This window comes from Orbicella franksi, chromosome 8 (genome assembly GCF_964199315.1).
Source record: "Orbicella franksi chromosome 8, jaOrbFran1.1, whole genome shotgun sequence".
NCBI lineage: Eukaryota > Metazoa > Cnidaria > Anthozoa > Scleractinia > Merulinidae > Orbicella > Orbicella franksi.
The window spans coordinates 7746104-7890282 of NC_138152.1; the positions used below are offsets into that span (position 1 = coordinate 7746104).

The window sequence follows — 144179 nt, forward strand, 5'->3', positions numbered from 1 at the left end:
AGATTAACGCGCGTGGATTCGCATTGAAAAAGCCACTGGGCATCCCAGGGGAGAAAGTAAGAAAAAAAAAATTCGCGTAGAACTGACGTGAAACTTGGGTGGGAACGCGAAGAAAGCCAACAAAGGGTAAAAGCAACGTGAAGAAGTCTCAGAAGTCGGAGTAGGACCACTCAAGACACACAAGTAAACGCGCCAGTTACTGCGTGGAGAAAGCCCTAGGGCATATGCACCCTCGCGGACTAAACAAAAGCAGAAGTTCATGGAAGTTAGTGGACTGCTTAAGAAACTTGCCTGTGCTTGGGAACGCAAACGGCCATGAAAAAGTAAAAGAGATTTATAATGCCACAAAGACTTAGTTTCCTTAGGGAAAGAAAAAAAAAAAAAAAAAAAAAAAACCGGTAGGAGACGTGGAACCGCTTCGAACAAGCCATAGGGCTCCTTACAATAGGAATGAAAAAGCTAATGTTGTTCGAACTAGAGAGGGATTTAAAAGTGCGTTAAAATTGCGTGAAAATGAGAAAATCCAAAAGAGTTTTAGAAAAGAACCTTAAAAACCTCCAGGAGAAAAAATACTGAAGTCACACGAGTTATGTGCACGTGGTAAACGACACGGGTCATCCACGAGGATTGAAAAACAAAATGCTGGTCCAAATTAGAGCGCAACGTTTACGAAAGTCATGTGGGAACACGAAACGCCAAAACGAAGAAAAATGCTAGAGACGTCTCAAATCATTTCCGGAATTTCCTGATTGTATCATATTCCTCTTTCATGTAACCTTTATGTTCGTTTTTTTATGTTTATGGCACTAGTCTTTACTGTCTCTTGACTTCTTTATACTTTTCAATAGTAAGCAACGATATTTACTCGACCTCGTTTATTTTGTTTTCAATCAAAGTGCTCTATGAGCTAAGTTGTGAATTTAACTGTGAATGATGATCGATATGAGCAAACCTCAATAATTCGTAATATGGAATTACACCTTTCATAAAAAGAACACTATAATGTTTTAAAGACTTTAAAATTTACACTAAGTAATAACCAAAGGCTCTTTAACTGGAATTAATAACAGTAAACTTTCACAAGATTCTTTCCTCCGGACTTTATACTCACAACAGAAAGGTTAATTAAAACCTGTTTTTCAACGCAGTAAGACGATGTTGACAGATATAAGTCAAGCTTTTCGTGACCCACCTTTGTATCAAGTAGTTCATTCATTTCACTCATTGTAAACAAAAGCACCCCCCCCCCCCCCTTCTCGGGTTTTCCTTTGCCACTATTTTGTAGTTTTTGGGCTGAGAAGAAAATCGCACTTTGGAGAGACAATCAGATTTCAAGGATAGCTAAAGATTTCGAAATGGATGTAATCAGTAAAAGGCGTAACTGGAAGCCACACTTGTACGCATTGCGTACCTATTTCCGTAATGTCAGAAACCCACCAAAAGTTGGGTGATAGGACCTTAGCTAAAATGATCTAGAATGTATAAATGTACTGAACGAAAAATTCGTTAAAAATGGGAAAACACAAAACTTGGATAAAAAATCATACATCAAGTCAAATAAATGTTGCTTTCATGGCTGAAATGGGATTAACGCTATACGTAAAGATGTCATGACAACGCTGAGTAAAATATAACAATGGCACGACAACACAAACTGTTCTCAAATTGTTAAAAACAAAACCTAAACTCTGTATATGTGTTTAGCTCTTTTATCTCTCTTTGACTTCGCCGTCTTTTAGTTCGTGGTAACATAATTCATTTCATGGAATATCCGAACTTGGCATCATTTAATCTCAAAATTATATGCTAATTATAACCTGAATAATTGTAGGTCCAGGCTGAAAAATAAAACACATTAAAATTTGTATTTGTCTTGATGCGTGTTCCACCTTGAAAAACATTTCACTGGAAAAAAAAATTCTTGACTGGTATTAAAATGCATGTTTGGACATGTTTTCAAAGATCTCAAAGCTTACTCGGATACGAATTCAATATCTATAAAGCCTTATATTTATAAAACGTGCCAACTTCAGCATTAACCATTAGGAAAAAAAAAAGCAACATAGACATTAATTTCAAAGACGTGATTATGTTTCCAATCTTGTGTGGAAAACTGTCTAACAGGAAGTCAAAGTGACCGCAATTTCCAAAAAGAGAAGCTAAAACCGATATGTATATCGTAGTAAATAGAATGTTTTATTCCTAATGATGCACAAATTTGGAAAACTAAACGTACTCCTTAGGGTAACTTAGGCTATTTAGCGGGTATGAAAATATTTTTAACGTCTGTTTGACTACGTCAGTAGATCATTCAATATAAACACATTTAAAAATGGAAACCGCATTTAATATTTAATATGTAAAATAACGATGAGTAAATTTTCAGTGAAGCTACAAAAACCAAGATATTCTCTTTGCAAAATATTGCATTTTTAGGAATTTTAGAACAGGTGTGTTTTCATGCTGCAAAAATAAAAAGTTGATCGCCATCTGGGGAGGAACTCAAATTAAAACATCTTTATATCCACTACGTCATAATATTTAATTATCTTCCTTAGCTTTCTAGGGAGCTCTCCAAAATACACAACATATTAAGAAACACGTCAAAACAATACCCCAGAGCACGCACTTAATTCAGAGCTGTGTGACGTTCGAGTCGTAAATTCGAAATACAAGTGTATTTTTGTGTTTGAAGAAAGATAAAAATGTTATCTTAGTTAACATTTGGCATTTCAAATTTACCCAACCTAGCAGAACCCTTTCAAGAGCGGCTCAGTTCGATTGACAAAGTTAAAACTGAAGCATGTCGGATAAATTTGAAGAAACTAGTTGCTATGGAGTTGTTTGCCTACTTTTTAACTTCCTGACAACCTGCCAAAATAATCAAAATTTCCCTTAGCATAAAATGCTAGTAAAAAAACCGACGTATCATTGAATATTCAAACAACACACGACTAAAATGTTTATATCTTGGTATTATTTCTAATATATCTCTAAGTTAGTCGTCGTTGGTTGTAAACAAATTGCATTTCGAAGGTTTTATTCCATTGGTCAACGGAATGGCATTTTGCACGCGGGATGTTCCGTCCTTGTTCCTTATCTTCTTCATTGGCTCATTTTCTACGGCAGGTAAAGTGATTTGCGTCGAAGTTATAATTGGTCAGTTTTTCTAGGTATTGTACGTCCTAAGAACATACAACAATATTCTTCCTGCGGAAGATGCTGCAAGTCTGAACATGAGCGGACGTGTTGGGCCAAAAACAATAGTCTTAAATGATGCAGAGTGATTATAAATTATAAATATTATTGACTTTTGAATGCATTATCGTTAAAAGCTTTTGTCGTCTCATTCTACAACGATAAAAAAGTATGAAATTAGCATTAGAGATCTTCGTAAAGCCTTCGTAAAGCATGCTTTGCGAAGCGTGGTGAAATAAAAATTTCATAACTCTCTTTCAAATTTGGCCAACGCGCAAACGTTTTTTTAACATATTTTTACTTAACCTTGCTATTCGCCTAAGTAGTTTCCATACATTTTCGCATTTAGCAGTTGGGAGAAAGTGCGTGCATATCAGCAGTTGTATTTTCACTTACAGTAGTCATCTTCTTAAAACCGCTTAACCAGAATGCTTACTTAATAAGTATTTCAAACATGTGGAGAAAAATAGTGCTGATCGTTATTGAAGATTTAACGCTAACGCTCGAAAAAAAAAATAAATAAATAAAATGAATGAATAAATAAATAAATAAAATACAAATCGCAGCTCCTCGTGTAGAGAACAAAGTTGATCAATATCCAATGATCAAGGACGAGCCGATATTTTAGTCTATCCAAAGGTTTAATCTTTTCATTTCACAAGTTCCTCAACTTTCAGGAAGGAGAAAACTTCTCTACTGGAGCAGGTGCTATATTTTCCGTGTAGGTGTTAACATATTGTTTTTGAGTAAAACGTTTTCCTTTCTTTCCTTTTTTTTTTTTTTTTTTTTTTTTTTTTTTCATAATTACGGAATTATAGCTAGCGACATGCAGTCGATTCCATTTCCCTGGAAAGCTTCTTCCTTGAATTGAACGCTTCAACTTTCGGACCGAGAAAACTTTTCTTCTAGAACAGCTACGTCGTATAGATGGGCATGTAAACGTTAATTCTTGAGTAAACGTTTCTTCGATAATTGCGGGATTAGCTTAGGTCACTGAACGAACGAATTTGTGTAGTGCTGTACATATGTCGAGCGATTTTTATATCTTTTTTTCAAATTAAACTTCAACGAGCTTTTGTTTAGCATACTTGTCTCGTATTGTTCACAAAGTGGAAAAAGAACGTCTTCTCTGGAAGAATAGTTAGTTAGCTTGAGTAACATGCACGGTGGTGGGCGGACAAAAGACATCTGTTGGGTAATTAATCCTTCTAAGAACTGCTCTTTGGTAAATTTGTTTGCGCATACAATAATGTTTCTTAAACAGCCCTTTTGGCGAGTCTTCCTTAAATAGAAATATAACCTCTTTTAGGAATGACGATGTCAAAATGTGAGAACAAACACTGGTCGCATAATGATCACAATTTCTTCAATTTTAATAACATGTTAAGGCAAAATAATTGTTGGGGTTTTTTTTTTTTTATCACCTTTATCTTTCTCGTTCTTTGCTTGTTGAAGACTCTAAACGATTTTTGGGAACAAAGAATCAGTCATTAGCATGGGACAAGGGATAATTTGGGATTATTTTAAGGGAACAAGTGCTGTCTGGGAACTATCAGCATAAACTTGATATTTTGAAACAAAATTCCAAAAATGCAAAGTTTTCAGACATCCGGAGAAAGTGTAAGCTTTGACCAGGAAGTCTTTTGTCATGGGCTTGATAGATGTCTTAGCACCTACTTTTCAATAACATTTAACTTGCTGTGGTATTCAACATCTAGGACTTCTCATTGCAGCGAAGGATAGTTTCAGGGAAAATGTAGAAGGGAAAACATGTGGGAAGAAAAAACGGAAAAAAAATCATTAACGAGGGTTACATAGAGGATATTACACGGTGGCGAGAAGATATGAATTTTATGTTCAAGTGGCAAGAGCAATATCTCACGAATGAGCGCAGCGAACGGGTGAGATATTGTTCTTGCCATGAGAACATAAAATTCATATCTTCGAGCTAACGTGTAATGTTCTTTTTTATTATATAGACATACTAATGACGGCGTTTTTAAAGATTTTCTGAAGATTTTCGATCACTTTCCGAAGATTTCCGAAGATTCTCCAAAACTTCTCCGAAGGTCACACGAACGTTGCCGAGCATTCTCCGAAAATTCTCGAAGATTGCCAAAGATTGCCGAAGACTTTCGAGGAAGATCCGGAGATGTTTCGACCGTACACCAACGAATTTAAGTACAATTTAAGAGACAAACTTGATATCAGTGAAATCACCGATATCTTCACTAGTGAGGATATGGAAAATACGCCACTCGAGTCCCGGATGTAGTTTCGTATGAGTTTTACGAGTGGTGTATTTTCCAGTAAAACACTCGTGTCCATATAATAAAATCTTGATAGACCATCCTGTTCACAATAACAACGTTCAAACAAGTGAAAGTATACCAATAAAGAATCTTGACGCGAGACTAAATAGCGGGAAACAGAAAATCAATCATCGTTGCACTTAGTTTAAGAAAGAATCATATTTCTTACATGGAGAACCGGAATTTTAGAAATTTTTTTTCTTCTATCTAAGGTTAAACTGCAAAAAAGATACCTTTTGTAATCGCTTGAGGACAGTGAATTAGCTTAACTTTGTGGGTTATTTCGAACTAAAACTAGAATGGCTCTCCTTCAAATATATTCAACCAACCTACATGTAGGCAAAATAAAATATACATTAATAATTAATTGAATAACCGAATTCTATTTCTTCATCAAAAATGCACAATTAGAATGGGAAGTTTACATGTACTAAATAATCTGTCAAGCGAAGACGTAACATGATTGGTTTTTTCTGAGCTTTGTTTTAACTGTGAGCCAAATAATGCCATCTTTCATTAGTCGCTGTTAGCTTTTGTTGGAGCTTAATTCGACCAGACATCACTGGTGCTTAGACAGCACTGGTGCTTATTCAATACTGCATTGACTTGTATCTGGATCTTATTAAGTGGAGACGTCCGCCGCAGGTTAAGAATGAGTTTTTCTGTGCTTTTCGTTCTCGTGTCATGGATTTCAGTAATCCCTTGTCCAACTCGGGCACAGGGTGAGTTTGAAAATTTCCTTTTTACCTGCTTTGTATTTTATAGATGCTATCCTTATTCAGGTTTCTTCAGTTGGGCTAAAGATGGCTGTTAAATTAGGATTATTGATAATTATTGAGAATCACATCCTTTCCATTCTGACTTACGCAGAGTCGGCGCCATATCTCTCCATGCTGTATTAATATTGTCAAGTGGTGGACACGTCAAGAGAATAAAGAAAATCAAACATATAATCCATTGATATTGTCACAATATTCTGTCCAATTTTGAAAATTAAGAGATATCTAAGCTGGCCTATCTACTTCTGGTCGTGATCAAGGGTTAGTTTGAAGTCTTCCGTTTGAATCGGGGGCCAACACATTTGCTGATGATCTCCAATTAGCCGTAGATTTAGAAGCGATGTGATTAAATGCTACAAGCATTTTTGTTCATAACCATTTCATTCTGGGAAATTACCTACTGTCAGCATATAAAGCTGTTGACATTATGATGGCCCGAGTAAAGAGAATTCATATTTTGATAATAGAAATGAACGAATGATCTTTCGTCGTTTTCTCGTATTTTTTTTCCCCAACGAAAAGGAAAATAAAACATTGTAGCATACATTAACTTTGATTCAAGATCGTAAAGCAGGTGATAGTCAGCTACTTAAGAAGCAAACGTCTCCAGCGTTTCTACCAAGTTACAGAAACACTCGTGAAAGTAACAAGAAAATAAGTATGGAATAACATCCATAGGAACACAGGATTTTCTTTTTTTCATTTGTAATAACTAAAACGGCCGTGATCCTGATGATTACCCACCACTAATTTAAAATAACAATACACTTACCAGTGGTTGTTTAAGCGAAAATTCCAACGAGAAGTTTGCAGGGGTTTGACGCAATAGTAAAACTATTATCGAATTAAATGCGAATTGTTTTGTAAAAAGATTTAAACCCGGATGAATTTCCCTCTACCAAAACCGTTTTGACTAAACTGTAGCTAAAAACAGTTCATGATTCAAATCCAATATAGACGTCGTGTCTCGTATTAATTAGCCATTTCCATGTCACCCTAATTTCAGTCTTGTAGCACGGAAATTTTCCATAAGACATGATCAGACCTCTCAGTCCACAAAAGCTAATACTTCGAGAGGAGGATTTATTCTTCTGCCACAGAGCGAAATTTCGGGTCCCACAACTATTATTTATTTTATTTTTTTTTCTTAAGGTTACCGTATACCTTCAGGGGTGTCTCGCGTCCAAGCGATGTAGCGCGTCCGGTTTAAGCTGTAGATACCTAAAGCCCTATATCAAATTAAAGCTTATAGAGCTGGCTATCAAGCCATGCCAAAAATTTTGAAATAAAATGAACTGCCGATTTTTTCACGGCCACTAAATGCGAGCGTCCTAATCATCTTTTGGAAGATACAAGTCAAAGCGAATTTTGTTTTTCGCCAATTTATTTTTTTTTCTCGGTTTCAGGGCAAAAAGCGCTAAAAAAGCGTGTCTGCGTTTTGCCACATTCAATTGCAATAAAAAGTTACAGAACATTTTCGAAACAGGATTTAAAAAATGTGAAGCGATCGTACAAAAAATGCTCTCGGAGAAAAAAATATTTCGAAATAAACAATTCGCAGACACGTTTTTGTTTTTTATATGTTAATCTAGCTACTGTCCAAATTTGAGGGCAATCAAACAAATCCCCTTTGAGTTGTAACTCTTTAAAGTGTCTGCTTCAAGCGAAAAAATTTATTCGAGAAAACAGCGTTAATAAAAATCTCTTGCTTCGCAAACAAACTCCACCCACAAACGCCTTCAATTGGGTTCTCAGATCACTGAGCCAATCAGCGAAAGGAAAATTTACTACCATTAACTCGCGGTGAAATCTCCAAAAAACCCCTTGTGTTTCGCAATGCGCTCAAGGCGGAGAGATAATTTTTCTGTAGCTCGGTTTTTCCTGAAGCTAGTCTGGCAAAATGAGGAAGACGAAAAAGGATACGAACGCTAGAGTGGCTGGGCGACGAGAACAAACTGAACAAAAGAAAGCGCGGTGGAGCAAATGTGCATGGATAATATTCCCATGGATCTCAATGAGTTGGACGATTCATCGGTATCGGGCTCAACAAAAGAGTCACTGTAAACGTCGCTGTTATCGCTGTCGAATTCCCAAATTTTTACAGAACCTTTCTCTTCTCTTGACTCGATCTTTTTGTCCGCTTGATACGATAGCTATAGCTTCATCCGCGAGGCCAACTTTCTCCTCTTCACTCATTGATGTGCTTTCATTCGTTCTTCGCTTTTTCGAACTGGTAAACAGAGTTTTCCGTGGTCCATGTTTACTTATAACTTAATAGAATTACACGTAATACGAAAAATGTTTGGATTAAGAATGCTGATTAACTGAGTAGCCAACCAATTCATGGTATCCATATCGGTAATATTCCCGCGAATATAGTCTCGGTTGATTGCGTACACGTTATAGGGCTGTCAATCAAGAGGGAACTTTTACTTCCGGCCATAACGTAAAACCTCCATTTCTCCGCCAATATAAAATCTTTTTCAATTTTGTTTTCAGAAATTAGAGATTACTCTTCGACCATTACGTTGAACCAAAAATCCAAATTTGAAGAAAATTGCCGATCTGAAGGTATACTGTAACCTTAACTAAACTTAAAAAGCTTGATCAGCACTCTCTATTGTCAGAATATTATTATGGTGTCTTAATAGACAGGTGGCAAAACCACCGTGGATATTCATATACACCAAATTCATATTCATACCACCAAATTCTCACAACGACAGTAACTGAGAAATGTGCGATGCTTAAATAGGAGAATTTACATTTCATATCGACAAGGGGAAGATTAAAAAGCAAACCGTCACTCGCACTTTAAAAAATCGATTTTAAGTTTCAGACCTTTTTTACGTTCTTTGCTAAATATTTCTAAATTATGACTTCGAGGTGTCCAGTTTTCAAAATATTGGTAGTTTGCTATTCCATTTAAACAACAAGTAAGCGATTAATGAAACAGCGTCGAATGTTTAAGAAAGAATTCACCTGAGGTACGAGTAACATGTAAACAAACACTTTGTACTGAGATTATTTACATCGTGTTGCAAACTTCTGTTTGACTGTTTTAAAATTCTTCCGAAAAATTAATTATTTCTAACAAACTACATAGAGAAAAAACACTTGAAAGTACTGGTGAAGTGAAACTAATGATATAATTTTACCCGCGTTTGCATTATTTTTTTGAACTGTGAAATTTATTTTATCTAGTTCCCATAAATAAGATGTTATCAGTGTTATTCAAGGCACCTAGTTTATATATCTTAAGCTTTAGGAAAATGTAACAGGGACTGAAAAGTACCTAAAATTAATCTGGTCCACTAAAAACTGAAATTTCTCGATTTACTATCGGATTTCCTCGTAAATTCTTCATAAAAAAGCGATGACACTGAAAGGTGAACTCTGAAATAAATCATGTAGTTATCATGGATCCTTACAAGACTTAGCAAGCGGGAAAGAAAATTGCGACTACACTCTTAGCTCCCCGTTAAAGAAGTTATTCCATATATATTTGGTATCACAACAATAACGAACCGGTTAGAAATTATAGTTTCACCGATTTGTTTGTACAAAGGTCTGGCAAAAAAATCAATCTTGTGCGTGGAGAGTAAAGCGAAATAAAGATATACTGCATGTTGATGGGAGATACTAGGCGGGAACATAAGCCAGCATCACGCACTCCTAAATTACTCTGTTCTTTTTAAATGTTTGACTATGTATTTTTGTTTCAGACTTTAATTATAAAAGCCTGTTTCAAATTTTCTTTTATTTATTATAAGCTCTAGGTAAACATGTTTATATTTTTTCAGATGGAGGACGTGAGCTGTACTTTCCAGCCTACTATTTCTATGCTGAGAAACGTTTAGTGAACCACTCGATAAAAACCATGACTATCAAGGACTTGGACGAGTGTGAATACCGTTGCTACCTAGATGCAAACTGTGTCAGTCTTAATATTAGGAACAAAGATCCTGACGGAACACATAAATGTGAGTTGAATAACTCCACTCACTTGGAGCATGACAGCGATCTGAAGGACGACAAGCTTTACTACTATCGTGGCGCCGAAGTAAGCAACTACGAAATTTTTAACTCTGCGCCCTCAATTACTTTTTTAGACTGTATATTACCACCGGAAGCTCTCACTCGCAAACGTTTCGGGCTCAGCCAGGCAATGAGAGCAAGCAGGCCTAAAGCCAGAAACAACAAGCGGGGCCTCAGAAGAGAACGCAAGTCATCTTTGCCGGGAGGAAGGGCTTCGAGGAGGAGGGACGGGGGGGGGGGGTGGAGGGAGGCGAAAGTCTGTTGTTTAAACGAAGAAAATGAACGAGAGAGTACAATTGCAGGATAAAACTGACCTATACATATCCAACTGGTATATACATATATAACGAATAATCCCATGGCTCTTGACACAGTTTGGCCAACTGATTTTTAACCTTTTTCTTACTGATTATTGCAGTCTGTTGATGAACAGAAATTTAAAAGGCGACTTCTTTTGTTTCAAACACGAGTAGGATCGTCCTAGTCATGCAGGAAATATAATAACCGGAAGCTTTCTGAACAAAGTCTCTCGAACTAACTGCCAATCAATTTTAGAATATTGCAATCGATATAAGATACTGTACTGCAACAAAATACTCTTTAGGCTAAAGAGTCGTTGTCGTTATAGGTTTTATGTAAATTTGGTTGCATTGGAATAAGGCGATACGTCCAAAATATCCCGGTATTTTATCAGAAATTTAATGGCTTGGATCACACTCGGGTTTTGTTTAATAATACCTCCATTTTCTTCCGCCTTTTGTCGAGTAACAAAATTTCAGTTTTAAAAGTACAGAAGAGCTGTATTGTGTCATTCGAAGATACCTCATTCGTACTTAACCTTGCGCGTTCTTAATTTCGCGACTTCAGGATTTGATGTTGAGAAAAATACATTAAGTTTCGCAAAAGTACGTCGACAAAGGTCAAATAACACTTGATGAGGCAATTGCTCGACTTCGTAAATTTATTACCGTAGTTAATTTCGCGAGTGTTTTTTGCGAGTCGTAAAATTCGGGAAAAATCACAAAAATTAATAGTCGCGAAAAAACTGAGAGCGCGAAAAAATATGGGAACTTTAATACCAGATAATGTAAGAAATAATCCTTGGCTAGTTTTAAATGATGTTTAGTCGCGGGTTCATTGGTAATCGGTTGATTATTTTTCCTTGAAAATATTCAGTCTTTATGTGGTCTTTCTTTCAACTAATTAGCATTCTTCCTCCGATTCACCGTCATCTTTAGCTTCTAAATTCACAAAAACCTGTTTAGTACAGTCATAAAATTTCCATTTGTAGGCTACTTCTGGGGAAACGGGATCCTCGGATAAGGAACTGGGAGATTAAAACAATGGGAAAGCTGTGAAGTTAAATGTACTTGTGAAATTTGTTTCCTGCAATCGCGAAATGCAGCGTCCAGATTCTCGCGAAAATTAGTAAGAATAAGCTAGCTAATTTTTGTTACTTTGATTTAGAATCATTGTGGAAAGCCCCAGGAGAAGTGCCAAAACAACGCAACTTGTCTGTCCGGTTTTACAAGTAAGAAATATCGATGTGTGTGCAGTCCTGGTTTTGAGGGCGAAAACTGCGAAGACGGTAGGTATAAAAGATATCTTCAGTCGTAACAAGAGAAACAAAAAAACATCTTATCTTGTAGGAACTTTTAAGCAAGCCAAGAGATATTATTATGCTAAAAATGACTTTCCATGTCTTACTACAACGAAACCCAGAGGGTGCTTCTGTCCACCTACTCCTCCCTTGCACTACGGTCGGGGTGCGAGTGAGGAAAAATAGCAGAGCATGACTCACAATGCTTAACACACAGAGTCAGTTTCAAAAACCGTTGGGTTAGAAAACCGACGAAAAAAATGACATATTTGACCGTTGGCTTAAATATAACAATTATATCACATTCTATCTCCCAGATATCGATGAGTGTGCTGCACAGAACGACCTATGTGATGCCGTTGCTAACTCTGTGTGCAATAATACGCAAGGATCGTACTATTGCCAGTGCAAAGATGGATTCGTAAAGAACGCTGCAACCTGTGAAGGTGCAATATAATTTGGTTCATTACATGAGTATCCTTACGTTGCTTAAAATTAGTTACAACCTGTCCGTAAGGAGTTGCTATCCGCTCCATCCCCCATTAGGTGTAAGACACACCTCATTTTCGTATTCTCGGTGTTGGACTGGAACTACAATCGTTGAGAAAAGTCCATGGGATACTTATGTAATATAACGAATTATCTGTGTTTTAGAACTGACGTTTGAACAAAAAAAAAAAACAAAAAAAAAACGCTGCTATATCCTTTAAAAACGCGTTGCTGTTCCCCCTTCCCACCCAACACAATGTTGAAAATCAGGTGAAATTGCAGGTACTAGTTTTCAACATTGTATGGGGGATGGGGGGCGAGGTTAGGCAGGTGAGGTTGTATTCGCCTCTGGCGTGTGAGCAAAAGCGCCAAAAGTGCAAATTTGTCCCAAGACTTTTGTCCATGATTGTAGCTTGTGACTGCGGCTAATGCGGGGAGTATTTTCAAATGCAAATGACTTTCATCTCCTTTTGATGATATTCCCCCACACGAGCCTCCATTCCAAGCTACAGTCATGGTCACAAGCGTTTTCGCATTTTGCCCCTCCCTACCCCTGTGTAATGTTGACATAACACTTAAGTCCAACACAAGTTTGCATTATACCATTTTCCAGCATTGAAAGGGGAATGAGGCTGACACTCATTCTGTAGATATAACGGTTATAAGTTCATGTTTTGGCAAATTTTCCAACACAATTTGTCCATGATTGCAGTTGCAGTCCAATACCGAGAATACGAAGATGTTCTAATAGTGCACCTCTTCTTATTTCACGTGATTTACACAATCGAAATTTAGTTCTTTTATGTATTTCACACGCCAAACGAAAAGTCGGAGAGCATTAAAGACGCTAGAGTTTCTCTCGACTGCACATCTAGCAACTCTATGATGCACTCCTAAGCATGAATCAATTCTTAATTACGTATTCCATTGATTTCCTTTTTTCGTACTTGTTCAAATGTCTTCTGCGTTTATCACATATTTATTTACACATTTCTGTATTTCCTTTAGTTGATGTATGTCACTGGCAAAATTACAAAAATCTGACAGATGCAGAAAGAAAACATGACTACGTAAATCAAGAAGGAAAATGTGACGACAAACTCAATGGCTGGTACCGCTTCCAAGGAGCTGCAGGCACAAAAATGGTGACCACATGTCCACCGATAGACCGTAGTGATATAGTCTTTCCTATCTGGTTGAATGGTAGTCATCCTACAGTGGCTGAGGGTAAAGTCACAAGAAACGTCTGCATTAATAAGTTTGCCTGCTGTGCCGTGTCATTCTTCATTAAAGTAAAGAATTGCGGCTCCTACTATATTTACGAGTTATTTCATCCAGGGCATTGTCCCGCCCGTTACTGCAGCACTGACTAATCCAGTTACAAATGCCCTTACTGTAAAACCTAGACACTGAGTGACAGTTGTATACGTTTACTTTCATTGTATTTTTTTTCTTTGCGATTACTAACAGGCCCGGGTACCCGAAAAACAAGCAAATGGAACTAGAGAAGGAATTTGGTTAACATTAGACCTTTTCCGACTGGGCGGTTTTTTGCCCCATTTCAGACCGTGTGATGAAAGTCTTGAGAATTCTTCCTTTCAAATTTTCAAATTGTCCCGTGTATGTGAATAAATAACTTTTAGATGGATAAAAGAACAATTCTCTAGAGAATATCACTTGGTCTGTTATGGGAAAACAAACCACCCAAGCGAAAAAGGTTTATTATAGACAATATTATATTGTGGGGTGATGCCTCAATGCTGGACCTTTGCAGGCTCAGTTCGACCGTCGCTTACGGCGTACAAGTATTTCTACACAGACTGTTTCATGTTGTAGAAATCATGGGAGATGAGGGGCACGGAAGGGGAGAGTGCAAGCTGCGCAGGATTTTTTTTTAATGGATTTTCTTTTTATTACCAATTGTATTCTTACTATAAAACTGGAGTACTATAGTACACGTGACTCTACACTCACTCGAGTGATGTCGCGCGGAATGAAGTATATCATGTACAACACTTTACTAATAATACTAATTTAGAGGCATTCCAAAGATCGTTCAATGTCAAAATTGATAATATTCAGCCTTAGTCGACCATACCAGACTCAAGTTGTTAATCAACCATGTAACCAACGTACGACCAATAAGAACATGCTTCGAGCAAGAAGGCTTGTTGTTGCATCAAACCGGACGAAATTCCAGGTCCATTACAATGTCTCTTGAGAGTTTTTCACCTCTTTGCTTATCATTTGTAGCTGTTCTTTAATATTAAAACTGCGGTAAAAAACAGTATGCACCCATTTCTAGATTTTTCTGAACAATGGCCACTAACTAACCCAACTAAATCATTTTCCTCAAATCAAGGGTCCAGTTAGAACATTTGAGGTATAAAGAACATCGTTCAGACTGCTCTGGCATTTTCTATTTCACTATTAATTCCCTCGATGCTAACTGGACGGCATTAGAACGTGAATTACGTTTTCGTACACCATAAAGGTAAGGGCACAAGCTGGAGTCACCCTGAAAAACAAAAACAAAAAATTATTAATAATAAGGACAGGCAGTTGCTAGTTGCTTCTTTGATTGTTTATTGACTTCAGAATTTAGTTTCGAGTTCGCTTGTTTGTTGGTAATATCTTTTTTTTTCGTGTTTCCTAGTTTTCGTGTTTGTTTGTTTGTTTGTTTATGTTTGTTACTTTGCTTGTTTGTTCCTTTGCTTGTTTTGATGTCAGTTTCCTAGTTTGCATGCTTGTTATCTGCTTTAATGTTTGCTTCTTTCCTTTGTTTTTTTGTTTTTATTTCCTTTTCCATCTTGCTGCTTTGTTGTCTGTGTTTGCTTGTAACATTTAATTATTTTTGCTCTTTCTTTCACTGGTGTTTTTGTTTCAAACATTGTTAACCACGTCAAGTGAAAGAGTCGTTGAATTATTGCGCCTTTAAAAAACACGCGAACTCTGAAGCTCAGTCAAACCTCAACTAAGTTTTCAATTTTTTTTTTCCGCTGCTGTCAATAATAATGACAAGGAGATAAGGAGATAAGATAAAGAGACCGCTTAATAGCGACAACGAACATTTTTCTGTATCTCAAGTGACAAGTTCATATACAAAGTTGACCGCGTTTTACAAACACTGGTTATCTGAGCATTGCAGATTTTCATAATTATGCACCAATTCTAATCTGTTAGAAAATGAAAGCTTTTAATTTCACTAAACTTACTATAATAAATGAGTATTGACGCTCTTGCACTTGACTTTAAATTGAGTGCGAGACATTTGTAAATAGATATTTTGGAAGTAGATTTTAATTTAGTAAATTTTTATGTATATAATTTTAGATAAGATAGGTTCATACTCTACTTTTTGCCATTTTTTCTGTTACAATAAATTGTAATTTAGAGCGTCCTCAACTAGCTCTGTTAAGCTAAATACATCGGCACTGAGACATAAAGTTATGATTTATTTACACATCGACAAAACATGTGTTCGCTAAGTCTGTTATGAGAACCCGCTTAATACGGACACCCGAGTAATGTAAATACATTATCTATTCCACTGTGTTCTACAAAAGCCTACCATGCATGCTGTACTGCGATACCGTCACGCCAGCAAGAATGACCCAAACTGCAATCCTGGTCCCTAATACTGGGATTTGACAACAACGCGGGGAGACGCAAACAAGAATGCATGTTCTCAGACTTTGTGGTAATTGTGGTAATTTGGGATTATTGTATCTGTCAAAAATTCATCTTACCTCAGAACATTAGGAACCAGTCCCTTGTAAAATCCTTTCACCCCCTCGTATCTATAATTTTGAAATGGAACACGAAGGAAGATGCCACGTTAAGACGACAATGATATAACTACAGTGACACGCCTGGCATTACCCAGTCAAGCTTAAGACACCCGCTGGGTTTGAAAAGGTGTCCCTCTGCTGATTCTAACAAGTAACACTAATCATTTTCTACTTCTAAAAGTGTCGCCCCCCGAAGGAGGGAAGGGGGGGGGGGGATACTCCCAGCAAAATTGAGTAGGGGTCTGCGGCCCGCTTCCCAAAACCCTTACCCTATTTATGACCAAATTCTGCAACATTCACTACCCTATTTATGACCTGACACTTAACTTAAAACCCTGTTTCAGACCTGCGTGTTAATTAGTTTCCTAGTTCAGACCAATGTTCAATTACTGTAAACATAATTTGTGAAGGGCTTTTGTTAATTTTCTTTTCGATAATGATGAAAAAGTGGCTTCTTCTCAAAAACATACGCATATTAAGCCTAGAGCGCAAAAACCATACCCTATTTATGACCAAAATGGCACGCCGAGCTCGCGCGCTTCCATTTTCGATCATTTCGGAAATGTAGCCTGTAATCCAGGTCTCAGCGGTCTACCGCGCAGCAGCAAGTCGAATTATAAGATGGCGGAATTTGTTGTGGCAGTTCATCGTGTGGTTGACGAGGTTGTTTGTGCGTCTAGTGGCTCAAAGAAGAAATTAACTCAGGAGATTGGTGGAGAACTGATAGAACTGACTAGAGCGGTTGTAAAAAAGCATACGTTTGCCCCGGAGAAAGGGTACAAGTTTCACCTTGCTCAACCATCCCGTATGTTATCGAGAGTTATCGAGGTCAGTCGTCCAATGGAATAAAAGCATTGTGCGCAAGTTGAGGGAAAAAACAAATGGCTCAGCTCCTTGGACCGTCAGGTTAAAGCGACATATGCCATTGGAAGTGTTTCTCTGTTTCAAAACCGCTTCACTTACAGAGGAAACTGGTGGCGTGTTGACAAAAAATACTAAGAACATAGAAGAAATTCAATTCCACAATGAAGAATCTTTGATACGATTTCTTTTGGGGTTAGCCAACAAGTACGCGAAAGGCATTAAAGAAGATGACATGATGTTTAAAATGGAAAAAGATAACTCTTACAGTAGGGTCATTATTAATCAAGCTCACCCTGCCACCTTTTACTACTCTAAAACACTGGAAATGCTGCAGGTCAAGACCAGATATGGACATTACAACCGACTGGGGGTGCCTCAGTTTACTTTGAATTGAATGAACAGTGAAGGTTGTTGAGTTAATTGATATCATTATGTTCACAATGTACTTGTGACAAAACATTGACTCAGCTTTTATTGACCTGTAGGTCTATGTAACATTGTTGTAATACCTGTTCTGTTTATGGTTAGTGTAAGAAGAAATCCTGGGGGACTACCATATTTTCCATCTGTTTTATATGGGTCCCCCACTCCCTGGGAAGACAAATGCCCTTTTCAAAAGGTAAGAACGCAATGAATTACCAAGGCACAACATGCTTACTTCCAACAAAGTGGGGGGGGGGGGGGGTAGCATAAACAAACGATGGCTGCAAAGGAGGCTGCAAAATACTGGCTTAAAACAAAAACAAAGAAACAAACAAAAAACATCCATGCAGTGCTTTGCATTTTTACTTAACCTTGAGCCCCAGCATCAGGCATCATCTGAATTCTCCATGCCATTCCAGATGAGATATCTATATAATTATTTTTTCAAGTCCATATGATGAAAAATGATTAGAGAGAATATGCCAGTTCATAACTGTACTGTTATGTTAGGTAAGAATGAGTTGGATTAATAGAGATGTTTGGTTGCACAAATGAAAACGAGACTGCACCACACTTGTCATTAACTTTTATTACCAATGAGGAAATTGACAAGTTACAAACAGTGTTAAATAACACATTTTTAATAACAGTCAACTTAAGAGTGATATTAATGATTTGAGCTAATTGAAAAAAGGCACAGAACAGTAAGTTTGCAATCAAATAGTAAATGGGACACCCACTGTCCTAATCTCTGAATGACTATACAGTACACTGAAAATGTGGGTAGTAAATTATTGCAAAACTATACTGAGTGATTTGGTCACTTAAGAATGGCTGACTGTTAGGATCGAGAAACGCCGGTCAACGTCCCATTTGACAAATCGCTCATATTTTGCCCAAAGATACCCTTAGGTGACCTAATTCTAAATATCATATTTAAAGGTTCCAGCGAATTTTTATTTTTCAGAAATTCGCGAAAATTTGAAAGCGCGGTCAAAGTGCGGTTTTTCGTGTAATAAAATGACCGAAATAAGGTGCGAGGACGAAGCGCTGCTTAAGTCTTAAAATAAACTCAATTGACTTCAAACTTCACACAAATTTGGAACAACCACTCTAATTTATTCCTCGCTTTAAACTAATCTCAGATATGTTGATATAGTGGTTTTCCGAACCATTTTAAAAACAGCTATGAAGCGTGTGAAAAATAACGACAAAATATAGGTCATGTTTAACAGCATAAAAATGCATCTGGTACCTCACTTTCCGATTATTTTACTTTACAGCCTTAAAATATCATTATTAAAGATATACCATGCCAAGTTTCATGCTCGAACTCGCAGTATTTCCCTTTGTGAAAAACGAAAATCTATGTCAATGTGTTGGGCGTAAATAACACAATAATTATGCACGAACCAGAGACAAATCAATTTCAATGGCGAAAGTAAAAGGCTATCATTAATTAGAATCCCGTCAATTCACTGCTATCAGTAGAAACATAATGTCCACTGCATAAAAACTGTTTTTAGACGTTTTCGAACCATTGCGCGTTAACTTTGTTTAATTTCGTGTCCGCCGTCATGTTTAGTTTGTCATCGCGTGTGTTTCCTTAATGTCAACAACACGTGAATGGTTGTCATAACAAACGCAAGAGATTTCCTGGAACCTTAATGTTTTCGATTCACCAAAACGCTTTAAGTTCGTTAAGACACAATAATGTGTCAACTTGGTATGCTTTTTAGCATCAAGGACGTTAAAGGACTGTAAATTAATCGAGTTGAAATATCTTGAAGCAAATCCGGCAAAATCGCGCCCTTATTCTAATTTGGTAAACAGCCGATCTCCGCTCAAGTTCAAGAAGTCGAGAGGTTAATCCGGCAATGTATTACCGGTACAACAACAAAATCAAACCGAGGTCATAAAAAGTGTAAGTTTAAAAGTGTAGTGGCAAGTTCCAAATAAATTTCGCCTATATAAATTGGAAACAAGATGTGAAACGGTCTGACCCGAAACAAATAAACAAAATATTAATAGGACTAATTTAACCCGAAAATGTTACAGAAAACATACCTAAAAGCCGTCGATTCCCCTCGATACCACTCCGCATTGCCTTAAAGAGCCCAAGCTTTCTGCTGTAAGAATCAGGGGCCACATGAATCTGTATTTATTATATCGGCAAGCATGCTGCGTGGCTGATATTCGAGACTCAGTAAAAGTTGTCACACAACCGTACGAGCAGCCCAGTCACGCTTTCACTGCGCTTGCACAAATGTTCAACATTTCGCAATTTACATAAACCGACTACAAGTTTAAAGTAGTGACAGTAGATTGAAATGCGTCTTTTAAAGCTGTCCTATCGAGGAACAATTATTTCTTGTTTTTGAATGGTTCTTAGTTGTAGCTACAGTCGGGGAGGGGGGGGGGGGGGAGAGGGTATTCCCAGAAATTTCGGATATCTGTATGCCGTGGAAGATTAAGTAGTCTCCAGCTCTTAACGCCAACACTGAAACACTAGATACTTCTCGAAGTATCACAGGGGTCACTAAGCTAAATAATTTTGAGTGTAGCACCGCTGAGTCAATTAACCGTTGGCGCGCATATTGCATTAACCGTAGACAGGTGGAAAAACAGTTAAACCGGAAAAGCCTGTTGCACGTTGTAATTTAGCGTTGTCCAACACGCAGTCCGTCTGGTTGTAATGTTAATCGTATTTGAGAGAATCTCAAGTTTTCTTTCGAGACATACTGGGGTGACATACTACTAGATGGGCGTGGCCGGGAGCCACGAGTCAAGTCAGTCAACTCGCCGTGCTTAACCGAGAGGAGTGACTGCGACCTTAACATCAGTGCCATTATCAACGGGTGTGACCGAGGAAGCGTCTGCTGAGGTTTCCATAGATAGTAACCATGCACGGTAGGGGTGTACTGATGTCTTCAAGGCCGCTGCATTCGTGTCTTTTATAGGCTGTCTACTTTAGAGAGGCGCTTGTCGCTGGAGAAATGTACTCAGTCCCTGGAAAGCTATTCCCTTATGGACTTAGCCAAAATGTGCTACAAACCTTGCTTGGAGCAGGCGTTGGCGCTTAACTCAAAGCCACAATAGGTCACCAGGAAGCCCTCGTTGTTTTAAAAAAGGTTTGGGCTCTCAGGGCAGTCAGTGACAAGCCGCAATCGTATCTTATGGCAAAATTGCGCGTTGGTCAAACGACAGGCCGAAAGGTTGACGCCGAACTGGTGGCGCGGGAATGCGCAGTGCCAGGGATCCTTATAATTTTCGTCTTTTTCAGGTGCTATTTTTTCTCTCATCTAAGTGCCGCAATGCGCCAAAGTGATCCTGATGAGATGCATGTTCAGGCATCTGAAGAGGAGAGAAATTTTAGTCAGGCAAAGGAAGTTGTAGAAATACTCCAGCTCCAGCATCCTTTGGTACACGACCAGCAAGACTCCTATGCCTTGGCGATGGAGGGTGACCTAAAGAACCTAAAACTGTGTATGCTACCGTGCGGGTGCGAAGACATGGGACTAGATATACCTCTCCCACTTGTGCGCGGAAAAGCTCCAAACTCGGCGCTTCTGAAGTATTTTACTAACAACTGCACTTGGCGGAAGTATTCTTAGGAACTGGCAGTGTTTGGCAAAACACCGGCACCTCTAGCGGGAGGGGGGGGGGGGGGGAGGATCGCTAAATTTTTGTAGAGAAGGGGAGGGAGTAGAGGAGGAAGACACTTAAGAGGAAAAACTAACGGCCGAATCGTCTCAACCTCGTTCCCAGGGTCTCTCATCTCACCACCCCCCTGGAGCGAGCTCAGCATCAGTTCATTAGAATAACACAGAGGCCTATTAGGGTAAAGCGTAGGGACAATCTGCAGTCCTTCCACAAGTGGCTCACTATCACTCTTCTCGGTTAAGCATGACAAATTGACTGACTTGACTCGTGGCTCCCGGCCACGCCCATCTAGTAGTATGTCACCCCAGTATGCGTCGAAAGAAAACTTGAGATTCTCTCAAATACGATTAACATTACAACCAGACCGACTGCGTGTTGGACAACGCTAAATTACAACGTGCAACAGGCTTTTCCGGTTTAACTGTTTTTCCACCTGTCTACGGTTAATGCAATATGCGCGCCAACGGTTAATTGACTCAGCGGTGCTACACTCAAAATTATTTAGCTTAGTGACCCCTGTGATACTTCGAGAAGTATCTAGTGTTTCAGTGTTGGCGTTAAGAGCTGGAGACTACTTAATCTTCCACGGCATACAGATATCCGAAATTTCTGGGAATACCCTCTCCCCCCCCCCCCCTCCCCGACTGTAGCTACAACTAAGAACCATTCAAAAACAAGAAATAATTGTTCCTCGATAGGACAGCTTTAAAAGACGCATTTCAATCTACTGTCACTACTTTAAACTTGTAGTCGGTTTATGTAAATTGCGAAATGTTGAACATTTGTGCAAGCGCAGTGAAAGCGTGACTGGGCTGCTCGTACGGTTGTGTGACAACTTTTACTGAGTCTCGAATATCAGCCACGCAGCATGCTTGCCGATATAATAAATACAGATTCATGTGGCCCCTGATTCTTACAGCAGAAAGCTTGGGCTCTTTAAGGCAATGCGGAGTGGTATCGAGGGGAATCGACGGCTTTTAGGTATGTTTTCTGTAACATTTTCGGGTTAAATTAGTCCTATTAATATTTTGTTTATTTGTTTCGGGTCAGACCGTTTCACATCTTGTTTCCAATTTATATAGGCGAAATTTATTTGGAACTTGCCACTACACTTTTAAACTTACACTTTTTATGACCTCGGTTTGATTTTGTTGTTGTACCGGTAATACATTGCCGGATTAACCTCTCGACTTCTTGAACTTGAGCGGAGATCGGCTGTTTACCAAATTAGAATAAGGGCGCGATTTTGCCGGATTTGCTTCAAGATATTTCAACTCGATTAATTTACAGTCCTTTAACGTCCTTGATGCTAAAAAGCATACCAAGTTGACACATTATTGTGTCTTAACGAACTTAAAGCGTTTTGGTGAATCGAAAACATTAAGGTTCCAGGAAATCTCTTGCGTTTGTTATGACAACCATTCACGTGTTGTTGACATTAAGGAAATACACGCGATGACAAACTAGACATGACGGCGGACACGAAATTAAACAAAGTTAACGCGCAATGGTTCGAAAACGTCTAAAAACAGTTTTTATGCAGTGGACATTATGTTTCTACTGATAGCAGTGAATTGACGGGATTCTAATTAATGATAGCCTTTTACTTTCGCCATTGAAATTGATTTGTCTCTGGTTCGTGCATAATTATTGTTATTTACGCCCAACACATTGACATAGATTTTCGTTTTTCACAAAGGGAAATACTGCGAGTTCGAGCATGAAACTTGGCATGGTATATCTTTAATAATGATATTTTAAGGCTGTAAAGTAAAATAATCGGAAAGTGAGGTACCAGATGCATTTTTATGCTGTTAAACATGACCTATATTTTGCCGTTATTTTTCACACGCTTCATAGCTGTTTTTAAAATGGTTCGGAAAACCACTATATCAACATATCTGAGATTAGTTTAAAGCGAGGAATAAATTAGAGTGGTTGTTCCAAATTTGTGTGAAGTTTGAAGTCAATTGAGTTTATTTTAAGACTTTAGCAGCGCTTCGTCCTCGTACCTTATTTCGGTCATTTTATTACACGAAAAACCGCACTTTGACCGCGCTTTCAAATTTTCGCGAATTTCTGAAAAATAAAAATTCGCTGGAACCTTTAAATATGATATTTAGAATTAGGTCACCTAAGGGTATCTTTGGGCAAAATATGAGCGATTTGTCAAATGGGACGTTGACCAGCGTTTCTCGATCCTAACAGTCAGCCATTCTTAACATCTTACAACCACTGTCACAGAAACATGAAATCTATTCTGCACAGATGCTTAAGAGCTCAATAATAGAACAAATTTGAGTTTGCAATTAAATAGTAAATGGAACACCCACTGTCCTGATCTCTGAATGACCATACAGTGCACTGAAAATGTGGGTAGTAAATTACGATCAATTATTGCAAAACTAGACTAAGTGATTTGGTCACTTAACATCTTACAACCACTGTCACAGAAACATGAAATCTATTCTGCACAGACACTTAAGAGCATTTTCAAACCTTCAGACAGCTCTCCCAAACCTGCTGTAATAGTGACCTCTCTGTAGATATCAGAGGAACACATCTTGCACTTATCTTTATCAGTTTCCTTTGGACACCCACAAAAGCAAAAATTGTCATTGTTGACACATGCTGGGATGTATTGGTCAGTACATTTGGTGTAGCCAAAGTGATATGGGTCAGCCCTTCTGAGCCAAACATTGGAACAAAATCATGCTTTAGAACAACCTCCCATCTTGTTGCAAGACTAGCATGCTTGGCATATTGTTGTAATCTTACATGCTTAGCTTCTCGGCCTTGCATGCTATTAATGCCTAAACCAACTTTATACTTCTTATACAAGAACTCAGTGTGGCATGGTACAACATATCCTATTGTCTAAACAGTTGGATTAACACTTTGAAGTAGTGTGGAAACAACATTAAAGAACCTTTGACAATGACCTTTCAATGCCATTTAGTCTTCCCCATCTGTTTACCCTTGAAAAAAGTGAAACTGCCCCCCTCAGCTCTAAAGCACAATTTGCAATTGCACAAAGTCTCATTTTGGTTTCAGGTGGATCATCATCACTCTCCAAAGCTGAAGCTAGGTACATAAACTTATGGCTAAGTTTCTTACTTTCTTTGCCTGTAATTCTGTAGTCAAAGCTATTTTTTCGACCACTGTTGAACCATTTTGTCCCTTTTTTCACTAGCCTTCCAGCCTTAACTTCTGTTTTGAGTACTGGAATGTACTTGGCAAAAGACGAATTCTCTGGAACATCATTAACATCTTTGCATGAAGAGGGGATTTTGGATTTTTCAAGACTCAAACTCAGTATGGTAATGTGGATAAATTGCCATGCATTGTTAGCATTATGAAGGGGCTCGGCACGTCCAAGATCAACATATGGACCAATTAAAGGTTCGAATTCCTGCCTTGATTCTTTCCCTCTTATAAAATCAAGAACTTTTGTTCTCCTTGTTGATTCTGCATAAGATGATTGATCAAGCTTTTCCTTGAGCTGTTTCACACCCTCAACCACTTCTAATCTCTTTGCATAAACCCAAGGGTGCCATGTATTTCCTGGCTCAGGTCCAAGTGACCCATTTGTAATGTGTTTGTTAGTTTCACTTACATTACCAAAAGAAGAAAAGAAGAAAGCTGCATTACTGAGTTCTCCACAATACGATGCCAAAAAATTCATGTCTGATGGAAACAATTCAAGTGAAAACTTAACACTGAAATTTCTTACGTGGAAAGTTTTTTCAGTGATGGATTGAAATTCATGAACCAGTTTTTTTGCACAACTCACAATGTGAGTTACAAAGTTACTGTACATGTAATAAACAGTACAACTTGAGGTTAGCCCATCTTGATCGAAAGTCCTGAATACCTCAGTGAAACACTATTTCCAATAAATACTAAAATACTACATATCCAAAACTCCAACAAATCAAGTTTAAACAATGGAAACCATTATTACCAATTTTGGCATTTATATCCCCACTTCTGAAGGGCAACTAGGGAGAGAATAGCTATAAACAGAGCCACACACTCTACCTATGTTTTGTTTTTCACTAAAATCAATTTAAATACTGTTTGCCCTGAGAGCTCATCAAGAGGTCTCACATCTAAACTTGACATACAATAAATAAATATTAAAAAAAAGTGTTGCCAAGCTGTTCAGAATAAAACAAATGTATATATCCTTACTTATTGTTTCTGGTGCTAGCTGTCATTTGGTAGAAGATAGTGCAGCTTCTTTCTCTTGAATCCTCTTCAGCTGTGTACAGAGGGCAAGAACATGAGTAGAATTCTATACACAATGATCAGTTATCAACCAAGGCATGTTACTTAGACATACATATCTTGGCAAATGTTTTCAGCACCAAACACTATAAAATAAAAGTCGGTCATTGGACATTGGCCGTCCATATATTCTCATTTCAATATTTTACCTTCCTGGATGCCAAGTTCAACTTTGTCCTTTCCTTTGAATGTGCATCACTGACCTCTCGTTTCTAGGTCAGTAAAAAGTATATCAATAAGAAACTCAGATAAAATAATCAAATGACCATTGCAGTCCTGCAATATATATGCACATCGAGTGCCAAATTGCCTGGGCTGTGTGAAAATCATGATAAAGATCGAGATGTTGGGGGAATTTAGCAATAGTAAATGTGTCCTTTGTAGTGTTATGGCTAGAGGATTAAGGCCTGCTAAAGCTGTCTACATCATTTGAAAAATGATTCATTAAAAATCTCCTTGGGAATTTTCCATCATGGGTCCATCATGCTTTGCCAAGTTCTAGGAATGGGGGCATTTGAATCCCTATTATGAGCATAAAGTGCTGCATTTGAACATCAGCAGCAGCCAGCAGGAACAACTCAAAAAATTAGAATGCCTCAGGTGGGGAAGGGGGAAGGGGGGCATGTGGAAGTTCTGAATTGCTCAGTACTTTAATATGGTTGCAATCAAGCTTCTCGAGAAAAAAAAGTTACAGCATCTTCTTCAGTGTCCCAGGAAAAATAAGACATTAACTTTACATATATCTGGCACTGTAGACACATAAATTCATGAGACTGACCTCATCCAAAACAGAATCCAACTTTTCGTTCTCTTATCGTAATGACTTGCACTCCAACAAGTAATTTGCTTTCAAGTTTCTCATACCATATTTGTATTCCCCAATTGGAAATCTCCTTTTGTTTACAGTTCTTGTTGACACACGACGATGTCTTCCTTTCCTTGCCATTTCCAGTTCTCTTTAATCACGTCCCACGTACTTGTTGGCTAATCCCAAAAGACATCTCTTGAAAGATTCTTGATTGTGGAATTGTAAAATCAGAGACACCTGTCTACCTGCATAAGCAAATAAAAGCACAGATACGGTAAATGAGCTTTTGCAGTACATCAAGTCCAAAGTCTTGTTAAGTTCACATTAATACCTGTCTTAAACTACATAAATTACGCACGCCGTACAAGATTTTGTCACCCCAGCAGAGCGACCAGACCGAAAACTTTTTTGAAAGAAACAACATTCCTGTCTGCAGGAACGTATGATTTCAGATTTTCAATTGCTGCTCCTAAATTCAAGATTTTTGAAAAACTCTTGCCATATCGACCACCGCTGAGATAACAAATTTGCAGGACAAAAACAGACATAATTCATCCAAACTGAACGGGAAAATGCTCAAAAACAGATCAAAATGAAGCTTACCTGACCAGCATTTCAGCAATCTTTGTCAAACTCAGCCACGAGGTTTAGACTTCCCATAATTCTCTTCGAAAGATGAAATTATTTAGCATAAATTTGAATAATCCACCCTTGAGCCGCCATCTTGGATTTTTCCGCTGCTAAATGAGATGACTGGAATCGCGGACTCGCGAGCTCGGCGTGGGCCAAAATCAGCTTAAATCGATACCCTATTTATTACCAAAACGATTCAAAAACCATACCCTTAGGGGCCGCACATACCTATATAGCTCATGTAACGGAGAACCCCCCCCCCCCACCCCCCCGCGGAGTGTCGGTTGTATAAATGTATTTTTGATGGAGGGTGCTTTCCACTACATCCACAATTTGGTTTGAATTTCCAGACCGGCAATTCCCGAGTGGAACAACATAGCGCCGTAAATTTCAATTGCCGCTTTTCATGTGACGTCATCATTTTCCAAAATAAGAAATTACCAATCCTTCTGAAGTTTCAGTTTCATCAGATTAAGACCCTTTAATAACTTGATGTTTTGCAGCGTTTAAGCTCTACAGGGTTCCTCATTTTCAAGTAGGGCACGTTTGAATTTCCAAGTTTATGCGTTGTGTGACATTAAAATGGCGGCCCGATAAGGCTCTCGGATAGTTAAAAAGATGAGTTATTGCTCAAGTTTTTGCTAACTAAACAGTTGTTGCTATAGAAAAAGTATTAATTTCGATGTGTCGGAGCTCTAGAGTAATAACGTTTCGTTTCAATGGCAAAACTCAATGACAGATGTTTCTGTTACTTTACGGCCGCCATGTTTGTGTCCCTCCGAGGGGCACAAACATGGCGACTCCATACAAAGCTCTATGGCGAGGTTGTTTATGTATCAATACTCTTTCATATCCCAGCTTCTTGACTTAATTTATTGAATGGTTATGATTTTTATATTTGATGGCGTGACACTGCAAACCAGCCATAACTAAGTGGCAAACATAGACAGGAAAATACAACTTAAAGACAGTCAAGAGACATCCACTGTCAGCTAAAGTTGAACACAATAACCATTTACTATTTAATTTCATTGTTTCTTACTGAGTAAGAAATCTCGACTCGACTCTCACCTGAACGTTTTTCGCACTATGTCTACTGCTCCTTTGCACTCGGCCATGGTGTACTGATTCTTAAAATTAGAAATTTGACAATTGCGATAGTTCGGTTCAGGTATCGTGACTTAATATAGTGCCCTTCTCTCCGCAAACACCGCCATCTTTTGAATCTGTTCTTAAAATGAGGTCTGTTCTTCCCATGACGCGTGGCTCGAGCTTTATTTGACCCCCCAAAAATACCATTTAAAAAGGAAATGACAACATTTTCCTTGTTACTTTTCTGTTTTTATTTCCTCTCGAGAGAGCACCCTAAAAGATACTCTGACGGCAAAAAGTAGTGTGAACATCCTAAGTGAGACCAAAATCCGTGATTTACACCCCTAAGCGAGACGACGAGCAACACTGACCTTTTGAAATCAAATGGGAGTCCCCGCCCACCTCCAACCCCTCCTTACTTTACCAGCATTTACTTTAAAAGCCTGAACATTAAACTGCAATAACCGACGGACGAAGAGCTAAAAACTGCAATGATTTTACTGTACATGTAGCTCAAATAGCCTCGTTTAACAGTTGAACACCACACAGTGCTAGGTTACCGTGTCTCGCTTGTTAACCTCTTCTGCAATCCCTGACAAAAGTAGTTGGGGCAGTTGCACTAGATCACGTATCCCCCATCTCCCCTAATCAATGCTGGAAAATGTCGCGTTTTTCTCATCAAAAAAGGGACAAAATTCCCTGATTATCAACACTGTAAGTGAATGAGGGGCGGGGGAGGGAGGGGGAGGGGAGAACTTGCTTTGTGTCCCAACGTTTTTGTCTGGAATTGTCTGAAAGAAGAATTTAAGGTGGCTAAACACAGTTTTTGATACCTGTGTTTCATTCACCTTTTTCTCTAAAACCCTTGATCCCTCGGTCGTCAAAAATGGCAGCAAGCTAGTTAACAACACAAACTTTGGTTTTTTGATGGTTAAGCTGACGTATGTGCCGTTACCATGGCAACATGAATAAATATAAACCGACCTTTAAAATCGGTTTTGTTTATTTGCAGAAAATCTAGTCATTAGATTTTCTTTATAATTTGCATGCAACAAGCTTGTAACGATTCTTACAAGTTAACACCATTCCGCTAATAATTTAACACAGAGATCTTTAATTATCCCTTGTTGGAGGTTCACTGGAATATCTAGAATTTCCGTCGTTAAAGTTCAATTATTCTCAATACTCCAGTTACTTATTTCCAAAAGTATTGTCGTGCCAAATTTCGTGAAATTCTAATGAGTGCTTCTCGAGAAATAGGCCTATTTCCGAGAGTGCAATTTTCATTCAATCGCAATTTTTTGACTTACTACGCATGCACTGCATTTAACTGGGTTCTTTCGGAAAGAACGAAAAAGCTGAAAATTGCTGGGTTCTTTACATCGTTATCTTTTCTAACATATCTTTGTAATAAAAGACTAAAGTCATCAATACGCAGCGTTCAGTTATAGAGAAAAATAGCACAGATACTGCTGTTGTTGAGTAAATAAAATGATCGCTCTATTGACGGCATGTTTGTTTTTTGCAATCCTTGTGCGCGCTGAATTGCATCAGCAAAAGCGCGTCCGAAAACTGTGTTCGGCCACCTTAAAGAATGTCAAACCCCTCGCTGTAAAACAAATTGGAGAAAAGGGGGAGTTGTACCATCTCGCGGGTACAGCTAACGAGCGCTACTAAAAAGAAACAGCATGCAACGACAAGTTTTACCTGGGTAGGCGCCAAAGAATGTAAAGTCATCCTTTTAAATGACCTTCTACGGTAGGCGATCGATAAGTCCGTGACATAAACCTCTATTGCTTCTCAAGGGGCAAATGACTCACTTGTTCGCCCCTAAAATCCAACTATGCGCAAGATGTTGTGTTGAAATGGATTTTTCTATTTCCTGCACTGAAAAAATGATCTTGTCTACTTCTTTAGAGGGGTGGTTGATTCGAGCGAAACAGAAATGATGCAAATTCGGTTGAAACAGTGGGCACCGAGCAAGTGAATATTTTCGCCTTGTCCCTGCTCTCTCGCGGAGTTTATCAGTGGACAGCAATACCTAAACGCGATTAAATTAGGCCTGTCTCTCTTCGTTTTACTCTCCAACATCGGAACGCGTATAGAGCGAGGTTTGTTCTCCGCTTTGGAAGTGTCACCGGATGAAACACTTTGCTTCTAAACTGCTTCGTGTCATTCGAATTATACCTTTTTCCGCTTCATAGGAATTACTAAAAACTATTTAACATTGTTTGGGATCAAGAACTAGCACAACAGAGCTTTGCGAGAAGGTTTATATGGTTAGCCGTTCACTTAAGATAGAAAGGGTAGATATGTAGTTAACTTATTGTCTCCGGCAAATGGTTAATTAACAAATGGTAAACGCCATAGCGTGTACTATTGAGTTATGGATGCACGCGGGAGGTTGCTAAGCACGAAAGAGGCATAAGAGTCGCACGAGGCGATAGCCGAGTGCGACTCTAGCATCTTGAGTGCTTAGCAAACCTCCCAAGTGCATCCATAACTCAATAGTACACGCTATGGCGTTTACCATTTGTTTTATAACATAACATTGAGACATTGGAACAACAGAAGTCCTTTTATTGAGCTACATCACAAAAAATGTTCGTGTAGTCTTACATGACAAGAGAAAACAAGCGCGCGAAAATTCATTCATGACAACCGACTGCACACCAGTAACTCGATAAAGTTTCATCTTCACACAACTGTGAAGCCAGTTTCGCATTTCTGGCAAAAGAACGTCGGCCATTACTTTGGAAACAATGTCTGTCAAAAGATTTGATTTGTAAACATTAGCACACACGTCAGCAGGGTACACCCATGGGCAAATAGTAGACGCTAAATTAACCAATCAGAGCGCGCGCTTTGCTTTAGTTATGTTATAATCATATTTCAAGTGTCAAACTCTACTATTTTGCCACCAAATAGCTTCCATCCTGCATTTCAAATGATGTGAAGTGAGAAATTTGTGTTAGGTTAGGTTGCAAAACGCTGACTTTCAAATGGTTAACCGTTGTTGGTTATTCGTGCGCGTTAGTTAAATGCATGGAACCCGGAAGTTGTTGTGTCGTGTGTATTCGTGATATATCTGAACACTGTACACGGGTAAGCTTCGATCGACTTATTTAACACTATTCCGTGAAACAACACAAAGATCTGCTACTTCGCGAATTAATAATCCTGGAAAATGTCCTAAATAATAGACAAGAGCTCTAAATCCCATTTTGCTTGAAGCAGATCGCAAATTTCGTTCTGTTACAAGCGGTTACGAGTTATATTCCACGAATATCTGCACCGAGCCTTAATCCAGATTGACGTAGAAAAGTTCTGTCCAATTTACAGAGACAAAGTGTACGTCATTGACCCGAAATCAAATTCTAAAATATTGTGACGCCATGACAATCGTTGGCGTTACCTTCACTAGAAAATTCTTCGCACATCTCTTTCAGACAATCCTGGACTAACGTAGTTGGGACAGCTAAGCTGGTTCACACATTTCCCACCCCCACCCCCCCCCCCCGAATCAAAGTTGGCAAATGTCGCGTTTTTCTCAACAAAAAGGGATAAAATCACCTGATTATCAACATTGGGATTGTAGACTGGTTACCAGTCATACACAGTCATGCAATGTATTCCATGACCCGCTGCTCTTGCAACGCCCTCTGGTCTGAAAAGCTTTACAGGGGAAGTGCTGCACCATGTTGAACGACATCAAACAATCCCTGCACAGTCCTTACCTGAAGCCTTGGCCTGACCACTTGATAGGGATATGTTGCAGTGGCAGCAAACATTTTTGATAATGAAGCCATTATAAGATATTCTGTAGAGTTCTAGGGAAAAAAAATGATAGTTGAGTCAGATTTTCCAGGTTTTAAATACATTATTTCAGCCTCTAAATGAACAGATTTACATGTAAATACTATTCTCTTAAAAAATATCAAATTCACACTTTCTAGTATCACTAACCTACATATATATGCTAAGTTAACTTTTGAGTTGACAGTTAAGGGTTGTTTTTGAAATCCATTACAGGCCATTTATTAGCAATTATTCGAACCTAAAAGTCTGGATGTCTTTCGTTTTCGTTTTCTTTTCTTTTTTTTTTTTGTCAAGGTAATTCAGTTTTACACACATTACATGTAACTAGACGCTCTAAGAGCGTTCACTCGGTGACGAGTTTTTTGTTTTTTTTTTCACCGTACTGAACAAATTAAAACGACAACACCGTATCAATCGGATGGGCCGTAATCCTTTTTCTCAGGGTTAGCAAATTTAAGATTTGGAAAGAAATGTAAGCTTATCTTCATCACTCGTATTTTGTGTTGTGTGGCGGCCGTAATAAAATTTAAATACGCGGTCAACTGGTGCGAGGTCTGGAACCAAGAATTTAGGAAAATAAGGGAAATGCTGATACCTCCCCGAGCCACTCCCTGTCAATAACTGATGTAGTTATAATTTTACATTAACAAGACTATACAATGTAGTTTTTAACTTCGACTCCATTGCCAAGATTCTCTTCTTGTTGTCTACGCTGACACAGGTTTTTATATTGCGAGAAAGGCTCGCAGGTTTTTTTCTTTTGGTGTTTTTTGTCTGTTTGTTTGTTCTTGTAGGGGAGGGGGATAGTTCTTTTCGCCCTTTGAATAGTGTGCTCGTTTTGCAACCAGGGTAATATATCTTTTAAAAATCCATAAATTATCAGACTGAAAATCCTAATGCTGAAATAAATTCAGGGAACACACGCCGGATGAAAAAGGGAAATCATTAACGATACCAACTTGATAAGCCATCCAGTTCACAGAAATAACATTCAAACTATTCTCACTGCATTATTAATTAGCTCATTGCAAGACATGCTCTTATTCCATAACATTCCCCCGTTTTCGCCCGTGCTAGTGGCGTCGGTACTGTTTTGCGCCATTTGGAGTTTCTATTTGGTCTCTCCGCTTGAAGCGTGGTCTTGTCGTCCTGTACACCACAAAGACAGTCGTCTTTTGCAACCCGTCCACGTCCCCTGGTGGCGGTTGACCAAGCTCCTATCTGCTCATATCCTCGTTGCATGCCTACTGCCTCATCAGTCGCGGACTCTTCCCATAACTTAATTTTATTCGATGAGGTAATGAGTATGCAATGAGGATATGGTACTAATGAGAGTATACCAATCAAGAAGCTTGATGCGATGAGAAGAAATAGCGAGAATCTGAAGCTGCGTCATCTTGCGCGTACTAATTTGCGATAAGTAAAACCGGAATTTTTGAAGTTTGTTTTCTTCTATGATCTAAGGTTTAACTGCAGAAAACCCCTTTTAATATCGATTGCAGACAGTGAATTAGCTTGCCTATGTCTTTTATTTCCAATAAAGAAACAAGTTTACATTTGCGCAAGAATAGCTATCCTTTAGACATATTCAGCCAACCTTGGTAAATAAATTGATGAAATAACCGTATCCTCTTTCCTCATTAAAAATGCGCAATTACAACAGAAAAATTATACGCGCTGAGGTCTGCTGAGTCATCCGTCACGCGAAATATTGACATGATTGGCTTACGTCTGTCATCAAAGCATTGTTTTAACTGTGAGCCGTATCATGTCATATTTTATTTGTCGCTGTTAGCTTTTGTTGGAGCTTAACTCGACCAGCCATCACTGGTGCTTATTCAATACCATATTGACTTGTATCTGAGAGTTATTAAGTGGAGACATTCGCCGCAGGTTAAGAATGAGTGTTTCTCTGCTTTTCGTTTTCGTGTCATGGATTTCAGTAATCCTTTATCCAACACGTAGGGGCCAAACCACCCCCCTAATGTTTCATGAAGGCTATATTTGCTTGGTTTATATATTTCTGAACCAAGTTTGGCAGATGAGCTTTCTTTGTTCTCCAGTTTATTTTAATTTGGAAGTTGTGACAAAATGTCAGATTATGACGTCATATTTGATGACGTCACCAAAACGTGCTTTAATTTTTTGTGAAATCTAATGTAAAGATTATGTCATTGGAAAGGCTCTGACTTGAGGAGTAAAATGTCGGAAACCGTTTTTTGCTATGATGATTATTTTTTGAGATATGGTAAGTTAAATATTTTTTGTTGTCCCCCCCCGGAATTTGCTTAACCATACTGTCCTTCTTAAGTCAGTCTCTCTGTTTTTTTTTTTTTCAGTTTTATTCTAGGAAGGCTAATAATCTAGAAAAATAGAAAGCTTGATATAGTCAAAAATCGTATGGTTTTAGAAATTTGATTTTCGGCTTTGTTACGATGGTATTAACAGTAAAAAAACGGATGACGTCACAGGTTATGACGTAACAAAACTAGTTTTAACGCAATAACACTAGAGGGATAATTTTTTATTCCGATTTTCTTCTTTATTTTTGCTTTAGTTATCTGGCACATCACATGTGCAACATAGCTTCATTTGCTGGAACAAAAATACAGCTCCAATTTGGGGATTTTTCTCAAGGGGGGGACCCCATATTTTGCAGAGTTATTTTTCATATTTAAAATTGCCATATTTCATTTAATTTTTGTGATATGGACAAAATTTTTTGAGGTTTCAACTCCCTTTGATGTGCTCTTTCGAACACATTTTAAGAAGTATGCATATTAAAAACTTCAAAAGTGGGAAAAAACATGACATCATCACTGTGACGTCACAACTTTGACATTTACCGACATTTTTCACGTAAATATAATTCGCAATAGGTTTCCTGCTCATCTGCCAAGTTTGGTGTAGAAAGAGTCAATACTTTTTAAGTAATGCGAAATTATGTGAATACCCAAGAACTGAAGAAACATTTGGGGGGTGGTTTGGCCCCTACGTGAACTCGAGCGCAGGGTGAGTGGAAATTTTCCTCTTTACCTGCATTGTATGCTCTAGATAGTATCTTAACTGAAGTTTTCTTCAGTTTGGCTAAAGATGGCTGTTAAAGGATTCTTGATAATTTGGGAAATGGATCTATAATTGAAGGTTTGTCACTAATGATAACTAATTCGTTCGAAGAAGCATCACATTCTTTCAATTTTGTCTTATGGAGAGCCAACGCCATAGCATAAGCTGATAATGTTACGATAATATGTCCAGTTTTGACGATTTAGTGAAATCTTATAAGCAAACGTATTTACTTCTGTTCGTGATCAAGGGTTAGTTTGAAATCTTTGTTTGAATTGTGAGCCAATACGGTTGCGGTGATGATCTCCGATTACCGTAGTAGATTTGGAAGCCATGTGATAGAATGCTACACGCATTTGTACTCGAAACGGAATTCATTTTAAAAAAAAAAGGATGTATTATTTGTCAGCATCTAAAACGAGGAAGTGCAGCGAATCTTAAACCAGCAGGTCTGCCTCTAAAAAATAAAAATTAAAATGACAGCAGTTTAAAAAAAGGCTGTGTTTACTTGATTAAAGGTTGATGCTGAATATTTTCCTCTTTATTGGAAAATGGGTCCAACAGCTAACTGGAGGTGCCTACTGTAAATCCTTGGTCAATAACTCGATACTTTTAAATCCTATAAACAACGACGAATTTGGATTAATTCAATTATCAAATTATCAAATTGCTTCAATTTTCATATCTCGTGATGTGAACATAATTTTACTTTGTATTATTAAAAAAGTTGTTTTCTTAGCACAAGAAGTATAATCTTCCCTGCATATTTTTATCCTGTAAAACAAGTTGCATGTTAGAGGAAGGTGCTACCGTTTGTTTAAAACCACCCGCAATGGAGACCAATTTGCGCAGGCAGCCGAAATCTGTTCTATTATTTATTTGTTCGGTTTTGTGCACTTACCTGTAGAAGGCTTACCTGCATAATCCGATAGAAACACAAAACTCCAACAAAAGCTGCTGACATAATACTGGAGAGATATTTTTCGTAATCGAAATATACGAATGGTTTTTCGCCCCTTTTTGGCGATTTTTTCCCTTCGAAAAGGAATATAAAACATTGTAGTATAAATCATCTTAAATTCAAGATCGTGCAGCGGGTTATAGTCACCTGCTTTTTTATATTGTAGAAGAAGAAGAAAAACTTTTCTGTATTCCTACCAAGTTAACAGAAATACTCGTGAAAGTATCAGTAAATTAAAAATTATAAAAAAAAAAAAAAAAAAACTAAGTAGGAACACCAAATGTTATTATATACCGCTAATTTTTAAATAATCACTTTTTCTCAGCGGAGGTTGTTTAAATTAAGCGTAAATTCTGAAGAGAGGTTTACAGGGGTCTTATCAAATTAAACGCTAATTATTTTGTAAAAACCTGCCAAAGATTGAGACTCACTTCAGTTCTTCTGAATTTGCTACAACCAGTAACTTTTGGAATATGAATGTAACTAAAAATGCGTTTATGATGGAGATTTAGCGTAGTTGTCGTGTCCCGTATAATTAACAATATCAATTCCATGGCAATCTATTTTCGGTCTTGTTGTGCGAAACTTCTCTGATCATGATGTTTACCCACCGCTAATGTCGACCAAGCAGAAGCTAATAATTCGAGGGAACGGTTCCTTCTTTTTTTTATGAGAGAAAAAACTCGAGCTCTTGAATTAACTGTTATTTTTTAGACTAAACTTGAAAAGCTAATAGGCACCTCTTTCCTTATGAGAATATTAATATGCTGTCTGCATAGACAGGTGGCAGGGACAACATGGATATTATATTGACGTAACACCAGATGCTTACAAGGACAATTACTTAGAAATGTATGATGATTACTAATGACAATTTACGCTTGATCTCGGAGACGGATAGATTAAAAAAACATGCCAACCCTCGCACTTTCAATTTACGTTCTTCGCTAATTACTACTAATTAAAATTACGACTTGGAGGTGCCCAGTGTCCGAACATCAGTGTCCAACGTGTTAATGCATTAGAAGTTTGAGTAACAAATGGTAAAGAAAAATGTACCGAGGTTATTTACATGGTATTGCAAACTTTTGTGCGACTGTTTTTATAACTTCTCAAAATTAAATTGTAATCAGTATGAAAAGTCGCAACTTTTAACAAAGTTTTAATTATTAACCCCTAAAGCTGTGATTAAGGGTGTTTTTAGCAGGTCATAATTCAAGGCCAGTAAGCTATTTTCTCCGACATTTTCCTAGCAAAAAAAAAAAAAAAAAAAAAAAAAACGTCAAATGATCTTGTAGTTTTCGTAGGCGGCGTTTCTTTAGTACGTCCACCTTGTTTGCCACCGTAATATCATCTGTTCTAAACCAATGAATGCCGAGTGAACGAACGAATGAACGAATATATTGAGACGAGTACGAGCCGAGGACAAGCTTGCGTGCACTGCATGAGACGCTCGTATCTCTGAGTAGAGTCCAGCTTTTCCAACAGGTCAAAATGTCCATTTATATCACAGGCAACTGGCTTTGCTACCAATAAATTAGCTGAATTTTACAATTAATATGAACGTCTCCTAACGACTGATGAGCTAAGCCACAAGTTTGCTTGCAAGCAACCAAATGTTTATGCATGCTTAAATTACATCCTAAAATTTGCAAGCTGCGTTGCCTTTAAAGTGCCTATGAAGTAAAAAATAATTGCTGTAAAGAAGAATGGCATTTTCCTCGCCTTTCCTGTTAAAAAAAAACATCATATAGAAAAAAACATGAACGTCATTCACATTACATAACTAGATGGAGCTCGAGGCCTGTAATGAACTTTTCTGCAAGATGTGGCATGCTCGTCAAAACAAAAGCTTTATTATCGCTAAAAGCTTTTTTTCCTTTTATTCGGCGCAAGTAGAAAAGCATAAAACTAGCACTAGGGTGTTGAAAACCCACCGACGTCAAGCCAGCTTTGTGAAGCGTGGTGAAGCTGAAACTTCATAACTCTCTTTCAAATTTGCCCAACGTGCATTTTTTGTAACATATTTTCACTCAACCATGCTATTCTTCTTAGTACTTTACTGAGATACATTTTCACATATAGCAGTTGGGAGAAAGTGCTTGCATATCAAGCAGATATATGTCACTTTTACCGTAATCATCTTCTTTAGTTAAAACATCTTAACGAGAATGCTCATGATTTAATAAGTATTTCAATTATGTAGAGAAATTTGTGCTGATCGTTATTGAAACTTGAAGCACAAACGCTCGATAAAAAGATACATACAAGTCACAGCTCTTCGTGTAGACAACAAAGCTGATCGACAATCTAAGAATAAAGGATGGACCGAACTCTCAGTTTTCCACTCGTCTAATCTCACTTTACAAATTCTTCAGCTTTCAAGAAAGAAGAAAGAAAGAACGTTCTGTACTGGAACAGCTTCTTTATTTTCCTTATAAATGTTAAACATAAATTGTTGATTAAACACTTTTCATAATTTCGGGATTAGCAAGCTACATGTCATCGATTCACTGGAGATCTTCTTCCTTGCATCTAATTGACCGCTTGCAAATTCACGAAAGAGGAACCTTGTCTACTGGAAGTGCTGCTTTACTTCCCTTGTATATGTAAAGATTAAATTCCAAGTAACCCTTATTTCGAGGATCTCGGGATTAGTTTAAGTCATAATTCTAACGAATTTGTCATAGGGTTATAAATATATTCGGTGATATTTCAATTACATTGCAGATTTAAACTGAACCAACTTTTATTTAGCAGACAAGGTTCGCACTTTTCATAATGCGAAAATAAAACGTCTCTTAGCTTTGGTAGAACAGTCAGCTTGATTACTGCACATAGTGGTGGGCAAACTAAACATATCTCTTGGGTAATTATATCAATTTGCCTTAATTTAGGTCACGTTAACTTCAAATGCCTTGTTTAAAACGATTGTTTATTTCCTCTAGAAAGTCGCCCTTCTAAGAACTGCATTTTATAGTAAGTTTGGTTGCGCGTTTTATTATGTATTTCTAACAGCCTTTTGGCGAATCGTCCTTCAACAGAAATGTAAACTCTTCGAAAGATGACGGTGTAAAACTGTACAAACAAACAACTGGTCGAGCGATGAACACTTTTCCGTTAACACACGTAAAGCTTAATGGCTTCCACTTCAAAATCTTTATCTTTCTCGTTCTTTGCTTTTTGGAGACTCCAAATATTTTTGGGAACAAGAAATCATAATCTTTTGCATGAGACAAGGAATAATTTTCAATTATTTTAATGGAACAAGTGATGTCTTGAAACTATCAACAGAAACTTGATATCACGGGGCAAAATTGCATAAATTTAAAGTTTTAAGGCATTGGTAGGAAGTGTAAGCTCTGATTAGGAAATCTTTCGTCGTGTACCTTATTGATTCTTGAGCAACTTTCTCTCCCAATAGTCTTTAATTTCACATGTCTTTTTATTCAACATCTACAGTTTCTCATTGTAGAATGTACAAATTTAAAGGTAAACACGCGGGATGAAAAAGGGATATCATTAACGAAGGAGACCGTCTTAATAAACTATATATGATGTTCAAAAAAATAACATTCAAACAAATGAAAGTATAACAATAAAATGTCTTGATGCAAAACTAAATAGCGGGAATCTGAAACTGAATCATCGCTGCGTTTAGTGTAAGAAAGAATGCTATTTCTTAGAAGGAAAATCGAAATTTGAGAATTTATTTTCGTCATTGATCTAAGGCTTAACTGCAGAAAATCTATATTATGAACGCTTGAGAACAGTGGATTAGCTTAACGACCTTAACCATGCCTTTTATTTTGAAAAAAAACAAAAAACAAAAAAGAAAGAAAAAAAAAGAAAAACTAAAATTCAAACTTTTACTAGAGTGGTTCTCCTTCAAATGCGTTTAACCAACCTAAATGTAGGTAAATAAATTAATTAAAGAACCGTATTCTATTTACTCATTAAAAATGCACAATTAGACCAGAAAGTTTATATGTACTTTGTGGAGCGCAGTCAGGCGAATAAGTAACATGATTGGTTTACGACTGTTATCTGAGCACTGTTTTAACTTTAAGCCATATCGTGCCATCTTTCATTAGTCGTTGTTAGTTTTTGTTGGAGCTTAATTCGACAAGACATCACTGGGGATTATTCAATACTGTATTGACTTGTATCTGAGAGTTATTAAGTGGAGACATCCGCCGCAGGTTAAGAATGAGTTTCTCTCTGCTTTTCGTTCTCGTGTCATGGATTTCAGTAATCCCTTGTCCAACTCGAGCGCAGGGTGAGTTTAAAAAAAATTTCCTCTTTACCTGCTTTGCATTTCATAGATACTATCTTAATTTCTAAGTCAGCATTCCCCAGTTGGGTTAAAGATGGCTGTTAAAGGATTCTTGATAATTTGGGCAACGAATCTTTAGTCGGAAATTATGCCTAATTTGTTCGAAGAAGTATCACATTCTTTCCATACCCTAAGTCTTTGTACTGTCTTAATCTTGTCAAGCGCAGACATGTGACGAGAAGAAAGAAAATCAAGAGTAGCATCAACTGATATTGTCACAATAGTCTGTACAATTTTTGAAAATTAAATGATATGTAAGCAAGCCTATCTACTTCTTTTCGTGATCGAGGGTTAGTCTGTAGTTTTCTGGTTGAATCGGGAACCAAGACATTCGCTGATGATCTCTGATTAGCCGCAGATTTGGAAGCAATGTGATAGAAATCTACACGCGTTTGTCTTCATAACCAGTTTATTCCGAGAAGTGCCGCACTGTCAGCATGTAAAACGAGGAAGTGAGACGAGTCTTAAAGTATCTTTACCCCCAATACATAAAAAGGCAAATGAAAACGGTTTGAAGAAACCATGTTTACTTGATTAAAGGTTGATGCTGAGTATTTTCCCCGTCAGTGGAAAAAGTGTCTAACATTTCACTGGAGGTGCTTACTGTAAATCCTTGGACAGTCACTCGATCTTTTTAAGTCCACAAAAAAATATCCTGTATGAGATACGGGCATCAACCATGTTTACCAAATTCAAATTACTTCAATTTTCTTGTCTTGTGTTTTAAACTTGACTTTACTTTGTGGTACACGTATATATGGCTCGTGCTTTTCATTAAAACGGTCTGTTTTCTAGAGCGAGTAGAATCATCAACTCTGCATTATTTTGGCCTGTAAGTCGAAACTCACAATGATCTAAGCGGAAGTTGCTATTGTTTGTCAAAAACCGCCCCCAACCCAGGCAAATTTGAGCAGACAACAGAACTCTGATCTACTATTTATTTGTTCGGTTTGGTGTTGGTTCTTGTAAAAGCCTTTCTTGTATAATCCCATGCAATCACAGAACTCGAGAAAACGCTGTTGACAGAATTCATATTTTGATAGTCGAAACAGACGAATGATTTTTCTTCCTTCTCTTGCAGTTTTTCCCAATGAAAAGGAATTTAAAACTTAGTATAAATCAACTTCAATTCAAGATTGCGCAGTAGGTAATACTCAGCTGCTTTAACATATGCTATAACAAGAGGAAATTTAAGGAGTGTTAAAGCGCGCAATTTAAGGAGTGTTAAAGTGCACGATTTAAGGAGTTTCAAAGTGGGCAATTTTAGGAGTTTTAAAGTGCGTAATTTCAGGAGTGTTTAATTGTAAAATTTTAGGAGTGTTCAATTGCACAATTTGAAGAGTCTTAAAGTGCGTAAATTAAGGAGTCTTAAAGTGCACAATTTAAATTGCGCGCTTTAAGACTCATTAAATGGTGCACTTTAAAGTGCGCTATTTAAGCAGTCTTAAAGTGCGTAATATAAGGAGTCTTAAACTGCGTAATTTAATGATTCCTAAAGTGCGTAATTTAAGGAGTTTTAAAGTGCGCAATTGAAAAAGAGCCTTAAAGTGCACAATTTTAGGAGTCTTAAAGTGTTTTATTAAGAGGGTCTTAAAGTTCTCAACTTAAGGAGTCTTAATAAAGTGCACAATTTAAGGAGTGATAAACTGAGCGATTTAAGGAGTCTTAAAATACGCGATTTAAGGCGTCTTAAAGTGCGCAATTTCAGGAGTCTGAAAATGCGTAATTTAAGGAGTGCCTAAGTGCGAAATTGTAAGAATCTTAACTTGTGTAATTTCTAAAACCTTACATTGCGCAGTTTAAGGAGTCTTAAAGTGCGCTATGTAAGAATTGTTAAAGTGTGCAATTTCAGGAGTCTTAAAGTGCGCTATTTAAGGAGTCTTAAAGTGCGCAATTTAAGGAGTCGTAAAGTGCGCTACTCAAGAATTGTTAAAGTGTGCAATTTCAGGAATCTTAAAGTGCGCTATTTAAGGAGTTTTAAAGTGCGCAATTTAAGGGATCTTAAAGTGCGTGAGTTAAGGAGTGTTGAAATGCCCTACTGAAAGAGTCCTAAAGTGCTTAATTTAAGGAGTGTTGAGCGCGCAAGGAACTTGAAAATAGACAAATTACATAAGGCATTTTTTGGCGGTGATCCTCATCATTACCCACCGCTAATTTAGAATAACAATACTCTTAGCGGAGGTTGTTTAAGCGAAAATCCTAAAGAGAAGTTTGCAGGGGTTTGACGTTATAGTAAAAATATTATCGAATTGAATGTAAATTGTTTTGTAAAAACTTGCCAAAGATTAAAACCCTGTATAAATTTCCCTCAACCAGAAACGTTTTGACTAAAACAGAGACTAAAAATAAGTTCATGATGTAAATCCAACATAGTTGTCGTGTCTCGTATTAATTAGTCATTTCCGTGGCAATCTAATTTCGGTCTTGTAGCACGGAAATTTTCCATCAGACCTAATCACACCTATCAGTCCAGAAAAGCTGATCTTTGGAGAGCAGGATTCATTCTTCTGCCATAGAGCGAAATTTCGGGTTCCACACTATTATTTTTTTCTTAACTAAACTTGAAAAGCTTGATCAGCACTCTCTATTGTCAGAATATTAATATGCTGTCTGAATGGACAGGTGGCAAAAACAACGTGGATATTATATTGATATACCACCAAATTCTCACAAAGACAGTAACTGAGAAATGTGTGATGCTTAGCTAGGAGAATTTACGATTGATCTCGGCGAGGGAAAGATTAAAAAACAAGCCGCTACTACAACTTTAAAAAGTCGATTTAAGTTTCATACCTTTTTACGTTCTCCGCTAATTATCACTAAATTACGACTTCGAGATGTCCAGTCTGCAAAACATTTGTAGTTTGCAATTTCAGTCAAACACTAAGTAAACGATTTAACCATCAGTGTCGAATGTTTAAGAAGGAATTCACTTAAGGTTCTAGTAACATGTGGACAAACACTTTGTACTGAGATTATTCACATCGTGTTTCAAACTTCGGTTTGACTGTTTTAAAATTCTTCTGAAAAATAAATCATGTCTAACATCAGCATATGTCGAAAAAACACTTGAAAGTACTGGTGAAATGAAACTTATGTTAAAATTTTATCTGCGTTTGCATTATTTCTTTGAACTTTTAAATTTATCTTCTCCAGTTCCCATAACTAAAATGTTCTCAATGTTACTCAAGGCAACTATTTAATTCTATCTTTAGTTTTAAGAAAATGTAAGAGGGACTGAAAAGTACCTAAAATTATTCTGGTCCACTAAAAACTGAAATTTCTCAATTTACTATCAGATTTTGTCGTACATTCTTCATAAAAAGCGATGACACTGAAAGGTGAACTCTGAAGTACATCATGCAGTTATCTCGGATCATGACTAAGGAAGCCGACAAGAAAATTGGGACTACACTCTTGGCTCCTTTTAAGGAAGTTATTCCTTATTTGGTATGAGAACGATAACGAAGTGGTTAGGAATTATAGTTTGGCAAAAAAAAAAAAAATCTTGTACGTTGGGAGTAAATCGAAATAAAGATATACTGCATGTTTGTACTTGTTCTATGTACTTGTTTCAGAATTTCTTTTATTTATTATAAGCTCTTTAAATAAACACGCTTACATTTCTTCAGATGGAGGACGGGAACTGTACTTTCCAGCCTACTATTTCTATGCTGAGAAACGTTTAGTGAACCACTGGATAAAAACCATGATTGTCAAGGATTTGGACGAGTGTGAATACCGTTGCTACCTGGATGCAAACTGTGTCAGTCTTAATATCAAGAACAAAGATCATGACAGTGGAACACACGAATGTGACCTGAATAACTCTACTCACCTGGAGCATGACGGGGATCTGGAGGACAACCCGCTTTACTACTATCGTGGCGCCGAAGTAAGTGACTATCATTTTTGATTTTTGTTTAACTTTTCGCCTTCAGTTGTTTAATAAGCCAATTTATACCAAGGATAATGGGCATAAAAGCTCTCCACGAAAACTAAGATCTTAATATTTGTGCATAAATTACTTTTCTTACTTCCGGGTTAAATCGGCTAAAGTCGGCTGACAAGAATTTCAATTCCAATTGTGAAATAAACCTATATGTTGAACAGTCCTTCATATATTTATTCTAACAACGAGATAGCATTAGATTAATTATAAGCAAATATATTTCTTTTCTGTGTTTCAGAACAAGTGCGGAAAGATCGGACGGAAGTGCGAGAACAACTCAACTTGTCAGTCTGGTTTTACACAGAAAGGATATCGATGTTCGTATACTACTAGGTTCGAGGGCGAACACTGTGAGAATGGTAACTATGCTACTCCTAACATACCCTTGTGTTGTAACTATCATTTAGCGTAAATTTCGTTGAACATCAAACATTCTGTGGTAGAAGCTAAAAGTTTGAACATCCCGTTCTTTATATGTTAACATTAAAATTCGCATATTTTCAGAAAATTAGTTCACCATAATTTTTGACTCTGTTAAACGAATTTTCCGGTGCTTTTCCCAGACAAATTCTCCATCACTTACAGACAGCTTCTCGTTGAAATTCACAGTTACATTGGCTCTTAAAACCAAGTTTAACATATATTCCAAATTTTATACTTTTTAGAGGTAATCTGACGAATTAAAGGAACTTAGTTGCTACTCCGATTCAGTGGATCCTATGAAACATGTTTTACCTTAACTTTAGATACTGATGAATGCGAGAGAGGCTCTCACAACTGCCACGTGAACGCCAGCTGCAACAACACCAAGGGAGGGTACAACTGCTCTTGTAAAGACGGATACACTGGAGATGGACAAAATTGCGCAGGTTTGTTTCATGTCTGTGTATAGCATACTTTAAGCCAATGATACATGGTTCAACATTTGTTGAGCAATTAACGAATGTTGCAGCTGCTGTTCAACAAATGTTGAATAGTGTGTAATGTGATGTTGAACGTTGAAATCAGGGCTGTCATTAGTTGCCGGCGATTATCGCCGCCTACTCTGACGAAAATCGCCGGCTACTTCACTCACGAAATGACACCGAAAGTTTAGATACCGAACAAGTCACTCAGGGCTGGAAATAACAGTCGGTCATCGGACATTGTCCGACCACATTTTAAATATGTCAGGCCAATTCCACATTATGATCGTACATGATGTCCGAACATTAATTTTCAGCAACACCAATTTATTGTCCACCCACAAAATTTAATTAGATACATTGTTAAAAGGCTTGAAATTGCGACTGGTACGGTCGCTAATGAGGCTAAAATTTCATCCTTGGCGACCAAAAATTCTGGTTTAGTCGACAGTCGAAAATACGTCTGCGTTCACAGTCTACCATAATGGCGACAAGTTATAGGTTATTTGGTTGCAAAGACTTTCCTGGATCACCAGGTTACTTACTATGAACTGTACTTATTTTATTTAGAGGGCATCGTGTGACAAACTGCGCTGAAAGAAGTACTTATATTTAACAAAAGGCCTTCAACTTTTGGCCTTTGGATTTTATTTAGAATTATTTCAGTGTCAATTCATTCATCCTTTTTTCAAAATTTTGGTTTGTTCTCCTTTCTTTTTCACGCCATTTGACATTACCAGAGAAATTCAGGTCAAGCTAAATAGAGAGGTTTTGGTCAAATGGGCCATTTCCAAGTTGGACAAAAACGAGGTCTGGTACACAACCGTTCAGATGAAAACGCAAAAGGTAATTCTGAAATGGCCTGTTGGGTCGTGTTTAACAAAATTCCCTTTTTCTTGTTTTCTTCGACAACATTGCAGAATTAGTATCATTTTAATATCATTATTATTTTGGACTAATTTTCACACAACTTACGATTTTTTACCGACCTTCTGAGAAAGTACTCCTCTTCTTTGGCCATCTTAGCTCAATAAGAAATAACATACAAACTGCGGTGACAAACTTGACAATAAAACGCCAAATTGATGGTGTGGCAAAGGGCTTTCCTTTAGGTCCTGTTTTGGCCAATATCTTTATGTGCCATTTTGAAGAGAAAAGGTTTCTTAACAACAACGCTTGCCCTTCCATTCGGTTTCGATACGTTGACGATACCTTCACCTTGTTCGACAGTAAAACATAGCAACTCAGTTTCTACACTATAACTGTCGTCACACAAATATCCAATTCACCGTTGAATTTGAAGAGAACAGGACAATCCCTTTCCTGGATATCCTCATCAAACGCCACAGTCTTACTTTGTCAACATCTACTCACCGAAAGAAGACCTTTACCGGCCTGTACACAAAATGGGACTCCTTCTCACCTAGGGAATACAAAGTAAACCTCATCCGCACGCTCACTTTTCGTTGTTTCCGCATCTGTCAATCACGTCACGTCAACTGGTCACAACTTAAAATGGGACCACTTTGAGATATTAGGAAAAGATCTGTCAGATACACATTCCACGATAACGGAGACTCTTCTAATTAGGGAGCTGAAACCTTCCCTAAATGATAATGTTGGCAGCGAAACACTTTGTCGTTATTAGTTTGCACTTTTAATATGCAAAGTTTTCCCAGCTTCTGTCATTGTTATTGTCAATTACTTATCTAAAATTCAGTTGTTACTCCTATTCTAAACGTTCACTTCTGAAGATGTATGTCGAAACATAGGAAACGCCAAGTTGAATGAATTTTGTTTTCCAACATGCGTTTTATTGTCATGTTTGTCCCCGCAGTTTTTGTGTTATTTCTGAGAAAATAATTTTGAAATCCAAGTTAGTGGATCCAACATGGCCGGCTAAATGACGTCATATGATGTCATAACAACAGAAAAAAAACCAACAACTTATCTTGTACGAATTTTTAAGCAAACCAAGAGATCTCATTATACGTAAAATGAACTTTCCATGTCTTACTACAACGAAAACCCAGAAGGTGCTTCTGTACACCCACTCCTCCCTTGCACTACGGTCAGGCCGGTACGAGAGAGGAAAATAAAGCACAGCATGACTCACAATGCTTAACAGACAGAGTCGGTTTCATAAACCCTTGGGGTGGAAACACAAGAAGATATCATAAAAATATAACTATTAAATCACATTCTATCTCCCAGATATCGATGAGTGTGATGCACAGAGCAACCCATGTGACGCCGTTGCTAACTCTACGTGCAGTAATACGCATGGATCGTACTATTGCCAGTGTAAAGATGGATTCGTAAAGAACGGTGCAACCTGTGAAGGTACAATATAATTTGGTTCATAACATGAGTATCTTTACGTTGCTTAAACTTAGTTACAACCTGTCCGTAAGGAGTTGCTATCCGCTCCATCCCCCATTATGTGTAAGACACACCTCATTTTCGTATTCTCGCTGTTGGACTGGAACTACAATCGTGGACAAAAGTCCTTGGGACACTTATGTAATATAACGAATTATCTGTGTTTTAGAACTGACGTTTGACAAAAAAAACAAAAAAACAAAACAAAAACAAAAACAAAACGCTGCTATATCCTTTAAAAGCGCGTTGCTGTCCCCCCTCCCCACTCAACACAATGTTGAAAATCGGATGAAATTGGAGGTACTAGTTTTCAACATTGTATGGGAGGTGGGGGGCGAGGTTAGGCAGGTGAAGTTGTATTCGCCTCTGGCGTGTGAGCAAAAGCGCCAAAAGAGCAAATTTGTCCCAAGACTTTTGTCCATGATTGTAGCTTGTGACTGCGGCTAATGCGTGGAGTATTTTCAAATGCAAATGACTTTAATCTCCTTTTGATGATATTTCCCCATACGAGCCTCCATTCTAAGCTACAGCCATGGTCACAAGCGTTAGAAATCGTCATTCTTTTCGCATTTTGCCCCTCCCTACCCCTGTGTAATGTTGACATAACACTTTAATCCAATACAAGTTTGCATTATACCATTTTCCAACATTGAAAGGGGGAATGGGGGTGCCGACACTCATTCTGTAGATATTACGGTTACGATTATTTTCCAGCACAATTTTTTAATGGTTGCAGTTCCAGTCCAATACCGAGAATACGATGATGTTCTATTAGTACACCTCTTCCTATTTCACGTGATTTACAGCAATGGAAATTTAGTTCTTTTATGTACTTTTATGCGCCAAACGAAAAATCGGAGAGCATTAAAGACGCTAGAGGTTCTCTCGACTGCGCATCGAGCAACTCTATGATGCACGAATCAATTCTCAATTACGTATTTCATTGATTTACTTTTTTCGTACTTGTTCAAATGTCTTTCTGCGTTTATCGCATATTTATTTACACACTTTTGTATTTTCTTTAGTTGATGGATGTCACTGGCAAAATTACCAAAATCTGACCGATGCAAAAAGACGATATGACTACGAAACACTAGGTGACGGCAAATGTGACAACACCCTCAATGGCTGGTATCGTTTCCAAGGAGCTGCAGGCACAAAAATGGTGACCACATGTCCACAGACGTTCCGTTGTGATACAGCCTATCCTATCTGGTTGAGTGGTGGTCATCCTACAGTAGCTGAGGGTAAAGTCACAAGAAACATCTGTATTAATAAGTCTGCCTGTTGTGACGAATCATTCCCCATCCAAGTAAAGAACTGCAGCTCCTACTACATCTACAAGTTGGGTTACCTATCGAGTTGTCCCGTCCGTTACTGCAGCACTGACTAATCCAGTTTTAAATGACGTTACTGTAAAACCTAGACATTGAGTGACAGCTGTTACGTTTACTTTCTTTTCGATTACTAACAGGCCTGGGTAAAAGAAAAACAAGCAAATGGATCTAGCGAAGGAATTTGCCTAGCATTAGACCTTTTTCGACTAGGCGGTTTGTTGCCCCATTTCAGACCATGTGATGATAGTCTTCAGAATTCTTTCTTTCAAATTTTTAAATTGTTCCGTGTATGTGAATAAGTAATTTTTTACATGGATGAAAGAATAATTCTCTAGAGAATATTACGTGGTCTGTTATGGGAAAACAAACCGCCCAAGCGGAAAAGGTTTATTAAAGGCAATGTTATATTGTGGGATGATGCCTCAATGCTGGACCTTTGAAGACTCAGTTCGACCGTCGCTCACGGCGTACAAGTATTTCTACACAGATTGTTTCATGTTGTGGAAATCATAGGAGATGAGGGGCATAGGGTTAACAATTTTCGGTCAAAATATCTTCTTTACAGCTGGATTTTTTGTTTGTTCTCCATCATTCTTCCGTTTTAGAAGGGGAGAGTGCAAGCTGCGCAGGAATTTTTTTTTTTAATGGATTTTCCTTTTTATTTCCAATTCTATCCTCGCTATACAACTGTAGTACTATAGTACATGTGACTCTACACTCACTCGAGTGATGTCGCGCGGAATGAAATATATCATGTACAACACTTTACTAATAATACTAATTTAGAGACATTCCAAAGATCGTTTCATGTCAAAATTGATAATATTCAGCCTGAGTCGACCATACCAGACTCAAGTTGTTAATCAACCATGTAACCAACGAACGACCAATAAGAACATGCATCAAGCAGTAAGGCTTGTTGTTACATCAAACCGGACGAAATTCCACCTCCATTACAATGTCTCTTGAGAGTTTTTCACCTCTTTTCTTATCATTTGTAGCTGTTCTTTAATATTAAAACTGCGGTAAAAAAAAAGTATGCACCCATTTCTAGATTTTTCCTGAACAATGGCCACTAACTAACCCAACCAAATCCTTTTCCTCAAACCAAGGGTCCAGTTAGAACATTTGAAGTATAAAGAAAATCGTTCAGACTGCTCTGGCATTTTCTATTTCACTATTAATTCCCTCGATGCTAACTGGACGGCATTAGAGCGTGAATTACGTTTTCGTACACCATAAAGGTAAGGGCACAAGCTGGAGTCACCCTGAAAAACAAAAACAAAAAATTATTAATAATAAGGACAGACAGTTGCTAGTTGCTGCTTTGACTGTTTATTGACTTCAGAATTTAGTTTCGAGTTGGCTTGGTTGTTGGTAATATCTTTTTTTCGTTTTTCCTAGTTTTCGTGTTTGTTTGTTTGTTTGTTTATGTTTGTTACTTTGCTTGTTTGTTCCTTTGCTTGTTTTGATGTCTGTTTCCTAATTTGCATGCTTGTTATCTTGTTTTAATGTTTGCTTCTTTCCTTTGTTTGTTTTGTTTTTATTTCCTTTTCCATCTTGCTGCTTTGTTGTCTGTGTTTGCTTGTGACATTTACTTATTTTTGCTTTTTCTTTCACTGGTGTCTTTGTTTCAAGCATTGTTAACCACGTCAAGTGAAAGAGTCGTTGAATTATTGCGCCTTTAAAAAACACGCGAACTCTGAAGCTCAGTCAAAAGTCAACTAAGTTTTTAATTTCTTTTCTTTTTCCGCTGCTCTCAATAATAATGACAAGGAGATAAGGAGATAAGATAAAGAGACCGCTTAATAGCGACAACGGACATTTTTCTGTATCTCAAGTGACAAGTTCATATACAAAGTTGACCGCGTTTTACAAACACTGGTTATCTGAGTACTGCAGATATTATATATTATGCACCAATTCTAATCTGTTAGAAAATGAAAGCTTTTAATTTCACTAAACTTACTATAATAAATGAGTATTGACGCTCTTGCACTTGACTTTAAATTGAGTGCGAGACATTTGTATATTTGTTCTTCAGTTACATAGAGTAAATAGATATTTTGGAAGTAGATTTTAATTGAGTAAATTTTTATGTATATAATTTTAGATAAGATAGGCTTATACTCAATACTTTTTGCCATTTTTTCTGTTACAATAAATTGTAATTTAGAGCGTCCTCAACTAGCTCTGTTAAGCTAAATACATCGGCACTGAGAAATAAAGTTATGATTTATTTACACATCGACAAAACATGTGTTCGCTAAGTCTGTTATGAGAACCCGCTCAATACGGACACCCGAGTAAAGTAGATACATTATCTATTCCACTGTGTTCTACAAAAGCCTACCATGCATGCTGTACTGTGATACCGTCACGCCAGCAAGAATGACCCAAACTGCAATCCTGGTCCCTATTACTGGGATTTGACAACAACGCGGGGAGACGCAAACAAGAATGCATGTTCTCAGACTTTGTGGTAATTGTGGTAATTTGGGATTATTGTATCTGTCAAAAATTCATCTTACCTCAGAACATTAGGAACCAGTCCCTTGTAAAATCCTTTCACCCCTTCGTATCTATAATTTTGAAATGGAACACGAAGGAAGATGCCACGTGAAGACGACAATGATATAACTACAGTGACACGCCTCGCATTACCCAGTCAAGCTTAAGACACCTGCTGGGTTTGAAAAGGTGTCCCTCTGCTGATTCTAACAAGTAACACTAATCATTCTCTACTTCTAAAAGTGTCGCCCCCCGAAGGGGAGGGGGGGGGGGCTACTCCCAACAAAATTGGGTAGGGGTATTCGGCCCGCTTCCCAAAACCCTTACCCTATTTATGACCAAATTCTGCAATATTCACTACCCTATTTATGACCTGACCCTTAACTTAAAACCCTGTTTCAGACCTGCGTGTTGATTAGTTTCCTAGTTCAGACCAATGTTAAATTACTGTAAACATAATTTGTGAAGGGCTTTTGTTAATTTTCTTTTCGATAATGATGAAAAAGTGGCTTCTTCTCAAAAACATACGCATATTAAGGCTAAAGTGCAAAAACCATACCCTATTTATGACCAAAATGGCACGCCGAGCTCGCGCGCTTCCATTTTCGATCATTTCGGAAATGTAGCCTGCAATCCAGGTCTCAGCGGTCTACCGCGCAGCAGCAAGTCGAATTATAAGATGGCGGAATTTGTTGTGGCGGTTCATCGTGTGGTTGACCAGGTTGTTAGTGCGTCTAGTGGCTCAAAGAAGAAATTAACTCAGGAGATTGGTGGAGAACTGATAGAACTGACTAGAGCGGTTGTAAAAAGCATACGTTTGCCCCGGAGAAAGGGTACAAGTTTCACCTTGCTCAACCATCCCGTATGTTATCGAGGGTTATCGAGGTCAGTCGTCCAATGGAACAAAAGCATTGTGCGCAAGTTGAGGCGAAAAACAAATGGCTCAGCTCCTTGGACCGTCAGGTTAAAGCGACATATGTCATTGGGAGTGTTCCTCTGTTTCAAAACCGCTTCACTTACAGAGGAAACTGGTGGCGTGTTGACGAAAAAGAAGAACATCGCGTAGAATGCCTATTGTTCTCGGGACATTTACTTGCAGTCGAATAAAAATTATAGGTCTGTAATATTAGCAGCGAAGCGTAAACAGGGACGCTCTGATTGGTCAAAGATCACGTACGCTTTCCTCCGAAGGGAATACTGCCTTAGCTCATTAACTTGTAAAGGCGGGGCTAAGAAACAAAGGCCTCGAAAGTTATTCTTTATTCTATTGTTTCCGATATCGCGTATTTCAAGCTGGCTATTTCAAGCGTTGGACTTGTAATGGATATTTGCATCCGATTTTTACCATAGGCCATTACAGGTATCCGGGTTTTTCGTACCAACGTCTTTTCGTACCACCCATTTTCGTACCACCTACATACACGTTCGTACATGTTCGTACCACATAAACATACTTTCCAAATAGCACAGATTTAGACTATCTGATAGTCTAAATGAGATTTTAGATGTATAGCATGGTTTTGGTGTGATTTCTTTGCGAAAAGGATATCACAGAAGAAGTTCCGGAGAATAATTATCCACGGAATAACACTCTTATCTTCACGCGAGCGAATTATTCTGTGACAAAAACTTCGAAGATTGTTGTCACACAATAACTCGTTCGCCTCTTCGAAATTTTTCAGTAATTGGCGATGTTTCCCTTACTTTATTCGCCTTGAAATCCCCTAAAACTTTGCTAGGAATAAAAATAATTGTTTCTTTGCTAAAGATCTGGTCTTGAAAGCCGAGCTTCTCAAAAATATCTGACTGATGACACCAGTCTTCACGCTGTTGTTGTCACATAATAACTCGCTGGCCTCTTTGAAGTTTTTCAGTAATTGGCGATGTTTACCTTACTTTATTCGCCTTGAAATCCCCTAAAACTTTGCAAGGAATAAAAAAAATTGTTTCTTTGCTAAAGATCTGGGCTTGAAAGCCGAGTTTCTCAAAAAAATCTGACCGATTGACACGAGTCTTCACGCTGTTGTTGACAATAACTTGCTCGCCTCTTTGAAGTTTTTCAGTAATTGGCGATGTTTACCTTACTTTATTCGCCTTGAAATCCCCTAAAACTTTGCTAGGAATAAAAATAATTGTTTCTTTGCTAAAGATCTGGGCTTGAAAGCCGAGTTTCTCAAAAAAATCTGACCGATTGACACGAGTCTTCACGCTGTTGTTGTCACACAATAACTCGCTGGCCTCTTTGAAGTTTTTCAGTAATTGGCGATGTTTACCTTACTTTATTCGCCTTGAAATCCCCTAAAACTTTGCTAGGAATAAAAATAATTGTTTCTTTGCTAAAGATCTGGTCTTGAAAGCCGAGTTTCTCAAAAAAAATCTGACCGATTGACACGAGTCTTCACGCTGTTGTTGACAATAACTTGCTCGCCTCTTTGAAGTTTTTCAGTAATTGGCGATGTTTACATCACTTTATTCGCCTTGAAATCCCCTAAAACTTTCCCACTTCTGTGTAGTCATTTCCAGAGTGGGCTAGTCTTTGCCGCATCTTATTGTAGAGATCGGCCGCCTTTTCCTCCACAGTCTCGCGAAGGTTGCTATTCTCTTCTATGAGGTGAGCCAAGACGTCTTTTGGTGATTCCGCGATCTCCTCCGGTTTCACTCCCAGCTTAATCCACGTCTCCGCTCGCATCTCTTTCCGTTTCGTCGTGCTTTTGACGTGTTGCGTCTTTCTCCAAAACCGCCTGATGCTTTCGGCCAACGCTTTTCCTACGCGCTCTCCAGCAGATTCTGTCAATCGATAGCCAAGAGGCAGAATACTTAATTGCAGAAGCGCAAACACTGTGTTCGGCTGTCCACAAACTTCTCTCCATCTCCAAAGAGCTTCGCCATTCAGTTGAAATTGAAATATGCCATTGCTTTCATTGACGAACGGAGGTACTATGTTGATCAGCAGGGGATGGATCGGGGTTTCGAAGAGCTCTGAAAAGAGCTCCCGATCACTTACGATTTCGCTTTCCATGTTGATTGAGCAACAGGTTTTCGAATGAATCAGCTGCGCCGACAGCATACTTTTGAAATTCGCGGTAATGAATATTTCAGTTACAGTCAAGTGGTTTTCTTGAATGGGTATTGTTTAGTTTTGACAGCCATTGTTATACAGACGTGTGCTTAAGACAATAGCTCTTCCATCGAAGACGCGCCATTTTCAAATGCAACTCCAACAAGAAGTTTTCAAACTCAAAAAGCTACAGGTTCCTGTGGACCGATTTTCAAATTTGAAACGGATTTTGTTTCAGTAAAAAGCCATCTTTCATTTGCCGTGCGTGAAAATTAGGAAGGCCGGTTTAGATGGTCTGAAAATTGCTTCTGACAACGGTCCCCATACAAAAAATGGCCAATTTTTGCCCATTTTCAAGAGCAAAAAGCTACTCCTTATACCTCATATATCAACTTACTTAACGGCTTAAATTGAAGATTCAACCTTCTTCTTCAAAAAGCCGCGCGTGAAAGTTGAAGTTTTAGCTCCTGGAAACAAGAACAGTAAGTTTTATCAACGCTATTGGGCCAATTTGGACCCTTTCTTCTCTTAATCAGGGCATTTCACGACACGCAAACATTCAAATTTGCCGCTTCGCCGGTCATGAATAATTAATAATGTCCAGGCATTCTACCCGATGACATAGAAGAAATTCAATTCCACAATGAAGAATCCTTCAAAAGATTTCTTTTGGGGTTAGCCAACAAGTACGCGAAATGCATTAAAGAAGATGACATGATGTTTAAAATGGAAAAAGATAACTCTTACAGTAGGGTCATTATTAATCAAGCTCACCCTGCCACCTTTTACTACTCTAAAACACTAGAAATGCTGCAGGTCAAGACCAGATATGGACATTACAAGCGACTGGGGGTGCCTCAGTTTACTTTGAATTGAATGAACAGTGAAGGTTGTTGAGTTAATTGATATCATTATGTTCACAATGTACTTGTGACAAAACATTGACTTGGCTTTTATTGACCTGTAGGTCTATGTAAGATTGTTGTAATACCTGTTCTGTTTATGGTTAGTGTAAGAAGAATCCTGGGGGACTACCATATTTTCCATCTGTTTTATATGGGTCCCCCACCCCCTGGGAAGACAAATGCCCTTTTCAAAAGGTAAGAACGCAATGAATTACCAAGGCACAACATGCTCACTTCCAACAAAGTGGAGGGGGGGGGGGGGGTAGGATAAACAAACGATGACTGCAAAGGAGGCTACAAAATACCGGCTTAAAACAAAAACAGACAAAAAAAAAATCCATGCAGTGCTTTGCATTTTTACTTAACCTTGAGCCCCAGCATCAGGCATCATCTGAATTCTCCATGCCATTCCAGATGAAAAATCTATATAATTATTTTTTCAAGTCCATATGATGAAAAATGATTAGAGAGAATATGCCACTTAATAACTGTACTGTTATGTTAAGTAAGAATGAGTTGGATTCATAAAGATGTTTGGTTGCACAAATGAAAACGACTGGACCACACTTGTCATTAACTTTTATTACCAATGAGGAAATTGACAAGTTACAAACAGTGTTAAATAACACATTTTCAATAACAGTCGACCTTAAGAGTGATATTAATGATTTGTGCTAATTGAAAAAAGGCACAAAACAGTAAGTTTGCAATCAAATAGTAAATGGGACACCCACTGTCCTAATCTCTGAATGATTTGGTCACTTAACATCTTACAACCACTGTCACAGAAACATGAAATCTGTTCTGCACAGATGCTTAAGAGCTCAATAATAGCACAACTTAGAGTTTGCAATTAAGAGGCGCCCTCTGTAATTTTCAACTATGGTCATTTGGACCAGAAAAAAATCAAATTCCTCAAACTTTCTCAGATGAATGGTCTAGATAAGTGATTCACAAAAATATAACTTTCAGTTCAATTCGATTCGTATTTTAGCGCTGGGGCCACCATCTTGGTTTTGCCCCTCTGAGAGGGCTTTCAGCGGCCATTTTAGGGCACATTTTTAACAATTTGCCATACAAAGAAAACGATCTAAATCCGGGTAAAAACCCTTTATTCGAGACAAGCAAATGTTTCTTGTTACATTGAGAGGCTGTTTTGGCAATTTGATCATCACCTGATTTCTCTACAGAATTTTAAATTTCTTCCCTTTCGGACTACTCATGAAGCGCCACAATATAGGCGAAGTTTAAAGGAAAATATCGCCAAAAGTACATCACTTGAGATCCCAAAACTACCCTCCACTTAAAGAGGAATGTCTCACCTGTAAAAACATGCAATAAGATTTTGGGGCAGTTAAAACTGTAAAATGTTAGAAGAAGAAGTTTAAGCTGTGTTTTTGTCAACAAAGACCGCCGTCCTAATTAGCATAATAACATGAAAATAACGATGCACAGAGAAAATAATGATATATTCCACTTACCTCGCGACATGTCGACAACTGGATGTTCCACGATGCCTCGTGTTATATTTCCAGTATGTTTCAGCCACATTTTCGGTGATTAGTGTACGAAATCACTCTCAGACATCGCCACGGTTAAGCAGATCTCAACTCTCCGAAGCCCGCTTCATAACATCTATCAATATTATTTGTCTTTCGCCTCATAAGCCGCTGTTTACAAGAAGTTTAACAATTTGCTCAGATCCTAACTGACCCAGAAGTCTGTTAGCAGCCTTTAAAATCCTCCTCTTAATCGAGGATTCTCATCAAGAACTCGTTTAAGCTCAGTTCTGTTTTGATCTGTTGTGCACCCGCCATCATTCCACAGATTGCGTTACATTTGACAAATGCGCATTCCAACGGGTAGGGGTAGGGTGGGTAGGAAGTGAAAATGTAACCGACATTAAAGCCATTTTACGCATTTCTGTGGCTAAACTAGTTACTGGCTTTCCCAGAATGATTTGAACATGAGCTTCTGCTTGCAGGTATTTTCTAGTTTATTTTTGCAGGGTAGGGGGGGGGGGGGGGAGTCTTGTATTAAAAAAAGAAAAAAGAAAAAAAGAAAACGATAGACAGTACCAGGTCAAAAGGTTATGATCTGTGTATCTTGATCAGCTTTATCAGTTCATCAGTTAGGCCCTATTAGGGGTTTTCAGGATACTGGATATTTGGGTAAAAGATTAACAGGATGCAAGAAATTTAGGAGAAAAATTAATGCGGTAGAGCATGTTTAGATCAGATAAAGCGGGACAGTTGTGTCTTTCGCTGCCGGAAGTGCCATCAAATGTTGCAAAAGACAACAGACTGACGAATAGTGCGCAGGAAGTAATGATAAGCGACGTTTTATTGAAACTTCTTACATTTTCTTAGCCGTGTCACTTTTCCATCAGAAAAGAAAATGCTCAGAAAATTACTGAAGGGCAGTTAAGGACGGTACTTTCTTTTTTAGGCATGGTTTAAACGCCAGGCGCGCGCTTGGGTTGGAACTAGTGACGTAATTAACTACCCTACCAAGCGCGAGACTTAAAAAAAAAATCTATTGTGGCCGAAACAAATTTCGCTCTAAAATTACGAGCCTCTACTAAAACCGGGATTACCAGAAAAGTAACATATCGCTAAGCACTAACTGTGAACGGCTTCCAGCTGAAAAACTACCTTTTATCGTATCCGTAGAAAAAATCATACTAAAATTCGACTGTAGATGGCATAATGCGCGCGCAAAACAACTGCGAGAGACGTCAATGTTTAACTTACTTGGAAAGTAGCAGGAAAAAAAGTAACGGACACCGACAAAGTTTTCGAAAGGCTGAAACAACTCCTTTAATTTTTAACAAAGGGGTGATTACAGCTACATTTTATGGTATGAATTGGAAGTGGCAAGCCTATTCGACAATGCATTAGTTTTTGGCTGTGAGGAAAAGTTATGTAGACTGTATTTTGGCTAAGCCAGAGGAGTGCCGTTGCGACGATTCTGTTATTAAATACATATCAAAAGTGGTTTTTATGTTAAAACTTACCACATAGTTTAAAGATGTTTTTTAATATGTTTAGTTTTCTGCATGTAAAGGCGAACCTTAGGAGAATCTGTGCAGAAGGATCTTTACCTTTTTTTCAGAAAAATGCTACCGTCAGCAGTAGCTAATTATCTCGGAAAAATTGATGACTACCCCCAGTTTTCTTTGTGAATTCTAATAACCCTGGCTAAGATCTACTTTTTCCACGTTTGCTTAATCTGGCGGAAACACGTTTGTATTTTGTAGGCACCATTCGTTATGAGCCTGAGGCACCCCACAACCGCTAATGTCGTTCAGTTCTGTGATGGAGCACAGCTGCATGTCTACACAGGACTAGTTTTCAACCCTATGCAGGGCGCTTTAAAATACCCGCATCTATCAAGCGAAGCACTAATGTTGACCCTTAGCTTTTTAAAGACATAGATGCGTTTAAGGCACACAAGTTGAATGAGTCATTAAAGCAATTGGATGAATTAACCGACACTTGTCAAAAATATCTGTAGCTTGATTCTCAGCGGTTGTTGTGTCTTCTTGGAGGACCTTCGCCTGTCTGTTTCTAAGCTTTGAAGCCATTCTCGAGAGGAAGGATTAAACGTGGCAAGGAGTCAGGAACTCATCACAAGTGAACCGCCTAATTCTGGCCTCACCTTTTGAGCGCCTCATCTTTTGTGCTACAGTAATTGCTTCCACTTTTATGGCCGTTTCCTGACCTGAGAAAAACTTTTCTTGCGCACTGCTTGTCAGTCTGTTGCCTTTCGCAGCATTTGATGGCATTTCGGGCGGCGAAAGACACAATTATAATGCTGAACAAAAAAAAACACAAGGAAGAGGCTTTTTATTGGAGTTCTATCCGTATTCTGTTGGTAATAAATGAAAATTCTCGTCAAAAACTAATGGCTGTCAATGAGATTAGGATAGTTGTTTACAAATATAGTATGGAATGTTGTGCCTCGATCTCTTTGCAGACACAAAGGTTGCCATGTAAGAAATTCGTGTTAAACGGTACAGAATTCGGGACACATTTCATTCTCTGTTTATTTATCCAGCCTCGTCTTTATCTATCTATTCAGTGTAACAAGTGTGGGCTTCGAAATTACTAACAAGGAGCTGCGTTACCTAACCTTAAAACCCCTAAAATCTGGTACAAAACTTTCATATTCCACCGTGATATAAGTACTAAGAGTCCAGAATAAATGCTTATAGCGGTTGACATACATTTATTTCATCCTAAATAGCTGACCATTGTTGAGGCCCCATTGTGGGGGAGTGGGGGGGAGGGTGGGGTGGGGTGTCGGTGTATCCCTTATCCTGTTAATTTTTGTCCTAAATATCTTGTATGCTGTTAAATCCAGCTCAACGATTTCCTCCTCAATTAATGTCCTGTTTTATCTGATCTAAACATGCTCTACCCCATTAATATTTCTCCTAAATTTCTTGCATCCTATTAACTTTTTACCCAAATATCCAGTATCCTGAAAACCCCTAATAGGGCCTCACTGGCCTCAATGATGAACTGATAAAGCTGATCAAGATACACAGATCATAATCTTTTGACCTGGTACTGTCTATCGTTTTCTTTTTTCTTTTTTTTTTTTTTTTTTTAATACACGACTTGCCCCCCGCCCCTCACCTACTCGGCAAAAATAACCTAGAAAATACCTGCAAGCAGAAGCTCATGTTCAAATCATTCTGGGAAAGCCAGTTACTAGTTTAGCCACAGAGATGCGTAAAATGGCTTTAATGTCGGTTACATTTTCACTTCCTACCCACCCTACCCCTACCCGTTGGAGTGCGCATTTGTCAAATGTAACGCAATCTGTGGAATAATGGCGAGTGCATGACAGATCAAAACAGAACTGAGCTTAAACGAGTTCTTGATGAGAATCCTCGATTAAGAGGAGGACTTTAAAGGCTGCTAACAGACTTCTGGGTCAGTTAGGATCTGAGCAAATTGTTAAACTTCTTGTAAACAGCGGCTTATGAGGCGAAAGACAAATAATATTGATAGATGTTATGAAGCGGGCTTCGGAGAGTTGAAATCTGCTTAAAGTGCACCTAACCCCAAAAATTTTTTTTCGCTAGAACGAATCTACTTATTATTTGAAATAGTTCTGCGAAAAAAATTTTGAATTCCGTTAAATCCTCGATTTTCTGTGCCACGACGAAATCTCGAAAATAGCTCCAAAACACCGCCATTTTGTTTCACGACCGAGTTTGAGGAGAATGGGTCCAGCGGCTCTTGTGACGTCTACCCAGGAAGGTTGGATATCTCGTTTCCTCTCATTTCCTTCAGGATGGTGCAATACACATTCGAAAAGTGCGCAGAAACGCGTTCCAGAGGTGCTATCGGCTGTTGCAGCAATATTCCAGATTTAAGGAAAGGTATACTGTACAATTTACTGACGATGATCGGCTAATGGTGCAATAAAGACGTAAACGATGGTTGATTTTGCCGAACCGAAACAAGCGAAATGAATCTGTGAGAACCATTGAAGAACTCTCACTGGAATTTGTTCCGCAGACTTTCGAACGCTATTTTCATAAATTTTCTGCTTAAAGCTAACCAGCAATTTGTAGAAATACTACCTACAACCTATATCTTCCAATCCCGCAGTATTTATAACATAACCGGCAAAGTTGTGTGATCCGGTCATGATCAAGAAGCGTTATACTGATATGTAAATAGATCGCAACTGTGCGCCGCTAACCAACACTTATTTCTCTTTCGATTTAGATGAAAGTCGAAGATTAATCCTCTAGAATTACATGATAAGAAAATTGTTAGACTCACAGAGTTTTTCGAAGGTTTGGAAATCAGCAGTGCGACAAAGATTCTGTGCAATAGCGTGGAAAATATGACCGCGTAACATTATCTGCGGACCGCTTAGGGAACACATCCTTTTCGCTTATCCGACGAATTTCACTGCAAACTTTGAGAATAATTTACATTGGTTATTTGGAGTTACGACTTAAAACGTGTGACAATGTGAAATCGGTAATTGTATGAAATGTTTCCTTCCGGCTTGCTTCCCGCAGCTTCAAAAATACAGGTCCAAACAATACGATTTTCAATCGATCGAAGCCAATGTTTTGGAGGTCATCAAGTCTCGAAAACTGCAACACGTACGTCGCTCTTATAAACATGAAGCATTCAACTGAAAGTAAAACACAAACTGGATTTAACAGAACCTTGATAAAATACATTCTCGGTAAGGACAAATGTAAACGGGCTATAAACACGCGTGGGAATCTTATGTTTAGTTGACGAAATTACCATCCAAAGCAGTCCTTGAGTTTTCTTTCCTGCTTTTCGTTTGCCTGCTCCTCCACTTCGTATCTAGCTTTCCATTCCTAATATACAAGCAGCTCGTCCGCAAAGACGTCTTCCCCGTCGTCGCTTGAAATATTGTAAATTGCTCTCAAAGCTCTAAGCAGTGAGTTCACAGTTGTCGAACGTGCTCGATCGAAGTTTATTTCGGAGCCTTCCGAATCGAAACTTAACTCTGACTCCAGTGACGAAAAAGAAATGATTCTGAGACAAAACTTGGACGTTTTAGTCCCAAAATACATCCGAACGATTAGTTTTGCGTTCTATTTTCTCAAGCAAATACAGAGAGTTGACTGAGGCGCTATTGTGTTTGGTTCCTGGGTAGACGTCATCAGGTACCGCCGCCCCAGACTCCCTAAAACGCGGTCGTGAAACACTTAATCGCGACTTTGAAAGGGCATAGAAAATCGAGGATTCAACCAAATTCAAAAATTTCTTCGCCCAAATGCTTCAAATAAAGTCTAGATTTGTTTTAGCGAAAAAAAAAATTGGGGTTAGGTGCACTTTAACCGTGGCGATGTCTGAGAGTGATTTCGTACACTAATCACCGAAAATGTGGCTGAAACATACTGGAAATATAACACGAGGCATCGTGGAACATCCAGTTGTCGACATGTCGCGAGGTAAGTGGAATATATCATTATTTTCTCTGTGTATCGTTATTTTCATGTTATTATGCTAATTAGGACGGCGGTCTTTGTTGACAAAAACACAGCTTAAACTTCTTCTTCTAACATTTTACAGTTTTAACTGCCCCAAAATCTTATTGCATGTTTTTACAGGTGAGACTCCTCTTTAAGTGGAGGGTAGTTTTGGGATCTCAAGTGATGTACTTTTGGCGATATTTTCCTTTAAACTTCACCTATTTTGTGGCGCTTCATGAGTAGTCCGAAAGGGAAGAAATTTAAAATTCTGTAGAAAAATCAGGTGATGATCAAATTGCCAAAACAGCCTCTCAATGTAACAAGAAACATTTGCTTGTCTCGAATAAAGGGTTTTTACCCGGATTTAGATCGTTTTCTTTGTATGGCAAATTGTTAAAAATGTGCCCTAAAATGGTCGCTGAAAGCTCTCTCAGAGGGGCAAAACCAAGATGGTGGCCCTAGCGCTAAAATACGAATCGAATTGAACTGAAAGTTATATTTTTGTGAATCACTTATCTAGACCATTCATCTGAGAAAGTTTGAGGAATTTGATTTTTTTCTGGTCCAAATGACCATAGTTGAAAATTACAGAGGGCACCTCTTAAATAGTAAATGGGACACCCACTGTCCTAATCTCTGAATGACCGTACAGTGCACTGAAAATGCGGGTAGTAAATTACGATCAATTATTGCAAAACTAGACTAAGTGATTTGGTCACTTAACATCTTACAACCACTGTCACAGAAACATGAAATCTATTCTGCACAGACACTTAAGAGCATTTTCAAACCTTCAGACAGCTCTCCCAAACCTGCTGTAATAGTGACCTCTCTGTAGATATCAGAGGAACACATCTTGCACTTATCTTTATCAGTTTCCTTTGGACACCCACAAAAGCAAAAATTGTCATTGTTGACACATGCTGGGATGTATTGGTCAGTACATTTGGTGTAGCCAGAGTGATGTGGGTCAGCCCTTCTAAGCCAAACATTGGAACAAAATCACGCTTTAGAACAACCTCCCATCTTGTTGGAAGACTAGCATGCTTGGCATATTGTTGTAATCTTACATGCTTAGCTTCTCGGCCTTGCATGCTATTAATGCCTAAACCAACTTTATACTTCTTATACAAGAACTCAGTGTGGCATGGTACAACATATCCTATTGTCTAAACAGTTGGATTAACACTCTGAAGTAGTGTGGAAACAACATTAAAGAACCTTTGACAATGACCTTTCAATGCCATTAAGTCTTCCCCATCTATATTTACCCTTGAAAAAAGTGAAACTGCCCCCCTCAGCTCTAAAGCACAATTTGCAATTGCACAAAGTCTCATTTTGGTTTCAGGTGGATCATCATCACTCTCCAAAGCTGAAACTAGGTACATAAACTTATGGCTAAGTTTCTTACTTTCTTTGCCTGTAAATCTGTAGTCAAAGCTATTTTTTCGACCACTGTTGAGCCATTTTGTCACTTTTTTCATTAGCCTTCCAGCCTTAACTTCTGTTTTGAGTACTGAATGGTACTTGGCAAAAGACGAATTCTCTGGAACATCATTAACATCTTTTCATGAAGAGGGGATGTTGGATTTTTCAAGACTCAAACTCAGTATGGTACTGTGAATAAATTGCCATGCATTGTTGGCATTATGAAGGGGCTCGGCAAGTCCAAGATCAACATATGGACCAATTAAAGGTTCGAATTCCTGCCTTGATTCTTTCCCTCTTATAAAATCAAGAACTTTTGTTCTCCTTGTTGATTCTGCATAAGATGATTGATCAAGCTTTTCCTTGAGCTGTTTCACACCCTCAACCACTTCTAATCTCTTTGCATAAACCCAAGGGTGCCATGTATTTCCTGGCTCAGGTCCAAGTGACCCATTTGTAATGTGTTTGTTAGTTTCATTTACATTACCAAAGAAAAGAAGAAAGCTGCATTACTGAGTTCTCCAGAATACGATGCTAAAAATTTCATGTCTGATGGAAACAATTCAAGTGAAAACTTAACACTGAAATTTCTTATGTGAAAAGTTTTTTCCTTGATGGATTGAAATTCATGAACCAGTTTTTTTGCAAACCTTTTCATGACAATGTGATTTTCTGAGCAGTTGGCTCCTGCCAAAATGAAATTTTCTTTTTCACTGGTAATGTGGGTTCCACTGTTAATAAACGATAGAAGCCACGCTGTGGCTTCATCATCCTTACCAAAAGGTGCTCCGTCGGCATCACATGCCACATGAAAATGATACCTCTCCTCACCAAAATGCATAAGGTGTGAATTTTCACCTAAAGATTCATCAATAAAAATAAAGAGGTCTGCCAGTTCAAGTAAAAGATCAGTAAGCTCTCTATAAGCCCCATTCACATGCTCACTTTCATCTAAGTCATAATACAACTCAGATAGATCATGAACTTTGGCTACATTCCAGTTACTTTTAATATACTGCTTGACTTTATCGCAAGTCAACAGCTTAGGGATCCGTGCACCTTTAAGGAGTTGAATTGCTTTTCTTCGCTTGCTAGTAGTACTACAACACATGAACAAATTGGACCTTATTGCTTTGTACTTTTCCTTACTAAGCAAACCATTACTATAAAGTACTTTTTCACTGCATAGGGAGTTATCATTACAGATTTCAAAGCTTTCAACAGAGGATTTAACAACTGATCCTAGCACTTTATTTACAACTTTGCTGGAATTTGCAACATAATCAATAAGCTGTTTAGGTGAGGCTTTGTTTACTAAAGCAACCCACATGCCATCCAAGGCAGGCTTTTTGTTATCTGAGGTGCCTCCATGAACCTCTCTGCAGCTCTCCAGAGTTTCCTTCTTTCTGCGTCTGCTTGAAATCTCGGTCTTGGGAAATGAAAGTACTTCTGAATTTGTATCACTGATTTGAGTAGGTTCACGCTGCCTTTTAAGTATTTTTCTCTTCCCTGTGGAGAACAAAAGATGTCATTCATTGCATTAATGTTTCCCATAACCGGTAAATTCTAACTTATAGTCACCTCAGGCACACAAGAGAAAAACACCACTTACCTCAATATTATTATTTACCTTGGTCACAGTGTAAGTTGTGAAACTGTGAATGCATAGATTTGATTTTAATTAAAGTTACTGTACATGTAATAAACAGTACAACTTGAGGTTAGCCCATCTTGATCGAAAGTCTTGAATACTAATGAAAAAATAAATACTAAAATACTACATATCCAAAACTTCAACAAATCAAGTTTAAACAATGGAAACCATTATTACCAATTTTGGCAGTTATATCCCCACTTCTGAAGGGCAACTAGGGAGAGAATAGCTATAAACAGAGCCACACACTCTACCTATGTTTTGTTTTTCATTAAAATAGATTTAAATACTGTTTGCCCTGAGAGCTCGTCAAGAGGTCTCACATGTAAACTTGACAGACAATAAATAAATATTAAAAAAAAGTGTTGCCAAGCTGTTCAGAATAAAACAAATGTATATATCCTTACTTATTGTTTCTGGCGCTAGTTGTCGTTTGGTAGAAGATAGTGCAGCTTCTTTCTCTTGAATCCTCTTCAGCTGTGTACAGAGGGCAAGAACATGAGTAGAATTCTATACACAATGATCAGTTATCAACCAAGGCATGTTATTTAGACATACATATCTTGGCAAATGTTTTCAGCACCAAAGACTATAAAATAAAAGTCGGTCATTGGACATTGGCCGTCCATATATTCTCATTTCAATATTTTACCTCCTGGATGCCAAGTTCAGCTTTGTCTTTTCCTTTGAATATGCATCACTGACCCTTCGTTTCTAGGTCAGTAAAAAGTACATCAATAAGAAACTCAGATAAAATAATTAAATGACCATTGCTGTCCTGCAATATATATGCCTATCGAGTGCCAAATTGCCTGGTCTGTGTGAAAATCATGATAAAGATTGAGATGTTGGGGGAATTTAACGAGAGAAAATGTGTCCTTTGTAGTGTTATGGCTAGAGGATTAAGGCCTGCTAAAGCTGTCTACATCATTTGAAACACGATTCATTAAAAATCTCCTTGGGAATTTTCCATCATGGGTCCATCATGCTTTGCCAAGTTCCAGGAATGGGGGCATTTGAATCCCTATTATGAGCATAAAGTGCTGCATTTGAACATCAGCAGCAGCCAGCAGGAACAACTCAAAAAATTAGAATGCCTCAGGTGGGGAAGGGGGAAGGGGGAAGGGGGGCATGTGGAAGTTCTGAATTGCTCAGTACTTTAATATGGTTGCAATCAAGCTTCTCGAGAAAAAAAAAGTTACAGCATCTTCTTCAGTGTCCCAGGAAAAATAAGACATTAACTTTGCATAAGTCTGTCACTGTAGACACATAAATTCATGAGACTGACCTCATCCAAAACGGGACTGGGTCTAATTTTCGGCGAGGTCGGACGTCTTCTGAAGCGCTCCGTCTTCAAAGCAAATGTAATCCTCCTAGGGAGCCCGAGAGCTGAGAAAATGGCAGATGAACAACAAGCAACCAAGGAAAGCTCCACTCGCAAAAGAAGAAAACGAAGTAAAGGCTCGCAAACTGATAATGAGGACTGCGAGATAGAATATTGCCACGGCTGTACAAACATGGCGGAATCACTCGCCGAGATTAACAGCAAACTTGACAAGGCCTTAACCTGCATCGGAGAAATGGAAGTACTCAAACAAAAACAAGAAAACCTGGAGAAAAAGAACAAGGAGCTAGAAGATAGCCTGAGTTTTGCCCATACTTCAATTGAAGAGCTACAAAAGAACCTGGCTACTCAAGAACTTGCCATCAACGAGCTAAACAAAAGTGTGATCTCATTAACAAAACAAGCTAACGAAGAAAAGCAACGAGCCATCAAGCTTGAAAGTCACAGTCGGCGAAATAATCTCAATTTCTTCAATCTACCTGAGCAAAAGAATGAATCGGCAGAAAAACCTGAAAAAATCTTGAGAAAGTTCATGGAGGAAAACCTCAAAATAAGCAAATAAGATGCAAGCGAGATTTATTTGGAGCGCGTTCACCGCGTCGGAAAACCAGCTAATACCTCAGATGAAAAACCTAGACCACTTATTGCAAAATTTTCCTTTTACAAAGACAAGGAGTTTGTCTTATCTCGGGCAAAATATCTTAAAGGAACTGATTTCGCTGTGGCATGCGATTTCCCGAAAGAAATCGTCGACAAGAGAAAAGCACTTGTCCCGATTCTTAAAGACGCAAAGAAGAAAGGTCAAGACGCAAAACTCATCTTCGACAAACTGTACATCAATGGACAAGTATACACTCCAACCGAATCGCTATAGTCCTTCCAACGGAGCTAACGTAAGATATATTTTTTTTCTCTTCTCTTGTTTCTCTGGGTTCCTTGCTCAGCCAAGCCCAGTTTAAAGGTTAGTTTGTAGATCTCGCTAATGTTTGTCTACAGAGGTCTACTTAAATACCGAGCAGCATGTGCTCTCTTCATGTTATGTTCAGTCCCCACGTTCGAGTCACCCCGTTTATATAGTTTAACTTTAATTTCGCATTTTATTTCATTGTTTATAGTGTGTTCGCCGTGTTTGTTGACAGTTCAAAATCGCTATTTAGTATCTTTCTCAATGAATCACATAGAATCTGTGCTTGAAAAAACCCATGACTGTTCCTTTTAGACTCTCCTTTTGTTCTTTGAATGTAAGAGGTTTAAACCAAGCTAGAAAGAGGCGGCGGGTGTTCAGATGGCTTCATAACCAAAAATTCGACGTCGCTTTTTTACAAGAAACCTATTCATCCAAAAGTGTCGAAGAAATATGGAAAGCTGAATGGGGAGGGAAAATTTATTATAGCCACGGTACCACGCATTCAAAAGGTGTGATGGTATTGTTCAAGCCAAATTTAGATTTTGAAATCGAAAGCGCCATCGCTGACAAGAAAGGTCGGTATCTGTTGCTAAAAACCAACATGTTTGAATCGTCCTTCTTGCTAAGCAATATTTACGCGCCAAATGACATTACCGCTCAGACAGCGTTTTTTCGTAACCTTGACAACATTCTTTTACCGTATGCAGATTCACAAATCATCTTGGGAGGCGACTTGGATTGCTCATTAGCACCTATAGATAAAACAGGTGGAGCTCCGGTTCAAAAGAAATAAAAAGTCATTGATGAGATTGAAGGCTTAGTCGGACGATTCAAACTTCAAGACATTTGGAGAGATCAACATCCCAACAAAAAACAATACACATGGCGCGATAATTCCTTGAAAGTGCAATGTCGTTTGGATTACTGGCTTGTTTCGAAAGAATTGCCGTCTGCCATTGATATAAACATCATCAACCCCACAATATCCGATCACAGCGCTATCGCTTTTACTTTACAATCCAAAGAATATGCTAAACGGGGACCCGGGTTTTGGAAAATTAACAACTCGTTGTTAAAAAACGCAAACTTCATTAATGAGCTCAAAAGCAAAATACCCGAATACAAAAATAAACACAGCTATCTCGCTGACAAAGGCCTGTACTGGGACATGCTCAAAATGGAGATAAGAGGATTTTGCGTCCAATATTCAAAAAGGAAAAATAGAATAAAAAGAAATAAGGAACGCGACCTTCAAAAAGAAATTGACGACATGATGACCTTACTGCAATCAAATAGATCAAAAGAAAACATTGCGAAGCTTTACCAATTAAGAGCCCAACTCAACCAGATTGCTGAATATAAAACTGAAGGAGCAATGATTAGAAGCAGAATACGTTGGCATGAACAAGGGGAGAAAAACACCAAATACTTTTTAAATCTCGAAAAAAGGAGGTTCACAAAAACACACATAACTAGACTTAAAACGGACGAAGAAAGGGAAACCACCTGTGAAAATGGGATTTTAGAAATGCAAAGAGCATTTTACGAAAATTTGTATGCAAAGGCCCCCTGCAATAGTGACACAAATTAATAAATGAAGACCAAACTGGCTATGTCAAGGGCCGCTACATAGGACAGAATATTAGACTCATCAATGACATCATGAAGATAACTGAGCTGGAAAACATTTCCGGCATGGCGATTTTTATTGACTTTAAAAAAGCCTTCGACACCGTTGACTGGAACTTCCTTTTTAAGACCTTGGAGGCTTTAAATTTCGGCCCTCAGTTACAACAGTGGATTCGAACCTTTTACGCTGACTGTTCAAGCTGTGTAACAAATAATGGTTACGCCTCCGCTTTCTTTAATCTACAAAGAGGTGTTCGCCAAGGGTGCCCACTTTCTGGCTCCCTGTTTGTGCTCTGCGCCGAAATTCTTGCTAACGCAATAAGGTCTAATGCAGGTATCCAAGGAATCAATATTTACGGAAAAGAATTCAAAATTTCACAATACGCAGACGATACCACTGTTTTTGTTTCCGATAGTATATCTGCCCAAAATTTATTCCAACTGCTCAATGCCTTTCAAAACTGCTCGGGTCTCGAAGTAAACAAAAGTAAAGCAGAGGGCATGTGGCTGGGCGCAAACAAAAACAACTTGGAGGAACCTCTAGACATAACATGGCCAAAAGATCCCATACTTGCGCTCGGTATACACTTCTCCTATGATGAAGAGGCTGCCTTTCAAAAGAACTTTGAACAGAAATTGTCTTCAATGACTTCCCTACTTAACCTGTGGTACCCTAGGAACCTAACTCTACATGGCCGCATTGTCATCCTAAAAGCACTAGCCCTTTCCAAACTTATTTATAACACCGCTGTCCTCCATGTTACATCCAATTTCATTCAAAATGTTAATAAAGTTATATCCCAATTCGTATGGCGCAAGAAAACCCCAAAGATAAAGCAAACTACAATGATTGGACCGAGAGCAAAAGGAGGTCTTGGAATGCCTGATTTTGATGCAATAAACAACGCTCTCAAAGCGACCTGGATCCGAAGACTTGATAACGGTTACCCTTCCGCGAGCTGGACGCATATCCCTGTTACCATGTTAGAAAAATGTGGTGGCAAATTTCTCCTTAAGTGCAATTTTGATCTCAAAAATCTCAATGTAAGAATTCCTCTCATTTTACGAGAAAGCCTTGTTGGCTTGGCAGTCAATCAATTTGTTTACTCCGTCCTAAGAAGAGGAAATACTTGATGAAATTCTTTGGAACAATAGATTCATCAGGATTGGTAACTACTCAGTGTACTACAAAGAATGGCATGAAGCGGGTGTAGAAAAAATTAGAGATATCTTCAACGGTGACACATTTACATCTTACCGAGATTTCTGCTCTCACTTTGCCCTTAAAACTAACTTTCTAACCTATTACGGTTTATGCCAAGCAATTCCATCTAACTGGATTAAAACTTTGAAAGGCAAATTACAGCCGCTTTCGAAGGAACCTACAAACATGGATAGAATTCCCCTTGAGAAGCTCTCTTGCAAACTTGCTACTAACTACCTTGTTGAAAAGAAGTTCGTTTCTGCCACCGCCGAAAAAAGACTGAAAAGAGCTAATTTGAATGACCAGCAAATTCATCAAACGTACATGATGCCTTTCAAGGCCACTAAAGATATTCAACTCTCGATGTTTCAGTTCAAGATTGTACACCATATTTTACCCACCAATGCTGCATTACATAAATTCGGTATTAAAGAGCACGACCGCTGTCATTTATGTGCTGAAAAGCAAACAATTACACATCTCTTCGTAACCTGCCCCAACGTCCAGCTGTTTTGGACAGAGTTTACTGATTGGTGGTACAGAAAAGACAATACTGTAATCACGCTCTCTGAAGCACAAATACTTTACGGCATCACAGACACCGTGCCTCCGTGTCTCGGTTTAAACCTCTGTACAATAATTGCAAAATATTATATTTACACCGCTTCAAAAAATGAGGAAGATTATTTCTTAGACGCTTTCTTGGCTATCCTTAAAAACAAAATAGAAATAGAAACTAGCAGAGCAAAGGTGCAAGTTAAACTGTAAATATAGCTAAATATACTGTAAATTGTCGCTTTCTTGTCATTTTTTTTTTTTTTCAGTTTTCACTAGTTCTAGTAACCGTAGTAAAAGTTTGTAGTAATTGTCCGCGATTAAAAAGTAGTGTAACGTAAAAAAAAAAACAAAAAACAAAAAACAAAAAACAAAAAAAACAAAAAAAACAAAACAGAATCCAACTTTTCCTTCTCTTTTCGTAATGACTTGCACTCCAACAAGTAATTTCCTTTCAAGTTTTTCATACCATATTTGTATTCCCCAATTGGAAATCTCCTTTTGTTTACAGTTCTTGTTGACACACGACGATGTCTTCCTTTCCTTGCCATTTCCAGTTCTCTTTAATCAAGTCCCACGTACTTGTTGGCTAATCCCAAAAGACATCTCTTGAAAGATTCTTGATTGTGGAATTGTAAAATCAGAGACACCTGTCTACCTGCATAAGCAAATAAAAGCACAGATACGGTAAATGAGCTTTTGCAGTACATCAAGTCCAAAGTTTTGTTAAGTTCACATTAATACCTGTCTTAAACTACATAAATTACGCACGCCGTACAAGATTTTGTCATCCCAGCAGAGCGACCAGACCGAAAACTTTTTTGAAAGAAACAACATTCCTGTCTACAGGAACGTATGAATCCAGATTTTCAATTGCTGCTCCTAAATTCAAGAGTTTCGAAAAATTCTTGCCATATCGACCACCGCTGAGATAACAAATTTGCAGGACAAAAACAGACATAATTCATCCAAACTGAACGGGAAAATGCTCAAAAACAGATCAAAATGAAGCTTACCTGACCAGCATCTCAGCCATCTTTGTCAAACTCAGCCACGAGGTTTAGACTTCCCATAATTCTCTTCGAAAGATGAAATTATTTAGCATAAATTTGAATAATCCACCCTTGAGCCGCCATCTTGGATTTTTCCGCTGCTAAATGAGATGACTGGAATCGCGGACTCGCGAGCTCGGCGTGGGCCAAAATCAGCTTAAATCGATACCCTATTTATTACCAAAACGATTCAAAAACCATACCCTTAGGGGCCGCACATACCTATATAGCTCATGTAACGGAGAACCCCCCTCCCCCACCCCCCACCCCCTTTCCCGCGGAGTGTCGGTTGTATAAATGTATTTTTGATGGAGGGTGCTTTCCACTACATCCATAATTTTGGTTTGAATTTCCAGACCGGCAATTCCCGAGTGGAACAACAATTTTCATTATTTCCAGACTTTGGTATGCCCAAATTTTGTCGAGTTTCTTCCCGTGGATTTCCGTTCCATTTTATTTTGCACGCAGATTTTTTTTTTCGAATATCTTAGTCGAATGCCGGTTACCTTTTCGGAAATTTAACAATTCTCAGAATTTCCAGAGACTTTGGTAGGACATTTCTGTACCATTTGTCTCGATTTGGAAATTCAGGAACTTTTAATCCAAGCCGGATAGCGCCGTAAATTTCTATTGCCGCTTTTCATGTGACGTCATCATTCTCCAAAATAAGAAATTACCAATCCTTCTGAAGTTTCAGTTTCATCAGATGTAAGACCCTTTAATAAATTGATGTTTTGCAGCGTTTAAGCTCTACAGGGTTCCTCGTTTTGAAGTAGGGCACGTTTGAATTTCCAAGTTTATGCGTTGTGTGACATTAAAATGGCGGCCCGATAAGGCTCTCGGATAGTTAAAGAGATGAGTTATTGCTCAAGTTTTTGCTAACTAAACAGTTGTTGCTATAGAAAAAGTATTAATTTCAATGTGTTGGAGCTCTAGAGTAATAACGTTTCGTTTCAATGGCAAAACTCAATGACAGATGTTTCTGTTACTTTACGGCCGCCGTGTTTGTGTCCCTCCGAGAGGCACAAACATGGCGACTCCATACAAAGCTCTATAAATTTGTGTGAAACACCTCTCCGAATAGCGGGAGAATGAAAAACTGCACAGACCTAAATCTTGGCGAGGTTGTTTATGTATCATAATCTTTCATATCCCAGCTTCTTGACTTAATTTATTGAATGGTTATGATTTTTATATTTGATGGCGTGACACTGTAAACCAGCCATAGTTAAGTGGCAAACATAGACAGGAAAATAAAACTTAAAGACAGTCAACAGACATCCACTGTCAGCTTAAGTCGAACACAATAACCATTCACTATTTAATTTCATTGTTTCTCGCTGAGTAAGAAATCTCGACTCGACTCTCACCTGAACGTTTTTCGTACTCCACTGCTCCTTTGCACTCGGCCATGGTGTACTGATTCTTAAAATTAGAAATTTGACAATTGCGATAGTTCGGTTCAGGTATCGTGACTTAATATAGAGCCCTCCTCTCAGCAAACACCGCCATCCTTTGAATCTGTTCTTAAAATGAGCTCTGTTCTTCCCATGACGCGTGGCTCGAGCTTTATTTGACCCCCCAAAAGTACCATTTAAAACGGAAATGACGACATTTTCCTTGTTACTTTTCTGTTTTTATTTCCTCTCGAGAGAGCACCCTAAAAGATACTCTGACGGCAAAAAGTAGTGTGAACATCCTAAGTGAGACCAAAATCCGTGATTTCCACCCCTAAGCGAGACGACGATCATCCCTGACCTTGTTAAATTAAATGGGAGTCCCCGCCCACCTCCAACCCCTCCTTACTTTACCAGCACTTACTTTAAAAGCCTGAACATGAAATTGCAATAAGCGAAGGACGAACAGCTAAAAAATGCAATGGTTTTACTGTACATGTAGCTCAAATAGTTTCGTTTAACAGTTGAACACCACACATGCTAGGTTACCGTGTCTCGCTTGTTAACCTCTTCTACAATCCCTGACAAAAGTAGTTGCGACACTTGCGCTAGATCACGTATCCCCCATCCCCCCTAATCAATGCTGGAAAATGTCGCGTTTTTCTCAACAAAAAGGGACAACATCACCTAACTATCAACATTGTAAGTGAATGAGCGGCGGGGCAGGGGGCGGGGGGGGGGGGGAGGGAGAACTTGCTTTGTGTCCCAACGTTTTTGTCTGGAATTGTCTGAAAGAAGAATTTAAAGGATATCAAACCACTCGCTGTAAAACAAGTTGGAGAAAAGGGGGAGTTGAACCATCTCGCGGGTACAGCTAACGAGTGCTACTAAAAAGAAACAGCATGCAACGACAAGTTTTACCTGGGTAGGCGCCAAAAATCGTAAAGTCATCTTTTTAAATGAGCTTCTACGGTAGGCGATCGATAAGTCCGTGACATAAACCTCTATTGTTTCTCAAAGGGCAAATGACTCACTTGTTCGCCCCTCAAATCCAACTATGCGCAAGATATTGCGTTGAAAAGGATGTTTCTATTTCCTTACTGAAAAAATGATCTTGTCTACTTCTTTAGAGGGGTGGTTGATTCGCGCAAAACAGAAATGATGTAAATTCGGCTGAAACAGTGGGCACCGAGCAGGTGAATATTTTCGCCTTGTCCTTGCTGTCTCGCAGAGTTTATCAGTGCACAGCAATAAAGCGTTGCTGCTACCTAAACGCGATTAAATTAGGCATGTCTCTCTTCGTTTTCCTCTCCAATACCGGAACGCGTATAAAGCGAGGTGTGTTCTCGGCTTTGGAAGTGTCACCGGATAAAACATTTTGGTTCCAAACTGCTTCGTGTCATTCGAATTATACCTTTTTCCGCATCATAGGAATTACTAAAAACTATTTAAGATTGTTTGGGATCAAGAACTAGCAAAACAGAGCTTTGCGAGAAGGTTTACATGGTTAACCGTTCAATTAAGATAGGAAGGGTAGACGCGTAGTTAACTTAGTCTCCGGCAAATGGATGATCATATTTCAAGTGTCAAACTCTACTATTTTGCCACCAAATTGCTTCCATCCTGTATTTCAAATGATGTGAAGTAAGAAATTTGTGTACCTTCTGCCAATTGGGAAGATCAGCGAAGGTTAGGTTGCAAAACGCTTACTTTTAAATGGTTAACCGTTGTTGGTTATTCGTGCGCGTTAATTAAATGCATGGAACCCGGAAGTTGTTGTGTCGCGTATAATCGTGATATATCTGAATACTGTACGCGGGTAAGCTTCAATCAACTTATTTGACACTATTCCGTGAAACAACACAAAGATCTGCTACTTCGCGAATTAATAATCCTGGAAAATGTCCTAAATAATAGACAAGAGCTCTAAATCCCATTTTGCTTGAAGCAGATCGCAAATTTTGTCCTATTACAGGCGGTTACGAGTTTTATTAAATCCATTTTGAAATCACTGGCTATCCTTGCAATCTGATTGGCTCTCAATGGTGCGATTTATTCACGAATCGCACTATTTTTTGCTCTAAATCGCATCTTTTTCTCAGCCATTGAGAATGGGACAGTAAAACAAAACAACAAATCAGATTTCAATATTAGTTTAAAGTAAACATTAAAATTTCAGGAAAATGAAAGGCAAAAAGCCATTGTGTGGATAATTTAGCAACTAGTATTGCCAAAACTCTGTTGTTATTGTGTGTTTTTTTCCAAAAAACTTGACGAATGTAATTAATTACAGTTTCTAAATGACGATTATCAGCTCCTTCAGGCTGAACACCAACTTTAATGGAAGTTTCCAAATTTCAGTGTCCATTTTGACGAATATTTTGGCGATTTTTCTTCAACATCTGCTCAAAATCCGTATGATACCGAGTCCAGTAAAACATAAACAAACGAAAACCACTCAACAACAAATTCAGGGCCATCTCAAGAAGGTAGATGTTTCCAGGTTTCTGGTAGTTTCAAACGAAGCAACAAAAGAGCTCAACTCTGTCGCTGTGAATAAACATAGTCAAAATACGCCCCGCTCCACAAAACAGTGAATGAATGAACGTCTTACGAAGCTGGTGTTAGTCCCGCCATCTTGGAAATATCTTGAAACAAATGGCGCCGCAAGAACTTGACAAGGTCCTGAGTATTGAGTCCTTCGCCGAGGTCACAAAAAGAAACGGAGATGATAACGAGCTGGACTCCCTTAAAATCATGCCATTAAACGGTATGAAAGAAAAAAAACGTACTATCCACTGGGCATCGTGCACTCGAGGGAGTTTCACAACTCAAAAGAAATCCATCGCAGAATTACGCAGGATGCACCTTCAAATTCCTTCTCCAAAGATAATGAAAAGTCTCAGCCTCAACCACAGAAGAAAGAAAGACCTTCCATCATTGATTCAACCGACGAGAATTGAACTTTTATACCTGAAGCAGACTATTTTCGTTCTGACTTCAAAACCGCTTGTTTCTTTGTCATGCTCGGATGAGTTTTCGTCACATGACATCGTTTTGCATACTAAATGAGACGTAAAGGCGTTTCCGGTTCCGCTTTTCTTTTAACAAACCGGCTACTGGAACAATACACCAAAAGTCTAAAAATTAAGGCGATAAAATTGTGCGATTTCAAAATAGATCTAATAAAGTGGCAATTGAACTTCATGTCGTGCAATTTTGATCTGAAATCATACTTGTGATTTCAAATCGAACTCGCGCTGCGCGCTCGTTCGATTTTGAAATCACGCGTATGATTTCAGACCAAATTGCACTCCACTCAGTTCAATTACCATTATATATTCCACGAATATCTGCACCGAGCCTTAATCCAGATTGACGTAGAAAACGTCTGTCCAATTTACAGAGACAAAGTGTACGTCATTGACCCGAAATCAAAATTCTAAAATATTGTGACGCCATGACAATCGTTGGCGTTACCTTCACTAGAAAATTCTTCGCATATCTCTTTCAGACAATCCCGGACAAACGTAGTTGGGACAGCTGAGCTGGATCACGTATTCCCCATCCCCCCTAATCAATGTTGGCAAACGTTGCGTTTTTCTCAACAAAAAGGGACAAAATCACCGATTACCAACATCGTAAGTGATGGGAAGGGAGAACTTGCTTCGTGTCCCAACTTTTTTGTCTGTGATTGTAGACTGGTTACCAGTCATGTATACAAAGTCATGCAATGGATTCCATGACCCACTGCTCTTGGAACGCCCTCTGTTCTGAAAACCTTTGCATGGGAAGTGCTGCACCATTTTGAACGACATCAAACAATCCCTGCACAGTCCTTACCTAATGCCTAGACCTGACAACTTGATAGGGATATGTTGCAGTGGCAGCAAACGTTTTTGATAATGAAGCCATTATAAGATATTCTCTAGAGTTCTAGGAAAAAAAAAGTAATAGTTGAGTCAGATTTTCCAGGTTTTAAATACATTATTTCAGCCTCTAAATGAACAGATTTACATGTAAATACTATTCTCTAAAACATATCAAATTCACAGCTTCTAGTATCACTAACCTACATGTATATGCTAAGTTAACTTTTGAGTTGACAGTTAAGGGTTATTTTTGAAATCCATTACAGGCCATTTATTAGCACTTATTCTAACCTAAAAGTCTGGATGTCTTTCGTTTTCGTTTTCTTTTTCTGTTTTTTTTTTTGGTCAAGGTAATTCAGTTTTACCCACATTACATGTAACTAGACGCTCTAAGAGCGTTTACTAGGTGACAATTTTTTTTCACCGTGTAACAAATTAAAACGACAACACCGTATCAATCGGATGGGCCGTAATCTTTTTTTTCTCAGAGTTAGCAAATTTAAGATTTGGAAGGAGATGCAAGCTTATCTTCATCGCTCGTATTTTGTGTTGTGTGGTGGCCATAATAAAATCTAAATACGCGGTCAACTGGTGCGAGGTCTGGAACCAAGAATTTAGGAAAATCAGGGAAATTCTGATACCTCGTCGAGTCACTCCCTGTCAATCACTGATGTAGTTATAATTTTACGTTAACAAGACTATACAATGTAATTTTTAACTTCGACTCCATTGCCAAGATTCTCTTCTTGTTGTCTACGCTGACAACGGTTTTTATATAGCGAGAAAGGTTCGCAGGTTTTTTTCTTTTGTTCGTTTTTGTTTGTTTGTTTGTTCTTAAGGGGAGGGGGATAGTTCTTTTCGCCCTTTGAATCTTGCGCTCGTTTTGTAACCAGTGTAAAATATCTTTTAAAAATCCATAAATCATCAGACTGAAAACCGTAATGAAACAAATCAAGAACTGTAATGGTGGACGAAAGCCCTTGGGATACTAATGTTATTCTCTCCTCCCTACTAAATACAATGTTAAAACTCACGCGAAATTACACATTGTAGGTAGGGCGGGCGGAGAGGCTAAGCAGGTGAAGTTGTTCTCGCTCGCGACTGTTGTCTGGCGTGTGTGCAAAAGCGCCAAGAGTACAAATTTGTCTCAAGACTTTTGTCCATGATTGCAGCTGAAAACTAAATTAACTGAATCCCCTTCGTTTCATGGGGGTGTCTGGTGAAGGGTTTATAGTGGTAGCACGTTTACAGCGATATGGTCCATCTTAGTGCCAGGCAACTGGTGATTGGCGTACTGGCTGTACTGGTTCACACATACATTGAACGCCCCAACTCGCACCCTTGACATGATGACGGCCACACTCCGGGCAACGTCATCAACCAGCCGGGTAAACTACATAACTAATAGCTGTCCGCCTCACCACTTGGGATATAGGGCCGCAACACCTTCTCTCCACCTCAATCTATCTCTAGCCCTGTGCTCTGTTTCTCTCACAACCCTTTGGCGAATTCTTCTTCAATAGAAATATAAACTATTTTAAGAATGACGAAGTCAAACTGTGAATATAAACACTGGTCGCATACTGATCACAATTTCTTCTATATTGACAACATGTGGTTTAGCTAAACTACATCCACTTGACAATCTTTATCTTCCTCTTTCTTCGCCCATGGGAGACTTTAAGATGTTTTCGCCAACATGGGGGCATGGTCTTCATACTACATGCAAAAAGGGATAATTTTTGATTATTTTAAAGGAAATATTGCTGTCTGGGAACTATCAACAGAAACTTGATGTCAAAAAGCAAAATGGCAAAAACGCAAAGTTTAACGACATTATGAAAAAGTGTAAACTCTGACTAAATGATATTGCATCTTAAATCTTACTGATTTCGGAGCACCTTTCACCCCCAATAATCTTAGACATGTCTGGTCTGGGTATAAAGCAACCAGAATTTCTCATTTAGAATGAAATAATTTCAGGGAAAACACGCGGGATGGAAAAGGGAAGTCATTAACGATACCAACTTGATAAGCCATCCAGTTCACAAAAAATAACATTCAAACAAATAAGGGTATACCTGTCAAGAAGCTTGATGCGATGAGAAGAAATAGCGAGAATCTGAAACTGAATCATTTTGCGCCTAGTTATTTGTAATGAGGAAAACCGGAATTTTTGAAGTTTATTTTCTACTGTGATCCAAGGTTTAAGTGCAGAAGATCCCTTTTAATATCGCTAGGAGACAGTGAATTAGCTTGCCTATGTCTTAGTTCGAATAAAGAAAAAGTTTACATTTACACAAGAATGGCTATTCTTTAGACATATTCAGCCAGCTTTGTTAAACTAATTAGTTAAATAACCGTATTCTCTTTCCTCATGAAAAATGCGCAATTAGAACAGAATTAAAGCATATACGTGCTGTGGTGTGCTGAGTCATCCGTCACGCGAAAAAGTGACATGATTGGCTTATGTCTGACATCAAAGCGTTGTTTTAACTTTGAGTCATATTATGCCATCTTTCATTAGTCGTTGTTAGCTTTTGTTTCAGCATAATTCGACCAGACATCACTGGTGATTATTCGATACTATATTGACTTGTATCTGAGAGTGATTAGATAGAGACATCCGTCGCAGATTAAGAATGAGTGTTTCTCTGCTTTTCGTTTTCGTGTCATGGAGTTCAGTAATCCTTTGTCCAACTCGGACACAGGGTGAGTTTGAAAATGTACTCTTTAACTGGTTTGTAATTCATATAGATAGTGTCTTCATTAAGTTGTCTTCAGTTTAGCTAAAGATGGCTGTTGAAGGATTTTTGATAATTTGGGAAACGAATCGATAGGCAGAAATTATACCTAATTTGCTCGAATTCGAATCACACCCTTTCTATTCGGTCTTACGCAGGGTGAGCCCCAAATCTCTCCGCCGTACCGTATTAATCTTGTGAAGTGCGGACATGTGACGAGAATAAAGAAAATCAGGCGCAGCATAGACTGTTAATGTCACGATATTCTGTCCAGTTTTCTAAAGGCCATCTACTTCTCTTCGAGATCAAGGGTTAGTTTTAAGTCTTTCGTTTGAATCGGGAACCAAGACGGTCGCTGATGATCTCCGATTAGCGGTAGATTTGGAAGTGATGTGATAAAATACTACACGCATTTGTGCTCATAACCAATTCATTCTAAAAAATGATGCATTGGCAGAATCTAAAACGAAGAAGTGAAACGAATCTTAAATCAGCAGCTTTACCTCTAAAATATGAAACGAAACTGACAGCAGTGGAAAAAAAAAAAGCTGTGTTTACTTGATAAAAGGTTGATGCTGAGTGTTTTCCTTTTCATTCGAAAAAGTGTCTAACAGTTAACTTGAGGTGCTTACCGTAAATCCTTGGACAATCACCCGATCCTTTTAAGTCTTGTAAACAATGTCGAAATAGGATTAATTCAGCTATCAAATTATCAAATTACTTCAATTTTCTTATCTTGTGATGTGAACATAATTTTACTTTGTATCATATCTATGTAATCCATGCTTTGAATTAAAATAGACGGTTTTGTAGCGAGACAAGCATAATCTTCCCTACCTTTTCTTAGCCTGTAATTGAAATTACATATTAGAGGAAGTTAATTTGCTACCGTTTGTTTAAAACCACCCGCAATGCAGCCAGTTTGCGCAAGCAACAGAAATCTGTTCTATTATTTAATTGTTCGGTTTTTCTGCTCGTACTTGTAGAAGGTTTACTTCCATAATCCGATAGAAACAAATAACTCCAAAAAAAAAAAGAAAAGAAAAAAGCTCGTGGAAGTATCAGAAAAGAGTATTTAAAAAGAAACTAAATAGGAACATCAAATTTTATTATATTTTCATTTACAGTGTAATAACGAAAATGGCTGTGATCGTGATGTTTACCTGCCGCTAATTTTGAAATAATAACTCTCTCAGCGGAGGTTGACGTAAGAGGTCTTGACGCAAGGGTAAAAATATTATCGAATTAAATGCCAAACCTGCCAAAGATGAAGACCCATTCTCGTTTAAATTTGCCATACATACAACTGTACCTACAAAATACGTTCATGATGCAGATTTAACGAAGATATCGTGTCTCGTATAATTAGCAATTTCCTTGGCAATCTATTTCCGGTCTTGTTGCACGAAACTTCTACTCAAAACTTAATCAGCCCTATTCGTCGACCAAACAGAAGCTAATAATTCCAGGGAACAGTTCCTTCTTTTTCTATAACCTTGGAAAAACGCGAGCTCCAAATCTATTATTTTTTGAACAAAACTTGAAAAGCTAATAGGCACCTTTTTTCAGAATATTAATATGCTGTCTGCATAGACAGGTGGCAAGAACAAGGTGGATATTATATTGACGTAACACCAAATCCTCACAAGGGCAATTACTAAGAAATGTATGATCATTACTAATGAGAATTTACGCTTGATCTCGGGGACGGATAGATAAAAAAACATGCCGCGTTTCGCACCTTCAAAAGTCGATTTCAATTTACGTTCTTAGCTAATTATCACTTAATTAAGACTTCGAGGTGCCCAGTGTCCCAACATTAGTGTCCAATGTGATATAAAGAGGGAATGCACCAGAAATTCGAGTAACAAATAATAAAAAAAAAAATGTACCCAGATTATTTACATGGTATTGCAAACTTCTGTGCGACTGGTTTAAATATCTTCTCAAAATTAACTTTTAATAAGTATGAAAAGTCGCAACTTATAAAAAAGTTTTAATTGTTAGCCCCTAAGGCTGTGATGAACGGTATTTTTAGCAGGTCATAATTCAAGACCAGGAAGCTATTTTCTCTGACATTTTCGTTGCGAAAAGAAAAAAAAAAATGTCAAATGATCTTGAAGTTTTCGTACACGGTGTTTCTTCAGTACGTCCACCTTGTTTGCCACCGTAATATCATCTCTTCTAAATGAATGAATGCCGAATGAACGAACGAACGAATATATTGAGACGAGTACGAGCTGCCAATAAATTAGCTGAATTTTACCATTAATTTGAACGTCTCCTAACGACAGATGAGCTAAGCCACAAGTTTGCTTGCAAGCAACCAAATGTTCATGCATGCTTAAATTACTTGCTAAAATTTGCAAGCTCCGTTGCCTTTCAAGTGCCTATGAAGTAAAAAAATAATTGCTGCATACTTGAAAGCCTTTTTAAAGTAAAGAAGAATGTCGTTTTCCTGGCCTTTGCTGTTTAAAAAATAACATCATATAGAAAAACATGGACCTCATTAACATTATATAAATAAACGGAGCTCGAGGCCTGTAATGAACTTTTCTGCAAGATGTGGCATGCTCGTCAAAACAAAAGCTTTATTATCGCTAAAAGCTTTTTTCCTTCCATTCGGCGCAAGTAGAAAAGCATAAAACTAGCCCTAGGGTGTTGAAAACCCATGGAAGTAAACCCAGCTTTGTGAAGCGAGATAAGCTAAAACTTCATAACTCTCTTTCAAATTTGCCCACGTGCTTTTTTTTTAATATAGTTTTACTCAACCATATGTTGTTCTCCTCAGTAGTTTACTGACATACATTTTCACATATAGCAGTTGGGAGAAAGTGCTTGAATATCAGGCAGATGTATGTCACTTTTACCGTAATCATCTTCTTTAGTTAAAACATCTTAACGAGAATGCTCATGATTTAATAAGTGTTTCAATCATTTATAGAAATTTGTGCTGATCGTTATTGAAACTTGAAGGGCTAACGCTCGATAAAAAGATACAGATAAGTCACAGTTCTTCTTGTAGAAAACAAAGCTGATCGACAATCTGAGGATAAAGGATGGGCCGAGCAATCAGTTTTCTAGACGTCTAATCTAACTTTATAAATTCTTCATCTTTCAAGAGAGAACAAAGGTTCTCTACTGGAACAGCTTCTTTATTTTCTTTACAAATGTTAAACATAAATTGTTGATTTAACGCTTTTCATAATTTCGGGATTAGAAAGCTACATTGTACATGTCATGGACTCACTGGACATCTTCTTCCTTACATTAAGCGCTTGAAAATTCACGAAAAAGAGAAACCTCTACTGGAAGTGCTGCTTTATTTTCCTTGTATTTGTAAACATTAAGTTCTAGGTAGCCTTTAATTCGATAATTTCGGGATTAGCTTAAGTCGCCATTCTAACGAATTTGTGATAGGGTGGTAAATGTATTTGGTGATATTTCAATTATATTGCAGATTTAAGTTCAACAAACGTTTATTTAGCAGACAAGGTTCGCACTTTTCATAAAGCGAAAATAAAATGTCTCTTAGCTTTGGTAGAATAGTCAGCTTAATTAACGTACATGATGGTGGGCAAACTAAACACATCTGTTGCGTATTTACCTCAATTCGCCTTAATTTAGGTCACGTTAACTTCAAATACCTCAATTAACACGAGTGTTAATTTCCTTTAGAAAATGGACCTTCTAAGAACTGCACTTTAGTAAGTTTGGTTGCGTGTTTTATTATGTATTTCTAACAGCCTTTGAGCGAATCGTCTTTAAATAGAAACGTAAACTCCTCGAAACACGACGGCGTCAAACTGTGCAAACAAACAACTGGTCGAATGATGAACACTTTCCCGTTAACATACGTAAATCTAAAGTGCTTGTACTTTAAAATCTCTATCTTTCTCGTTCTTTGCTTGTTGGAGACTCCAAAGATTTTTGGGAAGAAGGAATTATAGCCTTTTGCATGAGACAAGGGATAATTTTCAATTACTTTAATGGAACAAGTGATGTCTTGGAACTATCAACAGAAACTTGATATCAAGAGGCAAAACTGCATAAATTTAAAGTTTTAAGGCATTGGTAGGAAGTGTAAACTCTGATTAGGAAATCTGTCGTCGTTTACTTTATTGATTCTTGAGTAGCTTTCTCTCCCAATAGTCTTTCACATGTCTGGGTACTCAACATGTACACCTTCTCATTGTAGAATGTACAAATTTAAGGGCAAACACGCGGGATGAAAAAGGGATATCATTAACGAAGAAGACCGTCTCAATAAACTATATATGATGTTCAAAAAAAATAACATTCAAACAAATGAAAGTATAACAATAAAATATCTAGATGCAAGACTAAATAGCGGAAATATGAAACTGAATCATCTCTGCGTTCAGTTTAGGAAAGAACGTTATTTCTTAGAAGGAAAACCGAAATTTGAGAAATTTATTTTCTTCATTGATCTGCAGATAATTTATTCTATCAACGCTTGAGGACAGTGAATTAGCGTAACGACCTTAACCATGCCTTTTATTTCGATAAAAAGCAAAACAAAACAAAACAAAACAACTCAAACTCAAACCTTCACTAGAGTGGTTCTCCTTCAAATGTATTCAGTAACCAACCTACATGTAGGTAAATAAATTAACTAAAGAACCGTATTCTATTTACTCATTAAAAATGCACAATCAGAGCAGAAAGTTTATATGTACTCTGTGGAGTGCAGTCTCTTGTCAAGTGAATAAGTAACATGATTGGTTTACGTCTGTTATCTGAGCGCTGTTTTAAATTTAAGCCATATCATGCCATCTTTCATTAGTCGTTGTTAGCTTTTGCTGGAGCTTAACTCGACAAGACATCACTGGTGATTACTCAATACTGTATTGACTTGTATCTGAGTCTTATTAAGTGGAGACATCCGCCGCAAGTTAAGAATGAGTTTCTCTCTGCTTTTCGTTCTCGTGTCATGGATTTCAGTAATCCCTTGTCCAACTCGGGCGCAGGGTGAGTTTAAAAAAAATTTCCTGTTTACCTGCTTTGTATTTTATAAATGCTATCTTAATTTCTAAGTCAGCGTTCCCCAGTTTGTTTAAAGATGGCTGTTAAAGGATTCTTGATAATTTGGGAAACGAATCTTTAGTCGGAAATTATACTTAGACTAATATGTTCGAATAAGCATCACATTGTTTCCATTCTGTCTTACGCTGAGTCAGTGCCGTATCTCTCTGTACTGCATTTATCCTGGCAAGCGCGGACGTACGACGAGAATAAAGGAAATCAAGCGAAGCATAAACTGATATTGTCACAATAGCCTTCCAATTTTTGATATGAAGTGATATGTAAGCAAGCCTATCTACTTCTCTTCGTGATCGAGGGTTAGTCTGTAGTCCACTGGTTGAATCGGGAACCAAGACATTCGCTTATGATCTCTGATTAGCCGTAGATTTGGAAGCGATGTGATAGAATGCTACACCCGTTTGTCTTCATAACCAGGTCATTCAAAAAAGTGCCGCATTGTCATGTAAAACGAGGAAGTGAGACAAATCTTAAACTAGCTTTACCTCTAATACATAAAAAGGCAAATGACAACAGTTTGAAGAAACCATGTTTCCTTGATTAAAGGTTAAGCTGAGCATTTTCCTCTTCATTGGAAAATGTGTCTAACAGTTAACTAGAGGTGCTTACTGTAAATCCTTGGACAGTCACTCAATCTTTTTAAGTCTAATAAACAATATCTCGTATGAGATACGTGCGTCATTTGAATACCATATCATGTATACGATACGTGCATCAGCCGTGTTTACCAAATTCAAATTACTTCAATTTTCTTATCTTGTGTTTTAAACCTGATTTTACTTTGTGATACATGTATGTACGGCTCATGCTTTTTATTAAAACAGTCCTTTTCCTAGCGCGACTAGAATAATCAATTCTGCAATTTTTTGGCCTGTAGATCGAAACTCACAAAGATTTCAGAGGAAGTTGCTGCTGTTTCTCAAAAATCACCCAAAAGCCAGGCAAATTTTTGAGCAGACAAGAGAACTCTGATCTGATGTTTATTTGTTCGGTTTGGTGTTCGTTCATGTACAAGCCTTCCTTGTATAATGCGATACAAACACAGAACTCGAGAAAGCGCTGTTGACATTGTGATGGCACGGGTAAAGAGAATTAATATTTTGATTTTTCGTCATTTTCTTGCATTTTTTTCCCGAGGAAAAGGAATTTAAAACATAATATAAATTAACTTGAATCCAAGATCGTGCAGTGGGTAATAGTCAGGTGCTTGAATATGTATGATAAAAAGAGGAAATTTAAGGGGTGTTAAAGCGCGCAATTCAAGGAGTGTTAAAGCGCGCAATTCAATGAGTGTTGTAGTGTGCGATTTAAGGAGTCTTATTGTGTACAATTTAAGGAGCCTTAAAATGCGCTATTTAAGGATTGTTAAAGTGCACAATTTTAAGAGTCTTAAAGTGCGTAATTCAAGGAGTGTTTAGTTGCACAAATTAAGGAGCCTTAAATTACGAAATTTCAAGAGTCTCAATGTGCGTAATTTAAGGAGCCTTAAAGTGCACAATTTAAGGAGTCTTAAAGTGCGCTATTAAAGGAGTCCTAAAGTGCGCAATTTAAGAAGTCTTAAAGTGCGCTATTTAAACAGTCTTAAAGTGCGCAATTCAAGGGGTCTTTAAGTGCGCTATTTAAGTTGTGTTAAAGTGTGCAATTTTAGGAGTCTTAAAGTGCGTAATTTAAGAAGTGTTTAATTGCGCAAATTAAGCAGTCTTAAATTGCGCAAGTTTAGGAGTCTTAAATTGCGCAATTTCAGGAGTCTTAATGTGCGTAACATAAGAAGCCTTAAACTGCACAATTTAAGGAGTCTTAAATCGTGCTATTTAAGGAGTCTTAGAGTGCGCTGTTTAAGTAGTCTTAAGGTGCGTAATTTAAGAAGTCTTAAAGTGCGTTATTTATAAACAGTCTTAAAGTGCGCAATTCAAGGAGTCTTAAAGTGTACTATTTGAGGAGTCTTAAAGAGCGCAAGTTAAGGAGTCCTAAAGTGCACAATTTAAGGCGTCTTAAAAAACGTAATTTCAGGAGTCTAAAAGTACGAAATTTCAGGAGTCTTAAAGAGCGCAATGTCAGGAGTCTTAAAGTGCACAATTTAAGGAGGCTGAAACGCGCAATTTAAAGAGTCTTAAAGTGCGCAATTCGAGGAGTTTTAAAATGCGCAATCTCAGGAGTCTCGAAGTGCGCAAGTTTAGGAGTCTCGAAGTGTGCTATTTAAGGAGTCTTACAGTGCGAAATTTAAGGAGTCTTGAAGTGTGCTATTTAAGGAGTCTTAAAGTGCGGAATTTAAGGAGTGTTAAAGAACGCAATTGAAGGAGTCTGAAAGTGCGTGAGTTAAGGAGTGTTAAAGTGCGAAACCGAAAGAGTCTTAAAGTGCTTAATTTAAGGAGTGATAAGCGCCCAAGGAAACTTGAAACTAGATATATTACGTAAAGCATTTTTTGGTGATTTTACGAAAGCTTTAATAAAAAAAGACTTGGCCCAGATAATGATAATGTTCCAAATTGTTTCTGTGGTTCAGGACCAATTTACAGAAACACTCGTGAAAGTATCAGAAAAATGCATTTAAAAAAAAAAAACTGGATAGGAATACAGAATTTTATCCTATTTTACACCCACAGTGTAACGACTAAAATTGTCGTGATTCTCATCATTACCCACCGCTAATTTGAAATAGCAATACTCTTAGCAGAAGTTTTTTAAGCGCAAATTCTAAAGAGAAGTTTGCCGGGGTCTAAACGCAATAGTAAAATTGTTATGGAATTAAATGGGCATTATTTTGTAAAAACTTGCCAAAGATTAAAATCGATGATGATGTAAATCCAACGTAGACGTCGTGTCTTGTATTAATTAGCCATTTGCAAATTTAAGGCAATCTAACTTCGGTCTTGTAGCAAGGAAATTTTCCATAAGACTTGATCTGACGTATCAGTCCACAAAAGCTAATATTTCAAGGGGACGGTTCCTTCTTCTGCAGTAGAGCGCAATTTCGGGTTCCACGACTACTAATTTTTTAAACTAAATTTGAAAACCTTGATCAGCACTCTCTATTGTTAGAATATTAATAGGCTGTCCGAATAGACAGGTGGCAAAAACAACGTGGATATTATATTGATATACCACCAAATTCTCACAAGACAGTAACTGAGAAATATGCGATGCTTACAGAGGAGAATTTCCGTTTGATATCGGCAAGGGAAAGATTAAAAAACAAACCGGCCGAAAACTCGCACTTTAAAAATCGATTTTAAGTTTTAGACCTTTTTACGTTCTTCGCTAATTTTCACTAATTTACGCTTCGAGGTGTCCAGTCTTTTGCAATTTCATTCAAACACTAAGTAAACGATTTAACCATCAGCGTCGTACCTCAGGAATTCACCTGAGGTACGAGTAACATGTGGACAGACACTTTGTACTGAGATTATTTACACCGTGTTGCAAACTTCTGTTTGACTAATTTAAAATTCTTCTGAAAAATAAATGATTTCTAACAACAGCACATATCGAAAAAACATTTCAAAGTACTGGTGAAATGAAGCTTATGATAAAATTTTACCTGCGTTTGCACTATTTCTTTGAACTCTCTAGTTTTTACAAATAAAATGTTCTCAATGTTACTCAAGGCAACTATTTAATACTCTCTTTGGCTTTAAGAAAATGTAAAAGGGACTGAAAAGTACCTGAAATTATTCTGGTCCACTAGAAACTGAAATTTCTCGATTTACTATCAGATTTTGTCATAAATTCTTCATAAAAAGCGATGACACTAAAAGGTAAACTCTGAAATACATCATGCAGTTATCTCGGATCCTTACAAGACTTAGCAAGCGGGAAAGAAAATTACGACTACACTTTTAACTCCCCTTTCAGAAAGTTATTTCACATTTGGTATCACAACAATAACGAACCATTTAGAAATTATAGTTTCACCGATTTGTTTAGACAAAGGTCTGGCGAAAAATTAATCTTGTGCGTGGAGATCAGAGTAAATCGAAATAAAGATATACTGCATGTTTATAAAAGATACTATGTAAATAACTCCTCATCACTCATTCCTCAATAAGTCTGTTCTTTTTAAAGTGTTTGCCAATTGATTTTTGTTTCAGACTTTAAAAGCCTGTTTTAAATTTTCGTCTATTTATTATAAGCTCTTCAGATAAACATGTTTATATTTTTTTCAGATGGAGGACGTGAGCTGTACTTTCCAGCCTACTATTTCTATGCTGAGAAACGTTTAGTGAACCACTGGATAAAAACTATGATTGTCAATGACTTGGACGAGTGTGAATACCGTTGCTACCTGGATGCAAACTGTGTCAGTCTTAATATTAGGAACAAAGATCCTGACGGAACACATGAATGTGAGCTGAATAACTCCACTCACATGGAGCATGACAGGGATCTGAAGGACGACCAACTTTACTACTATCGTGGCGCCGAAGTAAGCAACTATGAAATTTTTAACTTTGCGCCCTCAATTACTTTGTTAGACTGTATATTACCACGGGAAGCCCTCACTTACTCAAGCAGGGTGAAGCCAGAAACAAGAAGCGGGCCTCAGAAGAGAACGCGAGTCATCTTTGCCGGGTGGAAGGGCTTCGAGGAGGGGGCGGGGGGGGGGGGGGGAGGCAGGCGAAAGTCTGTTGTTTAAACGAAGAAAATGAAAGAGAGAAGACAATTGCAGGATAATACTGACCTATACATATCCAACCGGTATATAAATATATAACGAATAACCCCATGGTTCTTGACACAGTTTGGCCAACTGATTTTTAACCTTTTTCTTACTGATTATTGCAGTCTGTTGATGAACAAAAATTTATAAGGCGACTTCTTTTGTTTCAAACACGAGTAGGATCGTCCCAGTCATGCAGGAAATATAAACACCGGATGCTTTCTGAACAAAGTCTCTCGAGCTAACTGCCAATCAATTTTAGAATATTGCGATCGATATAAGATACTGTACTGCAACAAAATACTCTTTAGGCTAAAGAGTCGTTGTCGTTATAGGTTTTATGTAAATTTTGGTTGCATTGGAATTAGGCGATACGCCCAAAATATCCCAGTATTTTATCACAAATTTAATGGCTTGGATCATACTCGGGTTTTGTTTAATAATACTTCCTTTTTCTTCCGCCTTTTGTCGAGTAACAGAATTTCAGTTTTAAAAGTAAAGAAGAGCTGTATTGTGTCATTCGAAGATACCTCATTCGTACTTAAACTTGCGCGTTCTTAATGTCGCGACTTCAGGATTTGATGTTAAGAAAAATACATTAAATTACGCAAAAGTACGTCGACAAAGGTCAAATAACACTTGATGAGGCAATTGCTCGACTTCGTAAATTTATTACCGTAGTTAATTTCGCGAGTGTTTTTTGCGAGTCGTAAAATTCGGGAAAAATCACGAAAATTAATACTCGCGAAAAAACTGAGAGCGCGAAAAAATATAGGAACTTTAATACCAGGTTATGTAAGAAATAATCCTTGGCTACTTTTAAATGATGTTTAGTCACGGGTTCATTGGTAATCGGTTGATTATTTTTCCTTGAAAATATCCAGTCTTTATGTGGTCTTGCTTTCAACTAATTAGCATTCTTCCTCCGATTCACCGTCATCTTTAGCATGTAAATTCACAAAAACCTCTTTAGTACAGTCATAAAATTTCCATTTGTAGGCTACTTCTGGGGAAACGGGATCCTCGGATAAGGAACTGGGAGATTAAAACAATGGGAAAGCTGTGAAATTAAATGTACTTGTGAAATTTGTTTTCCTGCAATCGCGAAATGCAGCTCCCAGATTCTCGCGAAAATTAGTAAGAATAAGCTAACTAATTTTTGTTACTTTGATTTAGAATCATTGTGGAAAGCCCCAGGAGAAGTGCCAAAACAACGCAACTTGTCTGTCCGGTTTTACAAGTAAGAAATATCGATGTGTGTGCAGTCCTGGTTTTGAGGGCGAAAACTGCGAAAACGGTAGGTATAAAAGATATCTTGAGTCGTAACAAGAGAAACAAGAAAACATCTTATCTTGTAGGAACTTTTAAGCAAGCCAAGAGATATTATTATGCTAAAAATGACTTTCCATGTCTTACTACAACGAAAACCCAGAGGGTGCTTCTGTCCACCTACTCCTCCCTTGCACTACGGTCGGGGTGCGAGTGAGGAAAAATAGCAGAGCATGACTCACAATGCTTAACACACAGAGTCAGTTTCAAAAACCGTTGGGTTAGAAAACCGACGGAAAAAATCACATATTTGACCGTTGGCTTAAATATAACAATTATATCACATTCTATCTCCTAGATATCGATGAGTGTGAAGCACAGAACGACCCATGTGCTGCCGTTGCTAACTCTGTGTGCAATAATACGCAAGGATCGTACTATTGCCAATGCAAAGATGGATTCGTAAAGAACGGTGCAATCTGTGAAGGTGCAATATAATTTGGTTCATAACATGAGTATCCTTACGTTGCTTAAAATTAGTTACAACCTGTCCGTAAGGAGTTGCTATCCGCTCCATCCCCCATTATGTGTAAGACACACCTCATTTTCGTATTCTCGGTGTTGGACTGGAACTACAATCGTTGACAAAAGTCCATGGGACACTTATGTAATATAACGAATTATCTGTGTTTTAGAACTGACGTTTGACAAAAAAAAAAACACACAAAAAAACGCTGCTATATCCTTTAAAAATGCGTTGCTGTTCCCCCTTCCCACCCAACACAATGTTGAAAATCAGGTGAAATTGCAGGTACTAGCTTTCAACATTGTATGGGAGGTGGGGGGCGAGGTTAGGCAGGTGAAGTTGTATTCGCCTCTGGTGTGTGAGCAAAAATGCCAAAAGAGCAAATTTGTCCCAAGACTTTTGTCCATGATTGTAGCTTGTGACTGCGGCTAATGCGGGGAGTACTTTCAAATGCAAATGACTTTAATCTCCTTTTGATGATATTCCCCCACACGAGCCTCCATTCCAAGCTACAACCAAGGTCACAAGCGTTAAAAATCGTCATTCTTTTCGCATTTTGCCCCTCCCTACCCCTAAGTAATGTTGACATAACAGTTTAGCCCAACACAAGTTTGCATTATACCATTTTCCAACATTGAAAAGGGGAATGGGGGTGCCGACACTTATTCTGTAGGTATTACGGTTATGATTATTTTCCAAAACAATTTTTTAATGGTTGCAGTTCCAGTCCAGTACTGAGAATACAAAAATGTTCTATTAGTACACCTCTTCCTATTTCACGTGATTTACACCAATGGAAATTTAGTTCTTTTATGTATTTCATACGCCAAACGAAAAAAATCGGAGAGCATTAAAGACGCTAGAACTTCTCTCGACTGCGCATCGAGCAACTCTATGATGCACGCTAAAGCATGAATCAATTCTTAATTACGTATTCCATTGATTTACTTTTTTCGTGCTTGTTCAAATGTCTTTCTGTGTTTATCAGATAGTTATTTACACATTTGTGTATTTTCTTTAGTTGATCGATGTCACTGGCAAAATTACAAAAATCTGTCCGATGCAGAAAGAAAGCATGACTACGTGACAAAAGACGCCAAATGTGACAACACACTCAATGGCTGGTATCGCTTCGAAGGAGCTGCAGGCACAAAAATGGTGACCACATGTCCACCGACGGACCGTTGTGATGCAGTCTTTCCTATCTGGTTGAATGGTAGTCATCCTACAGTGGCTGAGGGTAAAGTCACAAGAAACGTGTGTATTAATAAGTTTGCCTGTTGTGCCATATTCTTCCCCATTCAAGTAAAGAACTGCAGATCCTACTACATCTACAATTTCCTTACGCCAGGGGATTGTCCCGCCCGTTACTGCAGCACCGACTAATCCAGTTACAAATGCCCTTACTGTAAAACCTACACATTGAGTGACAGCTGAATACGTTTACTTTCATTGGTCTTTTTTTCTGTGCGATTACCAACAGGCCCGGGCACCCGAAAGCCAAGCAAATGGAACTACAGAACAAATTTACTTCGCATTAGACCTTTTCCGACTGAGTGGTTTGTTGCCCCATTTCAGACCATGTGATGATACTCTTGAGAATCATTCCTTTCAAATTTTCAAATTGTCCCGTGTATATGAATAAGTAATTTTTAGATGGATAAAGGAACAATTCTCTAGAGAAAATCACGTGGTCTGTAATGGGAAAACAAACCGCCCTAGCGAAAAAGGTTTATTAAAGACAATATTATATTATGGGGTGATGCCTCAATGTTAGGTCTTACGACCAAAGTATTTCTACACAGATTGTTTCATGTTGTAGAAATCATCGGGGATTGAGGGGCACGAGGTTAACAATTTTCGGTCAAAATATCTTCTTTACAGCTAGATTTTTTCTTCGTTCTCTGTCGTTCTTGCGTTTTGAAAGGGGAGAGTGCAAGCTGCGCATGATTTTTTGTTTTTTTAATGGATTTTCTTTTTTATTACCAACTGTATTCTCGCTATACAGCTATAGTACTATAGTACACGTGACTCCACACTCATTCGAGTGATGTCGCGTGGAATGAAGTATATCATGTACAACATTTTACTAATGATACTAATTTAGAGGTATTCCAGAGATCGTTCAATGTCAAGATTGATAACATTTAGCCTGAGTCGACCATACCAGACTCAAGTTGTTAATCAAGCACGTAACCAAGGAACGACCAACAAGAACATGCATCAAACAATAAGGCTTATTGTTGCATCAAACCGGACGAAATTCCAGCTCCATTACAATGTCTCTTGAGAGTTTTTCACCTCTTTTCTTATCATTTGTAGCTGTTCTTTAATATTAAAACTGCGGTAAAAAAGTGTGCACCCATTTCTAGATTTTTCCTGAACGATGGCCACTTCCAACTAAATCCTTTTCCTCAAACCAAGGGTCCAGTTGGAACATTCGAGGTATAAAGAGTATCGTTCAGACTGCTCTGTCATTTTTCTATTTCATTATTAATTCCCTCGATGCTAACTGGAGGGCAGAAGAGCGTGAATTACGTTTTCATACACCATAAAGGTAAGCGCACAAACTGGAGTCACTCTGAAAAACAAAAACAAAAAAATTATTTAATAATAAGGACAGACAGTTGCTAGTTACTTCTTTGATTGTTTATTGACTTCATAATTTAGTTTCGAGTTGGCGTGTTTGTTGGTAATATCTTTTTTTCGTGTTTCTTAGTTTTCGTGTTTGTTTGTTTGTTTGTTTATGTTTGTTACTTTGCTTGTTTGTTCGTTTGCTTGTTTTGATGTCTGCTTCCTAGTTTGCATGCTTGTTATCTCGTTTTAATGTTTGCTTCTTTCCTTTGTTTGTTTGTTTGTTTGTTTTGTTTTTATTTCGTTTTCCATCTTGCTGCTTTGTTGTCTGTGTTTGCTTGTAACATTTAATTATCTTTCTCCTTCTTTCACCGGCGTTTTTTTGTTTCAAACTGTTAACCACGTGAAGAATATATGAAATAATTCATGTTTGAGCTGCGGTTGTAGATGAAAGTGAAGAATGATCATCGCAGTAAATTTTAAAAAACATCAGAGCGTCAACGGGATTCGAACCCGTGACCTCCGCGATACCGGTGCGATGCTCTACCAACTGAGCTATGAAGCTACACACTCCCTATGTGTGGCTTCATAGCTCAGTTGGTAGAGCATCGCATCGGTATCGCGGCGGTCACGGGTTCGAACCCCGTTGAAGGCCTGATTTTTTTCAGGCTTCTTCTTTCCAATTGCTTAAATTGGAAAATTTACTGCGATGATCATTCTCCACTTTCATTGTTAACCAAGTAAAGTGAAAGAGTCGTTGAATTATTGCGCCTTTCAAAAACACGCGAACTCTGAAGCTCAGTCAAGCCTCAACTCAATTCTTTTTTTTTTTTCCGCTGCTGTCAATAATAATCACAAGGAGATAAGGAGATAAGATAAAGAGACCGCTTGATAGCGACAACGGACATTCTTCTCTATCTCAAGTGACAAGTTCATGAACAAAGTTGACCGCGTTTTACAGACACTGGTTATCTGAGCACTGCAGATTTTCATAATTATTTAGCGATTCTAATCTGTTAGAAAATGAAAGCTTTTAATTTCACTAAACTTACTATAATAAATGAGTATTGACGCTCTTGCACTTGACAAGAGAACTTTAAATTGAGTGCGAGACATTTGCATATTTGTTCTTCAGTTACATAGCTTAAATAGATATTTTGGAAGTAGATTTTAATTCAGAATGTTTTTGTATATAATTTTAGATAAGATAGGTTTATACTAAATACCATTGGCCATTTTTTCTGTTACAAGAAATTGTAATTTAGAGCGTCCTCAATTAGCTCTGTTAAGCTAAATACATCGGCACTATGAAATAAAGTTATGATTTATTTGCACATAGACAAAACATGTGTTCAATGAGTCTATTACGAGAACCCGGTTAAAACGGACACCCGAGTAATCTAGATACTTTTACGTATCTTTTCCATGGTGCTTTACAAAAGCCTAACATGCATGCTGCACTGCGACTAGCAGGAGGCTGACCCGTTGCCTATTTACAAAGTGTGAAGAGGTAATTTCGCGACTACCAAGAACAAATCGAGTATAATATGTAGCAACATAGAGGACTTCAACCCAAGGTATTTAGATTACCAAACATGCTGCTTTTTTCAAAAAAAACAAAACAAAACAAAACAAAACAAAACAAAACAAAGACAAAATCGGTAAATGAAACCTTAGAAAGGGGATTTAATGCATTTGCCATTCGGAGGAACTAAACTGTACGTGACAGTGAAAGAGAACGTAAATATTCTTCAGTTGGTATGGAATGCACGCATGTCGCTTAAGACTAATATATTGTGTCTTTGATTGCAAGGTTGGTTAGACAGTTGTTAAGCATGGATCTCAGCTTCAGTTCTAGTTTGAAATTTTATTAGCACCAGTTTATATCTGAAGGTCTTTGAATCTTTTAATTACCTCTAACCCGCAGAGGTTGATGTACTCGCACTTGGTTGGGGAATTCGTTCCCAATTTTTCCCGCTGGTTTTTAGGGTTTTGGAATCAGGCGGTTACGCAAGCTTTATCACCTCAGTGCTACTTTAATTCAATTTTGTTGTGTACTGTACCTTACAGCTAGTATATTATTTGAGTTAGTAACGCTGCGCGACCGGTAGTAAACATTGCGGCTCTCGATTTGAGCTGCACAGCAATTCCTGAATACGAGTCGCAGATACAAATAACAAATCACAGATACCGTCACGCCAGCAGGAATGACCAAAACTGCAATCCTGGTCCCTATTACTAGGATTTGACAACAACGCGGGGAGACGCAAACAAGAATGCATGTTCCCAGACTTTGTGGTAACTGTGGTAATTTGGGATTATTGTATGTGTCAAAAATTCATCTTCCCTCAGAACATTAGGAATCAGTCCCCTGTAAAATCCTTTCACCCCTACGTATCTTTAATTTTGAAATGGAACACGAAGGAAGATGTCACGTTAAGACGACAGTTATATAACTGCAGTAACACGCCTCACATTACCCAGTCAAGCTTAAGACACCTGCTGGGTTTGAAAAAGCGTCCCTCTGCTGATTCTGACAAGTAATACTAATAATTCTCTACTTCTAAAAGTATCGCCCCCCGGGGGGAGGGGCACTCCCAGAACAATTGGGTGGGGCTGTGCGGCCCGCTTACCCTTACCCTATTTATGACCAAATTCTGCAATATTCGCTACTCTATTTATGACCTGACCAAAAATTCGAAACCCTATTTATGACCTGTCCCTTAACTTAAAACCCTGTTTCAGACCTGCGTATAAATTAGTTCCGAAGTTCAGACCAATGTTAAATTGCTATATACATAATTTGTAAAGGGCTTTCGTTAATTTTCTTTTCGATAATGATGAAAAAGTGGCTTCTTCTTAAAAACATACCCATATCAAGGCTAAAGTGCAAAAACCACACCCTATTTATGAACAAAATGGCCAAAATCAGCTTAAATCGATACCCTATTTATGACCAAAACGGCTGAAAAACCATACCCTTTGGGGCCACACATACCTATATAACTCATGTAAGGGAGTACCCCCTCACCCCCCCCCCCCAAGGGAGTGTCGGTTGTATAAATGCATTTTGATGGAGGCTGCTTTCCACTACATCCAAAATTTCGGTTTGAATTTCCAGACCGAGTGGAACAGCATTTTTCATTTTTCATTTTTTTCCAGACTTTGGTGTGCCCAAATTTTGTCGAGTTTCTCCCCGTGGATTTCCGTTCCATTTTATTTTGCACGCAGAATTTTTTTTTCGAATTTCTTAGTTGAATGCCGGTTCCCTTTTCGAAAATTTAACAATTCCCGGAATTTCCAGAGACTTTGGTAGGACATTTTCGTACCATTTGCCTGGATTTGTAAATTCAGGAACATTTAATGAAAGCCGGATAACGCCGAAAATTTCATTAATTATAACTACGCATTACTGATCTATTAACACAGACGCGGTAATCATTGGGAAAGCGAAGTCAAAATGGACCTCTCTTGCCCGCTTAGGCCCCGAAGTGAGGATGGACCCTTTCTGGCTCTAATAACGGAGGGGAGGGGGGGGGGGGGGGAGGGAAAAACTTTCAGCCCTATGGGCCTTATATCTTTTCAGGCGTGAGGAGCAAGAAACGAGTCCCTTCCCTTGTTGTTCTACTGAAGACGTACATAGCCACACTGCTCAACAATTAATTTTTTAGAGGAGAGTACAACTTAAAGACAGTCAACAGACATCCACTGTTAGCTTAAGTCGAACACAATAACCATTTACTATTTAATTTCATTGTTTCTCGCTGATTAAGAGATCTCGACTCGACTCTCACCTGAAAGTTTTTCGTACTATGTCCACTGCTCCTTTGTACTCGGCCATTGTGTACTGATTCTTGAAATTAGAAAATTGATAATTGCAATAGTTCAGTTCAGGATCGTGACTTAATATAGAGCCCTCCTCTCAGCAAATACCGCCATCTTTTGAATCTGTTCTTTAAAATGAGGTCTGTTCTTCCCATGACGCGTGACTCGAGCTTTATTCGAGCGCCAAAAAATACCATTTAAAACGGAAATGACAGCATTTTTCTTGTTATTTTTCTGTTTTTATTTCTTCTCGAGAGTGCACCCTAAAAGATACTCTGACGGCCAAAAAAAGTGTGAACATCCTAAGTGAGACCAAAATCCGTGATTCACAACCCCTAAGCGAGACGGCGATGATCCCTGACCTTTTTAAATCAAATGAGAGTCCCCGCCCACCTTCAACCCCTCCTTACTTTACCAGCACTTCTTTTAAAAGCCTGGACATTAAATTGCAATAAGCGAAGGACGAACAGCCACAAAACCGCAATGATTTTACTGCACACGCAGCTCAAGTAGCTTCGTTCAACGGTTGAACACCACACATTCTGGATTACCGTGCCTCCCTTGGTAGCCTCCTCTAGACTGGTTACCAGTCCTAGAAAGCCATGACCCACTACTCTTGAAACGCCCTCTGTTCTGAAAAGCTTTACTTGGGAAGTGCTGCACCATTTTCAATGACATCAAACAATCCCTGATCAGTCCTTACCTGAAGCCTTGACCTGACCACTTGATAGGGATACATTGCAGTGGCGGCAAACATTTTTGACAAAGAAGCCATTATAAGATATTCTGTGGAGTTCTAGGAAAAAGGTAATAATTGAGTCAGGTTCTAAATGCATTATTTCAGCCTCTAAATGAAGAGATGTAGATATTATTCTCTAAAACATATCATAGTCACAGGCTCTAGTATCACTGACCTAAATGTATATGCTAAGTTAACTTTTGAGTTGAGAGTTGAAATACCAATGGATTTCCGAACTGCATTAAATTCACATTGCCTCGGCATGGAACATATAACAGACCATAACATGACGAAAGTTCGCTACAGGTTGTGTGACATTGCTGATACCAAGACTTACTGAGTGATCGCAGATCTACTATGCTACTGTATTCTAAGAATTGAATGACTTATTCCGTGGAAATTCTATAATAATTTCAAACTGCTAGGTATTTAGCTTTTTGAAAACACCTCCCGGCTGCCGGATAAAAACAAACAAAAGAATCAGGATACTTTTTAACACAAAGAGTTACCCTTAGACATTTCTATTCAAGTTGCTTCGTTGAGTATCCTCTTTATCCGATTAAATGTTGTTGTCTCATCTTCCAAGTTCCACTTACGACGATTCTTTGATTTTTCAACATCCGAGTTGTTCGTCTCAGCATCATGATTTGTTTTTGCCAGTGTGTTTTCGTAGTTTGAACTCGTAAATGGTTACTTTGTTATCTCGTGAGAACAAGCAACAAGCATGAACTTTGCTTATCCGGCAGGCTTTCAAGTAATATAATTCGCGGGCCAAACCGTTCCGAAAACGATCGACATCTTCTTCGAGTCTTTCCCAAACTCTCTTCGCAAAACACAGAATTCTGTATAAACAGTGTTCACGAATAGCGAGAGCTGTCGCAAGCTCATCCTCAGTTTCCACGCACTACGCAAGGAACGCCTGGGGCCACGACCCCCCATTTGGCGACCAAATACGACGACGACGAACGGCGTGCATTTTTTGACTCGGGCTTACCTAGGGAAGCCCGAGTAATTAGCTTGTAAGCCACGCATGTACGCACTGCAGACCTATATAAATTGTTTGTTTGAATGTCTGCTTGCATGTTTTGTTAGAGTATCTTTGCTTCAATCTTAGCCTTAAAGTTTCAAATTAATAAACAGAAATTTATTTACCAGTTTCATATTGATTGGTGTTCCAAAGTACTGACTGCGCTCCATGTGAAATTAAACACCGATACGTCCCGGTGCATACCCGTGCATATCAAACAAAATTTACATAAGATGCTTACAGATTCTCAAAAAAAAAAGTAAATAAATAAATTACAGGTCTATTTTGCATGTATTTATGTTGTGGTTCAAATCTGGCATTCGTAAAATTTAATATTTCCTTTCCTTTGATCTTCATTATGACAATTATAATATTACCGTGAATACACCAGAACACTGTAAAATACAAAATTGTACCAAGGTTAAAATTGAACTACAACAACTACAGTCACACCCCTCATCAGAGACACTTCCACAATACGGTCACCAGATAAATCAGAATTCATACAATCTCCACCTGTATGATACAGACACTACCATAACATGGGCACTGAGTTTGGCGCTCTGTCACCTGTACTGGAGAGGCCCAACTTGGCTTGATTATCAGTTTTTATACCTGCGCACGCTCTGATTGGTCGAAAACCGGTCTCTTATCAGAGTACAAAACATAGATAAGCGTGTTTTATTGCTTTTCGCCACATTACTTCTATATCATAAAGCAAATGATCAAGCATAAGCCATGTAAAAGTACACTGTGATAAAGCACTCCTGGTATTTGAGAACACTTGAGAAATATAGAATACACTCGCCTGCCTTGAGTTCTCCAATGCCCGTCGTGTTTTATCACAGTGTAATTTTACACGGCTTAGGCCTCTTTAATTGTGAAATAATGTGAGGACAATGATCATCAGCATTAGTAATATAAAAGGTCATACTGCAGTATCTTACAGCAATATGGTAATGCTCAGTGCCACACCTTCAAAGTAACATACAGCCACTGTAGCCCCAAGTGCATGTGTTCATAAATCATTATGGTCGCCGTAACTGAAACCTGAGGAAAAGATCATATTCACAAAAAAACTTTACAACAGCAATATGAGATTTTTTGACAGGCAATACTCTCACCCTGTACAATCCTCGGAGTCCCTCATGTCTCCATAACTTTAAAAGTGCGTCTGTGAGACAGAATTGTTTCAAAAGGATAAGAATGATACTGCATAATGTTGACACTAGAAGCTGGTGCTTTAACCCCCAACTCACCACCCCGCTTAGCCAGGCTTAAAGTAAGAGTTAAGAGTATTAGAAGTTGTGCAAGCCCGGGAAGACATGACGACTACTGACAGAAGGGAGAGTTGCTTGATACTGCAACCAACCATAAAAAAAATAAATGACTATGGCATATTAAAAAAGCACACACTGTAAGGTTATGAATGATTAAAACCATTAATGATACTTCCCATACTCTTAAGAAACAGAGCTTAAACAGGTGATATATAATATTGATCACCTGAGGAAAGAGAATTTTACAATTAAACTAAACATCATTAGTTTCTCTTCCAAACACTCTTTGAAATGTTTTACAATGAGGGTATCATTAATTTTCTGCCATTTAATCTGAGTGCAACAATAAGCTTTTTATGACTGGCACCAAGGGAAACAGTGAGTTTCGTTTCCCCGAGACCCTCAATGTCATTGAGGTTGAGGGGAAACAAAACTCAGTGTTTCCCGCGGGGCCAGTCATTAAGTGCTTTGTTATACCTTCCAACTCAAAAATAGAAAAAAAAAAAAAAAAAAAAAAAAACTGCGAAGAAATCGTTTGCTTCATGCTGGCTGGCTCACAAATTTGCCCGGTTTTAAGGAGCATGACATAATCACATGCGAGTCAAACGTTGAAGTTGTTCTTTCCCTAGGGATGTTAGTGAGTCCTGTTCGCCATAGGGAGTCAGTGAGTTTTGACCCATGACACGTGACACGTCCTCCTCCAATCGCAAAACGTATTTGAGTTGGGAGGTGTAACAAAAACTCTTAACTGTTTATAATCTGTGCAAACTTGAAAGTGTAAAACTGACACTTTTTAAACTTTAGTAACAGTAATTCCTGTCCATTATTTTCAATACAATTCATGATTTCCACATACACTGTAACTACATGTACTCACCAAGCATTCCCTTTATACTGAGGTGCCTGAGTAATTCCAGCTTGTGGATCAGTGCATTGAAGGCATAAGCGAGTTTTCACAACCCAGATTGGGTTTGTTACTGATAGAGTTCCAATTCCTAGAAGAGCATTTGTTTCATTTAACACTTAAGCTAAGCATTACAAGCATACATGTAGATGATGGTTTATACGCCCATTTATGCTTTGATTCATAGTTTTCCCCAATGAATGAACAAGAAAAGATAAAGTTTAATTTTTCTAGGATTAAATTTTAAAAATCAGAAAACTAAAAAGAGACTCACCAATTAATACTAAATATTTTTTAAATGTAAAGATTATTAATAATATATCATTTTATTGATTGTGCCATTGGACTTGAGAAGAGTGTTAAATATGTTAAATATGTTGTCACATCTGACAGTTTTCATTTTATTTACAGTGTATGTAAGATCTCTACATACACATATCAAGACTGAAAATCACATATTTCTCAGTTGAAAATAGTTCACCATGGGAGTCTTGTAGACGAATTTTCCGGTCATATTTTACCTTAATTTTAGAAGTTGCTGAATGCAATAGAGGTTCTCACAAATGTTATATGAACGCTGTCTGCAACAACACTAGTGGAGGGTACAACTGCTCTTGTAATGACGGATACTCTGGGGATGGACATAATTGCACAGGTATGTTTCTTGTCTGTATATAACAGTATATCTTATGATATTTTATGTCGAGAAATGGATGAGATTCATTGACTTCACGTCAGCCAATGCAATCCTAATCAGCACGGAAGCCAGCAGGACAAACAGACAAGTAAACAAAAGAGAAATAGTATTTTCACAGCATATTATTCCTTTGTAGGTTAATGGCGGTAACATTGCGTCAAAGTGGTGTCAGCGATTCTCCTGTACACATTTATAATAATCCCTTATGGAGAAAAAAAGTGAGAGTAAGGTGTCTTGACTTGCCAATAGCATAGGTCGACGATGTAAAGCTGTAGAGACCACAGAAGGCATAAAATGTTAACAGTATGTCAAGTCCTAATGCAATCACGGTTCCTCTGATTTGAATCATTTGACCACCAATATTTGCATTCGATCGTACCTTTCAGATATCGAGGAGTGTGCTACCTGACGCCATACCTGTGAAAACAAACCGAATTCTGAGTGCAGAAATACCGAAGGATCATTCAACTGCCCTTGTGACTTTGGATACGTAAGCAACGACAATGGGCAAACTTGTACAGGTAAACACTCTGCATCTTATTACATTTTAATTACCTTTCAATCCATTTGCTCTTGTCTAGTAAGGAATTTTTTCATTCGATTAGCCATTTTTTCGCGTAAGTGATTGTCCATCTACCCACGCTCGAGAAGGCGGTAGAAACCTGAAGCGCAATTTGAATACTGATTATTTTTGCCTACAGCTTTGCAGTCATTCTATAAACCCTAGCTATACCTGACCTGTAAATACATTTTCTCGAGCATTTTAGCAAACCGAATAAATTGAGGAAATCTCCATACTTAGTAAACACAACATTAGACTACGAATAGTCCCTCTTCCGCTTAGTACGTTGAGCGAGACCGTAAATAAACCGCGAGAAAAGAAAATGGCCGCGTGAACTCGCGCGGTGATTTTCTTCTCGCGGTTTTCTATCGCGTCACGCACGGCGGACAAAGCGAAAGAGTGGCTACTCGTAGTCTAACACAATATGCAAGCGTCAAATATAACAAATCCATTTACTTTCGCAACTAGCAAAACTCGCCTGACATTATTAACAAATACAGTTTTATTTCTTTTAGACTTGAATTTTATATCGGTGAAAACCGAGAGAAAACTATTTGTTTACAATATGCAACTTAAACAACTGAACTTACAACAAAGCATGCAACTCAAGTATCACTGTTTAGGGTTTAGCAAAATTAACACAATGGAATTTTATCAAGTTACTCAGAGCATGGTTTCTAATCAGGAAGACTTAACAACTCCTATTGTAAATATCTCGCCGAAGCAGCGTTACAGTTTTTATAGAAAACGCGACCAAGGGTTGTACAAAAAAGAGTCGTTTACCGCAATTTGGCAATTCGCATCAGTGTGAAATTTCCAGGCAGAAACACCAAGCAAAATTTATGAAGAGTGAAATGAACTAATCTTTTTGATTGATCAATGAATCGACCACATTTTACCGTTTTCATCGTTTCTTAAAGTCTCTAAACACACCAAACACGTTTGATTTTTCTATGTGATTTTCTCCCGCAATGTCTGCAGGGACGGACGCTCGCTTGCTCTCACGTTGACGTTATTACCAAACTTTCTCGGTTTGATAGTGTACTAAAAGTCTTTACCCATGGTGTCCCTCTGGTGCGCTTCGCGAGCTGAAGCTCCGCTATGAGCCAATTCTTTTATAACATCCAAATTAAATAAGAAACAAACTGTACGTGCGATGGGGAAATGAAATGCAATTCACAGTTGATCAATAGAGCAATTCAACTCACTCTCTTTTCTCTTTTTTTTTTTCTTTTGGTGTTTGTTTTTTTCTTTAGTTGATCCATGCCATGCGAAACCCTAAACAGTTTTAATAGAAATATTAACAATAAAGAATCTTTGCGTAATCCATTATGTGACAATACTGAATCACTGTCCAGCAATGGCGCCTGGTATCGTTTTCAAGGAGCTGCGGGAACAAGATTACCAACCGATTGTCCATCAGTCAAACGATGTCACACTGACTATCCTGGATTGTTGAATGTTGATGACAAACCCTTGCCGCCAGAAGGCGTAACAGAAGAGAGCATCAAAGTCTGTTTTGGGTTCTATGATGAGACTAATTGTTGCGCCCGATCGATATTCATTCACATAAAGAATTGTAGTTTGTACTTTGTCTACAAATTGTTTCCTATTTCTACATGTAGTCTCCGACACTGTGGAACCGACTAAACCAAGTAAATACACTAAATAGGTATCCAGAGAGTACTGTGAGAGTTTGTATGGAACTTTGTATGAGTTATAGATTTAACAAATGGTAAACGCCATAGCGTGCACTATTGAGTTATGGACGCACGCGGGAGGTTGCTAAGCACGAAAGAAGCGCAAGAGTCGCACGAAGCGATATCCGAGTGCGACTCTAGCTTCTTGAGTGCTTAGCAAACCTCCCAAGTGCATCCATAACTCAATAGTGCACGCTATGGCGTTTACCATTTGTTTTATAACATAACATTGAGACATTGGAGCGAGGGAAGTCCTTTTATTGAGCTACATCACAAAAAAATGTTCGTGTAGTCTTACATGACAAGAGAAAACAAGCGCGCGAAAATTCATTCATGACAACCGACTGCACACCAGTAACTCGATAAAGTTTCATCTTCAGACAACTATGAAGACAGTTTCGCATTTCTGGCAGAAGGACGTCGGTCATTACCTTGGAAACAATGTCTGTCAAAAGATTCGCTTTGTAAACATTAGCACACACGTCAGCAACGTACACCCATGGGCAAATAGTAGACGCTAAATTAACCAATCAGAGCGCGCGCTTTGCTTTAGTTATGTTATAATTAAAATTGGATCAAGAACTATATCCGTTTCTCCTTTGAAAAGGTACAATTAAGAATTGGGAAAAAACTAGCTACTAGTATCACCGGTGCCATTCTTTTGTTGGTTACGCTTATAGAAAATAGCCAAATGCAGGTGAAGTTAACGCAGCCAGCACCGAGCCCTACTTGTTCATATGTCTCACTTAGCGCGCGCGCTCGATGTGTGACGTCGCTTGACGTTGCAACATGAATTAAAAACTGGCCAGTATCAATCGCATTAGTGTGGACAGCGAAAACAGATCCTTTCGAAAATGCTAGCGCCATTCACATAACATCGTAGGCGCAGCTTATGGTTGTGTGTTTACAATACTCTTCACAGATTAACCTCTTGGAAAGTTTAAGCGAGAATTTGCGTGGACGAGGAATGTGCTACGAAAGTAGTAGCGTGGACGTGAAGCTTTTTATACGTTTTCAGTAAAAAGAGACATCATTGAACACGCATCATTTCCGGAAAACGCACTGAAAACAGATTTTGAAGGGGCCTAGATTAACTAATATTTCAATCAACGGTCTTACTCAGTTAAATAGGGAGTTTAAGAAAACCACGACGGCAACGGCACCGGGTGCGTCGCTAAATAATCGGTTTAATGAGCAGAACAATGGCCCTGGACGTGCGTTATAATTCTTGGTACATTTCTTTACCGTCCTTTGAAAAACAACAGCATGAAATGACTAAATTCTGCGTTGTCTGGAGAATGTGTTTAGTTTCATTTTCATGACTGTAAAGCGATATGGAACTGTATATATTCGCTATACGAATAAAGTTATTTTATTGTATTGTTGTAACGTGAACCACCACGGCTAATTTTTTAAATTTTTATTTCAAATTTATCGCTGTATCCCAGATGCAGTTTCGTGACAGTTTTGACAGTGATAAACAAAGTAAATAACTTTAGACTACCGCGAAATTCGTGGGTAAAATATATACATTTTTTTAATCGACGTCGTCCTCGGCGTCGCCGTGGTTACTTAAACTGACTCCCTAATAGTTTTTCGTGTACGCATACAGTACTTACATGTAGAAAGTAAAAAATTCTTAATAAACTATAGTTTCTAGTTTAATTGAGTTTCGATATATACAAATATGAATGATACAGGTATCTACTTTGCAACACTGTTAATTCCATGCAGATGAATAGCGGGCACATAAGTACACTAGATTCTGACTTACAGAGCGCTCTGACTAACTGGTCTGCTTAGATGGGAAAAATGGCTGGCATAAATTATGTAGCGTTTAGTGGGATAAGCTTATTATTGTCAGATCTGCGCAGCCGGACCGGTCAAATTGTAACTCGGTATGCATGTGTATATACGCAATTATTCAAATCTCGATCAGTGTTTGCTGCAATTCAAGAGTTTCCATAGGGTTATCCATCATAATTGTTCGCGTTGTTAGTTGTGGACATGGATGTAGATTCGTTGGTGTGCAGGCTACTTAATTATACTAAAAAGCTGATATTTAAGAAGCTTGTCCGTTAGGAGTTGTCACTCGACGGCGTCTTCGTTTTTGATCACTTCATTCTGGAAATTTTATTTTTGGTAAATTGTTTTTGTTTAGTACATTTGTTGTATTAATAAGTATCCTAGGGCCGCTTTTGTTTGTAACAATAAACTATGCTAGGGCTGTTTATGTTTGATCAATAAACAAGATGTCCCCTCCTATACGACTGTTGTTTCTTACTTGTACTACGTTAGAAATTATTTTGTTTTCGTTTCACTGCAGAGTGATTAGACAACAAGAGCCATTACACCCTGCTCTACAAATATGCCAAGCGCGCGCGTAATTGTTTGGGTCGCTTTTATTTTCATTTTACTTTAGTTTTCTATATTATTGTGGGGGCTATTTTTAATAAAACAATTACTTCAATCGCGCTTGTTGGATATGAGGTGATATAGCTTTGTTGGCTATCTATTAATATAAGGAGTCTAAAAAACCACGAGGGCAACTGCAACGGGAACGTCCCTAAACAAAATATTCATTATTATAGGGAGCTTTAGCAAAGCACGACGGCGACGGCAACGAGGGCGTCACCAAAACAAAAGGTTTAATGATGAAAACAATGATGCTGTGCACTTGCGTTAAGGCTGTCGCACACTACCCGATTTTTTCTCGTTGAACTGCAGATTTTTTGTGGCGGTCAAATCGAGTTAAAATTTATCGGACCTTCAGATTGCCGCACACTAGCCGAGGCTTGGGCCGAGTCATCCAAAATCAAGATGGCGCCTATTCCACTGACGTGACTCTTATGACATTTTCTACTTGGTTGAGACGCTCGAGCCCCGTCAAATTGTCTTCGTCCACCGCACACTAGCCAACAAGGCCCGACAAGACGTTTTCAGATCTCGCATTGCCAGATATCGCCTGACAAGCGCCGATCTTGTCGCAGACTTGTCTGAATTCACTGCACACTAGCCGACAAGTGAAGATATTTTGTAGGCCGACAAAAAATCGGCTAGTGTGCGGCGACTTTTATAAATCTATGCACATTTCTTTGCCGTTCTCTGCAAAACAGCGACGTGAAATGACCAAGTTCGACGTATTTTGGAGAACGCGAACCGCAATGGCCAATTTTTCGTACCTTCTTTACGAATTAAAAGCTGTCGGTGCATGTTTGGCCTTAGCAAGTTTTTTGACCGATAGGCGTACTGAACAGATTGACACAGTTGCAACATTCCAAGATAAAATATAAATTCATTTTCTACAAGGAATCGTCCTCGACGTCGCTGTTGTCATTGCTTAAACTCCCTTTTAAATACCTTTACCAACGACGACGACGGCAACACTGAGGACGATGCCTCGTCAAAACTGAGCTTATTGTTTACCAGCGAAATTCCCAATTGTTTAGATGTGCTCAGTCCGCCAATGGCTCTAAAAACCTGCTCACGCTAAATATGCAATGACAGCTTTCAATTCCAAATGGAAATACGATAAATTAGCCGTCGTCGATTCCGTCCCTCAGGCTACGCAGAACTTGGTCATTTCAATTTCTCGTTTTGTAGTGGGCGGCAAAGAAATGTACAAAGAATTATAATGCACGTGTATAGCTATTGTTTTGCTCATTTTAAAAACTTCTGTTTAGTAGCGTTCTCGTTCCCTGTTGTTAATTTTGCATACGGCGACTGAGCCCACAGTACGAGCGCCAGTCAAAACTGTTCTACCAAAACGACACGATATCAGATAGTCTTTTTCTTCGCAACTAACAAAACTTTAGACAACGCTAAAATTGTTGTGGCCTCTCTGAATACTTAGCTCGAGAATTCAGGGTTCAATTTCACGAGGAACAACTTACAGTATTTTCTTCAAAATTACACAACTATTTTTCTACCTCAGACACTCGACGAACTACAAATGAGTTGCTGGACGCGTGACACCCATTTTCTGGCTCCAAAGCTTGGGGACAAAATGTTTCATAAAAAATTTTCACTATATATATTTACAATCTGAGAGTTTTCGGAATTATAAATCCCTTTTCGGGAATATATATTCAATGCCGTCTCCAGTGAGAAAGGTTGTCTGACTACAATTATTACTTCTACTTATAGCCAAAGACAGTTCACTGGGGTAGTTTTAGGGAACTGTTTTCCGATCTGAAATGCAGTGGACCGTATTTACAAGTGCATTGTTCCCTCGTCTTTGCACTTCTTAGGCGACGCTTACATTTATTCATGACGATTTTTTTTTTTTTTTTTTTTTCACCGTATAACAAATTAAAACCACAACACCGTATAAATCGGATGGACCGTATATTTTTTTCTCAGGGTTAGCAAACTTAAGATTTCGAAGGAAATGTAAGCTTATCTTCATCGCTCGTATTTTGTGTTGTGTGGCGGCCATAGTAAAATTTAAGTACGCGGTCAACTGGTGCGAGGTCTGGAACCAAGAATTTAGGAAAATAAGGGAAATTCTGACACCTCGCCGAGCCACTCCCTGTCAATGACTGATGTAGTTATAATTTTACATTAACAAGACTATGCAATGTAATTTTTAACTTCGACTCCATTGCCAAGATTTTCTTCTTGTTGTCTACGCTGACAACAGTTTTTAAATTGCGAGAAAGGTTCGCAGGTTTTCTTTCTTTTGCTAGTTCATTTTTTGTTTGTTTGCTTGTTTGTTTGTTTGTTCTTGGGAAGGAGGGGGGGTGGTGGTGGTTCTTTTCGCCCTTTGAATCGTGTGCTCGTTTTGTAACCAGTGTAATATATCTTTTAGAAATCCATAAATTATCAGACTGAAAACCCTAATAAAACAAATCAAGAACTGCAATGGTGGACAAAAGCCCTTGGGATACTGATGTAATTCAACGTGCTTTTCTGTGTTTATCTTTTATATTTTGCACTAAAGTTTGAAAAAGCACTGCAATTTTTTTAAAGAGGCGTTGCTGTTCCCTCCTCCCTACTAAATACAATGTTAAAACTCGGACGAAATTACACATTGTAAGTAGGGTAGGGGAAGAGGCTAAGCAGGTGAAGTTGTTTTCGCTCGCGACTGTTGTCTGGCGTGTGTGCAAAAGCGCCAAGAGTGCAAATTTGTCTCAAGACTTTTGTCCATGATTGTAGGTGAAAACTAAATTAACTGAATCCTCTTCGTTTTATGGGGGTGTCTGGGGAAGGGTTTATAGTGGTAGCACCTTTACAGCGATGTGGTCCATCTTAGTGCCAGGCAACTGGTGAATGGATGACTGGCTGGTTCACACATACATTGAACGCCCCAACTCGCACCTTTGACATGGCGACGGCCACACTTCGAGCAACAGAATCGACCTGCCGGGTAAACTACATAACTAATAACTGTCCGTTGCATGCCACATGTCATATAGGGCAGCAGCATCTTCCCTCCACCTCAATTTGTCTCTAGCCCTGTCAGTGCTCTCTTTCTCTCACAAACATTTCGCGAATTCGTCTTCAATAAAAACATGAAATATTTTAAGAATGACGAAGTCAAACTGTGAATATAAACACTGGTGGCATAATGATCACAATTTCTTCTATATTGAAAACATGTGGTTTAGCTAAACTACGTCTACTTGACAATCTTTATCTTCCGCTTTCTTCGCCTCTTGGAGACTTAAAGATATTTCGGGAACAAGGGGGCAAGGTCATCATGTTAAATGGAAAAAGGGATAATTTTGGATTTTTTTTTAAGGGAACAAGTACTGTCTGGGAATTATCAACAGACACCTGATGTCAAGGAGCAAAATTGCAAAAGTTTTATGCCATTATGAAAAAGCGTTAGCTCTGACTAGAAGATCTTATTGATTTTGAGCACCTTTTACTCCCAATATTCTATAACTCCTCTGGGTATTCAACATCGAGAATTTATCATTTAAAATGAAATAAATTCAGGGACGACACGCCGGATGAAAAAGGGAAGTCATTAACGACACCAACTTGATAAGCCATCCAGTTCACAAAAATAACATCCAAACTATTCTCACTGCATTATTAATTGGCTCATTGCAAGACATGCTGTTATTCCATAACATTCCCCCGTTTTCGCCCGTGCTAGTGGCGTCGGTAATGTTTCGCGCCATTTGGAGTTTCTATTTGGTCTCTCCGCTTGAAGCGTGGTCTTGTCGTCCTGTACTTCACAAAGACAGTCGTCTTTTGCAATCCGCCCACCTCTCCTGGTGGCGGTTGACCAAGCTCCTATCTGCTCATATCCTCGTTGCATGCCCACTGCCTCATCAGTCGCGGACTCTTCCCATAACTTAATCTTATGCGATGAGGTAATGAGTATGCAGTGAGGATATGGTACTAATGAGAGTATACCAATCAAGAAGCTTGATGCGATGAGAAGAAATAGCGAGAATCTGAAGCTGCGTCATCTTGCGCGTAGTTATTTGCGATAAGTAAAACCGGAATTTTTGAAGTTTGTTTTCTTCTATGATCTAAGGTTTAACTGCAGAAAGCCCCTTTTAATATCGATTGCAGACAGTGAATTAGTTTGCCTATGTCTTTTATTTCCAATAAAGAAAAAAGTTTACATTTGCGCAAGAATAGCTATCCTTTAGACATATTCAGCCAACCTTGGTAAAGAAATTGATTAAATAACCGTATCCTCTTCCTCATTAAAAATGCGCAATTAGAACAGAAAAATTATACGCGCTGAGGTCTGCTGAGTCATCCGTCCCGCAAAATATTGACATGATTGGCTTAAGTCTGTCATCAAAGCGTTGTTTTAACTGTGAGCCATATCATGTCATCTTTCATTTGTCGCTGTTAGCTTTTGTTGGAGCTTAACTCGACCAGACATCACTGGTGCTTATTCAATACTATATTGACTTGTATCTGAGAGTTATTAAGTGGAGACATCCGCCGCAGGTCAAGAATGAGTGTTTCTCTGCTTTTCGTTTTCGTGTCATGGATTTCAGTAATTCTTTGTCCAACTCGAGCGCAGGGTGAGTGGAAATTTTCCTCTTTACCTGCATTGTATGTTCTTGATAGTATCTTAACTTAAGAGCAGCTTCGCCTAAATATCAACTAGACTTGGAAATAGCGAAAAAATCGAATTTCTTCAAACTCGCCCAGAATGAAGCCCTACGGGCACTAGTTACAAAAATATCGTTTTAAGTTCGATAAATCAAAAATTATTTTTTTCCGCAATTTTTTCGTTTCGATGCCCCAAATCGGCCAAAATCCATCGAAAATGAGCGGCATATTCAGAGGCTCGTAAACTCAAAAGTAAAAATCTTCATTACAAACTGATTGCACGTCGTATTTGTACTTCCTTTCTTGTCTATTTAGAGCTAAATAGATCGTGATTTGATGAGAACTTAAATATTTGACGAATTTTCTAAATTAACGACCCAAGACAGCTTTACAAGAGGTCTACATTTAGCCTATTTTCAAATGCTAAAAAGGCGTTCTGGTACACGGCTTTTCCCAAAACGACTAGTTTGGTGTGAAAGAGCATTCTTTCTTCTTCAAATTAGTGAAATAAAATTTTTGGGTAAATAAAATCGCGAGCGCTGAGATAGCGAACTAAATGCAGCACTTCTTCCTGAAAACGTGACCTTTGACCCGAGCGTAACGAAACCGATTACTGCAAGAAAACCCGGAAGAAAAGCAAATGCTTCGTTATTTTGAAACAATTTCTAGTGATATCTCTCCGAAACCATGATTGCAAGAAACTATTTCCAGATATGAAATCTTACAGGGTCAAAAAAGGAGCTAAAGGGCGCATTTTGACACAATAACTTTGTTTGCTGAGAATTGAAGTCAATGACCGTTAACGAATTCCAGTGAAATTTGCAAACTTGAAGTATGTTAGCCGATACTTACCTGAATATTTATATTGATAGAAGAGTCGTCTTCTTGGATTAACCTTCAAAAGAAGCAGGATCCAGATTTGAAAACCTCTAAAAGAAGAAATGTTTGATGTTCCGTGACCTGCCCGCTGCTATAAATTAGCTTAAATTCCATGCACATGCCGACCGCATGTTTGTCGTAAAACCAACTGAACTCCACTGACAGTTTCCATGGGCAACCCCAAAATAAACAATCCCCAAAAATGTAAAGTGAAATTGGCTGTCTTCATGAACAGTTAGAAGCTAGAGTCAAGTTCCATTACCTTTTAAAGGTGCTCGATTCTACTTTGTTCACTCAGTAGTTACTGTCACGTTCGAATACTGCGTAGTATCGGTCACGCCAAAACACTGCAGACCGTGCAGACTGAGTAAGTTTCCCATACAAAGTCTTGTACGCGTTTGTCTATTGAATCAAAAGTCAATTCTGCGCTTGTGCAGCCTGTGGATAAATGACAGACTTTCAGATATATTTAACACTATTTTGTAACTAGACCCAAAAAAAAGAGTCACAATGAAAAGCCCAAACAAGTGTCTGCAGTAACACAGCGGTCAAACGTCTGCGCATGTGCGAGCAGTGGAGCAACTAAAAGGCGGCCAAAATATTTTCATGACACTGTTCTTTTCGTGGTTCATCGGTATCCTATAAATGACATTTTCCTCGTTATTTATATATTTGTTTATGTTTTAGCCGGTACAACGAGAACTAACAGAAATGACTTGAGAGTTAAAAATTGTTCTACCTTCTGCTTGTTGCAGGTCTTTCTTTTCCGTGGTATGTATTTTCCGTGTTCCTTGAATTTTTTGTCCGCCTCGACTTTGCACTTAGTGCACCAGTTTTTTCCAGGTTTGTAGTTTAGAAAAGATTTTCCCACCTGGTCAAAGACCAGGTACAGTCGGTTTGGGATCGCTATTTTGGCCAGCTATGCCCCCATGACGATGGACATGTACTTCGTTTGTCGTTTCGATTCATCTCGTTCCTGTGCTTCAGACAAATCAAGGACCCGGATGGAATCCCTCAGTCCTTGCCAAAATTTTTCCAGCTCGTCTGAGCGAAGCTGAATCACTGCAATTGTCTTTTTCTTCTCCCATTTTTCCTTCTTTTACACATCGTTTGTCGTCCGTTTCCGGCGTCACGCATCGTGTGATTAATAAAAACAAATAAAAATATACTACGCCGTCGGCTCGTAGCATGACACGGGTTTTAAGACTTACAAACTTTTTTGGCAAAGCTCAAAACAAAATGGCAAATCAACAGAATACCGGTAACCTAATAAACTTTGTGTCTGAAAAGTCTTAAGTTTTCCTTTTACCTGCTTTCTTTTCCTTTTACAGATTTCTATGAACTTTTCAATTTTTTTCATAAATTTTGCGTGACACCGGTTGTTTCCCATGTTTTCCTTTAAATTTTTGCGCGGGAAATTGGCGCGCGGCTGCCAAAAAATGTACCAATTTGCGCATGCCGACGTTTGACCGCTGTGTTGTCTGCAGTCTGCACGGTCTGTACTGTTTTGGCGTGACCGATTCGCGGCATTCGAACGTGAGAGTAGTGGACAAAGTCGACGCAAACAAATAAATTCAAGCACTTTTAAGGTAATGGAACTTGACTCTAGCTTCTAACTGTTCATGAAGACAGCCAATTTCACTTTACATTTTTGGGGATTGTTTATTTTGGGGTTGCCCATGGAAACTGTCAGTGGAGTTCAGTTGGTTTTACGACAAACATGCGGTCGGCATGTGCATGGAATTTAAGCTAATTTATAGCAGCGGGCAGGTCACGGAACATCAAACATTTCTTCTTTTAGAGGTTTTCAAATCTGGATCCTGCTTCTTTTGAAGGTTAATCCAAGAAGACGACTCTTCTATCAATATAAATATTCAGGTAAGTATCGGCTAACATACTTCAAGTTTGCAAATTTCACTGGAATTCGTTAACGGTCATTGACTTCAATTCTCAGCAAACAAAGTTATTGTGTCAAAATGCGCCCTTTAGCTCCTTTTTTGACCCTGTAAGATTTCATATCTGGAAATAGTTTCTTGCAATCATGGTTTCGGAGAGATATCACTAGAAATTGTTTCAAAATAACGAAGCATTTGCTTTTCTTCCGGGTTTTCTTGCAGTAATCGGTTTCGTTACGCTCGGGTCAAAGGTCACGTTTTCAGGAAGAAGTGCTGCATTTAGTTCGCTATCTCAGCGCTCGCGATTTTATTTACCCAAAAATTTTATTTCACTAATTTGAAGAAGAAAGAATGCTCTTTCACACCAAACTAGTCGTTTTGGGAAAAGCCGTGTACCAGAACGCCTTTTTAGCATTTGAAAATAGGCTAAATGTAGACCTCTTGTAAAGCTGTCTTGGGTCGTTAATTTAGAAAATTCGTCAAATATTTAAGTTCTCATCAAATCACGATCTATTTAGCTCTAAATAGACAAGAAAGGAAGTACAAATACGACGTGCAATCAGTTTGTAATGAAGATTTTTACTTTTGAGTTTACGAGCCTCTGAATATGCCGCTCATTTTCGATGGATTTTGGCCGATTTGGGGCATCGAAACGAAAAAATTGCGGAAAAAAATAATTTTTGATTTATCGAACTTAAAACGATATTTTTGTAACTAGTGCCCGTAGGGCTTCATTCTGGGCGAGTTTGAAGAAATTCGATTTTTTCGCTATTTCCAAGTCTAGTTGATATTTAGGCGAAGCTGCTCTTAAGTTTTCTTCAGTTTGGCTAAAGATGGCTGTTAAAGGATTCTTGATAATTTGGGAAATGGATCTATAATTGAAGGTTTGTCACTAATGATAACTAATTCGTTCGAAGAAGCATCACATTCTTTCAATTTTGTCTTATGGAGAGCCAACGCCATAGCATAAGCTGATAATGTTACGATAATATGTCCAGTTTTGACAATTTAGTGAAATCTAATAAGCAAACGTATTTACTCCTGTTCGTGATCAAGGATTAGTTTGAAATCGTTCTTTGAATTGTAAGCCAATACGGTCGCGGTGATGATCTCCGATTACCGTAGTAGATTTGGAAGCGATGTGATAGAATGCTACACGCATTTGTACTCGTAACCGAATTCATTAAAAAAAAAAAAAACTGATGTATTACTTGTCAGCATCTAAAACTAAGAAGTGCAGTGAATCTTAAACCAGTAGCTCTGCCTCTAAAAAATAAAAAAAATAAAATGACAGCAGTTTAAGAAAAGGCTGTGTTTACTTGATTAAAGGTTGATGCTGAGCATTTTCCTGTTTATTGGAAAATGTGTCCAACAGCTAACTGGAGGTGCCTACTGTAAATCCTTGGTCAATAACTCGATACTTTTAAATCCTATAAACAACGTCGAATTTGGATTAATTGAATTATCAAATTATCAAATTGGTTCAATTTTTTTATCTCGTGATGTCAACATAATTTTACTTTGTATTATTAAAAAAGTTGGTTTCTTAGCACAAGAAGTATAATCTTCCCTGCATATTTTTATCCTGTAAATGAAATTGCATGTTAGAGGAAGGTGCTACCGTTTTGTTTAAAACCACCCGCAATGGAGACCAATTTGCGCAGGCAGCCGAAATCTATTTGTTTGGTTTTTGTGCACTTACTTGTAGAAGGCTTACCTGCATAATCCGATAGAAACACAAAACTCCAACAAAAGCTGCTGACATAATACTGGAGAGATATTTTTGATAATCGAAATATACGAATGATTTTTCGCCCCTTTTTGGCGATTTTTTCCCTTCGAAAAGGAATATAAAACATTGAATTATAAATCATCTTAAATTCAAGATCGCGCAGCGGGTTATAGTCACCTGCTTTTTTATATTGTAGAAGAAGAAGAAAAACTTTTCTGTGTTCCTACCAAGTTAACAGAAATACTCGTGAAAGTACCAGTAAATTAAAAATTATAAAAAAAAAAAAAAAAAACTAAATAGGAACACCAAATGTTATTATATACCGCTAATTTTTAAATAATCACTTTCTCTCAGCGGAAGTTGTTTAAATTAAGCGTAAATTCTGAAGAGAGGTTTACGGGGGTCTTATCAAATTAAACGCTAATTGCTTTGAAAAAACCTGCCAAAGATTGAGACTCACTTCAGTTCTTCTGAATTTGCTACAACCAGTAACTTTTGGAATATGAATTTAACTAAAAATGCGTTCATGATGCAGATTTAGCGTAGTTGTCGTGTCCCGTATAATTAACAATATCAATTCCATGGCAATCTATTTTCGGTCTTGTTGTGCGAAACTTCTCTTATCATGATGTTTACCCACCGCCAATGTCGACCAAACAGAAGCTAATAAATCGAGGGAACGTTTCCTTCTTTTTTCTATAAGAGAAAAACTCGAGCTCTTGAATTAACTGTTATTTTTTAGACTAAACTTGAAAAGCTAATAGGCACCTCTTTCCTTATGAGAATATTAATATGCTGTCTGCATAGACAGGTGGCAAGGACAACATGGATATTATATTGATGTAACACCAGATTCTTACAAGGACAATTAGTAAGAAATGTATGATGATTAGTAAAGAGAATTTACGTTTGATCTCGGGGAGGGGAAGATTTAAAAACATGCCGCCCCTCGCACTTTAAAAGCTCGATTCTAAGCTAAGTTTGAGACCTTTTTACGTTGTCCGCTAATTATGTATGGTTATCACTAAATTATGACTTTGAGGTGCCCAGTGTTCAAAATACTTGTAGTTTGTAATTTCATTTAAATACAAAGTAAACGATTTAAGCATCAGTGTCGAATGCTTTAAAAAGAAGGAATTCACCAGAAGTTGGAGTAGCAACTGTTAAACAAATTGTACCAAAATTATTTACATATTGCAAACTTCTATGCCACTGTTTTAAATATCTTCTCAAAATAAAACTTTAATAAGCATTGAAAGTCGCAACTTTTCGGAAAGGCTTAAAAAAGTCTGTTCATAGGGTTCAGAACCAACGCAACGTTCTGAAAATTTAAGGTGGCCCTAAACCCTATAGACATTTTTTTAAACTTTTCCAAAAGTTGCGTCTTATCGTGCTTATTAAAATTTGATCATATAAAAAAAAAAATCACCATGCCGTTTTCAAATTATGAGCCCATAAAGCTGTAATTAAGGGTGTTTTTAGCAGGTCATACCTTTGCTTTGGTAACCTATTGTGTCACGAAAACGATAACAACGTGTTCACCAATGACTGGACAGCTGTTTGATGCCACGGTTGTAGCATTAAGCGATAAATAGTGCATGGTCATAACGACCCATCAAAATCTAAATGCAGGGAACTGTTTTAAGCCACCTTTCTAAAAAAAAAAAGGACTGTGACATACTAGTCTGGGAGCAAATGTCGCAAAATTAAGTCCCGTGAGAATTTCGTACGGAAAGCAAGCCACCAGTCTAAAAGTGTTCTTTAGGGTCTAGTAAACATGAAAAGTTTTGGTGGCAACTCTGCAACTTGCTAGGACGGGTTTTAAGGAGGGTTGAAAATCGCACGTATTTTAGCCAACATGAAAACGAGGCTAGTAAATTAAATTCTTTATAACCTCATCAATTACCATCGGCTAACCACTAAACTTGGCAGATATTCATGAGTTGATTATTTAGTGACAAATGCTGATTATGAAGTGGCCACGTGATTTTCTAGCATGAAAACGAGGCTGGAATAGAATATTACATATTACTATATTTAATGTTTGCAAAAGCTTATCAAACGTACCCAAAATGGGCAGAAATACGCAATTTGGTCATTTAGTGACAGCTGCTGATTATGAGGTGGTCACGTGACCTAGCATGAAAGCGACGCTGGACTAGAAAAACGCATGTAACCTTTTTTTAAATGTTTACAATAGCTTGTCAAACTTTCTCAAAATCAATCCTTCGATGATACGGTTGCGCTGATGATATTCTTATTTGTCACGTGGTGAAATTTCCTGCAGAGCAACGAGGTTCTAAGCAACCATTCATTTTATGATAAATTTACACTGGTAGCAACCTACATAATTAAAAAAGACAAAAAACAGCAACAACTTAAAAAACAGCAGTGGTAAAAATGAAAATGGCGATATTTTTCACCTTTCTTTGGCGAAGTATTTGTCCAAGGACGCTTACCATATCTGATTTAACGCATCGTCATCATCTTCTTCTTCCTGAATATCTCTGTCATCATCGTCTCATTCGCCTTGTTGATTTTCACATACATCATCATCATCATCTTCGGAACAGCCGCAGAGGTCCGTGTATAGCAACCCTGCTTTGCGGCACTGACAGCGATTCGTCGCTGCCATCGTTCCTTTGCACATCTGCACTTCACAAGCTGTATTATAGCCTCGGGAACGGGCGACAGAGTTGTCACGACAGGGATCTACTCATAATTTTCCATTGTCCAACCATACCCTCGTGGTGACGGTAAAACAGGATTAGGTACACAGTCATTGTTCCAAACCATTAATTAATAGTGTGCTCGTAGTATGGCTCGGTGTAGAGCTGCCTTAGTTGGTGGTAAGCTGTCAGATTCAGCTTGTCTCTTCTTAAACAACGACCACCTGAGCTCTTTGACAGGTTTAATTGTGGCCTTTGGCAGGAAGTGCAGCGAATCTTAAACCGGCAGCTCTGCCTCTAAAAAATTAAAATTAAAATGACAGCAGTTTAAGAAAAGGCTGTGTTTACTCGATTAAAGGTTGATGCTGAGTATTTTCCTCTTTATTGGAAAATGTGTCCAACAGTTAACTGGAGGTGCCTACTGTAAATCCTTGGTCAATAAGTCGATACTTTTAAATCCTATAAACAACGTCGAATTTAGATTAATTCAGTTATCAAATTATCAAATTACTTTAATTTTCTTACCTTGTGATGTGAACATAATTTTACTTTGATAAGTTGATAAAGATGGTAAATTTTAAGCTCGGTAATGAAATGTGAAGGTGAATTAATCAACATGACACGAGCGTGGGACAAAGAAAAATTCTGAGTTCCCGACAGGAATCGAACCCATGACCTCCCGAACACTGGGCGGGCGCTCTATCCACTGAGCTACGAGAACTCATGGAGAGCAAGGTGTTCTCGTAGCTCAGTGGATTATTATTAACTTAAAGATTATTATTAACTTATCACTACTCACGATGACTTCGATAGTGTTGATCCTAGCAGTATGCAGGACACTTGTCATATATCAACTCAGTTAAATGACCTTGCTCTCCATGAGTTCTCGTAGCTCAGTGGATAGAGCGCCCGCCCCGTGTTCGGGAGGTCATGGGTTCGATAAGTGTCTAACAGTTAGCTTGAGGTGCTTACCGTAAATCCTTGAAGAGTCACTCGATCCTTTTAAGTCTTGTAAACAATGTCGAAATTGTATTAATTCAGTTATCAAATTATCAAATTACTTTAATTTTCTTATCTTATGATGTGAACATAATTTTACTTTGTATCATATGTATATAATCCACGCTTTGAATTAAAATAGTCGGTTTGTTAGCAAGAGAAGCATAATCTTCCCTACCTTTTCTTAGCCTGTAATTGAAATTGCATGTTAGAGGAAGTTAATTTGCTACCGTTTGTTTAAAACCACCCGCAATGCAGGCCAGTTTGCGCAAGCAACAGAAATCTGTTCTATTATTCACTTGTTCGGTTTTTCTGCTCGTACTTGTGGAAGGTTTACTTCCATAATCCGATAGAAACAAATAACTCGAAAAATAAGCCCGTGAAAGTATCCGAAAAAAGTATATAAAAAGAAACTAAATAGGAACATCAAGTTTTATTATATTTTTATTTACAGTGTAATAACGAAAATGGCTGTGATCGTGATGTTTACCTGCCGCTAATTTTGAAATAATAACTCTCTCAGCGGAGGTTGACGCAAGAGGTCTTGACGCAAGGGTAAAAATATTATCGAATTAAATGCCAACCCTGCCAAAGATGAAGACCCACGCTCGTTTAAATTTGCCATACACACAACTGCACCTAAAAGAAATACGTTCATCATGCAGATTTAACGTAGATGTCGTGTCTCGTATGATTAGCAATTTCCTTGGCAATCTATTTCCGGTCTTGTTGCACGAAACTTCTTCTTAATACATAAACAGCCCTATAAGTCGACCAAACAGAAGCTAATAATTCGAGGGAACAGTTCCTTCTTTTTCTATAACCTTAAAAAAAAAAACGCGAGCTCCAAACCTATTACTTTTTACACAAAACTTGAAAAGTTAATAGGCACCTTTTTTCAGAATATTAATATGCTGTCTGCATAGACAGGTGGCAAGAACAAGGTAGATATTATATTGATGTAACACCAAATCCTCACTAGGACAATTACTAAGAAATGTATGATGATTAGTAGTGAGAATTTACGCTTGATCTCGGAGAAGGATAGATTAAAAAAACATGCCGCCCCTCGCACTTTTAAAAGTCGATTTCAATTTACGTTCTTCGCTAATTACCACTAAATTACGACTTCGAGGTGCCCAGTGTACCAACATCAATGTCCAATGTGTTATAAAGAAGGAATGCACCAGAAGTTCGGGTAACAAAAAATAAAAAAAAAATGTACCGAGATTATTGTGCGACTGTGTTAAATATCTTCCCAAAATTAACTTTTAATAAGTATGAAAAGGCGCAACTTATAACAAAGTTTTAATTACTAGCCCCTAAACCTGTGATTAAGGGCGTTTTTAGCAAGTCATAATTCAAGGCCAGTAAGCTATTTTCTCTGCCATTTTCGTTGCAGAAAAAAAAAAAAAAAAAAAAAAAAAAAAACGTCAAATGATCTTGAAGTTTTCGTACGCGGGGTTTCTTCAGTACGTCCACCTTGTTTGCCACCGTAATATCATCTCCTCTAAATAAATGAATGCCGAATGAACGAACGAACGAATATATTGAGACGAGTACGAGCTGCCAATAAATTAGCTGAATTTTACCATTAATTTGAACGTCTCCTAACAACAGATGAGCTAAGCCACAAGTTTGCTTGCAAGCAACCAAATGTTCATGCATGCTTAAATTAGAAGCTAAAATTTGCAAGCTGCGTTGCCTTTAAAGTGCCTATGAAGTAAAAAAAAAATGCTGCCTACTTGAAAGGCTTCTCAAAGTAAAGAAGAATGGCGTTTTCCTGGCATTTCCTGTTTAAAAAATAACATCATATAGAAAAACATGAACCTCATCATATAACTAAACGGAGCTCGAGGCCTGTACTGAACTTTTCTGCAAGATGTGGCATGCTCGTCAAAACAAAAGCTTTATTATCGCTAAAAGCTTTTTTCCTTCCATTCGACGCAAGTAGAAAAGCATAAAACTGGCACTAGGGTGTCGAAAACCCATCCACGTAAACCCAGCTTTGTGAAGCGTGGTGAAGCTAAAACTTCATAAATCTCTTTCAAATTTGCCCACATGCATCTTTTTAAAATATAGTTTTACTCAACCATATGCTGTTCTCCTCAGTAGAGAAACTGCTTGAATATCAGGCAGATGTATGTCACTTTAACCGTAATCATCTTCTTTAGTTAAAACATCTTAACGAGAATGCTTATGATTTAATAAGTATTTCAATCATTTAGAGGAATTTGTGCTGATCGTTATTGAAACTTGAAGGGCTAACGCTCTATAAAAAGATACATACAAGTCATAGTTCTTCTTGTAGAAAACAAAGCTGATCGACAATCTGAGGATAAAGGATGGGCCGAACACTCAGTTTTCCACACGTCTAATCTTACTTTATAAATTCTTCATCTTTCAAGAGAGAACAAAGGTTCTCTACTGGAACAGCTTCTTTATTTTCCTTACAAATGTTAAACATAAATTGTTAATTAAACGCTTTTCATAATTTCGGGATTAGCAAGCTACATTGTACATGTCATGGACTCACTGGACATCTTCTTCCTTGCATTAAGCGCTTGAAAATTCACGAAAGAGAAACCTTCTCTACAGGAAGTGCTGCTTTATTTTCCTTGTATTTGTAAACATTAAGTTCTAAGTAGCCTTTATTTCGATAATTTCGGGATTAGTTTAAGTCGCCATTCTAACCAATTTGTGATAGGGTTGTAAATGTATTTGGTGATATTTCAATTATATTGCAGATTTAAGTTCAACAAACGTTTATTTAGCAGACAAGATTCGCACTTTTCATAAAGCAAAAATAAAATGTCTCTTAGCTTTGGTAGAATAGTCAGCTTAATTAACGTACATGATGTTGGGCAAACTAAACACATCTGTTGCGTATTTACCTCAATTCGCCTTAATTTAGGTCACGTTAACTTCAAATACCTCAATTAACATGAGTGTTAATTTCCTTTAGAATATGGACCTTCTATGAACTGCACTTTAGTAAGTTTGGTTGCGTGTTTTATTATGTATTTCTAACAGCCTTTGAGCGAATCGTCTTTAAATAGAAACGTAAACTCCTCGAAACACGACGGCGTCAAACTGTGCAAACAAACAACTGGTCGAATGATCAACACTTTTCCATTAACACACGTAAATCTAAAGTGCTTGTACTTTAAAATCTCTATCTTTCTCGTTCTTTGCTTGTTGGAGACTCCAAAGATTTTTGGCAAGAAGGAATTATAGCCTTTTGCGTGAGACAAGGGATAATTTTCAATTGCTTTAATGGAACAAGTGATGTCTTGGAACTATCAACAGAAACTTGATATCAAGGGGCAAAATTGCATAAATTTAAAGTTTTAAGGCATTGGTAGGAAGTGTAAACTCTGATTAGGAAATCTGTCGTCGTTTACTTTATTGATTCTTGAGTAGCTTTCTCTCCCGATAGTCTTTCACATGTCTGGGTATTCAACATGTACACTTTCTCACTGTAGAATGTACAAATTTAAGGGCAAACACGCGGGATGAAAAAGGGATATCATTAACGAAGGTTACCGTCTCAATAAACTATATATGATGTTCAAAAAAAATGACATTCAAACAAATGAAAGTATAACAATAAAATATCTAGATGCAAGACTAAATAGCGGAAATATGAAACTGAATCATCGCTGCGTTCAGTTTAAGAAAGAATGTTATTTCTTAGAAGGAAAACCGAAATTTGAGAAATTTATTTTCTTCATTGATCTGAGGTTTAACTGCAGATAATTTATTCTATCAACGCTTGAGGACAGTGAATTAGCGTAACGACCTTAACCATGCCTTTTATTTCGATAAAAAGCAAAACAAAACAAAACAAAACAACTCAAACTCACACTTTCACTAGAGTGGTTCTCCTTCAAATGTATTCAGTAACCAACCTACGTGTAGGTAAATAAATTAACTAAAGAACCGTATTCTATTTACTCATTAAAAATGCACAATCAGAGCAGGAAGTTTATATGTACTATGTGGAGTGCAGTCTCTTGTCAAGTGAATAAGTGACATGATTGGTTTACGTCTGTTATCTGAGCACTGTTTTAAATTTAAGCCATATCATGCCATCTTTTATTAGTCATTGTTAGCTTTTGCTGGAGCTTAATTCAACAAGACATCACAGGTGATTACTTAATACTGTATTGACTTGTATCTGAGTCTTATTAAGTGGAGACATCCGTCGCAAGTTAAGAATGAGTTTCTCTCTGGTTTTCGTTCTCGTGTCATGGATTTCAGTAATCCCTTGTCCAACTCGGGCGCAGGGTGAGTTTAAAAAAATTTCCTCTTTACCTGCTTTGTATTTTATAGATGCTATTTTAATTTCTAAGTCAGCGTTCCCCAGTTTGGTTAAAGATGGCTGTTAAAGGATTCTTGGAAATTATACTTAGACTAATATGTTCGAATAAGCATCACATTGTTTCCATTCTGTCTTACGCTGAGTCAGTGCCGTATCTCTCTGTACTGCATTTATCCTGGCAAGCGCGGACGTATGACGAGAATAAAGGAAATCAAGCGAAGCATAAACTGATATTGTCACAATAGCCTTCCAATTTTTGATATGAAGTGATATGTAAGCAAGCCTATCTACTTCTCTTCGTGATCGAGGGTTAGTCTGTAGTCCACTGGTTGAATCGGGAACCAAGACATTCGCTTATGATCTCTGATTAGCCGTAGATTTGGAAGCGATGTGATAGAATGCTACACCCGTTTGTCTTCATAACCAGGTCATTCAAAAAAGTGCCGCATTGTCATCTAAAACGAGGAAGTGAGACAAATCTTAAACTAACTTTACCTCTAATACATAAAAAGGCAAATGACAACAGTTTGAAGAAACCATGTTTCCTTGATTAAAGGTTAAGCTGAGCATTTTCCTCTTCATTGGAAAGTGTGTCTAACAGTTAACTAGAGGTGCTTACTGTAAATCCTTGGACAGTCACTCGATCTTTTTAAGTCTAATAAACAATATCTCGTATGAGATACGTGCGTCATTTGAATACCATATCATGTATACGATACGTGCATCAGCCATGTTTACTTCAATTTTCTTATCTTGTGTTTTAAACCTGATTTTACTTTGTGATACATGTATATACGGCTCATGCTTTTTATTAAAACAGTCCGTTTCCTAGCGCGAGTAGAATAATCAATTCTGCAATTTTTTGGCCTGTAGATCGAAACTCACAAAGATTTCAGAGGAAGTTGCTGCTGTTTCTCAGCAGACAAGAGAACTCTGATCTGATATCTATTTGTTCGGTTTGGTGTTCGTTCATGTGCAAGCCTTCTCTGTGAAATGCGATACAAACACAGAACCCGAGAAAGTGATGTTGACATTGTGATGGCACGAGTAAAGAGAATTCATATTTTGATTTTTCTTCATTTTCTTGCATTTTTTCCCGAGGAAAAGGAATTTAAAACATAGTATAAATTAACTTGAATTCAAGATCGTGCAGTGGGTAATAGTCAGGTGCTTGAATATGTATGATAAAAAGAGGAAATTTAAGGAGTGTTAACGCGCGCAATTCAAGGAGTATTAAAGCGCGCAATTTAATAAATGTTATAGTGTGGGATTTAAGGAATCTTATTCTGTACAATTTAAGGAGCCTTAAAATGCGCAATTTAAGGATTGTCAAAGTGCACAATTTTAAGAGTCTTAAAGTGCGTAATTTAAGGAGTGTTTAGTTGCACAAATTAAGGAGCCTTAAATTGCGAAGTTTCTAGAGCCTCAATGTGCGTAATTTAAGGAGCCTTAAAGTGCACAATTTAAGGAGTCTTAAAGTGCGCTATTAAAGGAGTCTTAAAGTACGCAATTTAAGAAGTCTTAAAGTGCGCTATTTAAACAGTCTTAAAGTGCGCAATTCAAGGGGTCTTTAAGTGCGCTATTTAAGTTGTGTTACAGTGTGCAATTTTAGGAGTCTTAAAGTGCGTAATTTAATAAGTGTTTAATTGCGCAAATTAAGGAGTCTTAAATTGCGCAATTTTAGGAGTCTTAAATTGCGCAATTTCAGGAGTCTTAATGTGCGTAACATAAGAAGCCTTAAACTGCACAATTTAAGGAGTCTTAAATCGTGCTATTTAAGGAGTCTTAGAGTGCGCTGATTAAGTAGTCTTAAAGTACGCTATTTATAAACAGTAGTAGTGCGCAATTCAAGGAGTCTTAAAGTGTACTATTTGAGGAGTCTTAAAGAGCGCAAGTTAAGGAGTCCTAAAGTGCACAATTTAAGGAGTGTTAAAGAACGCAATTGAAGGAGTCTGAAAGTACATAAGTTAAGGAGTGTTAAAGTGCGCAACTGAAAGAGTCTTAAAGTGTTTAATTTAAGGAGTGATAAGCGCCCAAGGAAGCTTGAAACTAGATATATTACGTAAAGCATTTTTTGGTGATTTTACGAAAGTTTTAATACAGAAGACTTGGCCCAGATACTGATAATGTTCCAAATTGTTTCTGTGGTTCAGGACCAATTTACAGAAACACTCGTGAAAGTATCAGAAAAATGCATAAAAAAAGCTGGATAGGAATACAGAATTTTATCCTATTTTTCACCCACAGTGTAACGACTAAAATTGTCGTGATTCTCATCATTACCCACCGCTAATTTAAAATAACAATACTGTTAGTAGAGGTTGTTTAAGCGCAAATTCTAAAGAAAAGTTTGCCGGGGTCTAGACTCAACAGTAAAAGTGTTATCGAATTAAATGCGAATTATTTTGTAAAAATTTGCCAAAGATTAAAATCGATGATGATGTAAATCCGACATAGACGTCATGTCTCGTGTTAATTAGCCATTTCCAAATTTAAGGCAATCTAATTTCTCTCTTGCAACACGGAAATTTTCTCGAAGACTTGATCTGACCTATCAGTCAACAAAAGCTAATATTCCTTCTTCTGCCGTTGAGCGAAATTTCTGGTTCCACAACTACTAATTTTTTTAAAACTAAACTTGAAAAGCTTGATCAGCACTCTCTATTGTCAGAATATTAACAGGCTGTCTAAATAGACAGTTGGCAAAAAAAAAACATGGGTATTATGTTGAAATACCTCCAAATTCTCACAAAGACAGTAACTGAGAAATGTGTGATGCTTAGATAGGAGAATTTACGCTTGATATCGGCAATGAGAAGATTACAAAACAAGCCGTCACTTGCACTACGTTGTTCTCTAATTATTACTAAATTACGACTTCGAGGTGTCCAGTCTTCTAAATATTTGTAGTTTGCTATTTCATTTAAACACCAAGTAAGTGATTTAAGCATCAGGATCGAATGTTTAGGAAAGAATTCGCCTGAGGTACGAGTAGCATGTAAACAAACACTTTGTACTGAGATTGTCTACATCGTGTTGCAAACTTCTGTTTGACTGTTTTAAAATTCTTCTGAAAAATTAATTATTTCTAACACACTACATATGGAAAAAACACTTGAAAGTACTGGTGAAATGAAACTAATGATATAATATTAATTTTTACCTGCGTTTGCATTATTTCTTTGAACTGTGAAATTTATTTTATCTAGTTCCCATAAATAAGATGTTATCAGTGTTATTCAAGGTACCTGGTTGATACATCTTTAGCTTTAAGAAAATGTAAAAAGGACTGAAAAGTACCTAAAATTAATCTGGTCCACTAAAAACTGAAATTTCTCAATTTACTATCGCATTTCCTCGTAAATTCTTCATAAAAAAGGGATGACACTGAAAGGTGAACTGTGAAATAAATCATGCAGTTATCATGGATCCTCACAAGACTTAGCAAGCGGGAAAGAAAATTGCGACTACACTCTTAGCTCCCCTTTAAAGAAGTTATTTCATATATATTTGGTATCACAACAATAACGAACCGGTTAGAAATTATAGTTTCACCGATTTGTTTATACAAAGGTCTGGCAAAAAAATCAATCTTGTGCGTGGAGAGTAAAGCGAAATAAAGATATACTGCATGTTGATAGGAGATACTATGTACATAAGCCCTCAGCACTCACTCCTAAATTACTCTGTTCTTTAAAATGTTTGAATATTTATTTTTGTTTCACACTTTAATTATAAAAGCCTGTTTCAAATTTTCCTTTATTTATTATAAGCTCTAGATAAACATGTTTACATTTTTTTCAGATGGAGGACGTGAGCTGTACTTTCCAGCCCACTATTTCTATGCTGAGAAACGTTTAGTGAACCACTGGATAAAGACCATGATTGTCAATGACTTGGACGAGTGTGAATACCGTTGCTACCTGGATGCAAACTGTGTCAGTCTTAATATTAAGAACAAAGATCCCAACGGAACACATGAATGTGAGCTGAATAACTCCACTCACTTGGAGCACGATGGGAATCTGACGGACAACCATCTTTACTATTATCGTGGCGCCGAAGTAAGTGACTATCATTTTTTTTTTTTTTTTTTTTTTAAACTTTTCGCCTTCAGTTGTTTGATAAGCCAATTTACACCAAAGTTAATGGACATATAAGCTCTCCACGAAAATCTTAATGTTTGTGCATAAATTACTTTTCTTACGTCCGGGTTGCGTCGGCTAAAATCGGCTGACAAGAATTTCAATCCCAAGAGTGAAATAAACGTGTGTCTTGAGCAGTCATTCATTCATTTATTCTAACAACAAGAGAGTAGTAGATTATTTATAAGCAACTATTTTCCTTTTCTGCGTTTCAGAACAAGTGCGGAAAGATCGGACGGAAGTGCGAGAACAACTCAACTTGTCAGTCCGGTTTTACACAGAAAGGATATCGATGTTCGTGTACTACTGGGTTCGAGGGCGAACACTGTGAGAATGGTAACTATGCTACTCCTAACATACCCTTGTGTTGTAACTATCATTTAGCGCAAATTTCGTTGAACATCAAACATTCTGTGGTAGAAGTTAAAAGTTTGAACATGCCGTTCTTTATATGTTAACATTAAAACTCGCATATTTTCAGAAAATTAGTTCACCATAATTTTTGACTCTGTTAAACGAATTTTCCGGTGTTTTCCCCAGACAAAGTCTCCATCACTTACAGACAGCATTTCGTTAAAAATTAACAGATAAATTGTCTCGTAAAACCAAGTTTAACTGATATTCCAAATTTTATACTTTTTAGAGGTAATCTGACGAATTAAAGGCACTTAGTTGCTTTTCCGATTCAGTGGATCCTATGAAACATGTTTTACCTTAACTTTAGATATTGATGAATGCGATAGAGGTTCTCACAAATGCCACGTGAACGCCAGCTGCAACAACACCAAGGGAGGGTACAACTGCTCTTGTAAAGACGGATACACTGGAGATGGACAAAATTGCGCAGGTTTCTTTCATGTCTGTGTATAGCATACTTTAAGCCAATGATACAAGGTTTAACATTTGATGAGCAACAAATATTGCAGCTGCTGTTCAACAAATGCTGAACAGTGCATAATGTGATGTTGAACGTTGAAATATGCCGTTCAATATGTTGAAAGTTGTTGAACGAAAATAGAACTTGACTCTATTCCGTTCAACAGTCTGATTGAAAATCCGTTGGAACGAGGTCGCATGACCGATACAGAATATGCTTGTTTAACACGCCTTTGTCACTTGGATGCGAATTGGACAGGAACTAAGATATGTATTTTACAACGGTGGATAAATATAACATTCATATCACATTCTCTCATGTCAGATATCGACGAATGTGCTGCACAGGTCAACCCATGCGTTACAGTTGCTAAACCTGAGTGCATGAATACGGATGGTTCGTACAACTGCCTTTGCAAAGGTGGATTTGTAATGGAGGGTTCTAGCTGCGAAGGTATATATAATGTAATTTTGTTCATAGTATAGGTAATACACTTTGCTTAAGACTAACTTCAGGGAGCCGTAACAAGTCATTATTCACTACATTATTTGTAACCCATATATTATCTGATGGTATACCTGACTGTCTGAATCGAACTGAACCGAAACTACATTATTTTTGAATTAAAATTCTCTCAAAAGAATTGCTTTCCATGAAATTAAACCAACTAAGTAATGATTGAGCTTTAAATATATTATAGTAATTTTCAGGTCACGTAACTTTTTGTTGGTTTGAAAATTGGTCAGAGCATTCAAGCATAAAGCACTAGTTAAAAGTTTTCCATTCTTTTTTTGAAGGAAGCTATGAATTAGTTATCGTCAAGCAATCAGCTTTAAGTAAGACATTCCACAATCGGGGTCCAGCAATATAAACCTAAGTTTAACTTCCCATGAAAGTGAATAACAACTGAAACATGCTGTAAACGGACGTTACAAGAAACGCCTTAATTAATACTTATGTTCTTGCCTGCTATTATATTTTGGGGTCATACAATTAGCACTAAAAGTAAAAATGTGCGTTGCACTTGCTGTTCTCGAAGTTAAGGCCAATAAAAATTGAAATTTTCAGTATTTTACCCCCAATACGCCAAACTTACAACGCATGCGAAAATCTATATGATATTTATATAATGTTAACAATGCGAGAGCTATTTTACTTCAGAAACTGCATGAGAAAAAGGAACACAACAATGATATGTGGGGTAAGGGGTTGGGAATGAAGTTCTCCAATAACAGGCCAGTGGAACTACATGTAAATGCCATCACTAAACGAATCACTAACCTGGCTTGGTAAAGGGGGGTGGGGGGCGTCAAACCCCCCTCCTCTCCGAGGATGGAGGTCACAAACCCCTGGGAGAGGTTCCTAATCCTCTTCGGGGCTGCAGTCACAATACCCCGAAAGAGGTCCTTACTCCCTTTCAGGGCTGCAGGTCACAATACCCTGAAAAGGTCCCTACTACCCCTCAGGGCTGCATGTCACAATACCCTGAAAAGGTCCCTACTCCCCCTCAGGGCTGCAGGTCACAATACCCTGAAAGAGGTCCTTACTCCCCTCCAGGGCTGCAGGTCACAATACCCTGAAAGAGGTTCCTAGTCCTAAGGGAGTTTAGACTCATGGTTACATGGCAACCCATCAATTCTGAGTCTATGGGGCCAATAGTGCCTGTATGGGAGCACTTCATCCCAACCCAAAGTTTATTTGTGTATTTCAATTAGACAAATCTAAACCGTAGACTAACTCCTTAATACAATTATGCAGTCTTTGAGATTAGACAAGGCTAATCAGTCCATTCAGTGTCTTTGATGCAGATAAACTGCATAAGTGCCAATAGCATTGGTCGCTAACAGTTACAAAAAATAGCTCCTAACTGTAACGTTTTGTGTAAAGAGATCTCAATATATATTGCTGTGTATCTGAGAATTAGATACAGGTACATTGGCTGTACATAGTAAAGCTAGTCAATAATCCCGTAACATGGGAGCCAAAGGCCCAGCTGAGAAGCTTAAGTAGGATATATAACTATTCATAAATTCACAAACATTGTGTATTTCGTGTGTGACATGCTCAAACCATAGGGTGGGGAGGGAGGGAAAATCACGTCATCGAAGAAGGCAAATACAGTTTGCTAGCTCGCAGCGAAAGAATGAATGAACACACCACTCGTGCTCGATGCCTGGGAATCGATTGACAGTGACATACCAGCTCAGCCAATTCTGATTGGCTTAGCGTACAGTTTGCGTCACTAATGCATGTGATCACACTAAACTTTGGACTGTGAAACCCTACCCTCTACCTTTTTGCATGTCACACAACCAGCACGTAATCACTCATGGTTGTCCCATTAACTTAAATTTGTGAGGACATAAATTGGTCTTGCATGTAAGAGTAAAATCATGGAAAAAAAAGATAACGAAAAAATCGGTGCAATTTTGTACTGCACGCGATGAAAATAGCGCCTTAATAGCAAAAGGAATACGCACCGGCCTTACGTACATTGGAAGAGACGTGATCGAGATCCCAGAAATGATTTAATTTTTGCAATAGAATGTTGCTGTTTAAGCAGAGTTTTCCATCTTAATATCTCAATTTTAATTTTTTGATATAATAATGACACATGATATGTGTTAATTTTTTTCTGCTAGGAAGGCTTATATTGTCACTGTCATGTAATACGTCGCGTAAATAGCATTGTCATATAACTATGACTCTGATTGACTCTAGATGTCGCAACAACCTTGTTATCGTCCTTGCGTCTCACGAGAAAGCACTGGGTGCGAGTGGCCTAACTGCCAATCATACCTCTGAGAGAGACAGAGAGAGAGAGAGAGAGAGAGAGAGAGAGAGAGAGAGAGTTGAAAGAGTTGTTGAAAACAGCCCAAAATTTGGTCGCAAATTAATCTCAGAAGACCCCCATGGAGCTGATAGCCAGAACTCGGCTGTAAACTGACAATGAAACTGAAACTTTGGCATTTTACATAAGTCTGCATAAGGGATTTGTGTTTACATTTTAAGGACAATCAGCCAAACACTATTTGGGTGAAAATATTGGTTTTTATAATATTTCAGACGTCATTAAATTAGTGTGTCTCAAATTTAGAAAAAAAAAAAGAAGAAGAAAACTCACCTCCATAGCGAAACGCTCTGTTGAAACAAAACCCTTACGCCGCTAGCTAGTGACATTGATTTTGAGAACTTTCTAATTTTGCTGAGGTCATGTGAAAACGAACTATACAGATTGGGATTTTGATGAAGTGTGGTTGCATTTATTATTTTATTCCTTTTTGACTCTGAAAAAGTCTGATTTAAGGGCCCATTAACTGATTTATGTACGCGCTCGCGCGCGTTGCTAAGGAGGTGAAATTTCACTTCCGGTTACTAACGTCAGCCTGAGTGCGGAAAATAAAAACAGCTCAAAAACTTGCAAATTCCCTTACATTTTAGATGTTTTTCTTTGTGTTTCACAAAATGCAAAGTAAAAAAAGTATAAGCAAAGACAAAATAAGAGAAAGACAGAAAAACAAAGAGCAATAGAAAGAGAAAAACTGACTCAGTGTGGCTTTGTTTGATCTTACCGAAGTGCCCTGGTAGTGTAAATTGCGCACGCGCTAATAGGGTAACTTCCAATAGATATCAGGCGCACTTCCGGTTTCTTTAAATGCTAAAGGAAACGCGGTTTTTCATTAAATCCAGCTTTTTTCGACGAATTTCGATTAATGCAAACGTTGGAAACATAGCTATGCATTCCTTTTCCGAAATCATGCTTTTTTCAGAAAATTATAAATTTTTCAATATTTTGAAATTCTCTCAAAATCTGACCTTTTAGCCATGAAACAAAATCGATGCATAGCGTAATGAGGATTTACATTAAAATATTAAATCAATGAAAAAAATTCCGCTAAAGTAATATGCCTGGGAGCCTTTGCACTTTTTCCGTATTAGTCACATGACCATGGGCGCGGCCTGATGACGTCATTACTAGTGTTACTGATCATGAAAAAGTTAAGACACATGAAATAACTCTGAACTAACTAAAAATGATGAGGTTATATGAGAATAAATTTTCCTAAGCAACGGCTCGAAAAGATCGGTTAATGGGCCCTTAACTTATCACAAGGAACGCAGAATCCTGTGTATATAAACTAAATATCATTATGAACGTTTAATCATGAATTTATTATGATTTATTGATATCATGATATGTGTTGTGTTGTGTTGTGTTGCTGATGGCTGGCCAATTTATCGCTATTTTTCATCACTGTAAAGCAAGTTTATTAATGCGCGCGCGTTCGTTTCTTTCTCTTTTATACTATAAAAGAGTAATCGTACGAAAGCTCCAGCAATTGAGGATTCACGATAATTGAAAATATTTTCAAATTGTACAGGCGTAAAAAGCGAATTTTCGAATGTCTCTCGTAGTGTTAATTAATCTTTTAATATTCACATTTTTTTTATTTCATTGATATACTTATTCACCTCGTGATACTTGTTTTCTGTTGTTTTTGTTGTTGTTGTTGTTGTTTTTAGTACATACAGTATTGTGCAAAATTAATACAAATATTAATTTTTCTTTTTTTTAGCTGACATATGTAACAACTACCAAAATCTGACTGATGCGGAAAGAAAATATAACTACACAACACAAAATGAGAAATGTGACAACTTACCCGATAACTGGTATCGTTTCCAAGGAGCTGCAGGCACAAAAATGGTGACCACATGTCCACCGATGAAGAGATGTGATGCACACTTCCCTATCTGGTTGAAAGAGAATCACCCTACAGTTGCTGAGGGTACAGTCCAAAGAAAATTCTGCATTCACATGGAGAGTAACTGTTGCAAGGTTTTGGTCTTCATTAAAGTAAAGAACTGCGGCTCCTACTATATCTACAACTTATTTTACCCAGGGGAGTGTAACGCTCGTTACTGTAGCACTGACTAATCCATTTACAAATGATTTTAGTGTTAAACCAATATTGACGGCTCTTTCGTGACGTGATTGCTACCCGTTTGCTTACGTTGATCTTCCGTTTATCATTTGAGAACTGCAACTACTAGAAAGACACTCGATAAATCTGCAAACGGAGAAAAAAACATACAATTTACATGTTATAATTTATTTGAAGATTAATGATAACTTGTCCTCAAACCCAGGGAACGGGCGAAACATTTGACGTGTAAAGAGACGTCCTAGAAGCATGTTTTTGACTTGAAATGTCGCGATGTAATTTGCAACTGCTCCACACAGTGCCAACTTGTCGACATTAGATCGTGAACGACTTTTTCATACACCGTAGATCGGTGCTCTTAATTATTTTCAATTCACCTATATTCAGTGGGCTATCTAATTGTTCGACGGTTAGGTCTGGCACCACTAAATGGAACATAAACATAGAGAAACTCCAGTTTTTTCAGAACTTCGTCGCTCGTATTTGAGGAAGGACGATCACACTTCAAATATCAGTCAAGGGTCTCGTGACCTTATCATCCGGTGTACAAAGATCTACAAATGCCTATATGGATAAGGTCCTATTGTTAAGCGATCTCAAATTCATGGTGTTTCCACTAAGAAGTCCAATAACATTAACAATTAGAGGACGTCTTTAATTGCTGATTTTCAGTGTCACGCAATTCAAAATTGATCAAAATCAAAATCAAAACCGGTCAATAGATAAAGTCCAGAATCTGGGAAATGAAAGAAGGTAAATATGCAAAGACTCTCGCCAAAATTCTGGTCACAGCAATTTTTGTTATGCGAGATACGCGGAGAAATTTTTTAACCCAAATTTATAGAGATTTGTATGGGGACGCCATGCTGGTGCCCACCCGTATGGGCACCAACATGGCGGCCGGAAACCAACAGAAACATCTGTCACTGAGTTTTGCTACAAAAGCGTGAATTTATCCCTCGAGGAACTCTAAAACATTAAAATAATACTTTTTATAAGCATGAACTGTTCAGATAGCCAAGTTCCCCGAAATAAGTCAGTTTTTTAACCATCATGACAGCTTTATAGGCCGTCATGTAAATGCCGCGTCACGCAAAAGCTTAGAAATTCAAGTGTAGTGTATCACAAAACCAAGAACCCATTCGGAGCGAAAATTTGTATGAATATTATTTTTCAGCTGCTCTTATACATCATTAAATTAAAATCTCAGGATGATCAATAGTTTTGTAGTTCGAATTTTAGTGACGTCATGTGAAAACCAGCTATTGGCCTAACATTCCTGTCCGTGAAACGCTTGAATGAGTTTGGCCATGAGATTAAAAATTCTCCATTATCCAGCTTGTTCAAAAAGACGGTGAAAACCCCCTGGTTTTCATGATATATCTATATAATTGTCCTACATCATATTGTATAATTTTTAACCTGGAATTTTAATTAGTTTTCATAAATTTTATATTAATATAAATTAATTCTGAAAAACCCACCAGGGAGAACTGATAAATAGTATAGGGTTGTATTGTAAGTGGAGGGTCGTACAGGCTCCATATTGTAAATCACTCTCGACAGACGACTCTAAGCATTCAGAGGACTCGCATCTCAAAATCACATAGAGTAGAGTAGTGAAATCACGAATATCGGTTAATAATTCAATTTCTTCACAGGTCACGCAAAACCTTAAGGTCACGCAGTTCGGAAGAACAATTTCTTAAATTCATGTTTCACCGAAAAGTGAAATCAGGTAATCACGCATCGTGAGAATACCCCTGTACGACCCTCTAAGTGCATAACTGGTGTAACAGATAATTGTTAGTTGTTTGTTTGCTTGTTTTTTTTGTTTGTTTGTTTGTTTGTTTTACTAGCTTGTTCCGTCTATATTTACATGCTGGCAATGCTCTTTCTTCGTGTTTGTTTCTTCCCTTGTTTGTGTTTATTCGTTTCCTTGTTTTCATGTCTCTTTCTTTACTTTCATGTTTCTACTATAGTTTGCTTTTCTATTTCGTTTGTTTCGTTTTTTTTTTACGAAGTTGCTTTTCATTTTTGTCTTGTTTTATTGTCTGTGTATTAGTTTGCAGTCCTATATGTTCGTCCTTCTTTCATTCATTTCCTCGTTTCCTTTTTTTCCTGCTTGGTTTAATTTATGTGGTTTTTATCTCGTGCAACCATGGTTACAAAGAATTTTCTAGAAGGGGATTTTTGTCCCTAACTCTTTAGAAAGAAGAACAATAAATGGAAAGGGATTTAAGTTATTTTAAGTGTTTTGATAGTGTATATTGGGGAGTATCTGTGTAGGACGGGGTGGGTAGAGGTAAAAGAGTATCGTCCACTTCAGCTCAGGCTAAAGTAGTGAGAAGAATTAATTTGTTCACTTCAATGAAGTGCTTGGTTGCAATGATAACTCACTTCACCGATAAATTAAAGGTGAATAGTGTTTACTTCGTTGCAGCAGTTTATGGAAATAACGCTATTATTATTTATAGAATGCTGAGGAATTGCTATTTAAGCAGTTCTTTTGTTTAAGCTGATTTCTTCACGGGTAGCTCAAACTAAGCACGTGAGCGTAATTAACACTTAACGAAATATTTAACTATAGTTCGACCCTTACACCTGTTATTAAAAAACATAAAATAAGATAATTAAATTTACTATTGTAAAGTGCCATAAACAATTAGTGGAGTAAAGCGGTCTGGGAATTTTTTTCTCTTAATTTTAATATCCTTATAACAGTAAGTAGTCATGACCTATAATATTTTAAAAGATCTTATGAAAAATACACCTGGCGCTTCAAAATGTACAAAACTAGGAATAAAATGCTACTTTAATCCTAGTTATGTTGTCTTTATGTACCCTTTCTGAGATATAAGCATTTAAACTGATACTACGGATACATTTTTAACAGATATATACCGTGGCTATAGTAACCTATTATGCCATGAAGATGACCACAACTTATTCACCAATAATTGGAAATTTTTGTGATACCATCATTTTGACAAGTGTCATTATTTATCTGTCAAAGTTCAACTGCTGGAGACTATTAAAGGCACTTTAGAGAAAGTATTACATGTGTGTAATATCAGGATACAAAAAAAAAAAAAAAAGAAAAAAAAAAAAGAAAATACAGTCATGATATTAACAAATCGTGAAATTCCTTAATTACAGACTAATCATTTTAAACATAGGCGTACGGGCTTAAGGGGGAGGGGTTCGGTGGCCAACCACCCCGCCACCACCCCTCCGTTTTGAAAATTGTAAATTAAAACCTTTCAAGAAAAACGATGACTCAGGCAACAGCACTTGGGAGAAAACGTTCCAAAATAGTGCCGTGGGCGTGATTTCCAGAACTCGTAAATAAATTTTCTAGTTAATTTTAGTATCATGACATGTATTAGCTCTGTATATCTGCTGCTGACTTGTAGTATCGTTGGCGCCCGAGAGACCCCACTGTGGTCAGTGGCCTTTCAGACTCCCGACAGAGAAACCTCTTTTTGTTTGTTTGTTTTCAAGGTTTCCAGGCTTGTCAGCTACTTCCTCTGACATTTGCCTTGCCAAAAAAAAAACCCTCAGATGATTTTAAGGACCTGTGGTATTCTGCTTTCGAAAACATACTATTTGGTCAAATGTGCATCGTGGAGATGCACGATAAGGATATTATTTATGTTCCCAATTTCCATCAACAAAACAATGACTAAAGAATCACAGTTAACAACGACCAAGACTTTCATTTTTTCGGTGGCTCTAAAAGGTCCATTTTGAATTCTCCAGGAAAAAGCGGAACAAAGAAACGAAGGAACGATAAATTTAAACAATAAATTTGAACGTCACCTAACTGAAGATGAGCGAAGCAACAAGTTTGCATACAAGCAACCAACTGTTCAAAATAAAATGCATGCTAAAAATTGTAATCTGCGTTTGCCTTTAAATAAGAACGGCCAATTAGCACACGTATTTCTAACGCGGCTTTCGGTTGACAGAACACGCAATTGTAATGAACAGAACGTTTTAACCAGTCTAAAATCACTTACTTCTTGCCTTCCAGCCTTTTACAAGAGTGATCAAAATCCAATTTCGTCTTAAGACATCCATGCAATGACGCATAAAACGGTAATGAGAATAAAAACAATCGTCAAATGGGCGATATTATTTTGATGTACCACCAGAATTTCAAAACCAGCATATTATAAAATCCCAGAAATAGCTGAGAAAAAGGTTAGGGTGCTTACATGCAGCAAATATGAGAACACAGTTTGTGCTGTAACCATTCAAAGAAGCAAATTAATATTTTAAGTTTGTGTTTTACTATATAATTACAATGCGCCTCATCTTTCATGCAGTCTTTCTTGCCACCATGTGTGTCTTGGACACTCCGCACCTTTACACCCTTATTTTAAGCTTTAAATGCATGGAACCCGGAAGTTGTTGTGTCGCGTGTAATCGTGATATATCTGAACACTGTACACGGGTAAGCTTCGATCAACTTATTTAACACTATTCCGTGAAATAAAACAAAGATCTGCTACTTCGCGAATTAATAATCCTGGAAAATGTCTTAAATAATAGGAAAGAGCTCTAATCCCATTTTTCTTGAAGCAGATCGCAAATTTCGTTCTATTACAGGTGGTTACGAGTTATATTCCGCGAATATCTGCACCGAGCCTTAATCCAGATCGATGTAGAAAAGTTCTGTCCAATTTACAGAGACAAAGTGTACGTCATTGACCCGAAATCAAATTCTAAAATATTGTGACGCCATGAAAATCGTTGGCGTTACCTTCACTAGAAAATTCTTCGCATATTTCTTTCAGACAATTCCGGACAAACGTAGTTGGGACAGCTGAGCTGGATCACGTATTCCCCACCCCTCTAATCAAAGTTGGCAAATGTCGCGTTTTTCTCAACAAAAAGGGACAAAATCACCTGATTATCAACATTGGGATTGTAGACTGGTTACCAGTCATACAAAGTCATGCAATATATTCCATGACCCACTGCTCTTGGAACGCCCTCTGGTCTGAACAGGGGAAGTGCTGCACCATGTTGAACGACATCAAACAATCCCTGCACAGTCCAGGTTTTAAATACATTATTTCAGCCTCTAAATGAACAGATTTACATGTAAATAGTATTCTCTAAAACATATCAAATTCACAGCTTCTAGTATCACGAACCTACATGTATACGCTAAGTTAACTTTTGAGTTGACAGTTAAGGGTTATTTTTGAAATCCATGACAGGCCATTTTTAGCACTTGTTCTAACCTAAAAGTCTTGGTGTCTTTCGTTTTCTGTCTTTCTTTCTTTCTTTCTTTCTTTCTTTCTTTTCTTTTCTTTTCTTTCTCTTTTTTTTTTTTATTTTGTCGTTAGATGTAACTAGACACTCTAAGAGCGTTTACTCGGTGACGACTTTTTTTTCACCGTATAACAAATTAAAACGACAGCACCGTATCAATAGGATGGGCCGTAATCTTTTTTCTCAGGGTTAGAAAATTTAAGATTTGGAAAGAAATGTAAGCTTATCTTCATCACTCGTATTTTGTGTTGTGTGGCGGCCATAATAAGATTTAAATACGCGGTCAACTGGTGCGAGGTCTGGAACCAAGAATTCAGGAAAATAAGGGAAATTCTGATACCTCACCGAGCCACTCCCTGTCAATCACTGATGTAGTTATAATTTTACATTAACAAGATTATACAATGTAATTTTGAAATTCGACTCCATTGCGAAGATTCTCTCCTTGCTGTCTACGTTGACACCGGTTTTCAAATTGCGAGAAAGGTTCGCAGGTTTTTTTTCTTTTGTTCGCTTTTGTTTCTTTGTTTGTTCTTGGGGAGGGGGTGGGGGGGATAGTTCTTTTTGCCCTTTGAATCGTGTGCTCGTTTTGTAACCAGTGTAGCTATCTTTTTAAAATCCATAAATTATCAGACTGAAAACCGTAATGAAAAAAATCAAGAACTGCAACGGTGGACAAAAGCCCTTGGGAGACTGATGTAATTCAACGTGCTTGTCTGTGTTTATCTTTTATCTTTTTCACTGAAGTTTGAAAAAGCACTGATATTCTTTTAAAGAATTGCTATCTTTAAAGAATTGCTATCTTTAAAGAATTGCTATCTTTAAAGAATTGCTATCTTTAAAGAATTGCTATTCTCTCCTGCCTACTAAATACAATGTTAAAACTCAGGCGAAATTACGCATTGTAGGTAGGGTGGGGGGAAAGGCTAAGCAGGTGAAGTTGTTCTTGCTCGCGACTGTCGTCTGGCGTGTGTGCAAAAGTGCCAAGAGCGCAAGTTTGTCTCAAGACTTTTGTCCATGATTGCAGGTGAAAACTAAATTAACTGAATCCTCTTAGTTCTGTGGGGGTGTCTGATGAAGGGTTTATAGTGGTAGCACTTTTACAGCGATGTGGTCCATCTTAGTGCCAGGCAACTGGTGAATGGCTGACTGGCTGTGCTGGTTCACACATACATTGAACGCCCCAACTCGCACCCTTGACATGGTGACGGCCACACTCCGGGCAACGGTATCAACCTGCCGGGTAAACTAGATAACTAATAGCTGTCCGCTTCACCACGTGGGATATAGGGCCGCAACATCTTCTCTCCACCTCAATCTGTCCCTAACCCTGTGCTTTGTTTCTGTCACAACCCTTTCGGGAATTCTTCTTCAATAGAAATATATACTATTTTAAGAATGACGAAGCCAAACTGTGAATATAAACCCTGGTCGCATAATGATCACAATTTCTTTTAGACTGACAACATGTGGTTTAGCTAAACTACCTCCAGTTGACAATCTTTATCTTCCGCTTTCTTCGCCTCTTGGAGACTTAAAGATATTTTCGGAAACAAGGGGGCAAGGTCATCATGTTACATGGAAAAACGGATAATTTTGGATTATTTTAAGGGAACAAGTGCTGTCTGGGAATTATCAACAGACACCTGATGTCAAGGAGCAAAATTGCAAAAGTTTTATGACATTATGAAAAAGTGTAAGCTCTGACTAGAAGATATTGCGTCGTAAACCTTATTGATTTTTAGCACCTTTTACTCCCAATATTCTATAACTCCTCTTGGTATTCAACATCGAGAATTTATCATTTAAAATGAAATATATTCAGGTACAACACGCGGGATGAAAAAGGGAAATCGTTAACGATACCAACTTGATAAGCCATCCAGTTCACAAAAATAACATTCAAACTATTCTCACTGCATAATTAATTAGCCCATTGCAAAACATGGTGTTATTCCATAACATTCCCCCGTTTTCGCCCGTGCTGGTGGCGTCGGTAATGCTCCGCACCATTTGGAGTTTATATTTGGTCTCACCGCTTGAAGCGTGGTCTTTTTGTCCTGTACTCCACAAAGACAGTCGTCTTTTGCGACCCGACCACCTCCCCTGGTGGCGGTTGACCAAGCTCCTATCTGCTCATATCTTCGTTGCATGCCTACTGCCTCATCAGTCGCGGACTCTTCCCATAACTTAATCTTATGCGATGAGGTAATGAGTATGCAGTGAGGATATGGTACTAATGAGAGTATACCAATCAAGAAGCTTGATGCGATGAGAAGAAATAGCGAGAATCTGAAGCTGAGTCATCTTGCGCGTAGTTATTTGCGATAAGTAAAACCGGAATTTTGGAAGTTTATTTTCTTCTGTGATCCAAGGTTTAACTGCAGAAAATCCCTTTTAATATCGCTTGAAGACAGTGAATTAGCTTACCTATGTCTTTTATTTCGAATAAAGAAAAAGTTCACATTTACACAAGAATGGCTATCCTTTAGACATATCCAGCAAACCTTGGTAAACGAATTAATTAAATAACAGTATCCTCTTTCCTCATTACAAATGTGCAATTAGAACAGAATTAAAGCATATACGAGCTGTGGTCTGCTGAGTCGTCCGTCATGCGAGAAAGTGACATGATTGGCTCATGTCTGACATCAAAACGTTGTTTTAACTGTGAGTCATATCATGCCATCTTTCATTAGTCGTTGTTAGCTTTTGTTTCAGCATAATTCGACTAGACATCACAGATGATTATTCGATATTATATTGACTTCTATCTGAGAGTGATTAGATAAAGACATCCGTCGCAATTTAAGAATGAGTGTTTCTCTGCTTTTCGTTTTCGTGCCATGGATTTCAGTAATCCTCTGTCCAACTCGGGCGCATGGTGAGTTTGAAAATGTACTATTTACCTGCTTTGTAATTTATATAGATAGTATCTTAATTAAGTTTTCTTCAGTTTAGCTAAAGATGGCTGTTGAAGAATTCTTGATAATTTGGAAAACGAATCGATAGGCAGAAATTATACCTAATTTGTTCGAATTCACATCAAACCCTTTCTATTAGGTCTTACGCGCAGTCAGCCCCATATCTCTCCGCCGTACTGTATTAATCTTGTCAAGCGCGGACATGTGACGAGAATAAAGAAAATCAAGCCTAGCACAGACTGTTAATGTCACGATATTCTGACCAATTTTGTAATTTAAATGATATCTTAGCAGGCCATCTGCTTCTCTTCGAGATCAAGGGTTATAGTTTTAAGTCTTTTGTTTGAATCAGGAGCCAAGACGGTCGCTGATGATCTCCGATTAGCCGTAGATTTGGAAGTGATGTGATAAAATGCTACGCGCATTTGTGCTCATAGCCAATTCATTCTAAAAAAATGATGCATTGTCAAAATCTAGAACGAAGAAGTGAAGCGGCTCTTAAGTCAGCAGCTTTACCTGTAAAATATGAAACGAAACCGACAGCTGTAGAAAAAAAAAAAAAAAGCTGTGTTTACCATCCCTTACCAAAACAGCTGTATTTTTAAACTGTTTTGAACGTATTTTGACGATTTAAACAGTATTTTGAAGTCACGATAGGGTATTTTTGTGCTATTTTGTACAAAATTCAAAATTTTGCTTCTTGTTTGTAATGTATTTCAAGTATAGTTAAAACCTACTTCATGATATTGGAATGATTTTCACTCTGTTTTTAACGTAGTTTGAGCTCAAAACAGGGTTTAAATAGGGGATTTAAAATCTATTTTAATACTATGGCCACAAAAATTTCGTTCAAACAGTTTAAAAATTCTAGTTAAACCCTGTTTTGAAAGTTATGTTGGCAATGGCCGTAGGTTTAAAAAGTATTTTACAAATTTTCAGTGTTAAAATAGTCTTTAAATAGGATATTTAAAATGTAGTTGACATGCCAAGAACATAAAATATGTTTTAAATAGGAAGTTTAAAACTTATTTGAGATAGCAATTCATATTATAAGCTTTAAAATACAACCAAAACATTCTGTTTTAAACATATTTTAAGTTTTAATCAGGCGAGTATACTATTTAAATAGTAGTTTTAAATAATGACAATAATGTCTATCTTAAAAACAGATTTTAAATACACTATTTTTGCACTATTTATAAATCTAGCCCAATGGAAATTTATAATTCAATCAACATAATTTGCATCCCCTTTTTGAAAACTGCTTTAGTGTGTAAGCTTTTAAGACTCTCTCAATATCAAAATCAATCAAAAATTTAGCCAAGCCAAAAACATGAATCTGTGGACAAACAAACCTTTTCGCAAAATAGCACTCTCTTGCCGCCCTGCATGTACATGTATTCCTGTCTTTCTTTTTTTTCGAAGTATCAAGCACTGTTTACAACCAAAATGGCAGGCAAAGACTGAACAACTCCAGGACTTCCCAGAGGAGTTTTTCTATAGGGGTTAAAGTAAATCCCAGTCTTCTCTAAAAGGACATGGTCACAGATGCCATGTTTGTTCACAAGTGAGCTTCAGGTTGAGAGCGTGTGCTAGGCCGCATGTACATGAACAATATATAAGTTCTATCAAAAGTGTCAGCACTTTAAAAATTTACCAGGAGCAA

General features: G+C 37.9%; 7 protein-coding genes and 1 long non-coding RNA gene across 10 annotated transcripts in view; 4 read left to right on the top strand and 4 right to left on the bottom strand.

Moving 5' to 3' along the window:
• The first annotated feature begins 2262 nt into the window (after nt 1–2262).
• On the top strand, nt 2263–49276 carry LOC145495536 (uromodulin-like). Of its 3 annotated transcripts, none has more exons than XM_081475178.1 (5): nt 2263–6232; nt 10093–10352; nt 11795–11915; nt 47234–47362; nt 48427–49276. In XM_081475178.1, the coding sequence occupies exons 1-5, from the start codon at nt 6163–6165 to the stop codon at nt 48792–48794; spliced, it is 948 nt and encodes a 315-aa protein (XP_081331304.1). In that variant the 5' UTR covers nt 2263–6162; the 3' UTR covers nt 48795–49276. The 3 variants fall into 3 exon arrangements, with proteins under 3 accessions (XP_081331304.1, XP_081331303.1, XP_081331305.1); XM_081475177.1 differs by having other exon boundaries at nt 2263–3129; XM_081475179.1 differs by having other exon boundaries at nt 6180–6232; nt 6381–10352.
• Nucleotides 40101–45351, top strand: LOC145495563 (nidogen-like). Its single transcript, XM_081475206.1, has 4 exons — nt 40101–40105; nt 43795–44057; nt 44353–44473; nt 44861–45351. The coding sequence occupies exons 2-4, from the start codon at nt 43872–43874 to the stop codon at nt 45004–45006; spliced, it is 453 nt and encodes a 150-aa protein (XP_081331332.1). The 5' UTR covers nt 40101–40105; nt 43795–43871; the 3' UTR covers nt 45007–45351.
• Nucleotides 49277–49370: 94 nt separating the features above from the next.
• LOC145495586 (uncharacterized) lies at nt 49371–52302 on the bottom strand. Its single transcript, XR_014050450.1, has 2 exons — nt 51270–52302; nt 49371–50006 (listed from the first exon to the last, which is right to left on the bottom strand). It is a non-coding gene; the product is annotated as an uncharacterized LOC145495586 (long non-coding RNA).
• Nucleotides 52303–52807: 505 nt separating this feature from the next.
• LOC145495558 (uncharacterized) lies at nt 52808–54560 on the bottom strand. Its single transcript, XM_081475200.1, has one exon. The coding sequence runs from the start codon at nt 54314–54316 to the stop codon at nt 53738–53740; it is 579 nt and encodes a 192-aa protein (XP_081331326.1). The 5' UTR covers nt 54317–54560; the 3' UTR covers nt 52808–53737.
• A 4951-nt stretch (nt 54561–59511) lies between these two features.
• LOC145494143 (uncharacterized) lies at nt 59512–66517 on the bottom strand. The gene is made up of 3 exons (XM_081473604.1): nt 66482–66517; nt 65687–65789; nt 59512–65134 (listed from the first exon to the last, which is right to left on the bottom strand). The coding sequence occupies exons 1-3, from the start codon at nt 66515–66517 to the stop codon at nt 64104–64106; spliced, it is 1170 nt and encodes a 389-aa protein (XP_081329730.1). The 3' UTR covers nt 59512–64103.
• A 17958-nt stretch (nt 66518–84475) lies between these two features.
• Nucleotides 84476–144179, top strand: part of LOC145495511 (uromodulin-like) — a 214892-nt gene continuing 155188 nt past the window's right edge. The window contains exons 1-4 of the mRNA XM_081475152.1: nt 84476–84976; nt 89212–89471; nt 128696–128816; nt 129205–129327. Coding sequence (XP_081331278.1) covers nt 84907–84976; nt 89212–89471; nt 128696–128816; nt 129205–129327 — 574 coding nt within the window. The 5' untranslated portion in view covers nt 84476–84906. The remainder of the gene's footprint in view (nt 84977–89211; nt 89472–128695; nt 128817–129204; nt 129328–144179) is intronic.
• Nucleotides 93559–98738, bottom strand: LOC145495572 (solute carrier family 25 member 32-like). Its single transcript, XM_081475212.1, has 3 exons — nt 98603–98738; nt 97869–97927; nt 93559–94081 (listed from the first exon to the last, which is right to left on the bottom strand). Exons 1-3 carry the CDS (start codon nt 98672–98674, stop codon nt 94009–94011), a joined length of 204 nt encoding a protein of 67 aa, XP_081331338.1. The 5' UTR covers nt 98675–98738; the 3' UTR covers nt 93559–94008.
• Nucleotides 134063–144179, top strand: part of LOC145495624 (uncharacterized) — a 28310-nt gene continuing 18193 nt past the window's right edge. The window contains exon 1 of the mRNA XM_081475250.1: nt 134063–134183. Coding sequence (XP_081331376.1) covers nt 134063–134183 — 121 coding nt within the window. The remainder of the gene's footprint in view (nt 134184–144179) is intronic.

Bases quoted from the DNA above. Each gene is read 5' to 3' on its own strand.
- LOC145495536 (XM_081475178.1), top strand. From the start codon at position 6,163: ATGAGTTTTTCTGTGCTTTTCGTTCTCGTGTCATGGATTTCAGTAATC. The intron at 6,233-10,092 runs GTGAGTTTGAAA...ATATTTTTTCAG, and splicing joins TTGTCCAACTCGGGCACAGG to ATGGAGGACGTGAGCTGTAC. The intron at 10,353-11,794 runs GTAAGCAACTAC...ACTTTGATTTAG, and splicing joins ACTACTATCGTGGCGCCGAA to AATCATTGTGGAAAGCCCCA.
- LOC145495563 (XM_081475206.1), top strand. From the start codon at position 43,872: ATGATTGTCAAGGATTTGGACGAGTGTGAATACCGTTGCTACCTGGAT. The intron at 44,058-44,352 runs GTAAGTGACTAT...TCTGTGTTTCAG, and splicing joins ACTACTATCGTGGCGCCGAA to AACAAGTGCGGAAAGATCGG. The intron at 44,474-44,860 runs GTAACTATGCTA...CCTTAACTTTAG, and splicing joins GGGCGAACACTGTGAGAATG to ATACTGATGAATGCGAGAGA.
- LOC145495558 (XM_081475200.1), bottom strand. From the start codon at position 54,316: ATGCTGTCGGCGCAGCTGATTCATTCGAAAACCTGTTGCTCAATCAAC.
- LOC145494143 (XM_081473604.1), bottom strand. From the start codon at position 66,517: ATGTCTTATTTTTCCTGGGACACTGAAGAAGATGCT. The intron at 65,790-66,481 runs GTAACTTTTTTT...CATTGTGTATAG, and splicing joins GGGACACTGAAGAAGATGCT to AATTCTACTCATGTTCTTGC. The intron at 65,135-65,686 runs GTAAGGATATAT...TGTTCTCCACAG, and splicing joins ACTAGCGCCAGAAACAATAA to GGAAGAGAAAAATACTTAAA.
- LOC145495572 (XM_081475212.1), bottom strand. From the start codon at position 98,674: ATGGCTTCTTTGTCAAAAATGTTTGCCGCCACTGCAATGTATCCCTAT. The intron at 97,928-98,602 runs GTAAGGACTGAT...TCTAATTTCAAG, and splicing joins TGGTCAGGTCAAGGCTTCAG to AATCAGTACACAATGGCCGA. The intron at 94,082-97,868 runs GTGAGAGTCGAG...TTTGTTTTTCAG, and splicing joins ATAGTACGAAAAACTTTCAG to AGTGACTCCAGTTTGTGCGC.